Source organism: Echiichthys vipera (assembly GCF_963691815.1).
Source record: "Echiichthys vipera genome assembly, chromosome: 14".
Lineage (NCBI taxonomy): Eukaryota > Metazoa > Chordata > Actinopteri > Perciformes > Trachinidae > Echiichthys > Echiichthys vipera.
This window is the reverse complement of record NC_139839.1, coordinates 25285584-25429762: the sequence shown is the minus strand read 5'-3', so window position 1 is coordinate 25429762 and position 144179 is coordinate 25285584. Positions and strand designations below refer to the sequence as shown.

Sequence of the window (144179 nt, the reverse complement as noted above, 5' to 3'; positions counted from 1 at the left end):
CCTGTATTAGATTAGAGTTTAATCAGATATGCATGGGGGCTTTAATCCTTATTTAACTGGGCAAACCGACTACAAACAGGCAGGGTTACGCACATCCACATCATTCATATCCATAACCACACTACTATTGTGTACAGTGGAACATGTGGATAAATGCCTTGCTTAAGGGGACCCTGAGCATAGTTTTCTCATGCTATTTTCCCTTTTGCAATATTTCCTGGTCAGCATGACTAATTGGTTCTAGCAACATGCCCATAAAACCTATTACATTTCAGCCTCGGCCCTGATTGGGCTGGAGCAGTTTACAAGCCATGGTTCATTATGTATTTTGCTGCTGGGGGTCACGGTTCAGTGCACGGTGCTTTCAGTGCAGCAGGAGGAACTGTGCCAGTTAGCTGTGTACGTGTGCATTTGAGAAAACAAACACTAACATCTTATCTGCATTTGTACAACTGCACTAGTTTTCCTAGCATGTTGGGGTTTGCTCTTATCTTGATCCAGCCCTCTACTCTAGCTTGTCATCATTTATTATATCTGGCTTGTATTTTACTCTACCCTCTTTTATTTTCCCAACCTGATAGACACTTGGTTCTAACATCTGTCGTTTCTGTCAAATAGAGCCACAGTGCAAAGTGGTGCTGTGAAGCCCTTCTTTTCCTCTGAAGGATTCTGGTTCAAATCTATATATTACACCGGTAAGACCGTGATATCAAGTGGGGCATCAGTGTCACATATTATCAATATACATATTGTACCAGTTTGTGTTAACCTTGTAAAGTCTTTGTGTCATTGGGTTGCTCGTCATGCGAGACACAGGAATCATAACAATCAAGGCTGCACAGCTAAACAGAATTTGATCAGAACCATAAACACTGCAGTATCTAAATCACAGGAGGTTCGGTATTTGTTACGAGTCAAATCCCGTTCTAAATGAAGTATATGAGTCATATTCTGTAGACTTAAGAAATCACTTAGTTCGCTACAGATCCTTGTAAAAAGTATGATCATTTTCATCTATTTTTCAATGAAATTACAATAAAGGTCAAAATGATGATATCGTGAAAAAGTACATTTCCACTAGACGGACACTTTAAATGTGAATGTGAACAGGCAAAACTAACATTACTGCTACAAGTTTCGACAGCCAGCTGCAGCTGAAATAACCACACACTCTGTGGTGCAGCAGATAAGACTCAAACCATTTTGGATTTACTGCTGTGGTGACTTCAGGATTAGCCATATCTTAACAGACAGGGCACAAGTAGTTGTCGCTGCTTATGACTGATGCAAATCTCAGAGACTGCAGCCCAGACATTTGTCTCACGAGTTAAGCTGCATTGGAGTCTGAGCTGAGGTGTTGGAGCAGTGGTAGAGTACAACATGATAAAGAGAGTACACATTTAGCCTCCAGTGGTGAAGACGACATACTAAGAGCAGCAGACTGTGAAAGTTGGTGCTTCACTAACTGCATTCAGTGGTCTGAACATACCTACGGTCATCTCCTCTATTGGATGGATTGTCATGACAGTTGGTACACTTACTTGATGTTGCCCTCAGGATGAATTACAATGACCAAGTGCCTGTAAAACTGATGACATTCCCAGCAGCCTCAGCTGTACTTTGTTTTACAGGCTAATTGGCAAAGGTTAGCATGCTAAACTAACATGAGCCCCTTTCACAAACAAACATACAGACACACACCCCCACCCGTACCACTATATTTTTTTGCGAAATAACGCAAATTATGATTTTTTTATGCAAAATTATATATATATAATATATACAGTATATATATATATATATAATATATATATATAATATATATATATATATATATATATATATATATATATACTGTATATAATATATATATATATATATATATATATATATATATATAATATAATATATAATATATATATCCGATTACGAGATTAATTGATGGAATAATCGGTAGAATACTCGATTACAAAAATAGTTGATAGCTGCAGCCCTAACTCAGAGGGGCTGTGTGTAAGAATGCAAATGTAGCTTCTGTATTGTAACCCTAGATCCATGAATATCTCTCAGATCCAGGCCGAACTGCTCCTGTCAGTTGATGAAAAAGTTGGCTTGGTACCAGATCTCTAGTCTTGCAGGTATAATATATACGGTAGATGTGGATCATCTACCACAAGGGGCCCAACTGCGCTGGGCACAGTGGTGCGAAAAGACACCTTCACCACTGCATATGTGCGTGAAGATAAACCTAACAACGGAGCTACTGAGAGGGCTATTGGGGCGATTATGTATTGGGGTTAAAATGTGTAATCAGTGCCTGAATCAGTAGGACCGGACATCAAATTTTCCTTACCCCGCCAGTTAACTCCCCAGTACAAAGACTTTAATCTCTGGGTGAACCCATATGAATACAGCCACTCATTCTCCAGTGTATTCACGGAGATGAGGGGTCTGTTAATGACATTTATAGCATACTGTGGAAAACAAATCTCTGATGGTGAAGAAGGAGGGTGATTTACACAAAGAAGGCAAGGAAAATGTCCCACTGAGAGACGACAAGATTCAGGAACTTCTGTCAGTAAAGGCGGACACCAATCAGACACCAATCAGTCAAATTCTAAGAACTGACAGAGACTGTTGTTTATGACCAAATTGAGAACCAGGTTCGTTGGCATGGTGTATCCGCATCATGTCCTCCCTCCTGCTGCTGTTCTCCTGCACCAGCCCTGGCCTAAACCAGAGAATAATCCTGTTGTGTGCTTCATGAGTGAAAGAGAAACTCTGGACTATCCCCGGACCTGATTCTCCTGACATTGTCTGGGGTATAAATGTGAAAAAGGCTATGGTGAACACAGTGGCTACTGTGACTGTAGTGGGTCAGTCTTGTTCAATAAGAAACACATTGGGATTCACTCTATAGGTGGTCATATTTGAAAGCATAAATGTGTTCTGGCTGCTTTAAGACTTCAAATCAACAATTTTGTCTGTGATTTTGTTTTTTACAAAACAGCTGGCTGTGTCCTTGATGACGCAGGTGGCTTTGCTTGCAGAAACGGAATTGTTGATGCTGTTTTTGTTTCTCAAAAAATTCAAGATGGATGCCAGTTTTATGTGTTGACCTGCTATTTTCCAGCTGTTGCGTGAGGTGTGTCATGAGTTCCAAGCAGTTATCTGTGTGCATCTTTCCTTCGCAACAGGGTGCATCACTGCATCATTTAAGGATTAGTCATACCATGATCAAGGTAGTAAACTGACTTGGTGACTTTTATATCAACTTGCAGTCCCATAGCATTATGTTTGGAAACTTTCGAGTGACCAATGTCCAAATAAACACACAATAATAAATAAATTCAGCAGTATGCACTATATCAAAACAAAATTGAAAACATTGTGCAGACTGACTGTCGGATTTCTCCTGTTACGTAACCAACTGCTTTCCTTTTGTTGTCTCGCTGTGTACATGAAACCTTCTGCACTCTGAAAGGTCCCCTTGTTTGTCGTCATCCTTGGCGGCCACGCACAAAGACAGACATGACCTCTGACCCCGGCATTAGATACTGACGCATTGTGTGTGCCTGAGCATCCATTGTGATTCCTTTCCGCATGTTCATTAATTATGCATAAAGCATACGTTGCAATCCTCAAGCCTTGTCCCACACATGCACAGAGCTGCAGACTCTCTCATTCTTAGTGTGAAAAAGCATCTCGCGCCAAACTCTGTGCACATTCACGGGCCTCTGAGGATGCCGTGACATTCCCCAAAGGAGATTCCATTCCCCCGTAAACAATCCTGGCATTGACATAGTCACTGATTAGTGAGTTGCCAGGGTATTCCCACAATGGCTGAGTGGAGGATAATGAGAAAGGATCGACAAAATGGGCTTCTCATTCAGGACTTTGTTGGCAACACGTTGTGTGGAACTACTTGGAAGGCATGTAGCTGAAAGTTTAGCTTCAGAAGTGTTCAACAAATGATTCTGACAAGGTGCTGAAAGTATCCAGGAAGCACTGGAAGCTGTCAGAGCGACTGGTACCGGAGTTCAGAGATTTGTCTCTGATGTTATCTGTCAGCATTTTAACTCCTTTTTCCTGGAGTCATAGGAGTAAGGTGATGTCGAAACTGTCTTACCTACATTTTATTTTTGGGTGAACCGGTAAAAACACGAATTTCATTGATCCTAAAGGGGGGAAATTGGGTCATTGCAGCAAAGCTCAGTGCTGGGGGAAAAAGTGCTAAAGTATATGACTAAAAAGCACAAAGGCAGTTAAGGACATAAATAAGACAAAGTGAAATATTTAAGCTATAGCAACTTCATTACAAAGAGTTTGACCGAGTTAAAAGAAAAGTGTATTGATAATGATTCCTGAGAAGAGGAAGCTAAGAGGAAATGGCTCTTCTTTGTGGTCAGACATTTAGAATTACGCTATTATCTTGAAGCACACTTTATGACTGGGTATCTAATTGACAGTTTGCTAAACCCCTTCTCCCAAACAGTGATTGTCTAATCGCAACTTGGTGACCACAGCCAGGCACAGAAGGCCTGTCAAGCATTGGATTTTCAACTAACTCAGGGATTTAAAGCTAGGTAGCTGGCTATTTTGCGTTTTCCAGACTGAGTTCCTGTGCTCTAGCACGCTCTGAAGCCCTGGGGCACCAGGCACCAAAGGCCCAGTGATGCAAAACCTCCCCTAAAGCAGAGTTGTCTAGTGGGTCACACTTGTACATTCACTGAGACCGCTCATCGGACACCCACTTCCCAACACCCTACTTTTCCCCCTTCACCATTTCGCTAATTAGGTTGACGGGTGTCATGTTGTCTGGGTGCATTAAGGTCAAATTCACCTATCATGTTACAACAGGGTACTTTTCAATACCTTATTTGTACAAGCAAGCGATCTTCATATATTATTAGTTAGCTTACCTTAGTGAAGAGTCAAGCATACTCTTGCGTCCTCTGCTCACTTTTTGTTTCGTACAATTACTCGGAGATCTGATGAGATCTGTAAGAATTTGATCCGTGTTTTCATTATTTCATTTATAATTCTGCCCGAGGAATTACTTTTGAAATGATGTGTTATAAGAAGAAAGCAACCTTCGGAATCCCAGTTCCTAGTGGATATCGAATAGTATTTCTGATTGAAATGCTCCCTATTCTGAAACTAAAGCAGCTAAATGGAATTCAGCCACATTACTTTTGTAATTTACATCTGAGCTTTTTATACTGTCTTCCTCGTAGTTTCAGTGAAAAAGGTCAGTTGCATGTGCTGCATCTGCTGAAGCCTCACTCAGCAGTTCCAAAACGTCTGTCTCTGAACTAGCTGTCAGGCATTCTTATAGAGCAGGGCTGCAGCTATCCACTCTTTTTGTAATCGAGTATTCTACCGATTATTCCATTGATTAATCGAGAAATCAGGGACATTTTTTTCATAATTTTGCGTAAAAATGTATTATAATTTGTATCATTTTGCAAAAATATATATTATGTCTAGGCTACGGCTAGATTTGCCAGACTATTTTTTTATTTTTTTATTTACTACACTGGGGGGAAAAAAGCCTTCTATTAGGATCCTAAGAAACATTAAAAAAAAAGATGCTGATTGGATAGATATAGGACACATTTACCCAGTCATGTGGCCGGGTTCATAAGGTCAGTTTTGTTGTCACATGATACCTCACTTACTGTTACGAGACAGTACAGCGGCAAACTGTCAAAGGAAATGTGACAGCAGAGCACGAAAAAGAGAAGCACAATGACTGAAAGAACAGCGAAAGGGCCTAAATCGAAAGGATTTTTCAAGGTTGCAGACTCTTCTTCTGTTCTAGCGGGTTTGTTTCTGCTAAAGTGCGCATGCGTGCGTGTGTGCGCGTGCGTGTGTGTGTGTGTTTCAATTTACCATGAATAAGTTACTATTGAAACAATTCAAAGTGGTGCATAAAATTCTACCTGACACACGTGTTTACTCAAACAGGTTTAAAGACAAATAGATTTATTTATAAATGAATTAGAGAAAGATAAGATCAGGAAGAATGAGTCGCTCTCTTCCTGTTTACTGTAACAACAAGCAACGAACAAAACTCCACTGACGCATTTCCTCAAACAAAAACTATAAAGACGGATCAGGGTTAACAATGGGCACCGCTCACAGCTCGTCACCAAAGGATGGAAGAGACGTTGCTTTTCACAATAATTGTTCTTTTATTTAGCAGAATGCAGCCACAGCATAAAATTAAAGTTGCACACAAAAACAAACACAAAAAGAACAGATGTCACTCTAACTGCTGAGTGTTGAAAGCAAGCCGTGCCTCTGCTGCCTTTCTCTGCTCCGGGCCTGTTCCTGGACCCAGCCCGCTGCCAAAGAGACAAGAACCAGAAGACAAACATGCTTGCATAGCTGACTGATCGGCTGATTACCTGGTTCTTTCCAGCTGTCTGATCACCGGCTGAGCCACTCCCCCCTCTCCTCCAGCAGCTGACGCCCTAACCACTGCCCATTGCCACAGCTACTCTAGGGTTGTACAGTATAAACGGTATAGTGGCAGGAATTTGGCTACAGTATGGACTTTTTTTTTTTTTTTTAAGATTTTTTTTTTTTGTTTAGTTTTCAAGCCTTTATTATATTGGACAGACAGAAAATGGGGTGAGAGAGAGAGGGGGAGGTCGGCGTCTAACCTGCGACCGCTGCCTCAAGGACCTTCAGCCTCTTCACATGGGGCAACTGCTCTACTGCTACAACTGCTCTGTGCCACCGGCCACCCCACGGTACGGATTTTGACTCTACCGTGTAACCTGGCAGAGCAGCTATGACGTAACCACGCATTGCATGCAGATCCGGCCTGCGAGGGAATATTTACTGGCCCTTTGAGTAGAAGGCTATGTGAAAAAGTTATTCATCTCAAACTTATACGTTGGTACAGTAATTGTACAGAAATTCAGAAGCACGTATATAGAGATTGTGTGGAACAGGTCAATCTACATCTGTGAATGAGACAATTGGGTTCACTGTTATTGAGAGACCTGCCAATTTTTTTATGATGATATAAATAAATGGGTTCAAAAGCATTGGGACTCCGGTGAATCACAGTGAGAGCCTTTATCCACAAATGGAGAAAACCTAAAACAGTGGTGAAACTTCACAGGAGTTGCCGGCCTGCACAAAAGAATCTAGAACAACATCTAAAGCACTGCAGGCCTCACTTGCCTCAGTTAAGGTCAGTGTTCATGATTCAACAATAAGAAAGAGGCAGGGTGAAATGGCATCCATGGGAGAGTTTCAAAGCGAAAACCAGCGCTGACCAAAAAGAACACAACGGCTCGTCTCTTATTTGCCAAGAAAGAATTTGATGATCCCCAAGCCTTTGGAAAAGCAAGTCAAAAGAAGAAGATCAGAAGGCGTGCGTCCTGTTACATCAGGTGTAAAACAAACATTTTAGAAAAATACATTATAGCACTATAGCACATAACATGGTGGTGGTAGTGTGAGGGTCTGGGGCTGCTTTGATACTTCAGGACCTGTTAGACTTGCCATAATTGATGGAACCATGAAAATCCTGAAGGAGCATGTCCAGCCATCAAGTTGTGACCTTAAGCTAAAAAAATAAAGCAATAAAAGGTTTTGGAGGTGCTTAGTCAATGTCCGGACTTAAATCTGATTGAGATGCTGTAGCATGACCTTAAACATGCCGGTCGGGCTCGAAAACCCTCCATTGTGGCTGAATTAAAACAATCGAAGTGGGGGCCCAAATTTCCTCCACAGCGATGGGAAAGAGTCATTGCAGTTGTTGCCGCCAAGGGTGGCACAACCAATTATAAGTTTTAGGGGGCAACTACATTTTCACATAGGGCCAGGTTGGTTTGGATAGCCTTTTTCCTTAATAAATGAAATAATCATTTAAAAACTGCATTTTGTATGTACTCACGTTATCTTTGTCTGATTGTCTAAAGGCCTTGTTTTTGGCCCTGAACACATTTCTCAAGGATAAGATAGAGGAGCTTTCATACTCACTAAGCTACATTAAAGCCCTGCTCCACTCAAAAATGTTGTACTTCTGTCTGTCCCCTGGAATGTCTGACATGACTATAGTGACTGAGCAAGGTTTGTAACTGGAGCGGTGTTTTCACATTCCTCTTCTGAAGGAGGAGAAGTTTGTGCACTTCTTTGAAATTCAAACGTAGCCTGGGCAGCTTTAGTTGATGTGCCACTAATCCATGAACCAATCTCTGTCTAATATGTGAAACACTATTCGACGGGGGAACAACTTTGACACAACACCAGCAAAGAAACCTGAAACCTCCGGCTCAGAGCGGACTGTCAGTACAGAGAGAAAACGCACTGTCATCACAGCTGTCAGCCACTGACAGTTACAAGCTAACAAGCTAACAGACAACAGAAACTCAGAAAAGATGCTAACTACCTTTACCATTCTGATACGTCTGCTAGTCCACCATTTTAGTGACAACAGACACCTCATCTGAGTCTGGGTCTGACTAACACCGGGGTCAGGACGCCCAAATTCTAACTTGCAGATCAAGTAAGTTATAGATTGCTTACGTTGCCTCCATGGGCAGGCAGCCCGGGCTGGTGTCAGTCCATTCACCTGTGAGGCTCCAGGAGTAACACCTGCCATATCGCTAGTCTGCGACCCCCTGTTGCCTCCTGTCTTAAACCTGCTCAAACATGTAGGCCGCTGGCTGATCCATCCATTGTGTTTATTCATCATCATGAGCTGTTTGCGTGGTTCAGTTTAAACCTCTTGCCTGCTCATAAACCTCCTGTAGAGACTAGAAGTAGTTATCAGAGCGTCTCAAGCTACCATGAGTACGCGCTGGCACAAGCAGTGGAGAGCAGGGTGGGACCAGATGCAGAATTCTACAATGAGGGAGGAACAGTAGATGTGCCTTCATTTTTTTTAACTTCATGTTGAACAAAATATGAATCATATAGTAGTTTTTAAATGGTTTAACATCTGTCTGGAGTGGGACTTGGGCAAAAAATGGCATAATACGTTGATATTACCAGCACAGCTGTCGAGGTCTTTGTAAGTCGACTTACATAAATAACTCAAAAATCTGAATATTGTGGTAAATGTTAACTGCTCCTGGCAACTGCTACATGAAATATTAATGTACTCCTGATTAGTTAGAGAAAAAAAAGACAGCTATCAGCTACAATTAACTTAATGCAGTCTGGTTATTGGACAAAATATCTGGGCCCGTTATTATTCTAGATGTTTGACTCTCCCCACTAGCCAGTAGTTGTTTATATTGGCTCTCTGCCATTTTGAGCTGGGCAGTCTGCATACAATCGGTATACTAATTATCCAGTGTGAGCTGGTGACCTGAAATGGCAGCCCAGTGTTTTTTTTATTGGTGGTGGTGTCGGTGGTTGTGAGAGCTATTGGGACCATATGGATGAGAAATCCCAACAATGAGCAGGAAGATGCACAGAGCTGCATGCTGTGGTGTTGGTTCTCAGTGGGATCGACAGAACTGTCCAACTTTTTACATATCAGTCAGGGAGTCATTTCAAAGTTCAATCAACGAGTCAAAAGCCTATTTCACACATGCACCGCAAACCTGAAATTACACATTACCCGGCTGGGCTCTATGTAAAACGCAAAAGTCTGAGTCAGACCGGACAGCAAACAGAGTTCACTCTCCCAGCTCCCTAGCACATGAATGTTTAATCTCCGAGTGAGCCCATGTGTGAGTACAGCCACTTATTCTCCGGTGTATTGAAGGAGAGAGAATGGGCGTGTTGATGATGTTTCCATGATGCCTCGGCAAACAGCAAAAAAACAAACAAACCTCCGACAGTGAAGAAGCAGGGTGTTATGACGAGAAAGCCTTACTTTATACTTTATTCTTCCTGGGGTCCACACAATAACGATAAAAGCAGCTATTTAACATAATACAATCACAATGAAATCAAATAACTATTTGACATAATACAATACTACGGAAGCCCTAAAGGGTCATGCATTGCATACATTTTATTTCCTCCGTTTTCTTGTGAGTATGAGATAATTAATTTGAATGATAATGAATGAAACGTGATAGCCCTGAGATTTCTCGTTATCACTTGAAAACAGGTGGATGTATGTAATGTATGACCGTTAGGGCTTCTGTACAATACCAATAAAATCAAATTAGTATTAAACATCAAAGGATAACAATGAAAACAAACAGCTATTCAAAATCAGACAGTATCAATAAAACAAATGGCAAAACAACCCCAATATAAAGCTCAGGAAATACATGAATTGATTTTACATATGAATATAAACTGTGGTAGCCTACAATAGAAAGCCAGACAAAATTACCCTTACCAAAAATAAATAAAAACACTCAAGTGTTCCAAAACAGCTATAAGAAAATAACAATGTCTATGTGATATTCATCGGCCTTAGTTTTAGTGAGGTTTTGAAAGAAAGTCCACCCTTGATGGAGAACATAGAATAGAACAGACATAGAAGCCACAGCGAATCTCTGTCTATCTCTGGACCTGATTCTCCTGACATTGTCCGGGGAAAAGGGAGCTTTAATAACTGACTGAAGCATGACAAACTCATCTTATGTTTCACACTCAAACCCTTAAGTGTAGAGCTTTTAAATTGTCTAAAAAGCACCTGACTCTGATGACTGATACCCAACACTGTCCCTTGGCAGACAGACTTTGTATTCATCTCCTGAAGGTGAATTGAATTAACAAGGTCACTCTCCTGACATCCAGTCTCCAGAGGCTGAAGACAGTAGGCTGTAGAGAAGGCATCAGATGACAAGCAATGGAAGGAAGATAAAAACCCAGTGTTTGAAAAGAGTGCTGCGTCACATTGATTTTTGTCTCGAGTTTGTCCTGGGACAACTAACTGCCAACTGGCTGAGTCCAGTGCGGTGAGGAGACATCAGTATGAGACCGTGGCCTGATGACCAGATTTGGATTGCCTTTTACAATCATTTGGGACTATGATTAATGTACCAGATGAATTAACAGCTGAGTAATACATGAGATTATAATCTGTCATTATAGTTGATTTCTAAAGGTATCTACAGAAATGTTGCCTTTGCACTCAGCATTTAAAAGCCTTGACGCAGGATGTAGCACTCAACTTCAGCGGTAGCTACAACGGAAAAGGAAAGGGTGCCAATGTCCCTCAAGGATGGTGAGCAGACTGCCTTGTCATGGCCTGATTCCTCTAAAGCTCCAAATTACCTCATGAATATGCACCACTGAAAGAATTAGGGTCAGGCAATGTCATACTGCCTTGGTTAGTAAAGGAGCAGAACAACAGTAGGCAACTTTCAGAACAACACTGACGATGACATGAGAGGAGACCGCTCGACATTTGAGTTCTAAAGTTCAGTTCAGACCAAAGATTCACAACGCAACGAGTGGAAACTTGCAAATACTTGCAACATGCAGGTGTGCAACGTTCTTAAACCCTTCAGACCAAAGCGATGTCTTGTGTTCTATAGAAACGTCTCTCTATACTTCCGTTCTAATCTCCAACTTTTCAAGCTTTTGTCCGCTCCACCCCAATGCTGAACATGCTGCAGCTAACATTAGCACAGACAACGCTGGACATGCCGCAGCTAATGTTAGCACAGACAACGCTGAACATGCTGCAGCTAACGTTAGCACACACAACGCTGGACATTCTGCAGCTAACATTAGCACAGACAACGCTGAACATGCTGCAGTTAACGTTAGCACAGACAACGCTGAACATGCTGCAGCTAACATTAGCAAAGACAACGCTGAAGATGCTGTAGCTAAAGTTAGCAAAGACAATGCTCCTAGGAGGGACTGTCAGTAGTTGATGGATCATTTTTGTTTCTGTGTTTTTGAAAACATGTTTAACTGTTTATTTTATGCCAAGGATATTATTCTAAATATTTTTTACAATGTTAGGTTTCCACTTTTCAAAATCCAGTCAAAATGAATCCAATTTAAAAAATGTTGCTACTTGTGTCAAATATCAAAATGCAATTAATCACAATAAATTAATACAAAGCCTCTAGTTAATTAGATTATCTTTTTCAATTATGTCCCACCACTACTTTTTGCTCTTCTCAAAAAAAGTTTGTAAAAACAACCTTGATGTCATCAGTGTTATGTCATTGTCTTAAGAGAAAGCATGTATAACTGGAGGCTCTGTGTCTGCTGGATGAGTAAATGTGTCAAAAGTTTGGATGGCTTCGAGCACTGTAAATAAGTTTAAATGGTCTTTGTTTCTTTCAGGTTGTAGATCCTCTTTACAAATAGATCTTATTAAATATGAAGGCTTTGTTTTTTACGTGGAGAAAAAACTCTGTACAATGGTTCAACCAGACTGACAACTGAAAGGGCAGAAAGAGACAAAGATCCCTCTGAGCAACACTTATACGCAATAGAAGAAATCAGCATTTCATTAGAAAAATGAACTGGAAGCTGAGCATCAAAATGTGTGTAGATTTAAATAGGAACAGCTTCCTGTTGCAGTGTCACAGTAATGCTGCCTATACAGGCTGCATTTAACAGGGAACATGTTGCTTTAGCAAATCTCTTCTTCAAACGTCAACATCTCTGTTAAGAAATAGCCATTATTAAAGCAAGGAGGGAAAACATCAATATGATTCCTGACTTTTGAGCGGTGTTGTATTTTGGCAAAATGACATTACCATTAGATGACACCTCTATTTGAATTGATGAGTCAAATGTCATAGCGTGTCATTCAGCCAGCATATTTCACACTGGTCTTGAAATGGCTGCTTGTCTAGCATGGAAGGTCAAAAACCTGTGAATATTTTCATTTATCCAGGTCATCGTTATCCCCAAAGCAATTTCAGTCAAAAGCAACTGGACTTGGTTATTAGTCTAGGAAGTCGTTTCACCTCTCATCCAAGAGGCTTCATCAGTTCATGTACGCATCTGACCAGGCTGGGACTGGTCCAACTAACTGGTGTGGAGATCCAGGTATTTAACCTCTCACAAGGCCGATGATGTCACTGGAACGTTTTGTGCTCCAAGTGCCAACGACCGCCGTTAGAGTGACAGTTGTTGGTGGGAAGTAGGTTTTGGCTTCGTTAGTGCTCTATTGGGTCTGAAGGAAAGTCGTTGGAGTCACAGGAGGCCATTTGTGAACAGTTGTTCTTTGAGGTTAGATTGTTGAATCTCCTGAAGGGATGAGAGCGCTGCATTGTAAATTGGAGATAAGTGGTGTCTCAGACCTCGTCCTCTGTTTAGCGATGGTTTCTCTACTTTTACATAGATCTGTCCTCTCTGTCTAAGATGATCACAACTCTTGCAATCTCAGAGTTTAGTGTGCTGGGCTCTTAAATAAATAAGAAGATGTGTGTCTTGATAATTTTCTTCTGTCATTTAAACTATTCACATTAACTTTTGTGTTTGCAAAGGAAGAGCTCTACATCTTTTTAAAAGACCTTTTTCGTCCTTCTCCAAAGGTCTGAGCTGGCCATGCTCAGCTCAGGCAGAAAAAATGTAGAAATAGCTTTTAATGGAGATTTTCCTTCATGCCTCCCAAAGAGAGCATTTATTAGAAATATGTTTTGTATTATTAGTATATTTGTTATTATGAGCTACTGAGTTTGTACACATTCAAGTTTTAATTTGTCCCTTTGAGGGATGCTGTCTGAAAAACAACTCTTTCAAAGGTTGAAGGTTTAGCAAACATAAATATGGAAAATGGCTTGGCCTTGTGCCTAATGAAGGAATGCTGCTATATAGTTATATATAATTATAACTAAGTAGAATCATTTTTTCACTATATATCCGTATTACAAATGAAATGAAAAACTCTTGCTTGCTGTTAAACAGAGACATCTTTTCAGCTCTTTCTCACAAGGAGATTGAAGATCTTTAGGGCAGCTTGTTTTATTTAGTTATTCTCTTATTAAGATAGGAACCAGAGTTTTTAACTATCAGAGATACATTATGATGAAATTGATGGGTATTCTTAAAAAAGCCTCTGAATTCTTACAGATAACTCTTCAATCTGTCACACAATCAACACAGCCAAGGTTTGAAAGAAACAAGAAGGTGAGCGTGCAAAAAATATAAATTTCTGATCAATTATATTATTTTCATAACACAGTGTTTCATGGCAGGAGAACGACCTACCTTCTTCTTTTACTTCCAGTGCAAGTTGCTAAGTGTTGTGAAACATTATATGGCTTGAACCTCAAAATAATATATGACTCAACAGGTGTGTTACGAAATGATTGGCTGTGGAGAAGAAGCTTAAACATGGAGCACTCTCTCCTCTCCAGATAAATTAGGATGTAGCATTAGTGGGCTTTCCAGCTAGGCATCATGTAGAGGAAGGCATTGTGTTCACCAGAGAAAACGACTGCACTCTCCTCAACATCTGTGCAAGTGAAAGCAGCACGCACCACCTGCCAGTTTTATACCCACAGTTCAACTTTAACCTCAATGAAGGCTGGATTTTATGGGCTGTGTCCAATGGCATTCCAGTACACAGGAGGGGGACTAGGAGGTACATATTTGACTGCACAGAAGAAAACCCAGAGTTGTAGAAAGGTATGCTGTGTCGCTTTTAAATCCATTATTGGATTTATTTTGGGGTCTTGGCTTTGAAACAGGAGGGTCACAAGCACAAGTCCCTTTAAGTAAGGCGTGTGGACTGGTAACTGGAGAGGAGCCAGTTTGCGTCCTGGGCACCACTGAGGAGCAAGTTAATGTTGGCCAGCTGGATGAGCCTCGGCTGTGCGGCATGCCGTTGGTGCTTTTGTTGTGTTAGCTGATGGAGTGATTTGCAAACAGCAAGCTAGAGTTATTCCAAATATGATTGTAATTAATTTTACAGCATTCTAGCAATATGATGCCGGTCCATCACATTCAAACTCACTGTTTTGGCTGATACTTGCTCAAGGCTACAGAATGCAAGTTGGCAGCAGGGTGCTGCAGTTCACTTAATGGTCAACTGATGTCGCTAATAATAAACATTATCTGAATGTTACACTAAAAACCTTTAAAGGGATGGCACACCTACACAGGTGTTTTCACTTATTCGAGCTGATGAATCCTTTGCTCAGGGCTAAATTAGGCGGAGCTATTCTGGAATGACGTAAAAGGCCATTAAACTTGATGAGCAAATAAGAATGATGAAGGTGTAACACAAAAAATCAGTCAATTGAGGATTAGACAGAAGCACGTCCTCTCGTCCTTCTCTAATCAGGCACAACAAGTGAAAACACCTGCGAGGTGTGCAGGGTGATGGTTTCAAATCGCCAGATTGTAAATTTGTCCTGTGCAGTCCATGTGGTTCGTGCGGACCGTCCACTTGCACCCCAAAATGTATCTATGCAGTGCACTTAAAGTCGAATTCCGTTGTAAAATTATCCCAGGGTCTTTTTTAGGCAAATTAGTTCATCAAATAAGCCATTAAGACAATTTCTTTCGTGTATGAACTATTAACGTAGATTTTCCGTAGCGTCGCTAACAGCCTGCTGCGGCTAACACGGATTAGCTTGGGGCGCCAAGTTGGGCGCATCAAAACGTCTTTTTTAACCACTAATACTGCTCCAAATAACACCAAACCTCTGCAGTATTATGAGAAGAGTCCTGACAAATTAACCGAGGCACCATCAACATAGTATGTGAACACAGAGTTTATTAAAAGGGAGTGTTACCTACTGGCACCGGTACCAGCTGCTCCATTCAAGTCAATAACCAAATACAATACAAAGGGAAGGAGCTCATTGATGATTTATTCCAGCAAAACACGTAAACGTTGATGTTTGTGGCAGTTTGGTGAAATGTCCCACAGAGCTTTCCCTGAAGGACCCAAACATTACGCAGATCTCAGGGTCCAGGGTCAGAGGTCAGAGGGCGCGGGGCGTGTGTTGCTGGAAGACGCACAGTTAGTGCAGGAGCACGGCTACAAAACTACTATCCTGCACCTTGAAGTGAAGAGAGACAGAATGGTTCGTGTTTGTATTTTTCCCAGCTGTGAAACAAAAATGAAAGCTTACAACCCAGAAACTTTTCACAGACTGCCATTACTGTACGATGAGCGTGCTCTAAAAAAACAGTGGATTATTGTTTTGAATCTGGACATTGAGACGCTGATGGAGACGCTTACGCAGAGGGATTACTGTGTCTGCAGCAAACCACAATGTTTACTTGTTTTGCTGGAATAAATCATCAATGGGCTCCTTCCCTTTGAGCATCAGTAGCAGCTTCAGGGCTCCGAATGTGTCTACACAGGATCATGTAGTCGGGCACAGCAACTGAGTGCAGGTCACATGTTTTATGGCAGCATTCAGAGCTCAACACACAATCACAGTAGTTCCACACCTAATAAGAAAATAGACTTGAAGCGTGAAAGTATGCTTTGAGTTTGGGTTATGCATGTATAACACGAGGAAATGCAAGCCGTTGTGCAGATTAAAATATAATCTGTTCCATCGGACACATGTGAGACGGATGACGCGCCCTTTATGTGGACAAACCTTGAAACAATTTGTGGAAACAGCCACTGCTAGGGTCTGTTTCTCTGTGTCTTGTGACTATAGCAGCTGGAGAAATCCGGCTACAGTGAAATGAAGCATCTGTCTCCCTGTCACTTTATACAGTGCCTTGAAAAACTATCCATGCCCCTTAAACTTTTTCCCACTTTCTCACTTTACAACCACAAACTTAAATGTATTTAATGTGATGGACCAACACAAAGTAACACATAATTGTGAAATGGAACGGAAATTATACATGGTTTACAAAAGTGTAAGCAAATAAAAATCTGAAAAAAAATGCAGTGCAATCAGTTGCCTTCAGAAGTCACCTAATTAGTTACTAGTCCACCTGTGTGTAATTTAGTATCAGTATAAATACAACTGTCCTGTGAAGGCCTCAGTGCTTTGTTAGAGAACACTAGTCAACAAAGAGCATCATGAAGACCAAGGAACTCACCAGGCAGGTCAGGGAAAACGTTGTGGAGAAGTTTAAAGAAGGGTTAGGTTATAAAAAAATATCCAAAGCTTTGAACATCTCAAGGAGCACTGTTCAACTGCTAACCTACCAAGACATGGCCGTCCACATAAACTGACAGACCGAGCGAGGAGAGCACTGGTGAGAGAAGCTGCCAACAGGCCCATGGTCACACTGGAGGAGTTGCAGAAATCCACAGCTCAGGTGGGAGAATCTGTCCACAGGACAACTGTAAGTTGTGTGCACATCTGGCCTTTATGGAAGAGTAGCAAGAAGAAAGCCATTGTTGGAAGAACAGACATAAGAAGTCCCGTTTGCAATTTGTCACAAGCCATGTGTGGGACACAGCAGACATGTGGAAGAAGGTGCTCTGGTCAGATGAGACCAAAGTTGAACTTTTTGGCCTGAATGCAAAGTGCTGTGTGTGGCGGAAAAGTAACACTGCTCATCACCCTGAACACACCATCCACCACTGTGAAACATGGTGGTGGCAGCCTCATGCTGTGGGGATGCTTTTCTTCAGCAGGGACAGGAAAGCTGGTCAGAGTTGATGGGAGGATGGACGGAGCTAAACACAGGGCAATCCTGGAAGAAAACCTGTTGGAGGCATTACCTTCCAGCAAGACAATGACCCTAAACATACTGCCAGAGCTACAATGGAATGGTTTAGATCAAAGAATATCCATGTGTTAGAATGGCCCAGTCAAAGTCCAGACCTAAATCCAATTGAGCATCTGTGGCAAGACTTGAAAGTTTCTGTTCACAGACGCTATCTATCCAATCTGACTGAGCTGGAGCTATTTTGCAAAGAAGAATGGGCAAAAATGTCAGTCTCTAGATGTGCAAAGCTGGTAGAGACATACCTCAAAAGACTAGCAGCTGTAATTGCAGTGAAAGGTGAATACAAATGCACACCACACTTTTCAGATTTTTATTTCCATAAATTTTGGATAAACAATGTATCATTTCCGTTCCACTTCACAATTATGTGTTACTTTGTGTTGGTCTATCACATAAAATCAAAATAAAATACGTGTACGTTTTCGGTTGTAAAGTGACAAAATGGGAAAAAGTTCAAGGGGCATGAATACTTTTTCAAGGCACTCTATGAAGTGACAGGTAAGCTATTCTGTAGGTGAGGGAGTGACCATGAATGAGAAGACAAGCCTGTGAAGACTATACAACTTTGTCTGTTTGTGTTCGCTTGTGGATTGTTGATGGTTGTTGGTAGCTAGCTAACTGTTAGCTTAACTGTCATTGATGTAATTAACAGAGGAACTTATCCACCAGGAAGAATAAGTCTAGTGCTAGTACCCTAAAGCACGGGCACGGTGCGGATGGACAGTGTGAGTGCGCCGTAAAGCCCACCTCTCTCAACAGAACAGTTGTACTCCCATTGGTCAAACAAACTAGACTTTAGCTGTGTATCAGGCTTGGGCATGGTACGAATGAATAGTGTGAGTTTGTCCTAAGTGAGTCAGTGGCATTTGGATTTCATCAGGATATGGGGCCATGCTGAAGATGGCAGCCTGTATTTGATTGAACTACTTTGTATGATGTGTGTTGTTCATGTCATTAGTAAATCTATACAAATTAACTGTCGGACATTAATGGACCAAAGCACGCACTTGGCACAAACTAGGTGTTTTATTGTTTGTGGTGTGAAAGCTGGTCAGTGATGCACTATTGCCGACAGAGAGTAGTACTGGTGAGCCGTCCTTGCCTCATTAATCAGAGCAGGAGGGAAGGTAATGAAGACAAGACTTGCAGGGAAGCATCCAGTCAGTGAGCCGTGGATTTGTGCTTGCATGTTTTTCTGTTGTTGCAAATGCTGTCAAGATAATTGACACTTGAATGAATGAACCGTCCGGTATTTTCACCACAGCTTTCCAGGAGATTTATGCCCAAGGGTCCTGGATAAATCACCTATTTATTAAAGTTTGTCACAGTGAGTCAGGAAGCTGTGCCGAGGGCAGGGTGACACCCTCTCGTCCCTCCTCTCCCTACACTGTGGTGACATGCCTCAGCAAAACACTTCTCACTCGGGCAGATTTATTCCTTGGCAGGCTGCTGTACAGATGCACTGCAGAGGCCATAAAGAGAGCAAATATGAAGCCCCAGCCTCAATGAAGTTGGCACTTTTCTCTCTGTCTTATCTGCTTTGTTTCTGGAGTTTAGAGTGATTAGAATATACAGCTGCTGCCAAGTCAACATTGCAATTAAAATAATAGTTTCCAGTCAAGCAGTCAAGTGGATGTAGGATGATAAGTCTGTCTGGATAATTGAAATTGCAAATACAGAAGCAGCACTTAAAAAAATGTTTTTTCTTTATTATTACTATTCCACTTTATTAGGCTTACAGTACAACCATTAAGTACAAGTCCATTAACTGACTAAGAGCTGAATTATTTGTTGGCATGGCGTTATTTGTAGAATTTGCTTTGCAGGTTCTGATTTCCTTCATTTATCTGATGGAATGGTGTTTAAGATTGAAAGAGCTGCTTTTGAGAAGAGGTTTTAATGGGACATAACTCTAAATTCTTCAGACGAGCCAGCATTTTCCCATTAATCTGATTTGACAGGACACCTGATGGTCACACAGGGATTTATTCCCTATGTATGTATTTGTGTGGAGAAATCCATTTAAATGACCTCTCCAGAGGATTGGCCGGAGTGTCCCAAAAGAGGAACATCGGAGAAAATCCTCTTAGCTCCACTAATGGACAGTCTGCCTCGTTCAGTGGCTTTAATTCACCATGTGACAGTGTCAAAAGTGCTACAACAGTGATGTAGCACCACTATATCTATAATTAAGGTTATCAAAAGTATCGATACATTAATGCTTTTCAGTCATGCATGTTTCAAAACGATACAATATTCACACTTGTTGTAGCTACACTTTACATACTATCAAGTCAACTGTGTTGGTTTGTGTTCAGTGACTTTTTAATGCACCAGCACTGTGCAAGTTCTTCATTTTTTAAAAGAAAATGCTAGGTATCGTTTTTTAATACTAGCATTGTATGGAAGTTTAAAATTCTGGTATTGTGACAAACTAATAAACAAAATTTACATTTTGAAATGCTCCGTCTTTTGCTCCAGTTTTGAGGAATATTCTTCTTAAAGGCAAGGACTCACCAAGTAGTATCCCCCTAGTTTTTGCAGTTTGTCCCACATCACATGGGCCCTTGTCAGCTGTTTTTCGGGTGACTCAGCATTTTGAATCTATGTTGGAGCCCTTCGGTGAGAGAAATCGACTTGATTGGCAGTGCATGAGGAGAGAAAAGTAAGTGAGAACAGTACACAAATGGCTCAAGTAATGAGGCTGTGAGATGGAAAACATATTTGTTATATCATGTAAGATTATGTTTTAGCCACTGCGGTCTGAGGAAGAAACCTCAGCGTGTTATTGTTAATTTGCACACGCTGAATACCAATTGTTCTGTCATCATCAGTTTGGGTTGTTAATGTGCTAATTGGTAACTAGCATCTTTAATCTGCCCTGATGGTCTAAAGGTTTCTCTTTTTGAATGATAAATACAAACTGCCATCACCTGCTGATATGGAGAGATATTTTCTCTCTCTTTTGCTGTCAGCTGTAGTCTTTACGGTGTGTTCAAGTGCCACTTTTTGGATGAGACACAGGCAACGTGAGATGACGCAACAGTCTGCCTTTGCCACCACTAGTTCTTTGAGGTCTGGGATTGCCTCCACATGGCTCTCAGACCATTCCCCAATACGTGAAATACCGATGTGTTATTTTTGATTTTTTACAACACACACACACACACACACACACACACACACACACACACACACACACACACACACACACACACACACACACACACACACACACACACACACACACACACACACACACACACACACACACACACACACACACACACACACACAGGGAGAGTGACTTCATTCTCTGCTCAGGAAGCCATTCCACCACTATATCTTTACATAGAAGATATTGGTTAGCTGCTGTATTCATGTTCTGAATGTTGAGAACAGCTCCTTTTAAGCGCTGATTTCCACCTGGATTTGATGTTCCTATGCTTCAAGAAGTTGCCCCTTGTGCTGCAAGATGACACTGTTGACTACAGTTTACAGTAAACACGACCCTCTGCTGGTTATTGCACCTGTGTAGGCTGATAAAAACAGGCTGTCAGCATATTTTACATGCAGCGTTGCTCTTTGGTTAGTTTTACCACTTGCACATCAAAGAGGTTGTGGGACATTACTGTTTTTCTTCTTGGTTACTGTCACTTGGTATGTTTTAGTCATCTTGCACACACAGAACTTAGTTACTGTGAATACCCATGTTATACAAGTTGTTTAACAGTTGCCTGTGGTGAGGTGTAGGCAGATTCATTTATCATCAGATTTATCAGATTCATTCATTCATCAGAATTCATTTCCTGTTACTTGGAGAAGGTTTTGCTGTTCCCTCAAAAATGGTTTCCCTTTTCCACTGCCACTTGCCAAGTTGCTCCCTTCACAAACACACCATTTTGGATCTGCTTCATGGTGTGACTTTGTGTGCGTGTGAAGCATTGAAACAGCACAGGCAAGCAGACATAGCAATGTAGGTGAAAAGGGTGAGTTAAGACTGACCAGTATTCCACATCTGTCAATTGAGCCCCATAGTGAGCCGTTGTGAGTAGGTGTCTTATCAGATTTTAGCCTACTAATTAGCAGGACAGGTTTCATTACTCGGAGCTTCCAAATGGGCTTCAAGGTCATTCATTTCTTCACTTGGATGCATTTTGTAAAAGGCCAAATTACTCAGATCTTTATTTTCTTTGGAATGTCTCTCCTGCTAGTCTTGTATTCTCTTGGGCCAAGATAATCATTTCAAACATGAAAAAAGGGATGTAACCTGTTCAGGCTGCCACTGCATGCGTGTGTGGGTGTGTTGAGGGATAACTGATTTTTTTTATTCCATACAAATGATATGTTACTGAACTCGGCTCAGGTGTAAGTGTGTGTCTCAGTAGTCTATCACTCATATGACGTCGGCCTCATTTGGGGACAAAAGGTGGAAACAATAGCTTTTCATAATTTTGTGTATAACAATCAAGCAGACATTATTGACAATTCCCCCCAGTTTGCCCCATTGGTGTTTTGATAATCCAAAATGTGCTTTTATACAGGGCAACTTAGGTCAGAGTGATGTATTTTATTGGATAGTGAGTGTGAATATTTGCCTTAGATTGGATGGATACTAGTCCTCTTGCTACACTATTGGTTGATTTAGTTGCTTTCTTTCAAAACCTTGCTGTCTGTATAACTGCATCTCTCTCCTATTGAAGTATGCAAACTGTATCAATAGTCAAAGCCAAATGATTTCCAGCTCCAGTTCTGACATGTTCCTGGTGGAGTGGGTTTGCTCTGTCTTTAGCTGGCAGCCTCAAATATTCTGCTGCCTGTGAGATTAGCTTTCCTGATTAGATCTTTCCCAAACTAGTCGACCAAATGTATTCTAGATCGTCAAATCCTCTGCTTCATCTCCTGGGGTGTTTAGTGAAGCACAGTTTGTATAGACAGCTGTTTAATTAACACAGATATCCCGCTGTATACAGTATATGTTTTAAACTATTAACCTTATCTATATTGATTGATCAATCACAGTCTGTCTGAGTGTGTATATGTCACTCCAGTCAGTTTCACCTCACTCGCTAGGTGGGCAGGGAAATAAAATCAAAGAATCAATACAAAAACACTGGATTTCTTTCCCTGGAGTGGAAAACTATTTTGGTTCAGTACATTTCTGCTGTCAGTCAGCCTGGTGAAGGAGGTTAGCAGCCGCCGTCCACTCAGCTGCTGACATGGAGAAAGGCAGTTTTCCATAGGAGGCCTCTTTTACCAAACTAAGACGCTATCTTATTTGCCTTTACGTGTTGCAAAGAGCATTACATTCCAACTCACAGAGAAACCAAATCCATCTTAGTTATTCTTTCCACTGTTCTTACGATCACCAACTCTATTTTGGTTGAAACAAATCCTTCTTTCGCAGAGTAAGATGTGAAAATATGGCAGCTCTAAACGCTGTGTTTTCCCACCTGTCTCCCCACTGCCTGATGAGCAGCTGTCTGACTCTGGACTCTGTTCTTTTCTTTCAGGCCGTTCTTTTATCAAAATGAAATAATACAACAACCGGGGATTTACTTGGGCTTCGTCAATAGCTGATATATTAGTTCAGTTGTCTAGGGTGGCGTAAATCTTTGGTGCCGCAGCTTAACTAGATTAGATCTAGTCTCTAATTTATATTCACTAGTGTTTTTTACTTGACAGTTGCCGTTTGACTTCCAGTCAGTGTTTGAGTGCAGCTCCAATTTCTTACTCGAGGACAGTTTGACCAAGCAGCCGGCTTTCTAAAGGATCAAACCTGTAAAATTCCACACGATCGAGAAGGACCTTTTTTTCTCTGTCGTTCTTAAAAACTCAACTCAAGAAATCTCTGCGTCAACAGGAAACCAGTGAAACCAACTAAAAACGCTGTAATAAACATGCCAGGCCTGGATGTGGCGCTGTAACTGCCACAGAATTACACCAAAAAGGAGAAGAAGAGACTGAGACACTGTAGAATCATAATACAAAAACACGGGAGAGTTTCTCTCCAAATCTGGAGACTTCCCAAATCAATCAATCAATCTGTCCACTGTTTCTGGTGTTAGTGGAGACTTTTGTGCTGTTATGGACTCCCAAAGCACTCGCATGCGTAGCACTCGCTACTCTTTGCGACCTTCTTGGCAACTTTATTTATACAAAGCTGTTAGTGACCAATTTAGCGTCTCATTCAGATCATCAGGGAAAAGGGAGAAATCTGTGGTCGGCCTAATTCATTCCCATGCATGTGGCTCAGAGTCCAGTTCACTAAACAGTCTATGGGTCCGCCTTTCTCCTCTCACGCAGCAATACTGTTGTTGTTATGTGACGCTGCGGGGGGTTAAAGCCGGAGGTGGGGCGATGGCGCCATCCTTTAACAAAGTATAAGGTTATACTGTCCAGAAGACAGTGCCATGGAGGGCGTTCTCAAATCTTCCCACTCTGGGACCCGGTTTCTAAAGATACCGTTTACAGGCCCCGATAACGCCGGCTGTGTGTGGATGGTCGAACAAAACGTTACTCAAGTTGTGCGGTTACAGGAAATCGCGTCTCCGTGTGAATGGGCCCTTACTCTACTGCTGCACAGACAACTGACTGAATAAAGAGTAGATGCATCATGTACATTCATCAACAGGTTTCAATATGCAGGCGGCTAAACGTGTGAATGCTGCCAACTGCTGATCACATTTTAGCTTTTTCGAGGAACAGTAGCAAACAAAGACATTTCTCCACATACTCTACTGTAGCTTTTACATTGTTGCTGGCAGGGTTCAAGGTTGTTGCAAATGTTGAAGAGTTATCGCATAATCACGTTTGACACAATAAGAGGACTGTTGAGTGTAGTTCTAGCCTCATTTAACAAAAAACACTGGCTGTGTGTCTCTGTAAATGTCAGGCTCTGACAGAGGCACGCTAGAGTTACAATTATCGGTGAGCACGGGGATCTCAGAGCAGGCACCGAGGATGGTCCCATGCTGCCTTCCTGGAGAGATAATTCAAGCCAAAATGTGTTTCTCAAAATGATTTATCAAAAAAAATGTGGTGGAAGGAGCTTGACATGACAGGAGGGGCTGTTTCCAGGCTGTTACTCCAATGTACTGCACACTAATACACGAAGGATTTTCTCAATGAAAGGTAATTGTCCGTTAAGCCAGCTAGTCTGTCTGACTGAATCATTGATGAATAGAAAAGTGTGTGGGTACATTTTTATTCTGAAAATATTAAAATACCTGCAGATATTTAGAACATTTTACTGTCAATCTTCAGTGTATGTCAAATGAAGTGATGTGAAAAATGCAGCCCTGAGACAAGTCTGCTACAGAAAATAGACATTTACTGAATCCTCTTTTTGAATTGTATACTGTGATCCCAAGAATTACAAGTGAATTGCACTCATTACTGTGCCTGAACACATCCTGTGTGACACTGATGGAGGACTGAAGCTGCTGCTCTGCTAATGTGCTGCTTTCACTGCAAAGCCTGTGTAGACAAGCGTCCACCCTGCGTTAGCAGCACATATAACAGAAAATACAGCTCTGTCACCGGATCTTTCTTGCTCAGTTGAGCCATGGGAGTTACAGTTATTGTCTCCCCCATAGTTTTTATGTACTAGATAGATATGTTCATCTTCTGCACTGATGGTTCAGGAGAGCTTTGCTTTGCATATTTATTTATGCAAACATTTGGGCTGAAACAATTCCTCCAAACTTGAGAAACTCAATTACTAAAAATCATCGATGCAAATGAATTGCGTTGGATGATTATTACAGTCGTACAGTGGGCTTATCCATGGTGGACACGTGCTGTGAAGAAGACATGGAGTTTTTTAAAGATAATAATACTGTATGCAGTTTAAACAATAAAAATGTTGATTTTCTAAAAAGGAAACCATTTGTTCATTTTAAGAGATCTGTCTCATTTTTTAATACATTTTGCTATTGCTCTTCAATAGAGCAAAAGTGTTTGTTATCTGATTGATGGAATAATTGGTAGAATACTCTATTACTAAGTTCTCATCCACACTAGAACAGATTGTACATAAACGATCTGTTTCCCACCCCCTGTTCTTAAAGTTTTCCCTCCACACAGCCTTGGCTCAAGAAATACCTGCGTCCACATGAAACCAGGGAAACCGACTAGGCAAGGAGAGCTGATCTGAAACAACTGCTTACCTGTATCTCAACTTAGAATATAAATAATACTGACAATACAATATAAATAAATCCAAATGTATTTATCAAGGTGGGTTCCCAAAAGCTACGGCCATATTGACCAATGCACAACAGCTCCCTAATGTGTAGAGACGTAGGGAGGTGTAATGCAGTAGACATTATATCCGTAGCTTTTGCGAACCCCCCTTGATAATCACGTAATGTAGTGCGCACATATCTTCTACAGTTGATATTAGGTGTGGCTTAAAAATAATTGTTATGCTGTTTGTGAATCTGACGAGAGAGACTGAGCAGAGGCTGAGTTAGAAAAACACATCATAACATTGTCACAGCTCTCCTTGCTCGACCACATCCACCTGATCTAGTATCTAGAATCAATTGCTCTCCCTTGGTTCGCTTTGCCATATGTGACGTGAAAGCAGTAAAATAAATAAGGCAACGCTGTTTAAAGAAACGTGCTTCTGCATTATGTAACTGCATTAGGTGAGCTTTAATCACTGCTGACGATAAGAATGTAATGGATAGAAAAGGACTCAGACTAGGGAAAAAGAAACCTCAAAAATATATTTGACACTGTCACAGCCCCAAGTCAGTGCGTCCTCTGGGCACTGCCACAGATGGAGATGCATGCTGCTCAGGTTGTTGTGCTTTCAGGTGGTAAATTAAGTTTGTGGCGGAGAAGCTTTGTGGGGATTTAATGCCCTTTTGATGCGTGGGTCGAGCAAGCTTTACAAATTGGTACTCTGCTGTCCATATTAGTAACCATGACATGGCTACATATTACTGACATTCAGCTAGGCAAAACAGACACACTGTAAAGGAGTGTTGAACAGTCCATGGCAAGTTGAAGGCTGTTGCTGGGCGCTCCAACAATGGGCCCTGAAGTACCCAGGAAACAGCATCGCCTGATTTACATATCAATATGTTTGAATAGTCTGTGTTTTCAATTGAGGGAGAGGGGCTACACTGGATGGGATGTGCTCATTAGACATTCTTTGTAGGGTTAGGTGAAAAATCTGTACTGTATAGCTTCTGTGTAGTGTTTTTAGCCATGTATCTCAACAACTATCTAATGATGAAATCTTGTCCTGATATTCACGACCCCAAGAGAATGGAACCTTTGACTTTGGTGATCCCCTGACTTTTCCTTAAACGCAACCACTGACAGGTTGACATTTGTGAGAAATGTCTCGACAAATACATATTTTTGGTATCAGACATTCACATTCCTAGGATGGATTGTAAGTCATCTAGCATCATCAGGTCGAATTTTACTTGCCCTTGGTACTCCATGAAGTTAACTGTCTTACATAAGATTAAACACCAGTCCTTCTTCTTAGTTGGACCAGTCCCAGCCTGGTCAGTTGCGTACATGAACTGATGAAGCCTCTTGGATGAGAGGTGAAACGTCTTCCTATCAAATAACCAAGTCCAGTTGCTTTTGACTGAAATTGCTTTGGGGATAACACTGACCTGGACAAATGAGAACATTCACAGGCACCAGTCCTTCTTGTTTTTCAGTTGTTTGATTTGTGATCAATGTTTCTTTGGCTTATAGTAATGTTAGTGTATAGCTTCTTATCACAAGTACCATGACTTTAGCCCTGATTTTCTACTCACAGACAGATGTAAGAGCTCCCTGACAAAAGCCCCAGATCAGAGGCAAATTGGGGTTGGCTCGATGCTCGCATGCCGGTGCTTCAGAGCGATGAGTCAAAAACACAAGCCAAGCTGCTTACTGGTACCTCAAATGCATTCCAGATATCTAGCAGGCTAAATATCTGTGTGGGTGATAGAAAAAAGTGGGAAACATGTATTGAGAGGTTTAGCTTTTACATACATCTCTGGGTGTTTTTATACAGAAAAGCCGTCACATTGGCAAAGGCGGCAATTTGCCGTCCTGTCTGTGAAACCGAGCTGTAATATATATTATATATATATATTATATATAATATTCCTCTTTTCCCAAAGACTGCTTTCTGGGATAAGTGTAAACGTGACGTGACGTGAAGCACAACGTGTGACGTACATCGGAAGAGGTTAGCCCTATAACACCAGTTCCATTTTCAAAACAGCAATGAAAAAAAACGGGAAGTTTTAAATAGGTCAAAGTTAATGAATAGGTTCTGTACAGTCTCTATGTTCGCTATTTTGCTGTCGTGGTTGACGTGATGACCAGGTGATGAGCTAATGTTTCTCGTACCTGTGATCAGCTGTTTCCCGGCTGGCGGTTGCACAACAGTTCCCTTCATCGACACCCCCTCCCAATGTGCCTGCAAGCCGCTAAACTCTATTTACATGGGAATTGAGCCCCTGATATGTGTCGGGTCCGGGCCAGCACATTGGGGTGCTAAATTAGGCCTTCAATTAGCTTGGATCTGTCTGAAAATGTGGACCAGGCCGCAGAAAGGCAGCCAAATTACCGGCTTGCTGTCCAGTGTAAAAACACCTTCTGTCTTGCAGTTGGGCCACCCAAAGGTCTTTGTGGCCTTTTTGAAGAGTTGGGATGAGAGCGAGTTGCAGCTAATAGTGTGTGACTCCCTGTCATTGGTGAAAACAAGACAACAAGATGTGTAGTGTGAATTAGAGCTGGGATAATTAAATATGATCATTTATCCTCTTTCAATGGAATCGTATAGTGATCAAATCCTATACCGAGATATTGTAATACAATATATGGCTCAATATGGCTCATCTAAATGGAAACTGAGTACTGTAGCAGGAAAGTCCCTAAACTGGCAACAGTGACGAGCGATAAAGTACGACTGTGAACACATGGCACGTTGCGTTTGTTCCCTGATGTCCTGCATTACTGCACTGAATTAAATGAACTAGTGACAAATCGTAAATCACAACATTTTCTTGCCATTGGCTGATCATTAATAGGGGTAATTTCTCGCTTAGGAATAGATGGCCAAACATTCAGAGTTTGCCTACGGTTAGACTGCTGGTAATGATAGCAGGAATTAAGAAAGGTCACCAACCCTCGTCACACACCATCTGTTGTTCGGGTCCAGTGTCATGCCTCAATCTCAAAGCTCTTTTGTCTCAGACATTAGGGGATTACATCAAAATCCAGACATACGTTAGGCCCTGTTATAGCATTTATGTCCGTATTTTCTCTTTACATCGTAGCTGCAGTGTCTAAAACTGGAAAAGGTCATTTGAGTAAACTCATACTTCAGAGCTGCACTGTTCTCCATTCCATAGACATCTTACCAAAATCTAGAGTAGTTTTAATCATTGGATTTTTGTTGTTTAGGATCATAGACTGTATATAAAGCGACACGTCTCCGCTTCCTCCCACTGTATAAAGTTAAGCAGAAATATCACAGATACGGGCGCTACCGTGTTGAAGTTTTGCAACCAGAGTCAGTGCAGTATCGAAGTCCTGCCCATACACCTGCCGGACCAATTGAGGGCGATCAAAGCTGTCAATCATGACGTCTCACCCTATTTTCATAGCCTCAACTAACTAATTTAAACCAAACTTAGCATCGAAAAGAACAGTTGAACAAAGGCGGGGTTTTATGATCGATACTGCAGCCAACCTCCAGGGTGATCAAGATGCTTTGGCTTCACCTTCAGGGAGCTGTCAACCCATCCATACAGTGAAGTCTGTGTTTTGGTTGTGCATTTGTGTTATGTCCACCGCGCCTTCTGTGCCCATCTTTGTTGTGTACAGTAACAGTAACCATGGTAAGTCGAGGTTAGTGTCAAAGGCTCGGTTTACTTTTCCAGACTATAAGGCTCAAACACACAGTGTCCGTGTGACTGTGTGTGACTTTCCTCTCCCAGTTGTCATTTGAACTGAACCACTCGATCAATGTATGAACGGAACTTTACAGTTACATCCACATTCTGTATGGCTCTTGATAAAGTTACTTGATCATTACCTTACCTTTTTTTTTTTAAACGTTGGCACACTGCCTGTATCATAGTTGTTTCCTAGTTTGTCCCAGCTGTTTTGTTGATGTTTCTTGACTAATGTTTATGGCATTTTATGAATCTAGGCTATAAAAGTTGTAGTTTTTTAACTGGATATGTTGGCTAACAGTACTGGGAGAGACAAATGTTACTCAAATTCAAGATGCTGCTTATAAGTGCCGGTCAAGAGCTAAACCAACTTTTGAAGAGGAGGATACTGATGTTACAATGTGTGATTCCACAGATGCCTGCTGGTCATTGAATATTTACATAGACTAGAATAGACTTTGCATTGTAATTAAGCATAATTACTTGTCTATTTGTCTGTTCTTCGCATTCACTTCACAGTGGACCGAAATTATAAGACTTTTCATCATATATTTTATTTTGAAAAACTCCACTGTGGAAAAAAGGTCGTCATCAAATATGTCATGGTTGTCTTTGACACTTCTTACAATAAAGGTTAGCTTTTGGCTGTGAAGTTTAATATTTCCCGACTTAAACCTGGGGTAAAACACGATTCTATTAAGAACAACTTTGTCATCAGTCATTCTGCCGTCCTGATGAGAATAAAGGATGTTCCCTGTGTAGAAACTGTTCAGTCTTGATTTTTAATCTCCTCGGAGCTCCAGCTCTGCCCTCTCTCAAGGTCGGCCATTTTATGGGTTTTCTGCTGCATCAGGTATTTGTGGGAAGCTCAGCTGCTTTGCCTGCCTGCCTAGCATACACAAACTCCCTTCCTCTTTTAACTAATGCACACACTTGATTCCCTCTACACACAATGACAAAAGAGATGTGTATTTTCACGCCTACTGCATATGCATGCAGGGGAAACTACACAAAAACACTCAGCTAATGTCGGATGGGTTTAGTTTGTGTCCTTCCTGTGTTACTTGGGAGCTGTTTGTGGCTGATTTAAGAGCAGGAGTTTACAGTAGCCTGGGACATGAGATGAATTTGGACATGTGTCCCGTGTCCACAGCTCACATCACACCACTCATTTGTTCATAGCAGTCAATATCACCATGCACTGTTGTTGTCTGGTCAATACTGTGCTGGTTTAAATAGATGAACTTGATGAGATCCTACAGAGCCACAGAAGTTAATAATCTTTCCACCCTGACTCACAGGCAGCCAGGTCGTCTGGATGTTCTTCTTCCACGGACGATCGCAGGTCAAAACAAGGTGGCGCATTAGTTTCTGATTGGTTCAGAGGAAGGCTTGGTTACTCATGATTCATACTGTTGCTTTGTTATTTTTAGAACGAAGATCCCTGAACATCCCTGGCTGAAAAACTTTCTTAAAGAACCCAGCATTTTAGAGGAATTCCGGTCACAGTGAAAGGAAAATAAATTTGTGTTTTAGATAAATTTAATTCATGGTATTTGTAATCTACTTAGGTCTATTTATATAGATGTATATAATGTTTCTGACTAAACTGCACACCACACAGAGCCCTGGGGATTAGGTATGCCGGGCAAATCTTTGTCAGATGTAGAACCAGCTGCTTCAGTGTAGCCTGTGAGGATCCTGTCCTCCCACACTTTCTCCTCCTGCGCCCCCTCCCAACTTTCCTCCAGCTCTCTCCTCTGGGCGTCATCCTGCTGGGATTACAGTGCATAGCCATTGACTGCCAGAGAAAAACAGGCTGTACGTACTTTTCTCTCCTTACCTGTTATATTGGGTCATTCCTGCTGTCATCTATTTTCATCTGCTGACGTCACATTTGGATTTCAGTGGGAGGGTGTCATGTGGTGGGTTGCATATATTGTTGGGCTCTATTGAAATTCCCCTAATGACGATTCTGCTTTAAGAAAAACAACTACATATGATATAATCGTCTTAAAAAAAGATGGAGAGAGACACGAACATACTTAGATATTCATATCTATGGAGAGGCTTATGTTGCAATACCCATAAGCAGCCACAAAGTGGCCACACTGTGTAGTCAGTAAATGCTATTTTACAGGAGGGCATGCTTAGGTCAGTCAGATCAACTATCATTGATCAACATTGATGTATGGAATGAGTATACTACAGGACGGCATTTTTTTCACAACCTACAAGTTTGATGAGCTGGTGAATTTACTGTTTGTCAGACCACAGCTGGTGACAAATCCCCGCTGCTACTAGCACCGGTGCTGCGTGGAAGCACAGTGTAAAACAAGCCATCTAAGTAACTTATTAGCTAGCTTGCTAATTCCGTCATGCATTATTGCTACTCTTGTTACAGAAAAATTAGCTGAACAAAGTGTGTGTGCTTTGCTTCGCTGTGAGAGTGTGTGGGTTAACCGAGTCCAGAGCAGCACTCACTCCCCAGTAAACACACCGGGCACCCGCGTTACATTAACGTACATCACTTCCAGCAAAGTTCATGGAGAACAGCGAGGGCAAAACAGCATCATCTATCTGTTTTAATGGGATATTACCAGGTCTAGCTACCAAATCCATCAGCACGTTAATGTGTGTTGGGCTACCAACAACAATATCTTTATTCGTACACCACCACCATGCACCTGTAGACTGAATATTGTGGCCAACCAATATCATTTTGAACGATAATCTCATCACATCACCCAAGTCTACTGGTATATAAAGTATTATAGCAATAACACCTGAGAGGGCATCCTCTGCTGTGGTAATGGGCACACTCGCTGATGATTAGTAGAAGAAATGAGCACTGTTGTGATAGCACTGCATGTTCTGAGTGACCGTAGTATGCATACATAAAGGAGTGTTCAGACCACCACATGGTAACTTAGAGGGGAAGCCTTGATTTTTTTTTGGACACACTCTTTAAAGAAGGCAATGTCAGGGCGGTTGCTGCATGGCAGTGTGACACCAGCTTTAGAATGATGTTAAATAACATCACAAGAAGAGATGTGAGCTGTATGTCTTGATGGTAGAAACTATGGTAGAACAATGTATTATAAAAATAGAAAGGTCTACAAGAAGGAGTCAGCAGAGAGGTCTTACAGCAATCAAGGAGAATTTATTGAATCAAGGTTTGATACACTCATCACAGAGTTCCAAGATCCACAATACCAAAATTCCCTCATCTCGGATAACTGTCCTTTTTAAAGCAGTTCAACACTGAAACAATTAGTTGATTATTCGTATAGTTGGACAGAAAAATAATCTGCACCAATTTTGCTAATGGAAGAACAAAAGTAAAAAGCAAAAATGCCAAACTTTTCGTTGTCCTAGTTTTGTGAGAATGAAACCTTGGTCTTGAGGAAATTGTTATTGAGGTGTTTCAGTCTTTAAATACGTGGCAGTGCGACTGGACGACAGGCTGGAGTGGGCTGGGAATACAAGGACCTAGACCCTGAGCTGGCTCTACTTTGAGACGAGGCTCAGGTGTTCCACCGAGCTGCATGCTGTTTCATTTTTTTGCAGTTAAAAGACCCAACTTCATTTTGCACACCTTAGTGCAATTTGCACACTTGTATGCCCATGCTTGAAAGGTAATAGTTCTTTTACTTCTGTGTATGTTCATGTGTGACATTTGTTTTGAGCTATTCTTTGTACCGTGTGGCTAATTTGTGTACTGCTGCTGTGGCATGCAAATATCTCCCCGGGGATTAATAAAGTATCCATCTGTCGATCGAGTAATGGGACAAGGTCCACTGTCTTACTAATAGTATAGCTTAAATGGGCTGAGTTGAAGCTATACTGGGAACACAGTGTGTAATGTTTCTCAGTGTTTCAACGTCTGTTGTGTTTGCAGAAATCTTATAGTAAGTTTTTCTGTTGCATTAAAAGCTTTTTTTTTTTGGGATGTGTGTGATTGTGCTGTATTTATTAATCTTATACCTGGGTGGGGAATTGCTAAAAATGTTAATAAGCTAGAAACCATTGGGCTCGTCTTCATTGTATAAAAGCTGCCAGTAGGTCAGTGAGTGTCTGTTGTAGATGAGATGGATAGAAATGGCATTTTAAATGAAACATGGATTGGCTGGAAAAATCAGATTTGGCCATTGATATTGTGGGATGAACTAGAGACCTCAGGGAGCACAGTCACCACAGGATATCAGGGCTGCCAATGTTGGTGTTTGCTGTTAACACATGGAGATTCTGGGGCACACATTCCTGTGAATTAACAGCCAAAGTGAAATCCTGCTTTGCAAAGCTCCATCAGCATGACTTATTTGATCTACAGACTACACACAATTAATGATTTCTTTTCTCTCTCTCATCCCCCTCCCACTCCCATGCCAATCTCTCAATTTATTTCCCTTTTCACTTCACGTTTTTCAGTACTCTCTCCCCTCTCATTATTTCCCACTTTTTCCCCCCGTCATCCTCTCTCTCTTGCCTCTACATGGGATTTCTTTAATCTCATTCGTATTTCTCCCTCCTGATCTACCTCTTCACATCTCCTCCTCCCCTCCCTCCCTCCCTCCCTCCCTTCCCATCCCCTCCCCTCCCTCTCTGCTTCTCTGGCAGGCTGCTCATTGCAGTGAGTCAGTATCATGGAGGCAGGCAGCGGGGCTGCCGCAGCGGTGGGGAGTGCAGCACTAGGACTGCTGGGAGCCGCAGCCACGTCCAGCCATGACATCTTGGACAGGTAAGAGCCCAGGACGAGGCTGGCAAACACCCTCCCTCAGGAAAAGACTGCCCCGTTTTCCATCAGTGAAGAGAGGAGCAAGAGTGTGTGTCTGTGGAGAGAAGGACCACACCTCAGATTGTAGTTTGGTGAGCACGCTAGTTTGTTTATAGTTAGAGCAGGTGTGTGTGTGTGTGTGTGTGTGTGTGTGTGTGTGTGTGTGTGTGTGTGTGTGTGTGTGTGTGTGTGTGTGTGTGTGTGTGTGTGTGTGTGTGTGTGTGTGTGTGTGTGTGTGTGTGTGTGTGTGTGTGTGTGTGTGTGTGTGTGTGTGTGTGTGTGTGTGTGTGTGTGTGTGTGTGTGTGTGTGTGTGTGTGTGTGTGTGTGTGTGTGTGTGTGTGTGTGTGTGTGTGTGTGTGTGTGTGTGTGTGTGTCAAATACTCATTTTGACAGTTGGAGGAACTGGTTTGTGCTTGGAGCAATTCCAGTGTAGAGTGTGCATGTGTTTGTGTGTTGATGATTTGGGGGGGGGGGGGGGGGGGGGTGCTTCCTCTATGCCTCAAGGAGAAATGACACCAGGGTATGCGCATGCAGGGGAGGAGGGGGAGGCATTGGTAGATGTGCCTGAGTACTATAGCTGAGCCGATAGGGTGAGTTTGCACAGTCACCATCCCATCCCCTATATAACCCCCACCGTCAGCCCATAGCAACTGGGCGACAGCCATCACTTACCGTCACCGCTGGAAACCCCTCATTCAGATTCCCTTTACTGACGAAGCAACTCAACTCCAAGCTCCAACAACCACTGCCTCCGCTGAGGGGCCGAATGTATCGGCTTTCAGCTAGTTACGTCATTGCTACAGCTGTACACCCACACCCACATGCCCATGCACTGTCATCACACACACACACACACACACACACACACACACACACACACACACACACACCCTCAAGCATGTACATTCACAAAAACACATTATATCCCATACCCTTTATTCTTTACTGGGAACTTTTAGGACAAACATCGCTGTCACACGTGCAGACAATGAACGCAAAACAGACGGCAATATTTGCTGGTGAGGGCTTCTCGGCCAACTCTCTCATCTGCTATCACTCTCTGCCAATGAGGTATTACTAATCTCCAACACATCCTGGGGATCTCCTTTGACACATTATACAATCTGAGATGGAAATTAAGGCGGTGACTCATTTAATCATTTCCTTACTATTTCAGTTAGTCACCACTCACATCCTGACTTCACCAGCCTTCTCTCGGATACATTCACATATACATGTACATCTGTTCCCATGCCACCAGGAAGCCAATGGCTTCTTTCCCCTACATTATTGCTAAGGCAGCGTGATACAGTATGGGTTTGTTCCAACTGCTGGACTAGTCACTGGCTATACACTTGTGTATATCGCTCTGTGTTTTTGCAAATGTGAGCTGTTGCATGTCATCGTTTTTCGGAGGTGGTGGTGGGGGGGCTTACAGTAGAGGCTGCACACACACACATGCATACACACACACACACACACACACACACACACACACACACACACACACTCTCTCTCTCCTTGAACTGGGTCTAAATCCTGCACTGGGGTTACCATGGCAGCAGCAGCTTAGCATACATTAGACAGCAGTCCAATGTACTACTGAGAGTGTGAGTGAAAAGAAGTGAAAGGAGAAAAAAAGGATGCGGTGAAGAGAAAGATAAAGGGGAAAAGAAAGAGGAAAGAGATGCGTTTCTCCTGCTAAATTGCCTCTACATGCTGCGATGTACTATATATATATATATATATATATATATATATATATACACATCCGATCGAGTAATAGGATTAAAGAAAAAGTTATAATTTTGCGTAAAAATGTAGTATAATTTGTGTTTTTTTGCAAAAAAGGTGGTGTGGTAACCTAACAGGGGTGGGGGTGTGTGTCTGTGTGTGTGTTTGTTTGTTTTTGTTTGAGTGTGCACATGTGTGTGATGGGGAGAGAGAGACCAGATGTGTGTGTTGAAGGCAATACACTCGCAGTTTACCATGAGTAAGTTACTATTGAAACAATTCAAAGTGGTGCATAAAATTCTACCTGACACACGTGTTTACTCAAACAGGTTTAAAGACAAATAGATTTATTTATAAATGAATTAGAGAAAGATAAGATCAGGAAGAATGAGTCACGCTCTTCCTGTTTACTGTAACAACAAGCAACGAACAAAACTCCACTGATACATTTACTCGGTGAAGTGGCGTTAACAACGGGCTGCTTTCTGCTCAGACGCTGAATCACTCGATTAATTGTTTCAGCCCTAGCAGATTTACAAGCTTGCGGAGTATCATCACATTCTTTGCTGTCAGCCACAGCCATTTAAAGAAAGTTAAAGACACTAACTATCGGGATGGTCCTTTTCCTCTTTGGCCCAGAGAACACGACGTGCATGATTTCCAAAAACAATCTGAAATGTGGACTCGTCAGACCACAGCACACTTTTCCACTTTGGGTCAGTCTGTCTCAGATGAGCTCAGGCCCAGAGCTCCCCCCATCCTTACTCGTGAACGACTGAGCCTTTCACTGATGCTCCTTTTCTACCCAATCATGACACTCACCTGTTTCCAATCAACCTGTTCACCTGTGGAATGATCCAAACAGGTGTTTTGGAGCATTCCTCAACTTCCCAGTCATTTGTTCTTCCCTGTCTCAGCGTGTTTGGAATGTGTTGCCGACATCAAATTCAAAATGAGTGAATATTTTCAAAACAATTAAATTTATTAGTTTGAACATTAAATAACTTTGTAGTCTTTGTAGTTTACTCAATTGAATATAGGTTGAAAGGGATTTGCAAATTATTGTATTCTGTTTTTATAACATCCCCACTTCATTGTAATTGGGGTTGTACTAAAACATGTCTGGAGCCGGACTGTGGGCATTTCCCAGCCAATGAAAGGCTAAATGAGTCTATTGAAAGATTCTATTGATGTAAAATCCTCTCTTGATACTGTTGTTTGTTGTCACTTTGAGCTTTACAGATTTTGCTAACACAGTGGAAATATTAAAGGTAACATCCCAGTTGATAATTTATGTTTCATTTTGGCTTCATAATGTTGTTTCACACAGATTTTATACAGTCTTTTCCCCATTTTCACTCACAGAGTGCAGCTCAATGTATTCTCAAGGTGCTGTATTGAGTTGATAGTTTAAATTTGGGACTGGGCTTTTATTTTCTTTCAGACAATAACCTAGGGGCTGCAGCTCTTTCAGTTTGTAAAATTGAAATTTTTGAAGCAAGGAACATAAAGTATTATTTTATTAATTCAACCTTGTAACATGGGTTCCACATTTAGATAACAAACATGCAAATCATGAACGAAGAGTGGCTTCCAAAATTATTATTGTTACACTCTGTACATTAGAGTGAGCCAGCTACTTCATATACTGCACCTGTGCAAGGGAGAGCAGTTTGATCCCTCACAAACAGATCTTCCATGTTTTCTTTAAACCCAGTGACCCACTCACTCATCACTCACTCACTCATCTTCAACCGCAGCTCTAGCAGGGGACCCCAAACTTCCAGGTGGTCAGGTGTTGTTTGAAATTAGTATCAACAGCAGCGGAATATTTAATGAGGCATCAAGGCATATTTTAGTTTAGCATGGATGGCTGACTGAGCTGCAGTACTGTCTTTAATTATAACTGCAACACTGAAATTATGCCTGATCAGAAATTGACAATACCTGTTCATTAAGCTACTGGTGTAAAGATCTGGATGGCAGAACCTCATAGATACAAGAAGAGATGGACGATCCCCTCCTGACTTGTCGGCTAGCCATATGCAGGACAGATAAACTGCCTCAGTGGGATGGAGCTAAACTGCTGGCTGACTGGAGAGACTTCCAACTTGTGGACTAGATCCAGAACACGCATAAGGTTGAAATCCCGTGCATTGCCTACTAATTGCTTCCTCCCTGTGTTGCCTCTCTGTATTTATTGCTGCATGTTGCTTTCCAAGGCTTTTCCTTTGCAGTGGAAATAAAACGTGTGCAGGGTCCACAATAGATTTGACTTTTGATTATTTACTCAGGACAGGCTATAAAGAACGGATGTACCCCGAGAAACACTGTGATGAGTCATACCTGATTTACTCAGACTGTCTCAATCCTTTTTGTTTTAACCAGTCAGGCAGAGAAAAGTCTCAAACTAGTTAAGCTAACCTTAATCTCTATAAAGAGATTCTGCAGGCGAACGCAGAATCTGAAGGCAACAGGACAAGATTTGGGTAATGGAAGCAGTCTGGTTTCCATTTGTAGTCCAGGTAGTATTGGCCGAGCATGTTTGAGCTACTTTGGTTGCATGCAGGTAAACAGTCTGTGAGGAGAGCAAAAGAAGTGGAACACATTTACTGAAATGCAATCACAGAATCCATGGGTTATTGGATGGCGATTTAACTTACTAGGTTTTTGTTATCATTTATCTGCATTCATATGCAAATATCGGTTCATAGATACGGTTTCTCTCAACTCCAACTCCACTCTCACGTCTAAAGTTTCTAATCGGACCGTAAACAATGACCGCCACAAGGAAGAGGAAGTCTTGGTCCAGATATCCGCAGACTACACCAGAAATCCTGATTGCATTGATTTAATCATATCAACAGGAATGATTATTTTATATATACAACTAGGAATTATTAAAAATATACTTGTATTCTTTTGTATAATATATGTTAAATAGTTCTAGATCAGTGGTTTATTTTTTGAGCAAGCACCCCCCTATATATAGCCATATATCGTGAAAACCTTGATATACAATTGCAACATCTAAATAGGTAAAAGCAAGAGCAGAAATTTCTCAGAAAATCTCATATAGGCTTTTTATTTCTGAAAAGATCAGAAAACATGCTGTATCGTGATGTAAATGATCAGGAAAGGAAATGACCTATATCAGAAATCAGAATAGATGATTTTGGCCGTATTGCCCATCCCAAACCATATCTTCCTAACTGGTTTTCCATCATACTTTCATACTCTGGCTGGAATGTTCATGTAAGAGGATCTTTATTACGTTCTTTGTAATATTAAAGCTTTAAAAGTCTTGATTGGTGAACCCTGCAGAAACCCTTTGCCTGACTTACTTCCACTTGCCTGCTGTTCAGGTTAACAAAGCCCTTCCCTGACATTGATCGAATGTCTTTAGCGAACCAAACCCGAGCTTGAATTTCACCCTTGAAAATTCTGCTGTCATAGCTTCAGCCTGAGGCAGGAGGTAGAATCTGTGTTATGTTACAGCAACATGTACCTTAAAACACATTTTACTGGTCATTCTTATATTGGTTAGCTTGGCCTAGATTTGTCTCTGTCCATGTGCTAGTATATTCCCCAGAGCAAGAAACAACCAACCACCTTACTCGTGATAAAAAGTGAACAGGTTGTTTTTTTTTGGGTGGGGGGATTTGAATACATTTTGCTGGTTTAGAAATGTTGTGATTCTTTTAAGATAAATCTTATATATGGGTAAAAACATTATCTGAGGCTACCAAGTCAAGCTCCCATTAAATGTCAGTAGAGCAAAATCCAGAGTTCTGAACATTCATGCTGAGAGTTATTGAAGAAGTCTACAGAATAGGGTATTTTCATTGTTCATTAATCGGGGTTAATCCATTTAGTCTATAAAATGTCAGAAAATTGTGAAAGATATTGATCGTTTAATGTTTATTTTTGTCAACAGGTCAAAGATATTCAATTTACTGTCATAGAGAAAAGAAACCAGAAAATATTCACATTTGAGAAGCTGGAATCAGGAACATTTCTCTTGGGTTCACATGTTTTCTCACGCCATTGATTTACTGATCATTTATGTCAAAGCAACCTGTCAAAACTAACAATTATTAAACTTCTCTTAGATTATTTTGCTGCTCATATTTCCAAAACATGAAAAGAAAAGCAAAGCGTAAATTCTTCTGTGACTGGCATGTGAAAAACAGTTGCCACCGTGTATATAACAGACTTCACATAACCGCTTCATTCCAGATGATTTATCTGAGCAGAATCACTATTGAAATGTTAATAGCTTCATTGTTCAGACAGACCATTCAAAGAGAGAGAGATTAATTCAGTGGTTTATTCCTTTATTGACAAATTATTGACTACAAACAACAATCTCAACCGAAACACTATTTAATCCTTGCAGAGCAGAACCTGGGGCGCTACAGTCCCCTCAGCCTTTAGTCGCTGCTCGTTGGATATCTCTTTCATCACACCAGTGCCATGATATTCTCTGAAGGGTATTATTGGCAGTTCTAAAAGTGGCAAGTATCCATGTGTGTTCACTCCAGTACAGAAAACATGCTATGCTTTTAAGATTTGCTCTTATAAACATTGATCACAGCCATCCAAACTGGCAGCACTTGTTGCTTTAGTTTGGCTGGTTTTCTTCATTTCTTGCTCCTAAATAGATTTGTGCTGTCTATTAGGTTTCAACTGTCAGTTGCAAATAAAAGCTTCTAATGTGGCTCTCTATTATCATTTTTGCTTTCAGCTGCCATTCTGGACTCGTGCTTGGTCTGCAGCTGTCAGAAACAATAGTTTTTCACCAGTAACACAGATTTTATATATTTATTATCAACCTGCCTCGGGAGAGAGGAACTGGGGCCGTTGCAACGAGCCACTCCAGTCTTTACCTAACCAAAGTGAGAGCTGTGTCTGTTCACGGCACAAAGTCAAATACATTTTCAGTGGATGTTGGGATCTCACTGGGTTGTCCCTTGTGTGTGATCTTCACAGACAGTGTCAGGTTTTGGGGACCTCAGAATTACTTATCTGTTATTTGCAGATGATGTTGTGCTGTTTGCTTCATCGGACCATCTGACACTGGGACAGTTTCAGTCGAGTGTGAGGCGTTGGGGATGAGTCAGCTCCTTCAAATCTGAGGCTGTGGTTTTGTGTTGGACACTGGATTGCTCTAGGTTTGTTGGAGTGAGTTCCTGCCCCAAGCTAAGGAGGTCAAGTATTTCGGGTCTTGTTCATGAGTAAGAGTTAAAATGGAGCGTGAGATTGACAGGCGGATTGTTGCGGCGGAAGGAGCTAATCAGGATACCTCCTCTGTGCCTTCCTTTGGAGGTTTTTAGGGGTAGACCCTTGGATAGACCTAGTACAAACTGGAAAGATTGTATGATCTATCTGGCTTGGAATGCCTCAGGATACCCCTGGAGGAGCTTTAAAATGTTGCTGCGGAGAGGGACGTCTGCACTAAGCATGCACCCATCTGATATTAATACTTGATATCGGGTCGATACTGATTCAAAAAGCTGGACTGGGTATTGGGGACGGTGTTCGGATCTATTCAATTCTATTTTTATATACTGTACTATACTGTATACATGATATACTGGGATGTAGATTCCTGATTGATATTATCCTAATAATAAATAATTCAGTAAATGTATACCTATGTAACTATTGTACATATGTATGAATTGTTACACTTTAAGTCAAGCCTGTTGCTTCTTGCTTTTACATAAAGCATGCTTATTAATCAAACACTAGCCTCAGATTTGGACCAAAAAAGTGGGATTGATGCATCTCTAGTGTGGAGTGTCCTGCTTAGCCTGCTGCCACTGCGACATGGCCTTGGATAAGCACCAAAAGGGTGGTTGGGGCTGTTCAATATATTGAAATCAGTGTATATTGGGTTCATCAATTTTTCTCCAGTATCAATATATGTCACAAACTATGCAACTGCAATGCCAATACTTCATTAAATCTAACTATTTTACATATGAAGTCCGTTCCACTGTTGTCAAAGTAGTCTAAATCAGCTCCAACACTCTTCAACACTTATGGTAAATTTATTGAATAGCTACGTTCCGGTCGGTTCATATAACTTAAGTGACACCACATCCACTTTTGTATTAGTATATAGTTTTGTGTAGTATAGACCGTTTGGGAAATGGGCTTATTTGCTTTCTCGCTAACAGACGAGAAAAAACAACCAACCCATATCTGTACACAACATATGAAGCTACAACTATCAGCAGAAAAACTTAGCTTAGCATAACGACTGGCGGCAGGGAGAAAGAGCTTGTCTGGCTCTGTTCACGGGAAAAATGTTGTGGTGTAGCATTTTCCTTTGAGAGTGATCAAGTTGCTACACTGACTCCGCTGCAAAGCATCTTCCAACAGAGTGCAGCTTTCTAGTGTATGTCTCGTCCACCTTCAAACCTGTTGGTTGAGGTGAGTTTGACTGGCTGCGTCAATGGTGATGACATATTAGTGCATGCAACCCACCATTTCTGTTTGAGGTTGAGAATGTGTCGAGTCAGACATTCAGTGGTGAAGCAGCCTAATAGCGGAGACATGAGAATGTTTCATGGCTTTGAGCAACATGTTATGCGCCAAAATTGAGAGGTTGTTGGAAAGGTTTGAAAAATAGTCAAGATCGAAACATTTGTTTTTACTGGAAGCTTCTCTCTTGTTTCTCTCTCTCTTGTCTTATAGAGTTGGAGAGGGAAACATTTGACTCAGCAGGCTAGCAGCTTAAGAAGTCTGAGGGGAGTCTTTCTCCTCCCTCCTCTGTCAGGTTCTCCTCTTATCTGGTTTTCTAAAAGGGCAGAGGGTTGCTGAACACAAGGGGCTATAGCAAGGTTTTCTGGCTGTGGTGTTACTAAGTGTTTGGAGCAGGTGCTGGAAGGTGCCGTTCCTTTCTCCTTACATGCCTCCTCACCAAGGAATGCTGGGAATTCTGGGAGTGCACCGCACTTCTCAACAGAGAAGGTGACAGTTGGCGTCTGAAAGTGCTTCACACTGTCTGAGTAGTTCTCAAGCCTTCCCTGATAAGTGGTGCTTGAATCATGTCATTAGGGTCATTTTGGCTATGGTCAGTGGAGTAGAAATTCTGGAAGCCTTCTCACAAGTTTTTTCTTATCGCTAGCTGTGACCCCGATTCTACATGAATACGATGGCTTTTTTACACTATGGGAAAAACAGCTGACAATATGAATTATGTGTGCCTCAAATCTGTTGTAAAAATGACTGAAGTTAATCAAACAAAGCAAAAAATCTTGTTTTTGTGTATTGGGAATATAATATCCTGTTTACTACAGTATGCTCTACATACGCCCACACTAATAACCTCTCATTCAGTTTTACTCATTTGTGGTCAGTTTTTCACCTGTGTGCACCCTTGGACACTTACTTGTCCACTTACGTTCCTTTCAACATCTCTGCTCAGTGGACCAAAATGTTTTCCTGCACGCTCACTCAAGCGGACAGTTTTCCAAATATAAGGCAAACTTTAACACAATTTGCAGAAAATCAACAAAAGAAAATGCAAACAAATGTCTCTTCCTGTCCACTACTGTGATATAATATTAATTGAAAGTGAACATAAAACAGGTGGATGGGAACAGACCTGTGGTCCCAATGCCTCTCCAATCCAATCTCTAGTGGTTGTTTACAAGTGAAGTAAATAAACACTAGCCTAGTTTCCAATCACACACATTTTTTAAGCACATTTTGAAGTAGCAGCAAATATGCAATGCAAGCAGCAAATATAATTAAAACTTCCTCAATTGCGGCAACACGTTTTTTAAATTGCTCAAGGTGGTTTTTGGAGTTGATGCTTAATGGGAAATGGAAACGCCTCTGCAATACAAGTTTAGATGTAATTAACATTTAATGTGACTGATCTGCTGTTCTCGCTGTCGACATCAGATGTTCCTGTACCTTCTTTGTCTCTGACGGCATAAAACATGGATAATACTATCTGACATGACAGAACTATTAAACTAATTCCTTTTGTTAGATGAGGCCCCTTTTTTTCGTTTCCTCTTAGCAACCTCTACTACTTTTACTCTACAGTGCCAACTTCTGGACAAAGGGGGGACTGTGGCTCAGAAGTAGAGCGGGTAGTCCTCCCTTCCAAAGATTGGCTGTTTGATCCTTGGATCCTCCACTCCGCATATTAAAGTGTTCTTTGGCAAGACACTGAACCCTAAATTGCTCCCTGTGCTGTGTATGGGTGCGTAAATGTGGTTTGAATGATTAGATGATCGGCAGGTAGCTTCTGCCATCAGTGTGAATCGCTGTGTGAACGGCTGAGTGTGACTAGTGTAGGGCTGTGACTTTTGCCCCAAAATCATATTCAAAGTTTGTTTATTAATATTAAAATATATTCAAATATTTATTAATGATATTTTGACCATTAAATATCAGTAAGACGTATATTGGTATCAAAATGAATTGTTCTTCTATTCAACAGAGGGCAGGCAATGATGTTTTCAGGGGTTTTTAATTAAAAGTCCAGGCCTCTTAAGTGTCATGCGTTGAGCGTGACAGTCACTCTTTTCGGTCTTTGGTCACTCCCGCCACACATTGTATTTTTCATGCGGAAAAACGATGTATATTATGCTACAGCTCCCAAAAAGTATCTGGCCACGGTGCAGCAGCGCCGCTCTCATTGCTCTCACTGTGGAACCAGCAGGAATCAAGAGCTGCCACTTACCAGCCACCAGCCAAGGAGCTCTGGGCATCACTTTGAGCACAGAGTAAGTCATCTCCTGTTTTAATGTGACATTACAACAAATGCACAACTTGACTGCTGTTAGAGAATGTTTCAGATAATTAGCATTAGTTTTTCAATGCTGAGTGAAACACCCCCATTCCTGACTGATGCTAAGGTCACCTACAGGAGCCCAGGTGGCCAATAATAGCCTTACTAATGAGCTTGCGATCCACAACTTCACCAGGCATAAGAAAAAAGCTTTGGCATGAATTGAAAATAACGTTTAAGTAAACACATTTTCAAAAAATAATGTCCATAACAGGTTTGAATATTAAGTGCTAATATTCGTTCATATATCATGATTTTTTTAAATATTCAATTATATCCGAAGAAGTTTGGAAGTTTGGAGTCAAAGCCCTAGAGTAGTGTAAAAGTTCCAATTGATGGAAATGTGCCTGATTCGCATTTTGATTGTTTTTGATTTTGTTTTTTAAATATGAATGATTGTTTATCTCCCAGTACATCTTTATTAAATTAGATTAGAATATTGACCTGGGCGGCACGGTCTCCGATCTCTGATCCGATATCTGATCCAGCTAATTAGTCAATATTTGTCTGCCAATATTTGGCATCGCTAGTGTCTGCGTGGGTTCTCTCCGGGTTCTCCCACAGTCCAAAGACTGCACGTGTTACCCTGCGGTAGGGCTAACCCCGCCTCAGGCCCAGCTGGGATCGGCTCCAGCCCCCTGCGACCCAGTTAGGGACAAGCGGTTGGACATGATGGATGATGGATTAATGACCTCTTGGGTCCCAAAACTGAGAAGTGTGTGCAATGTTTTTAAAGAATTTCAGTCATCTTTTCCAGCCTCACTGACTTTAACAAGGTCCACTGGGAGTCAGGCTATATATATATAGTGTGTGTGTGTGTGTGTGTGTGTGTGTGTGTGTGTGTGTGTGTGTGTGTGTGTGTGTGTGTGTGTGTGTGTGTGTGTGTGTGTGTGTGTGTGTGTGTGTGTGTGTGTGTGTGTGTGTGTGTGTGTGTGTGTGTGTGTGTGTGTGTGTGTGTGTGTGTGTGTGTGTGTGTGTGTGTGTGTGTGTGTGTGTGTGTGTGTGTGTGTGTGTGTGTGTGTGTGTGTGTGTGTGTGTGTGTGTGTGTGTGTGTGTGTGTGTGTGTGTGTGTGTGTGTGTGTGTGTGTGTGCACTTTGTAATTGGAAATATTTGCACATAAATGCTTGCAACAAAAGAAAAAGTTGTGGAAGTCTGGGTATACAGTCTTACACGAAATAGCTGAGCTGAGAAAAGCGGCCTAATGTGACTGAATGATGAAGTAAGATCAGTGAGTATTGGCCTGGGACTACAGAGTATTGCTTATTACTAAACTTTACTTCCCTGTATCTTGACTCCCAGGCCCTTTAGTCTAATTATGTCAACGCAGAGATGTTGTTCCAGCCTTTTCTAGACGCTGTCATAGTGCAGCTGCTACAGACGGTTCCACCTTCCTCAAAACAGAGATCTTCTGCTATTTCAGTTCCCTCTGTTGTCTTGTCAAGTTTATTAGACTCATGTAGATGTAGCCTCACTGCTGCATTCAGGATGATGGTTAAAATAATCTATGAGATATTGTTTGCGTGTGTGTTGAGTGTTCATACACTGTGGGCTTCACTAGTCAATTTGTGAAATGCTGCTATGGAAATCTGTTTCATTTCTCTCCGCTTCGCTCAGCCTCTCTGGGAAAATTGGTGGTCTTTTGAAGTTGATGAGAAGTCTGTGTACAGAGACATCTCATCAACTTCAAGTTGTTCTCTGAGGGCAATGCTAATTAGTTCACCAGCCGCAACAGCCACACTGGTATTGTTTTCATGTTTTCACCATGAAAGATCCGAGCAAGCTTGCTGGAGGTCGGAGGCAGGAGGGTAGAAAGTAGGGGAGGGGCCACCACTTTATGCCCCTGGCTCGATTTGGCGTACGACCAAGGATTTTCTTTGTCAACCAGTCATGTTCGTTTAACGTTACTTACATGTTTTAAGGTGGTAGGTCATGTTCATCTAATGTTACTCACATGTTTTAAGGTGGTAGGTCATGTTCGTCTAATGTTACTTACATGTTTAAGGTGGTATGTCATTTTCGTCTAACGTTACTTACATGTTTAAGGTGGTAGGTCATGTTTGTCTAACGTTACTTACATGTTTAAGGTGGTAGGTCACGTTCACCTAATGTTACTTACATGTTTAAGGTGGTAGGTCATGTTCGTCTAACATTACTTACATGTTTAAGGTGGTAGGTCATGTTCGTCTAACATTACTTACATGTTTTAAGGTGGTATGTCATGTTCGTCTAACGTTACTTACATGATTAAGGTGGTAGGTCATGTTCGTCTAACGTTACTTACATGTTTAAGGTGGTAGGTCATGTTCGTCTAACATTACTTACATGTTTAAGGTGGTAGGTCATGTTCGTCTAACATTACTTACATGTTTAAGGTGGTAGGTCATGTTCGTCTAACGTTACTTACATGTTTAAGGTGGTAGGTCATGTTCGTCTAACATTACTTACATGTTTAAGGTGGTAGGTCATGTTCATCGTGGACGAGTGATAGGTGAAGTTTTTCTTGCAAAGTTCTCATGTGACCTTCTTGGGGTCATCCTTGTTTTTTTGTGATCCCATATTTGAGATGTCTTTCCCGACATGACTGGCTATAATTATTAACTGTCTAACCAGGATGTACCAAGGGACCTGCCTGCCGTATTAAAAGAAAACACTGCCAGTGAATGAGTGTCACGAATTTCTGTATCTGGTCCTTCAAATTAAAAGCCCTCCAGCCTTTTAGGCCCAATTCTAGCTGGCAGTCGCATAGATTTTCACTTAATTTTGACAAGACACAGCTCAAATGTTGTTTTTTCCTGTGACAATTAACTAATGAAATTTTGGTCTGCTAATGATTTTTTGGTCGACCAGTGCTTGGTTGACTATTTGGGGGCAGCCCTAGCAGACTCTTGTCTTCTTCCATCACAGTAGGGCTGCAACAATTAGTAAATGATTCATCATTTACCCTAAAAGTTGTCCCAAAATTATGAAGAAAATACCCCAAAACACAGCTTCCAGAAGCCTAATGTCAGATGTCTTATTTCATCTGACTAGCAGGCGAATGCTTCATAAAGATAAACGAGAGAAAAGCTGCAATCCTCACATTTGAGAAGCTGGAATTAAAGAATGTTTGCTTGATTCATTTTCAGTCGACTGACTCATCACAGGTAAAATAACATTTTCAACGTTGGCGGAATGATGAATTGATTAGTCTATTGAAAGTAAATGAACCAGCAACTGTTTTGACAATTATTATTATTATAGTCTCTTTGTGTTTTTGACTGTTGGATACAAAACACGCAGTTACAAGATGTCCCTATGGGGTCCTGTAAATGTGATGGTCACGTTTCCCCTTTTTTGACATTTGACCAAACAATTGATTAATCAACAAAATAATCACCAGAGCAATCAATAATGAAAACAAACCCCTTAAGCTAAGTATCATCGGAGTGGAATTTAATTTAGTTCTTGTGTGTGTGTGTGTGTGTGTGTGTTGTAGGAGCCTGAGGCCTGGGCGTCACCTGGAGGACGACGATATTGTGCCTGAACTCGCTAACATCCATCCCAGAGAGAGACCAGACTGGGAGGAGACCATCAGCGCCATGGTGAGACACACACACACACACACACACACACACACACACACACACACACACACACACACACACACACACACACACACACACACACACACACACACACACACACACACACACACACACACACACACACACACACAGTCATCGTGTGAGATGGTCTCTGTTTTGAATACATACAGTACAGTCATCAATGACCTGCTCTCATTACGAGTCAACTACAGCTGTCATTACTGACACGTCAGATCCAGTGATGTGCTCATCAGCTTGTTTGCTGCCTGTCACATTCTTATCTGCGTCAGTGGATTGATTAGTTGTGTCTTCCTCTCCTCTTGGAACTGTGTCTGCTCTGTTCCTGAAACACTATCATACATTAGGGATGAACGCAGATGACTGCATTAGGCTCTTAAAGCTACCCCACTCCTAACTCTTTGCATAGATAGTCATCTACCTATCTGCGTACTCCTGTGTCATCTGTTATTTTCAGTTCCTCTCCTCACGCTGGTTTCCATTCACCAGACAGCATCATTCATTATTTCCTTCCCTCCAATCTTTGGTTCAGGTCCTGCTTCAACACGGTAAAAATGAGGCCGTCTCCATGGTAACATGCCGAGCCACCCATGGTCGGCGCGTGGTTGTAGCCCTATCGCAAGTGCTCACTTCGATCTGGCAACAGAGAGAAAGAGAAACAACAATCTCACCAGGCTAATGAATATTGATCACAGAGGCGGGGCTTTTAATACTGCATGTCTGCTATTCTTTGTTCAATATTTGATACGAGAGGGACTGGAGTGGCATGAATTATGTATGTCTCCGGTGATTCGAGGAGGTGATGAGAAGCACTAAGCAACTTAGTGTAAGCTGTCACACCAACGCCCTGTTGCACTGTGTAGGATACATTGTACTCTGTCGACAGCAGAGCAAAGCATAAAGGAACAAAACATTCCCAAATTCCTGCAACGTTATGATAAAAGCAACAGTAAAATCTTTTTCAAAAATGATAGATTTGCCATGAAAAAGAGCGGTTAGATCATGGACTAGGCTTTAAGAAGTTCAAAGCTTCTTCCATTAATTTAAAATATCTGAGTCACACACTCAAGAAAAGCATTTGGAATGTGCCCGTTATTGGGCGCGCACACACACACACACACACACACACACACACACACACACACACACACACACACACACACACACACACACACACACACTGGTATTAAAGAAGCTTGTGTTTAATATTTCATATATCTGTGAAGCACTATATTAGTCCTGTAACTAATGATTAATGTCAGAAACGAGTGAAAATGACCCATCACAGTTTACCAGGGGGATGTCTTCAGAAGTCTTGTTTTGCCTTACGCCTTAGCTGCGTCTGACGGGCGAGAAAGTTTATTTGCGCTTTAAGTCTATTTTTTTCCCACAATATGCGCATAAACACAAGGTTGATGCCCAATAAAAAGAATAAATCTATTTAGAGCAGCACACTCCGCTCCGGTTCAATCCCACGCACTATCTCGTCAGTTTTGCCCAGCAGCTGGGAGGAAACACACAAAAGCGCCTTGGGTGTTGAGGAGCTGCAGTAAGCAAGCAAGCAAACTTAACTTATATGGCACCTTTCACAGACACCAGTCACAAAGTGCTTCACAGCCAGGGACATGAAATCCAATCATATACTGTCAAATAAATAAAACAAAGATAAAACACCTGGTGAAATACACAAGGAGAAAAAACAAAGTTTAAAACATAAAATGCCACATGCTGCCTAAATGTCTGAACGGATGGGATTTTAGCTGTTTTTTTAAAAGCCCAATGATTCCAAGGACGGTAGTCTTATTGGGAGACAGTTCCAAAGTGTATGGGCTACTGATATATGGCACGATCTCTCTGAGTCTTGAAACGGGCCTGAGGTACACTTAGAAAGCCCTGGACAGAGGATCCAAGCTTGATCAGGATCTGATCTAAAATCAACAGGAAACCAGTGCAGACGGGTTCAAACAGGTGTAGTATGTGGCCATCTGTTGGAGCATGTTAAAAGCCTAGCAGCAGCCTTTTGGACAGTTTGTAAGCGGTTTAATTTATTTTACCTATTTATTAAGGTAGGTAAAAAGAGAATTACAGTAGTCTAAACGTGATGAGATAAAAAGAGTTACAATCTCCATTTCATTTCTTGGTACAACAGACCTGAGTTTGCCAATGTTTCTTATGTGAAAGAAACACGATCGAGTCAGTGTCAGCGTGAGCGCTGTCCGTATGTGACCATGGCGCTTGCAGTCAAGACACGGGTAAAGGCAGCAAATCTACTCAAATGAGATGGATGTTTGCAATCTTCGCTCAAATTTTTTGTTTTCAAGTGAAATTCCTATTAACGGAGAAATCCCGGAGAGTCACTAAAAGCCGAATGCGGCTAACAGTGATTAGCTCGGGGCAGTACGGTGAAGGCATTCAAAGGTCTTTTTTTTAACCACTAATACTGCTGAAAATAACAACAAACCTCTGCAGCAGCATGAGAAGAGTCCCTACACACAAAACAAAGTTACAAAAAATAGTTACTCATTATTTTTCTGTCGATCAACTTATTGATTAACTAATAATTGCAGCTCTCCTATATACGACCAATGAAAGTGAGTGCTGTGTCTGTCAGCCCACCTTGGGTAGAGGTGGTGTAGACTCTTTAGGCTGTCCACGACCTTATCTGCATACCACCTTTACTGTCACTGAGCGTCTGGCTGTGGAGAAACTTTCACAGAACTGTGGTTCACCTTCACAGTAAACACACTTCACCTTCACAGCTCCTCTTTGGTGCATTTTTCTCACACAGTCATTCTGTTTCACATAGTTTACTTTCCCACAGATGTGTTTTGTATGTTTTAATCTTTTTTATTTACCTTCATTCTAACTTATTTGGTCTTCCAGGTGTCCTCCAACAACTCGCTGTCCGATTATTTAAATGAAAATATGACAATGAATATATCCACTGATAAAATCAGCTTGCAGCAGGCTGTGTTAATGTGCTGTTGACCACAGCTGCATTTGATTTCCAATCTTATTCAAGCTCGATGAACCAAGCGTGTGTCTTTATTGAAGAATGGCAGAATGGCTGACTGTTCCCGAGCCCCTGCGTGGAGTGAATGCTTTGGCCATACACTAACTTACAGATGTCTCAGCATTTGGGCATGTTCTAACTTTAAGTAGCTAGTTCTGAGTGAATATGTGGATGAGATTTGATGAAAGCTTCAGATTTGATGAAAGCTTCAGATTTGATTGGCCAATACTCCTCTATGGATTTGTACCCTCCCTGGCGTTCGTGGGGGATGTGTTGCTTCCAGTATCTGTGTAAATACAAAATGCAATCCAGGGAGTCCAGTTGGAGATCCATGAGTCTGAAGGCTTATCAGATGTCAAAACACTGCACAGAGGGTATTATATTATGGGGAAGAGCTTTACAACTCTGGGAAGTTATCATGCTTGCTTGTTTGTGTTTGAGCACAGTGATCCAGAGGTAGAAATACAGAGTTCATGCTAAAAAATAAGGAGGTAACATTACTTAGTCGCACCAAATCACATTTGATGTAGTTTATGTAAATGTACAGAGGTCCAGAAGAGTCACCAGAACCATTTCTTTTTTGAATAATGTTTTTATTATGGTTTTTCCATAAACATACAAAGTGAACACATTACAATAAAAATGACAGATGTTTGGTAAATATCAACAGTTATACCTATACAGGATTAGATCGTATTTTTGATTTCATTGTGTTGCTAAGTAATGCAGTGGGATACCCTGTATCTTTGGCTAGAGAACACTGTCATCACAAACTAAAAGTCAAACGGTTTACAACCTGGTGCAACCTCACTCAGCCGCCTGATTTACATTTGCAAACAAACATGCACAGCTTTGTGACTGATTACATTTCATACAGATTTGGGACTTCTTCACTTGCTGGCTTCCCTGATTAAAGCTTATGGCGGGAGTTGATTTACATCAGTCAAACTGTACCACTGCCTTTCATTCAGGTATCCCGGTGCACAAGCCTTTTCAATGAACACCACAAAGATCAGGAAAGACCTTTCAATGATACACTGAGCAATCGGGATGTTTACAACAGACTGGAATCTACTTGAAGTTAACAGCCTGTTGACTTTTTCAATGTTACAAAGGAAAATTGTCCAAAATACAACAGTGGCAGAAATATGTGTGTTTGTGCATTTTAGGCAAGGAGTGCAGAGATCCCTGAGCTGAGGACGGAGCCCCTTATGCGCTCATGCAGCAGCAGCACGGCCAGCATGAAGGTCAAGAATGTCAAGAAGTGAGTAGGGACACACACGCACACACCTGCCATCTCCTCTACCTCTCTCACATCTCTCCTTCCCTCTGTTCATCTCTATTTATCACTCTGAACTGACTGTTTATCGCCTCTGTTTCCTTCTTGAGTTCCTACCATACCCTAAGTCTATTTCTCTGTCTTCCTCCTCCTTTCCCTCCTTCTGTTTGCACTGCACTCTTACACTAGTCATACACACTCTGAGGTGTTATCACAAGCAGAGGATGTAGTGTCAACCAAACTGTGTGCGTGTTATGTTTTCAGACTTTGCTTCACCAAGGGCCACTTCCCGAAACTGGCAGAGTGCGCTCACTTCCACTACGAAAACGTGGACTTTGGCACAATCCAGGTAATGACCTTAAAGCTTTTTTGCTTAACTGCGTCACCACATGAATCAAAGCATAATCTCATATAAAGAGGCGAAGACCCTCCCCTCCCTGAGGACCACCATGAGACCTTTTATTCCGAAAAAGATATGTATGGTAGTGAACGGGGAGAGAAAAAATTATTCTTTGGTCCTGTTTGAATTGTTCCATGAATAACACATATGAAGTTTGTCACTCCCAGATATTGGGTAACACATACATGAGTCGCAAATACACTTGTAGATTAAATAGTCTTAATTTCAGATATTGTTGTTGTGATGGATAAATTCACACCTATGTTAATTGTACATTCAACAAACACTTCCACTGCATAATATGTACTGTAACTTATGGGTTGGGGCCAAATGAATGTTAGCGCTACACCATCAAAACTCATTAAACCTTGTTATTTAAGTTACTTTGTTTTCATGTTCACCTGCTATTTTTTGGAATTCCTGTTTGCACTAAAGAGTTACAAATAAGTTTAATCACTGTTTGTTATTTAAGTTACTTTATTCTCAGGTTCAGCTGTTACATTTCATTACAATTTTTTATTTTATTAACAAATGAATAAATAAATAATGATTCAGCACATTTGTAGATATGTGTAAATTAGTTTCATTTTGTTTGACAAAGTTAGGGAAGTAATGTTTAAGTCACGCCTGATGCCTTACGTCTTTTACACATGGTGAGGTGTACAGTTTATTATTTCAACAATGGTGTCGGATCTGTATCGGGTATGGACCGATATGCAAAGCCCAGGTACAGGTATCGAGACTGAAAAAGCTGGATCGGTGCATCCCTCGTGAACATACGTAATTAGAAAGACTACTCACCAAATTAGTGTAAGTGACATCTCGCCGAAGCTACTATACCTGGATGTATCGTTACATCTTGCCTGTCCTTTCGTTTCCTGAAAAGAATGGCTGGATAAAACCCATCAGGTAATTACACGTGTTGCGGATCAGTGCCAAGTTTGCTCGCTAGTGAGCAAGCAAGGTGCCATACATTGTGTGAGACCTACAAGAACCTACAACAAACTAGGAGTTTCCTGACTTGAAAAATGATCTTAAATTGACTAATGTGTAATTATAGCACATCTCAAACAGGAGCAAAAAAAATGGTTTCTCTCTCTCCGTTCACTGCCATACATATGCTTTTCTGACATAAGGTCTAATGGGGTCCACAGGAAGGGGAGAGACTTCACCTTTCTTTATGCCCAATAATGGGCGAATACAACCTGGAGCTGGACTGATCACCTCAGAGCAAAGTGTGTGCTTCACCAGTGTGATTTCAACGTTTCGGTGGAACTGGTTGTTTAAAATGAGAGCAACATGGATGCCAATCATGGTGTAGATGAAGCTTTGAACTGGTATGTTCTTAAGTCTAGTGATTCCCCTGCAGTGTTGGGTTAGAAATGGAAAGATGATGTTCATAAAGAAAGAAGTATGACTCACATGTCTTTTCAGATTGCCGTCGAGCAGAATTGATCCTTTTTGCTGTTGGTATCAGGAAGATGGGGGATGATTTGCATTCGTTTGATATCCTCTTAAATTCCCCCAAAGCACGGCCTCATTCATCCCAGCTCCACACACCTCCGCTGACTGAGGGTTCTTTGTGCAGAATGGTTGAAGGTTGTTGCAAATCAAACAATTAGCTGATGTAGCCAACTTTGATTCATATTAATTTAGTAAAAATTGCCTTCTGACATGAAACGTCTCTGGCTGGTTAGTGACTGTCGAGCTGTGGAGTCACACAGTACATGGAACTCTCACACTCCGACTTGATTTTATTTGCACTGCACCTTGCCAGCATTTCCTTTTTGCATCCCAGATTTTCAGTTCTTTTCCCACAGATGTGTTTTGTATCTCTTGCTCCTTTTTTCCTTACCATCAAAATACCGCCATCAGAACTTGGGTAAAAGCAATTTGAATGTTTTAAAAACTTGATAAAATGTGTCTGTAGTTTATCTGTAGATTCTTGATAACTGACTCTGTCAGGGCTGTTATGTTCTAGTGTCCCTGTGCTCTGAGAATAGAGGTAAGTCTAGTGATTTATAGTGGGATATGTTTAATCCAAGAGTAAAATATGAACATTACATTTTAGAATTAGTGAGGATTAGAAGAATTAAAAAGTTTCCACATGTGAGCAGATATTGTGACATACTGGAATAATATATATATACATTCAAATGTGAATGGTGTACCTAGAGTACAGTTTGGAGAAGCAGTTTCTGTGTCAGGAGGCAGCAGCTGCTGCAGCTAATTGCACTTGGGTCACCTTAAAACGACCCACCTATACATATATCTTCATAATCAGAACAATATAAAAATGTTTATTAGCTGTAGTTTATATCACATTGTTTAAAAACGAGAGGCCAAACTGCGTCACAGCATTATTTATGTCGAAAATGCTTTCAGTTATCATGCGTGGTGCTTTAAAATATTCTAAACTAAAAACAATGTTCTAAGTGTTCTAAGGGTTTGGACTTTTTTTTTTTTTTTTTTTTTACAATTGAAGTTACATTTGTGTAATTATAAATGAAGTAGGGAAAAAGGTAATGTTGTGTACCCACACTGAATCCCTGTATCTGCCACGGCACTGGTTCAAATGGTGTACCATGTGAATGGTGTACCTAGAATACAGCTTGGAAGAAAAACAAGAAAATAAGAATGAGTGAAGCTACAACAAAATGAACTGTGTTCACTGTGAGGACAAGAGGATCCCCTTATGAGCTGGAGAATACAGAAGAAGAGTTTTTGCAGAAGGAGAGGCAAGGCAAAGTGGTAAAATATTCTCAATCTAGCGAACACTTAAACTGAAATGGATTTTTTTTTAGATGTACACTTTTTTTTAGGTGTCTAAAATAAATGTATCTGCTGCCCTTATGCCCAGAAGCACATTGCTTAGCTTGTGTCAGTACTCCTGTCTGCTTCTCCAAACTGGCAGCGCGCTAGCTGTCATCTAATGCAGGTGACACACTGACTATGGAGAAATAAAAACATACAACCACACTTCAAAAGAGCTGAACTATCCCTTTAATCTTTTTTAAGAGAAAGCCTGCATCACAACCTTAAGGTATATGAAAGGAGTGGACATTTAAGTGGCTCTTAGTAGTTGTTTTATGGGAAATGTAGGATCCAGTGTTTTTGGTGCTTGACCCATGCTAGGGAACAAAAGTCAGGATATTTAAGACTCTGCTGCTCTGATTCTACCATTCTATTTGTCAATATTGATTCCAATAACTTTGTGTAAGTGCGACACTAAAACTCCTTAAAATGGGATTTAGTTGATTTTAGGATGAACAGTGCTGACGACTATGCTCTATTTGCAATGAGGCTGTAGAGATGAGATGGTTGAGAAGTTTCAAATCAGCTGTTGTTCTTTAGCTTTCACTCCTTGCCATTAAATAAATCAGAATTGTGTCATTTCATCGTAAAGATTGCAGCTTTCTTTTTTATTCAACTTTGTTCTTATTTTAAGAAACCAGTAGGGGTCAGCAGCCAGCTAAATGTGCTACACTGCTGTCAGGAGGGCAGAGTGAGTGTTTGCTGAAAAGCTTCCTAATATCCATTTCACCTGCAGGTTAGTTGTTGATGTAACTCGGGTTACACCACAGAAACCATCTATTCATTCACTGCATGCATAAAGAAACTCTTCAGCCAAAAGGGATTGTCTGTAGACACTAGGTTGGTTCTCCTTTTGTTATCCCAGCTGTGTGCTGGCTGGTCATACTGGCACAGAGCAGCATGTCTTACCCTTTGTGGTTTTCATATTGCTTTCAAGTAGTCCTGTCTCTTTGTTTTGCTGCTCTCTGGTTTTCATATACAGCATAGCTCTTGACTGAACAGAACCCCGAGTGAAACTCACGCCCTCTTTGTTTGTTTGGGGATTCATTATTCTGTGTTTGTTCCCCGTGTCAATCAGTACGTTTTATTTAGAATGATGCCTCAGCCAAACATGTTTGCTTGTTGAATGAAATGTATTCTGTTTATCTGGCCTAAATGATTCTGACATGATATTAATACTTAAACAATTCCCATGAATGAAATCATTGCTGCATTCAGCATGGGTTCCCTCAAATCAGCTTTTTACGTTTTATCATTAGGGGTGGGGAATTGATAAGATTTGATTAGAGCCAGTGCTGGGTTCGATTTTGCTTGGTTTGATTCTTTGTGGTCAAGTCTTCAGCAGTGGGACCATTGAGTTTGACAGCATTGTTTTGCAATGTGCAGCTGTCAGAAAAACATGCCAGCATTGATAAAAGGAATTGATAAGCTCAGAGGTATGAAATTATGGTTCTGATTCCAATTTTTTAACGGTTCCCAACTGACACCAGATCTCAGTTCCCATTTCTATTCATCATGGTGGTTGTTGGACTGTGTCTGCAATGCCACATGGACATATTCACTGGAATATTATGGGTAGTGCTGCCAGCTGTCATCTGTTAAAGCTGTAGCAGCTTTGTCACCTAGGTTCATCTGGTGAAGTTTGTGTTGAAACTCCACCACGAGTTCTGCATTCTCCATCAAGCCTGACAGGCTGTGTGTGCAGACTGAGGCATGGTTATAGCACTTGGGCTCAGGTTGGCGTTGGGCCTTCTGCTGGAAGACTTATTCCTTCATTTCCATAATAAAAAACCTTGCCAAAGGAGAGTTTGAGTCAGGCAAGGTTTTGTTGTGGAAACATTAGGATCTCATAGTCACAGAAGGCCAAAGACGGGGCTGTCTGCATTCAGAGCAGCACTCTCATGGCAGAATCTGTCTTATGATACTGGCATTTCAGATAATATTGGCCTGTTGTCTTGGCAAAGGGAGATTGTTTTTGTTCAGCTGTTTAGTCACTGACAAATGAATTGGATTCATTTCATAATTTGAGATGTTATTTTCCAGCTAGACCTCATGCTATAAATTGTACAAAGAACCCTCTTACCTGGTGCATCATTAAACATATTGTTTATATTAAGAATTCACCCCAAAGTAGTTAAATGAATGTACCCTTTTATTTCACTTGAAAACACTACAGACTCCACAATACTCAGTCAGTGAGTATTGAGGGACATTTTTCATTCGGATAGGTTGAGGACAGAGGTCAAGGGACCATGCCAGTTTTTCCTCCTCAAAAGTTAGCCTAACTTTGGAGTGTTTAACCTCCTGCCTGACAAGCTAGCATGACATTGTTGGTACCAATGGATTCCTCTTTAATTTGTATATAATACCAAGAAAGGACTGTTTTTTCTTGTTGTGGGTCTGTTTCAGATCATTCAAATGTAAATTGATTTGAATCCCCCTAGTGTGGATGTAGCCTTCATGCAGGGTCATTTAAGAGGAATAGAGAGAAGAAGTATTGCGTGTAACTTGGCTGTATGCCTCAGTAAATTAAGATTAGCGATGGGCACAAGTAACGTTGGGGCGACTCAACTTCCAATGACATTCTCGTGTCTCATGTTGCTTATCGACTGTAAACAATGGCCGCCGCTATTAGCCGTTACCCCAGTGGCTAAATTGTCTTATGACTCACTAGTTAATAGCATCTTTAGCGATTAAAGAGAATAGCTCTATGAAGAAGAATAAGTACTTTATTAATCCTTCATTGGGGACATTCAATATTTACACTGTTATTCATTACACACACACACACACACACACACACACACACACACACACACACACACACACACACACACACACACACACACACACACACACACACACACACACAGGCAGGCCTGAAATACACACACAGGGCCTATAGACATGAATTAATTATGGTGAGAAGTCAGAGTGATGAGGCTGCCACTTCATCAGTGCTCCCAGCAGGCAGGAGTTCATTGCCTTGCTCAAGGGCTCCTTAGCAGTGCCCTGGAGGTGAGCTGGCACCTCTCCAGCTTCCAATAAACACTTCATACTCAACCTCTGAGTTAATGCAGCTATGGATGGCAAAACTGATGACATTTCTGTGTGTTTAGTGCTAATTTGTGCATGTTAGCATGCTAACATTCTGAACTAAGATGTTGACATACCAGCTGCTAAACAGCAGCATGTTAGCATTGGCATAGTGAGCATGTGAGCGTTTAGCTCAAAGCACTGCTGTCTGTGAGAGCCCGTGGCAGTCTGGAAAGAAGTTAAGGAAACAAACAACTTCATGGTGACTGTACCTTGACAGTACGTAGTGATTCCATAACTTTAAGCTGGAATATAACTTTTACGTATTTGATTTGACATTACAGACACTCTCAGCCTGAGCCTTATGCAACTATGCATTTCTATATCAAGTTTATAATCTGTAAAGAGGATTTGAGGCCTCTTCTTTGAAAGTGATACAGTGCCTATAGAAAGTCATGATATCCTTTTTTAAAATAGTCACTTTTTTTTGTTTTACAGCCTGAAATTATGGAAAAAATATATTTTTCCAGTGTGCCTTACAACATTCAAGTGACTTTTTTTTTTCTTCCAAAATTTCTGAAAAATAATAAAAAATTAAAATCCAGAAAAGCAGTGTTGGAAAAGTGAAGTCAGTCAGTCCCTTTAGAAGAACCATTATAAACATTCTCAGGTTTAACCAATCACCTTCCAGATCACACACCCAGTTAATTGGCCTTCACCTGACATCGACTGTGGTGGTTTTGATTTGACTTCAGAATAAAATCAGCTGTTCCTTTGATTTGACTTCAGAATAAAATCAGCTGTTCCTTTGATTTGACTTCAGAATAAAATCAGCTGTTCCTTTGATTTGACTTCAGAATAAAATCAGCTGTTCCTCTGATTTAACTTCAGAATAAAATCAGCTGTTCCTTTGATTTGACTTCAGAATAAAATCAGCTGTTCCTCTGATTTGACTTCAGAATAAAATCAGCTGTTCCTCTGATTTGACTTCAGAATAAAATGAAGCTGTTCCTCTGATTTAACTTCAGAATCAAATCAGCTGTTCCTTTGATTTGACTTCAGAATCAAATCAGCTGTTCCTTTGATTTGACTTCAGAATAAAATGAAGCTGTTCCTTTGATTTGACTTCAGAATAAAATCAGCTGTTCCTTTGATTTGACTTCAGAATAAAATCAGCTGTTCCTGATTTGACTTCAGAATAAAATCAGCTGTTCCTTTGATTTGACTTCAGAATAAAATCAGCTGTTCCTTTGATTTGACTTCAGAATAAAATCAGCTGTTCCTTGAGGACTCCACTCCTAGTAGTTCACGGTAACACAAAGAATTCACCATGGTTGGAAAGATGCTTTCAGAAGAGCTCCAGGATAAAGTTGTGGATAGGCACAAGTTAGGAGGAGGATATAAAAAGATTTCAAAGGCTTTTACTCTCCCTCTGAGGACCGTTCAGAGTATTGTCCAGAAGTGGAGGCATATGGCTCCACCCAGACCTGGCCTAGATCAGGCCGCCCCTCCAAACTGGAGACTGAGCCAGGAAAAGACTGATCAGGGAAGCTTCCAAGAGGCCCATGGTGACCTTGAAGGAGTTGAAGTCTTAATGGCAGGGGTTGGTCCATCTGTGCATGTGACAACAATTTCACAAGTTCTACACATTTGGCAGGGTGCAGAGAAAGAAGCCTCCTCTGAAAATATTTCACACTTGAGTCTCATAAAAAACATACTGAAGATTCTGATGTTTGGCAGAAACCAAACCCAGCACACCACCCAAAACACAGCATCCCTACAGTGAAGTATGGTGATGGCAGCATTATGTTGTGGGCGTGTTTCTCTTCAGCAGGGACTGGGAAGTTGGTCAGGACTGAAGGGAAAATGGATCCTGCGGCCCTCCGATAGACACTTGAAAATGGGTAAAACAAAAAACGTGACTATTTCAAAAGGGTATCAGGACTTTCTATGGGTACTTTATCATGACAATAGCTGATGGGCCTGTAGTTTCCATTCTCCACCCCCACCACTATAGAAAGAGCCTCTTAAAACAAAAAAACAATGTCATGAGAAAGTTGTGCTGTCTGACACAGTGTGAGAATGATTAAGCTCATCTTTGTGCCTGTGGGAAACGAGTTAAGGGTAAAAGACTGTTTCTTCTGTTGATGGAGGTTACAGTACAGTAGAACAGTAAAACAATTCCTCATTTCTGCTTATCTGCACTTTAACAATTAAAGTGAAATTCCGGCGCAAAATCCTCCCATGGTCTTATTCGGCACTTGCATACATAAAATAAGCCATTGAGTCTTTTCTTGTGTAACAATTATTAACAAAGGGAGAGTGGCTAACAGCCAGGCGTGGCTAACACTGGTTAGCTCGGGGCAGTACGGTGAAGGCATTCAAAGGTCTTTTTTAACCACTAATACTGCTCAAAATAACAGCAAACCTCTGCAGTAGCATGAGAAGAGTCCCTACACAGAAAACAAAGCACCAATGGGCTCGTTGCTTTGGGAGTGACTTTGGTAATAATAGTAGGTAAGTCTTTCAAACACTCTTTTAATAAACTCTGGGTTCACTAACTACGTTGTTGGTGCTTCTCATGCTGCTGCAGAGGTTTGCTGTTATTTTCAGCAGCATTAGTGGTCAAAAAAGACGTTTGAATGCCATCACTCATTCATGCCACGTCCGGCTGTTAGTGACTCTCCCAGATTTCTCCGTTAATAGTTGTTACACGAAAAAAAGTGTCTCGATGGCTTGTTTGATGAATGTAAGTGATGAAAAAGACCATTACACTTTAAGTAAACAGAGCTCTTCTTTTACTTCCATGTTATGCTACATTCCTGCTTATGTACAAAAGTTTCAAAATAAGACTCGTTGACTTGTTGTCTTATTATAGTCTTAATCATAGTGCAAGTCCAAGAAGCAAAATATGAATAACATTTTAAATAAAAGAGACTAGCGTTTCACATTGGATTTTCTTTTTGCCATTTTTCTGGCTACCACTACAGGTGTGTGAGCAGCGGCATGACAGCTCCCTGAATGTGAAGCCAAAACATTCGGATCGCCTCGTGGAAGCTGGCTGTTAGGTAGCGCTTGTTTTCGTACGCAGCAGAGCTTTATATGAGCGGAGCCTTTTCAACGTCAAAATCGCAGCGCAACATGTCCGTTTAACTGTGGGAAGCCAAACTTGTGATCACAATAAATATTGGATTAATTGTGCAGCACTACCCATAATGCTACACCTCCACCAGTCTGTAGCACTTATGAGGCAGGATGCATTCACAGATTCTAAATGGATGATCACGTCCACTGTAGACCCACATCTGGAGAGTAATAATTAAACACACCTCTGCACTGCACTGTTGTATTGAGCTGTTTTTTGGGTTTTTTGTTTTTGCTTATAGAACTGCATGTTTTAATAATATCTATATTTGGTTTGGCAGGTTTTAACGGTATGAAGAAACCGCACTGAAAAAACAATATCAGTGTTAAAGTCGACATTAGAATGTGCAACCTAAGTGACTTTGAATGGAGGTGAACCCGTAGACCCTGTCCACATGCTGTTTCTATTGAGCTGCAGCCACACAGTTTGTTGTTAAAAGGAGATGGCTGTTTGCCTTAACAAACATGTGGAGCTAATAACGTCTCTCTTTTATTCTTCCTTTTCACAGTAAGTTCAAGTATTGTTCAGTACAAATACTGTATCTACTTAACCTCCGGACAATCTGACATCTCACTGACTGCCCGTGGCCTCTGCTCCACTTGATGTCTCTCTTGAATGGCCTCCAGCTTCCTCTTTTCCACTCTGTTCCCCTCGTCCCGCTCCCAGCCCTGTTTGCCAGGGACTACATGATACAGTCTGCAGCCAGACGCCAGGAAAACAACTTTATTGACTTCAACACTACTATCCCACTGTGCCGGTCAGCCCTGCTCTTCCATATGGTTTATCTACAACCTAGCATTTTGTCCCGCCTTGTCACACAAACCCCGCACTGAGGTTCAAGCTCTTACACATTTTACTATTAATGGAGAGTTCAAAACCACACAAGTTGATGATGTCCCAAAAACGACACAGTTTCAACTCCTGTTTGGTGTACGGTGATAAACAGCGTCTGAAGTTATTCAGAGACTTTTGAAGGGGAAAAATGTGTTTTTGTGTTGACAGCCACAGCCAGAGAGCCCTTGTGTTTTCAGCTTGTCCGCCTGTCCGTCCAATTATGTTTTTGCACATTACTCCTGAATTCCTACGCTTCTTATGGCATCGTTTCACACAAATGTCTAATAAGATGATGGCATTTTATGTCCAAAAGGTCAAAAATGTTCTGCGACAATGCTTTTATGGCTGTAATTCAACTGCAAAACCAGTGTGAAGATGTGTGTGAATCATCCACGTTACACCGAAAAATACATCATAATAATAATACATTTGATTCAATTCCTTCAAATTCTGCACTACATACACTATGTAAGTCTGGACATACATTTATGTAAGCTGTAACCTGACTGGTTGACTTTGGTATACAACCACTCAATGGTAATTCTAGTTCTTATTGTTCCTTATTGTAAGTTTTTTTTTTTTTTCCCCATCTGCTGAAGGAGGAAAGTTTCTGTGTTCACCTTAAATCTCGGTTCCATGCCTGGATGCACCAACGGACACAAATTACTTTCCCAAGCAGAGTATTTTTGAGGAACATTGTTCTTAAACTGTTGGACTATTTTCTTACACAGTTGTTCCCAAAGTGGTACATCTCCCCCCATCCTTACTTGTGAATGACTGAGCCTTTTTCAGTGATGCTCCTTTTCTACCCAATCATGACACTCACCTGTTTCCAATCAACCTGTTTACCTGTGGAATGATCCAAACAGGTGTTTTGGAGCATTCCTCAACTTTCACTCTTTTGATGCCAAATTCAAAAAAGAGGGAATATTTGAAAAAAAGAAAAGAAAAAAACTATAAAGTTTAGCAGTTTGAACAATAAATATCTTGTCTTTGTAGTGTATTCAATTAAATATAGGTTGAAAAGGATTTGCAAATCATTGTAGTCTTTTTTATTGACGTTTCAAACAATGTCCCAACTTCATTGGATTTGAGGTTGTACATTATACAATGAATCAGCTGCAGCCCTACTTTTTTGTACATAATTAACTGATTGGTTCAACCAGCTTAGCATCCTAGTGTATTACAAAGCTGATGGCCAGAATATTTCATTTTCCTGCCATTTGTTTTCAGGGCTTTATTGTTTTACTAGGGTCACAGTCAGACAGCAAAAGCTCTCTCTCCGCACACACAGCCAGAGGCCAAGCTTTTAATGGCTGTGTACGCAGGAAACTCTGTGCCCCAAAGAAATAGTGCAGATTCTCTGATATAGATTAATGATAAACATTGAGTGTGATATGCGCTCTGAGACGTATGTGTGTGAGAAAGACAAAGACGAAGAAAGGTGGTGTATCCAGCCTCCAACAATAATCACGGCAATCAATCTGAGTTTAACAGCTGTGAAGGAGTGCCCCCTCTCTCATCTGGACAACAGTGCATACACTTGGAAAGGCTGTGATGTTAGTGTGTGGGGGAATGAGAGCAGTAGGCCGTACGTATGCATGCGCTCATGCGTGTGATAACGATTGACGCCCCACTCAGCCATTGTTTAGGCCAGCTCAGCATGTGCTGCTGTACGGCTGATGTGTCTCCGCTGCTTCTACCTTCAGACTCTGATGTGACAGAAACGGTCTGGAGGGGGAGGGGAGCTGCTCGTCATTTTGCCTGTGTGTCTCTTGCACATCCACCCTCCTATCCATCCATCCATCCATCCCTCCATCACTTGCCTGCCTGCGTCCACCCTGCTAGCTGAGCGTCGTGACACAATATGCTCCTACTGCCCACTCACCCCCTCCACTCACAAAGGACCAAGAGAGATGCATTCCCTCCCCCAGTGGGACCCAATCTATCAACTGCAGCACTGAAGACAGCGCTGGGCAGCACAAACCCAGGCATGCTGCCCTTTAAAGGCACAGGGTAGAATATTCACGACAATATTAAGATCAACATTGGTGTAGTGAAACTGTAGAATAGTTGAATCACCTATGTCTGGACCAAGTAAATAGAGCTTTTGGCTGCAGAGACCTGCTGTGAAACCCCCTCTGTCACATGTTCATTCAGAGGACCTCTTTCCACTCCTTGTGAGCAGAGGATGATGTAACGGTTGGACTCATTCTGCCCTTGTTAGAGGAAACAAAAGACCAGCCAGAGCGCACATATACACATAACCTCTCTCTCTTTCTCTGTCTCTCTCACAGCAGTTACTGAAGGACAACAAGATAGCTGGAAATGGTCGTCAAAGCCATAATGCACATTACATAGTGTTACAAAATCCCCTTTTGAGAATGAGATATGATTCAGAATGGAAAAACAGCTCAATTAGTCATGGCACTGTAGACTGTGATCATAGTTTAACAATAGGTTGAATTCATTTTGCTTCTTATATTTTAAAGTGATTTCAACGGTCACATAACTAATTCAAGATTATGCTACTGCAGTTTGATATAAAGATTAGCAATTGAAAACCAGTAGGCTGTTACTATAACAATAAGCCGCTTTCACACATAGTTCCTAAATCAGTGGGTTAACCTTTCAGGCACTGCTAGTGATTCTCACCGTTCACACATGCAGCCACATTCAGGAACTTTTCCGCCTTGCACCTTTTCACAAAAACAGGTTCATAATCGTTGCTAGGCGCCTTGTCTCCCAGACAGAATTTTTCCTGTAATGTTACCAGGTCTTACGGTGGGAAATTAGAGCTACAGATTTCCCTGCATATCGATCCCTGCTCCCATTCACAAGTGACCTTGGGCAGGAAATGTCCCTGCAAAATGTCCCTGCACATTTCAGGGAAAGACTGCATGTGTGAAAGGGGCTTTAGTGTCATGTTATGTAAAAGTGCCTTTTTTATTGTGCATCTTTTGACAACATTTTTGGTTCGTCACAAAGCAACACACAGACCTTGTTACACTTTGCATATGAGTTTCAGCCAAAAAGTGATGTTCCCTTTCAAGATTGTTTCGTTGTAATAATTTTAGAGGCCTGTTGAGGTAAAAGATATAAAAACTCAACATCACCCCTTTCTAGCTAAGCCCCGCCCACTTCAAACCACTGAGAAAAGTGAGTGTAGAAACTTCAAGACATACAGAAATCTATCACCTGATCCATCATAGTGTGTTTATTTAGAACAATCTAGCCCCAGGATTAGTCAGGTGTCCATGCTTGTGTGTTCAATTCCTGTCCCCTGACCACCCGAGGTCAATGCCTAACCTCAACCATCTGCCTGACCACTCAGCTGCTGGGCAAGGGGTTTCTTGCCTTGCAAAGTAGTGTGATTCATATTAACGCATCCGTCATTATTTGTGCACCAGCAGACTTATCCAGGGAAAGAGCTGCCTGGCTCTGGCAACTGTGTAGATCAATATACTGTATGTGAAAACTGTCTGTGTATGTATTCATGTACCAGACATGTTAAATGCATCACAGCTGTATGCAGGTTAACATACCACGGATATTCATGTTCTCCTTCACTAAACTAACATTCAGCCAGTCAGCAAAAACATGACCAGCCCAAACTGTGCTCTCTCTTGTTATGCACGTACAACTGGACAAGACTCATTTAGTTCCCTTACCAACTTCACACTTGACAAACCGTCCGCTCTTACCTGACCTGGGGGCCCTCCAGCGGGGAAATGCCTGGGACGTGGGAACATTTTAACTGCTGAGCTGGCTGCGGGAGTAACTGCTTGGAACGTCTTACCCCTTTCTGGCCTCCTGAAAATGAAGTCAGGATAGAAAAGACAAAATTGCAATGTCCTGTTGACATCCAGAGGTTTTTGGTGTTTTCTGCATTCCAGCCATTCTGTAGAACTGGAGTGCTGAGGAACCTTGAACGGAGTCCATTTAGCTTCATACATCACAAGTCTTGACCTGTGTTTGTGAAAAGTACCCTTTCGCTACATTATCGAACACATTAGTTTGTGGTTCATAATGAGCCAATAGCTAACAGCGAGGTGAGATAACAGTCGTGTGCAGAGTGGCCTAAATGAGTAGGATGCATATATTGACAATGGGCTCTCTACACTCATGGACATTCATTCTGAGAGCCACTCAGTGCCCTTTCACCTGAGGGTTATCCTTTGTTAGATCACTGAACTTGTGTGTGTGAGTGCATGTACTCACTACAGTAAACATAATGGGATTTGTTTTGTGAACCTGCTCCACAGCAATCTCTCTCTCTCTGTTTAAATCCCATTGTGCTCTGCAGTCCCTAACCAGATTCATTCTTATAGCTTTAGTAAGGATTTGAGATGTAGCTCCTTCACACTTCCTCTTTTAGCTCTGAAGTACCACAGCCAGTCCTGCACTAAAACCCCAGCACACTGACAGATATACCAGTATGAAAATAGTGTCACATGAAGACTAGACATTATCTTTAATCACAGCATTTTTCTCCTACTGAAACATTAACGAGAGGCTTCAACCTGATGTATGTAGTGCTTCACCAAGATGATATTGTTGACTCAAAGTCCTAATACTTTTTCATATGACAGGCCATGGAAAACCTGAAAAGGTCATAGAATTTCAAAATCTCATTTTCCAGGCTTGGAAAAGTCATGGAATTAGTAAAATCCTTAAAAGTTTTAGAAAAGTCATGAAATTAATTGTTACAGTAATCTCTGTGGATAACCCTCCTGCAGTTGGTTCAGTGAAGGTCATTCATCTGTGCTGCTGCATTATTACTAAACAATAATGTCATTTGATGAGAAACTTTGGCCGTGGTTACATTTCCTGGAAAACATCTGACCTCCCCACATCTGATATGTGATAAATCAGTCCAGACTGTCACTGGCAGGGCAGAGCAGAGCGGAGAGCTGAATGAACTGGGTCATCATTGGATTATCATTTCATATTCATAAAGCAGACTTGTAGTAGAGCCTGATTTGATTCTCCGGCAGCCAGTCCAACCAGACATCCCAGCTCACACAGCTCATCTTGAAATCTGCTTTTTCAGGAACACCAGGACTATTTTAGCTCAGTGGTGACTCTCAACAAATTGCTACAGTGCCACACTTCCGCTGTAAATGTTTGGTAGCAGGTGTGGTTAGAGGAACCTTTTGATCAGTCCTTTCAGGAATGAAGGTTGCTGCAATAAAAGTAAGTAAATTAGTTCAAACCCGAAGTTATGTGGACGTTTGATCTTTTCTTCTTTCGGTCTCTTTTTCATGCACAGAGAAGCACAAACACATTTTGCATATTGTCCAAGCAGTGCAGGGAGGGACTTCTTTAGTGCTGCAGGTCTCATGCAGCCCTGTATCCTTGTGGCCTCTCTTGGCTCCCACGTCCTCCTCAGTGAGGCTGGCTGTTTGCTTGGATTTCCGTTCTCCTCTCCAGCAATAGACCTTTTAAATCCATTTCATGTGTGGATGGCACATATGAAGTCATCACAGCTGATGCAACCTACACTTTTCTTGCCTTCTTTTTGTTTGAGGTATTTGGCTGCAACCTGAGAGCAGGTCGTTTAGCAGAGGGGAGGTTAACATTATGGTGATTCTATTTCTACTATGCAAGTGTGGTAGACTGCAAGCTACCACACTCAATGGTTATTTATTGTGGGGTGAATTTTTAAATGCGGAGCTCGGTTGCCTCGAGTTAAATTAGCTTCCCGTGTTTTTAGCTGCATTTGCAATGCATCAGTTGTTGACATACTTAATTGAATGTGCTTTGAGGGGAAATACTGAGATGTCCTGTAAGTAGATGTGTCTACTTACAAGAACTACAGATTTCTTTAGTTGAGCACTTTAGTAAAATGCCCCTTTGCAAAAGAAAGAGACAGCAGAGAGAGGACTGCACATGTGGAAGGAAAGAAAACTGCTCTCCTGCAAGTGCACCCCCTGCCCTTTCCCTCTCCTCTGCTTCTTTTTGCTCCCTCTCTCCTTCCATCCCTGCTCTTTGTCCTGGGAACGTACCAACAAGAGAGGGGGAAGAGGAGGAGAGAAGGGGGAGGGGTGAGCCAGCATGTCAGACAGAGGAGGGAAAAAGGAGAGAATAGCATGTGGCGGAGGGACAGAGAAAGCCGACCGTGAGGTCGAGACTGGAACAAGACTGAAAGAAAATAGCTTTCTTTCTTTGTTTTTTTGGATCTGGTCGTTCCCACCCATTATATCTTGCTGCTAATACAATTGGCTGTTAAAGTTCTGTTGGGTGCAAGCCATCAGAGAAAGGACGCCAACGGGAGTAAGATGAGAAAATCAGGATGGGAGAGAGGGCAAAATGGAGGAGATGAAAGCTGTCCCATTGAGGAATCCACCAAATAACCACCTCTACTCATCCACCACCACCATCACCGCTGCTTCTGCTGCCACTATTGTTGCCACTATTGTTCCCTTCTGCCCTATGTCGCTGAATCCTACAGTGGGAGAGCTTATACTGTAAGTGAAAGAGTGGAGAGCTGACATTTACGTCCCGCTGAGGGGAACTTTTGTTCTGGACTGGCGAAACAGGACTCTGCGAGAAGTGATGTACATTCTCACACATACTTGCACAGAGAAATAGAGACTGGGGACAGGTGTTGGAGTGTTGAGGAGGGGCAAGCTGAGCGTGAAGCTGCGCCCCTGGCATGAAGGGAAGGAAAGTGTAGGAACTAAAAGAAGGAGTAACGACCAGACTTACAGTACTGTGAGTACAGAGTGTCTTGCTGTCTTTTTGATTGTGCCATTTGGTTCTCTTCTTCCATTTTTCAGCTGCTGCTCGGCGGTTATGAAGGCAATGCTTTCCATTGTCCTTGTGTGCCTGAAGGACTCATCAAAATTGCTTGTGTCCAAAATATGGCTGTTGGATTGAAATACTTTTCCTCTGCAGGAGCCTTTCGTTAGGACAGTACAACTCCTCTGTGTCTCTTTGAAAAATGACCACCATGGATGGGATTTCTCTTGCTTTTGGGAATGTAATGACCCTGTTCTTGTGATGTAAACAAGAATAAAGCACAGACCATCCATTGATATCTTATATTAACATTTTGAGGCTAGGGGGAAAGTTATAACTGTATAATTCCAGTGATTTTTCTAGTTGTTGCAGTGATCATTCTCTAGGCTGGTTGTGTTGCCCCTTTCATTGTTTTCATAATGCAGAGTTTGAACTTGAACACCCACAACAGATCATTCTCTAGCATATACTGTTATATTTAGTGAAAGACAACCTGTTCAACCTGATAATATTCCGGTATGTGTAATTATGAAAATCCAGTTTGCCCTGGACTAGAAAGATTGCAGCCCCCTTTACCGTTGAGCTTTGCTGTGACCACAGGGACAATGTGTGCTAGAGCAGTTCAGGTTATATGGAAATCAAATTATAATGTGGTGCGTTGCATGCCCTGCAGTAAACAGGCCTAGAATGGTAGACCACCTTTCTAGCAGGCCGCTCAGTTTGAGTGCACAAGATCTGGCACTGGATCTCAATGTGTAATTTGGATAAACTCCTGGCTATAAGCAGAAGCACTTGCTGAAATAGTGAAACTGTCATGTCGAGCTCTATTCTTTGTATCTAGTATGTTATACTTCTGCAAGCACTGACTTTAAAATAGTTTAAGAATATACAGTGCTGTTATTATGCAGCTGGGAGTCAATTACAGTACAGTTGTACTTGAGACTGGTGGTTAAATATGTCTATACATATTTTATTTTCACAATATGACAAGTGTCTTCCTGCAAAATCCCTCAAGAGTGGAGCTGCACATGTGTGGATTTTATCAGGTAGATCAAACTTTTTTTCAATAATAAACTCCCTTTGAAATATTTCGGCACAAAACATTTTTGGTATAAAACGTCTTTAATGAGGAGGAAGTGCTGCCACATCAGTGTCTGATATACTAAACAACAGCTTTTCAACCAAGAAAAGACTTTTATGTTAAATTTTGAATGGAGGGATGGCATCTCACCCTCTGGTGGTTGATTATTGTGGAGTCCTGTATGTGTGAGTGCTGGGGGAACTGACTACAGAGTAGCTAAAAGAGTGTTTGTCTGTGAAATCCTTAGATATTTGTTGCTCACTGGAAGTTGTGTCAGGTCTCAGGGCCTTTAGATTAAATACCTCTGTGTTGTTGACTGGCATCTCATATCCTGCTCCCAACTCAAAGGCTCAGAGTTTGATTCTTACCACAGTTTTTCTGATGGTTTTGACACTAACTACATTGTTGTTCATATCTAAGCATTTTAAAGCCTAATGTTGCTCTATTCTTGGTCTCTTTCATATATTGAAAGCACATGATTGTATTATTAGCGTTAATCTTATTATCCAGGATGATGATAGTACGAAAAAATAGCTGGATTAAATACTGGTACTGTAACAATTCTGTACAATCTGTGTATTTCTTTGTTACATTTTTTTTGACTAAGTTATGAGATCAATGTTTATCAATGAGCTTGATGTAAAAGAATGATCCTCACATTGAGGCATACAGCTTATTAATTGATAACACTGGTATCGGATCGGTACTCTGTATCGGGCAATACCCAAAGCCCAGGTATCCAATCAGGAGTGAAAAAGTCTGTACGGTGCACCCCTAGGTAGGACCCAGAGAAAAGTCAGTGAGCTGTTTGGTCTCTTAGGTGTTAGACAAGTTCGCATATATCAAAGACTGATTACACCAACTGACAAATTGTTCCACCACTGGGCTGTGCCTCATCGAGCAAAAGGCTGACTATCACCGACTGTAAGAACATACCTTTCTATGATTACTCTGACAGTCTTTCTTGTGCATGGCTTATAATAGCAGGAGAAGGATGCAGACCTGAGGAGACAAGACATAGGCTACAGCCGTGCTAGCTAGTCTTTGAGACTCTACATAGCCACAGTGGGGCTTTTTTAGCTAAATGCTAATGCGAGCACTACAACAAAGACAATTCTACCTCCATGTTTAACAGATATAATGTAACCATGTTCACTATCTTAGTTTGATGTGTTAGCATGCAAACATTTGCTAGTTAGCACTAAACACAAAGGAATGTCATCGGTTGTGCAGGTATTTGGTCATCAATCACTAAACTGGGGAATCACAATATTGACCTGGTGATGGCACTGGATGAAAAGTTAAAGTTTCACTAAAGTCATTTTTCATGGCAATTCATTAAAATAAAGGCTGAGGTATTTCAGTCTGCACCAAACAACACAATAGACACGCCTCTCGTGTGGATAAAAATCTGTTAACCAACAAACAATATTCCATGCTAAACTTGACAGCAGCCTGTCTGCAAGGACATGAGGCTGAATACATTTAAAAGCTAAGGAGGAGTAAGCCCTCGTTCCAAAACCATTCCACATAATGAGTATGTCAAACAGGTCTTTGTAATGCTGCTCTTATCCTGTCTTACGGCTTGAGCTTTGCTACATTCTGATGTGTCTGTTTTATGTCTTAGTTTGTTGCAACAGCACTGATCCCAGTAAATTAGAACTTTTACTCTTGTCTCCTCAGTAACAGCTGGTCATTGGGCAGCTGTCCCTTTTCATAAAATATAGGTCCAAACGTTTAAACCCTTCCAGTGAAATGTCTGCCTCTATGGGCTCACTTCTAAAGTTTGTTTTAATTGCTTTTGCTGGCTGCTCGGTCAAGAAAATGGCTTTTGCTTGTGCATCGAGTGCAAAACCTTTCTGGGTTTCTCAGTGCTGATACTGAAGAACAGAGAGGTAATTAGGTCATTTGCTGTCATACTAGTTTGTGTCTGTGAAAAGAGACACAGCCACAGGAAAGGGCATTGTTGTTCTGTGAAGGCTCCATTTAGCGCTGCTTCTCCATTAACAACGGTCTTAAAATCAAGCCCTCTTTAACGGGAACTAAAACACTTCCATGTGTTTTTCTCTCCTCACTAGTACCATGACATTGCTTGGACAATATCCGTTTAGTGGGCCTTAGGAGCACATAAAAACCTCCGGTCTCAGTTTGTATGCTTGCAGTTGTGAAAGCAGAAAAGGTTTCTTTTGTCTGAACAATAAGATGCAGATTTAATCTAGTAAACTGAAGCAAATGGAACAGGAAAAAAACATAATCAATACAGTGAGAGAGAGACAGAGAGGTGACTGAGATGTACTTTTCCAAACCAAAGGAGCAGTGAAACAGAGCAGCCTGTTCAGAGAAAGACAGAAAAGCTAGTCCTGAACAGCAGGGACTGCCTGGCCCAGTTTCACTGGCACTGAATAATCTTTACAGTGTTAAGATGATAATGGAAGTAAGGAACTACTTTCATATGTGCAAATACCTGACCCCACCTGGCTAGTTGATATGATCTCTTCATACTGTCTTCTGGTGTTATAAGCTCACTAGATAGAACTCTACTCATTTCACTGAGGGCTGCTCTGGGAGGCAAAAAGCATTAAGATCCTGTATGGGATGCTTCTGTGATCTGCCTTGCTTTTTCAAAACTGTGACAACGGATGCACTTTGACTCACGGGTCATTAAGTTTGTGTTGTGGAAAAGGCCTTTGTGGTTAAGAGTTGCTGAGAAGATAATTCACACTAGAATCAAATAGATCTTGTCAACAGAACAGACTAGATCAGATACTGGTGTTGTTAGGGACTAGGTCTTCCAGATTTAGAAATATATAATATGGTATAATATAGCAGCTCAGGTGTACCACCTGGGGCCCAATGATATTAGGACATGAGGAATATTTTGGATTATCTGACTTTATTCAATTTACTATACACCTTTTTAAGATTTAAAAGAATGGCCTTAGCTGATGACAGTTACCATTAGTGGTGTAAGACAAAACAAGGGACTCCCCATGCTTAGAAAAACATGGAAGGGGGAGATTTGTATCTTGAAGGCTCAGTCTATTGTGTGTTTTCTCTAATGTACCTGGTTTCAATCAAACACAGGCAGTGTGATGTTGATCAGGCGGGTCCTCAGAGAATGAAAGAGTCCAAAGAATTAGAACAATGCCTAATAAGATAATATTATTAAAAGGACTGAAGAAAAATAAATTCAATACAATTTTATTTCTAGCATCAAATCACAACAGGACACTTTCCATATAGATGCGTTCTAGACGACATTCTTTTATTTACAGAGACCCAACATTTCCCCCATGAGGAAACAGCAAGTTGTGTTGACAACATCCACTACAGCGACTTGGTAACAGTAGTGATGAAAACCCTCCTTAGGCAGGAACCTCAGACAGACCAGGCTCTGGGGTGGGCAGCCATCTGCTCTGACCGGTTGAGGGAGAGAATCCCAGAGAAGCACAGCAACCACTTGTGTGTCCAGCATGAGTTTATGTCCTCCTTCAAGAAGGCAGGAACCTCCAGGGTTGTGTTGGCGCTACACGATGCTGTGCTGTGGTTGACTTGTACTGCTTCAACCTAAATCTGCTCGATAAAGTGTCAATAAATATTCCAGTGTCAGACATCAGATCAGATCTCTCAAACTCTTCCCCAGTCTCCAAGTTCACTGGCTCTCAGATTTTGCAGTAACCATGCTTCCGTGTTCCAAGGAAGCTTCTCAGATTAAAGGAAAAGATAATTCATTAATGTAACATTAGAAGGGAACACATTTAATACAGTTAATCTATATCGTTATCTCAGTCATGTTTGTGTTGGTCTTTGGGTTGTGAGCATGAAATGACAGCTATGGACTACTGAACTGCACTGTGAGTTAATGAATTGTAAATCAGGTATCATATACAAATTGAAATAAAACGTTCAGATTAACAAACTGAAATGTTATAGCGTTATCCAGGTGTAGTTTTATTGAATTCTGATATATGATGTTGGGTTTGTATAAAGTTGAAGGTTGAATATGGAGAATGTGCAGAACAGCACCATCTAGTGTCTCAAGATCGTAGTCCCAACAACAAAAAATAATTCCAGCAGTCGGGTTGCCAGGTTTGTTGCTGAGTGTTCTAAGCGAGGAGACAGGAGACTGGAAGTAAAGATGAAAGTGATGTTAACGAAGGAGAAATGTAGACATTTGGGCGTGCGTTTTAATGCCGTTGAACTCCTTTATCTCAGTCCAAAATGTTTAAAATGTAAATTTCGACTAAATCTATTTTTTTATGGAAAAGCAATACTTTCATTCTGTACCCCTCGAAATATGTTATTAGTATTTTTTTAAATATAGCTTTTAATAAAGATTCCACATATTCAACCTTTAATAATAATAATAAATAAGACACATTTCAACAGTTCTTTGGTAAGAGTGAAGGTTTGAATTGTGGTGCACCCTGTTAGATGCGAGGCTTTCCTTACACCTTCTCCTCAGGTCGTTTCACACAAACAGCGGCTGGTCACTCTGCTGGGGTTCTGTTTCAGCTAAACAAGTTCTTCGTCGTGCCCCACGTTGGGCGCCACGTGTTAGATCCCGCGTATTTACCCCTGTACAGGTGGTCACGATCCCGCTCTCCGTTTAAAGGGTTAGAGTCCTCGGAGGCCTTACTGGTGTTAAGCAGTTAAAGAATAACTGATGGACTGATTAAGCGGGTGGCGAGGAGACACGCCTAGCATCTAACTACCCTCACATAGACGTCTACCCTGCTTACTCCGGTATGGCACCTGGTTGAATAGCCCTGAACAAGGCACCCACACCGGCCACGCCCGTTTTCAGTGGCTCCGCTCTTATTGATCAGTGCACTTGGTGTAGTTGCTAGGATGGGTTTTAGTAACTTGGATAAATACTGACAAGGGTCTATTAATCTCTGGGGCTAGGATAACCTTTAAGAATCACTTTGTAGTATGTTAGCACACTGTTCCTTTAAGACCAAAGTCCTTAAGAAGTAATTGATTCGATGTAAACAATGTTAATCTTTAAATGCAGGTTATTGTAAATTTAGCAAGATAAGCAAACTGCTCAAAATGTATATCATTCATATAAGATTATTAAAAAAGATTTCCAATTTGATTATTAGAATTTTAAAATAAAATCTATCAAACCCAATCTACTGAGCTGAGGTGACCAGTCCATAAATCCTTTCATGGGGGAAGAGAAGGAGGGGGGAAATAGCCAGGCGCAGCTATGCCCCCTATGCTGCCAAACTGATGAAAATTGTAGAAAACCAGTGAAAAATAAAAATCTTATCCAAAATCCACAAAGTCTTTCACAATGTCCACAGTTCTCGCTGGCAGGGCAAACAAGGAAACTCAGTTAGTCGCAATTGTAATCCACAACTGTTTGGAAATGAATAATCCTCCCTTATTAGCGATCTTCTAATAATTCCAGAATCTTTTAACTAAAGTCCCTTCAAAAGCCATCCCGTTTCAAAATGCAAAAATTACCAATGGTCATGGTCCGCACAGATGAGCAGTCACGTCTTTGCTCGGAGGTCCTTCGAGCTGATTCACTTCTGCATATTTTTATCAGAGATTTTCCAGTCTCCTTGAGTAAACTTTATCATGTTATCACAACATAATCAACTTAAACATCAAATCGTTCCAAATAATCAATACGCAGGTGTTTATATAAACCCTCTATATAACTCTGTTTTACCGTGTTTATCTCCTTGTACAAGAGAAATCGGATTATAAACAAACCAAGCTGGTTCGACTTGTTGCTGCCTCTTCTCTCTTTTCTGCTCTTTCTGTTACGATAATAAACTTAAAATAAAACCTTAGTGATTCATGATTAATACAATATCATATGGCAGCTTTAATCATTCTTTATTGGTTACATACGTTAGTGTGTTTATCACTACTATCTAGTGGTACAGTTGGAAATGACCTGTTCTGTTGCTAAGAAGAATATCTCTTGGGTCCTGTTCGGTTTCATCATTTAAGACACAGACACTGTCTTTAAGCAGATGAGAGATCTCAACTGATTTTGACAACCCCTAACTGAGATCCACTTCTTAAAACAAAATAGTCAGCTTGTACAGATGAAGCTCTTCCTTCACACAGCTGTCTAATAATTCTGTTTTTCGTGCTGACTACTAAGCATATGCTAGCTGTGCCAGCACTCCCAGCATCATGCTTGTTACTCATCTACATTTCATCAATATGTGGGCAGTCAGCACTGTTCCACTTGGAACTCATGAGTATAATCAGCTTAGTCAATATCAATTTATATTTTCAAAAACTTGTGAAATTCAAGTTTGAATGTGTCCTCATTTCACTGATTTGGGTTGCTCCCTATTTTTCCGTACTGTGATTATAAGGAGCTTTTCATTCTCACAGTCCTCTTAGAGATTTTTCCTTTGAGTAATAACTTGGGGACCTGAAGTGAAACCTAATAATCCTAATATTGCCTTGAAAGTAGCTTCAGAGTTAATAAAATTCCCTTGCTACACTGTTTGACATCCTCTAATATTTATTTAAAATCATTAAAAGTACAGCGGAAAACAGTCCTAGCTGTGCCATGAAATGAAATGAAATAAATCTGGTTGTGTCTTGCCTCTTTTTAGTCACGTTTCCCTGCATGCCAGGAACAGAATTTGAATTGAAGTTTTGTGCAGATGTTTGTAAGATTGTAATAACGGACCTGTCAAAGAGTTTGTGAGATGTTGAAGTTAATCACCACTATCTGACTCTACCTCTTTTCCTGAAATGACCGATGCTCTCTTTCTCTGTCTTTCAGTTGTCCCTCGGGGATGAACAGTGTGAAGTGACGCGGAACGGCTACGAGTCGAAGGAGCTGGTGTACCTAGTTCATATTTACTGCCAGGTAAGACTCCACTGGGTCTGATGGCGCAGTCGTACAGAAAAACAGATACTGTACATACCTAACTTCCCAAAGCATTCATACACTTAAATGAAGTTTGCACAAACTTCCTCACAGACTTCACCTCATCTGCAAACACACATACAAACCGACATTTGTAAAAATGTATTCATGCTTCCAACCTTCTTCCTAAAAACTTGTCAGAAATGATTTCCAAACCACAAATGAAGGTTCAGTACAACCCGTTCGCAGATCCAGTGCAGGGCTCGCTGTAAGCAGACTGCTGGCTCAAATTCAGGCATTTCTGAAGCACCTGACAATTCCAGTTATGTGGGAATTTGGAACTGAATTGAAAAGAGCTGTGGATGAATGCCAGGATGGGTGAGAGATTCGGAAGAATGTCTGATAGAAAGGGCTTTAAACCCTGAGCTTTTACAATGTACTGTATACCAGGGTATTTATATTCAACTAAAAGGAAAATAAGCTGTGAAAAATGTTGTAGTGAACGAAACGTTAAATAAAAACTACATCCTTTAGGAAAACCCTAAAACTAAACTGACACCATATCGCCTGGCTTAAAAACTGATAAAACTGAAAGGAAATTATTTCAGTTCACACAAAAAAGGAGTCAGCATGAATTTCCATCTACTCTTGTGACATTGAATCACAAAAATTTAAAAACGTACTAAAGCTGTTGACACACCGCCTCAAGAGCGTTTCCCAAAAAAGCAGAGCATTTTAAAACCGTCCGAATATCAGCACTGTGAACTCTGGGCGCTAGAGCAAAATCTGTGCATGTTCACGGAGGCAGCGACCGCTTCATAACCCTGCTGCCTGCCCGCACTGAAATGACTTGAGGCGGCAAGTTACTGCCCTTCACTGTGATAGCATCTTAATGTTATCACAATAACAGAATGCTGAACTTCGATGCAATATTATGTTTTTAAATAGTATAAACAATATAATTGATCCCTCTTCTGATACCACAGCTAAAAGAAAAGAAGTCCCAGGCACACAAAATAGGATTATTTATTTCTTGCTGGGAGGACCCAAAGCAACACAGTTGATTTTCTTCCCTGGGGTTTAAAATCTGATTGTAGATCTGCTTCTTTTATAGCTTGGGTACTCAGGTACTTCATTACGATGGAATGTGGATATTGTATCGTTTAAACACATGCAAGGGAAAATCAAAGTATCGATAATTTTGACTGCAACATATATTTTTAAAAGAAAACTAATCCTTTCTGAAAAACTGAAACTCAACTAAAACCAGCACATGCACTCTGAAAATGAACTCAAACTGAAATGAAATGAATACTATTATAACCATGCTTTACACGTCTCTGCACATTTTTTTTATTTATTAAATGGCTCATGTAGGTCTCCAGGGGGATATACTGCAGAGTTTTCTGTTTAGATGTGCCTGCCTCATTATTGAAAAACCCAATCATTCAATGCAGCAGTCAGTGGTGACAGAATCCACCAAGTATCCTTTTCTATTATCCATTAGTAGACAGAGGCCTTATGTAGCGTCATCATAGGGCACTGCTGTGTCCGCGCTGCTCTTCTTACAGCTAGCTGTACATACCCTGCTTAGTGTCATTGCCACTGTTGGCTTTTTAGTTGGTGATCTTTAGAATTCCTTTTAAGGAGGAATGACAGAGCAAAGTAACAGCAAAATGATTTATGATTACATCATACAGTTTTGCAAGAAATTAGATTTACCCCAAATTGGGCATAGCCTTAAAGTAGACACACATGCACAACAGCTGCTCAGAAGCTTTTCCCCAGCCGCCTCCAGTGATATTTTATATTCTGGTTTCATGCATTTCCCTCTACAGATAATATTCCATTTGCATGACCTTGGCATTGCCACACAAGAATGTGGCTGTGTACTTGGAAATTCCAACTTCTCGCAGCCATCGGAAAACTGCTAAATCTACACCGGTTCTATTTGAAGAGGCGGGGGAAACTCTGCGCTCAGAGAAAGTAGCACAGCACAGTGAGATCGGTTCACTTCCACAGAGCCAGAAAGGTGGTTAACTAGAAGCACAGTCTGAAAGTGGGGCAGGACAGAGTTCCCCGAGCCCTCCCAGCACGTCTCTACCAGCCAACACTTTTAAAATTACGCTTGAATCAGTGGTGCGCTGCAGTCCCAGTCGCACAAGCCCTGGCCTCTGTACACACACGTCTTTCTAGGCCAAATCAAAGCCAAAGACTTTTTCACCACAAGTCTCTCTCAGTGGGTTTGAGGTTTGGAGCCCCATCTTACTGGATGAAAAAGGAACAACAAAGAAAGAAAAGAAAAGTTGTATTTAATATGGTGGATTCTTTGTGGGCTAAATTCTTTCAGTTTGCACTTGTACTGTTGGCATTTAATCAGTGCATTTGACTTGGAAAGGCTGAGTAAGCCGTTGATATTCTTTGTTTGTGAAGACATTTCCAATATCAAAGTTTACAAAACCATGGAAGACTTGATGACTTTTTTATTTTTTGAGACCATGCCACTGTATCGGAGGCATGAAAAGAAGAGTGTCTGTGGGGACAAAAACAGAGGAGACAATCCCAGAGAAAAAGGAAAACACAAGAGTCACAGCCGTGTCGATAAAGCTTTAAGTTAGCTTGTCTTCATGCAAATACGGAGGTTCATGGCTCTTCTTGTAATGTTATCCACAAAGTTCAACCACTGGCAACAATAATTGGTTTCAGTGTTTGACCTCGAGTTCTGACCACACCAGACAACCCAAGAAGCCTGCTTTGGTTTGTTCAGAGGCTACACCCGATATTATGATATACACTAACAGCAGGTCACATGTTAAAGTACAAGGTCATTCTTATAATGATAGTAATATCTACTTTATTTGTATGGCACCTTTCTGAAGAGATGTATTACATGTTTCCAAGGAAAATGTCCTTAACTGGGTTCTCAAACAAAGATCAGCAACTAAATGAACGCCATTGGCAGGCCAATAGTATATATATGCAGCCTAGCTTGCTTTTGAATTGGCTAATAGAATTCCGGTTCAATTACTTTGGCTTCCGATTCATGGCATTTTATGAATTTAAGACTTGTAGCATTTCTAAACATTAAACCTGCAATTACTGTTTGGCTATTGAAGGGCAGCGAAAACTAGCTGCAAACACAACACTGACCTATTGTCACCTTTTTTGGATTATAACTTCCAGAGCGTCATTATCATTAATGTGCACCTGATGAATTTAAGTCCAACACGTTCTTTTTAGCACTGCACCAACTCCTGAGGAAAATAAGTCTCTTAGCTGCTAAATATTCATGTTCACCAGCTAGTCTTACACTGTCTCACTGCTGTTTGCTAAGCAGGTGGTGCTTATATAGTTTTTTCGCTGAAAACAGCTTCCTACTGTGGCTGAAAAAGATGCAGATGAGAGCAGTAAAAGTGAACTAAAGCAGTAAAGTCGCAGGCTATAAAACCAAAACAATGAGTTGAAAGACACTAAAATGTTCTTTAGAGTAGAGGGAAGCTACACAGTTGGGGGATAATTGTCACTACTCTACAAGTTGCCATGTGATCCTTTGTTTATAAACATATATTGATTATAGCCACTTTTAAAGTTATAACCTGTAGTTGTAACCTCCATCTAGTTAATTGTAAAACAGTGGTCACCCTCAAAGCAATTTCAGTCAAAAGCAACTGGACATGGTAACCAAGTTCAGTTGCTTTTGACTGAAATTGCTTTGAGGATAACGATGACCTGGACAAATGAGAACCTTCACAGCCTTAAAACAATGGTCACTGATCATGTGACCCACTAATGAAAGCACGTGTTGCCTCTTTGCTGTGTATTCCAATCTGTGCGTCTGTGGGGACATTACCTCTCTAAATGTAAATACTCCGCCATGTCAGTGAAGCTGAGGGTTGGTCTGCAGGTGGAGCTTGTTGATTATGCTGTGTTTCATTATCTGAAATTGGGAACTTCTGAGTCAGGCTTGTAGTAAGGGCAGAGGTGTGTATGTGTGTCAATAATGAGAGCTCTGAAAGATCAGGCTCGCCTGAAATTACATCTTACCACAAAAGAGGCCGCTAGAAACAAGGTATCTCAAATCCTACAGATTATGACTTTAAGGCATGAAAGAAATGACACTGTTGTTGAATTGTTGGATTGCAGAGGACTTACTGTATAACTGTGTGTCTTCCGCATAGCAATGGAAGAGATCATCATGGCTTTGTATCACCTGAGCAATGGGAAGCATGTAAGGGCGCACTCACACTGTCCATCCGTACCGTTTCACAGCTAAAGTCTAGTTCGTTTGACCAGTGTGAGTGCAACTATCGCTTCGTGGGCAGTACGCTCGCCGTCCACGGCCTGTTTCGGAGAGGTGGACTTTTGTAAAGCACGTTTGCACATGCACAAGCATGCGCACGTGTACAAGCACGAGCCCGAGGCCTACGGCAGTTCTGACGTCATTTTATGTGCGCCTGATCGGACATAGAAAAAAGAAGGACAGACCATGCGCGGACATTTAAAACACGAAAGGGTTACGTTGGTGTGATGCGGAGTGTTTACTGCAGATATGGTCGGATGAAAATATTCACAATGAGTCCAAAAAACCACAAAGCCAAAAACGTTACCATGTTTTCTGCGCTGCTTTCCATTATGTGGCCAAAAGGCCACGCACTTTTGTAAACAAAGCGGCGCATCGCGATGACGTCCATCAATGCCTGTGACGTGTTACGGCGTGATGACGTAAAGGCAGCAAGAAGCATTCGCCGAGGCCCAGGTAGTGTGAGTACAAACGGGCCTGGGCCGCATGCATTTCTTCCTTTTTATTTATCCCTCCTCAACTAGTTGACTTCTTAAAACATGTTACCCCCTGAAAGCATGGCAGATAAAGAAACACTTGAAGCATCCACACTGGAAGTCAGGCTATGCCGACTCAACATTAATGAGACAATTGAGACAAGGAGGCTTTGTAAACCAGGCATAGCTCGGGGATTTACAGTGGTTTGGATGTTTTACTATAAATCGCCTAGTTGCTGTGATATAAAGTTGTCCAGTAATTTACACTACTGCATTGCATGTACTGCATTTTCAAAGCATGCTATATTTTCAGATTGATCATTCACTTTTCACATTTTCCAAGCAGGAAAATGAAAAAGTCGGAGCCAAAAGGCAGACTATAAGCAAACACAAATGTTGTGTAAAGCATCGTGTATATGTGATAGCTTCTTGTTTTTAAAGAGTTGCTGTTGTGCAGCGTGACTCAAGATACCTAAGAAATGTTGGATGCTTCCTCCGGCACCTGAACACACCAACCTAGAACATTCTTCAAAACAATCCTACGCAGATTCAGCTGGGTGATTATCACATTGTACGGAAATGAATGGAGAGCAATTACTGCCTGGAGGTTAGGAAAAGACATTCATTAAGCTTAAACATGAATCTGTTCTTTAGAAGAACACTTGAAGGCAATTTACAGTACACAGAATTTGAAGCGTGGGTAATGGGCATGGTCCTTAATTATGTCTTTCTCTCCGCAACTCCACTTTCTTTCTTCGATTGTTTTAGTTACTGTTTCAGTTATTGTTACTTCAAACTGTAAGGTGCCTGTTGGGGTTATACAGGGATTGTGTATTACTTCTTTGGAAGTGTGTGTCCAGTATTTTCTATGGTTGTAGTTTTATGTTTAATTTAAGGGAGTTTTTTCATGAATTATTACTTTTGAGTGTGGTTGTTGCAGCTGACCCAAACGTTGCTATTTCGGTGAACTTAGTGCCTACGCTGTGTGACAATATGTGTGAAAACTATCAACTTGAGCCTTGCTGGTTACACTGGTGTATTTCTGTTGTTCTCCTGTAGGGGCGAAGTTGGATTGTGAAGCGCAGCTATGAAGATTTCCGTGTCCTGGACAAGCACCTGCACCTCTGCATCTATGACCGACGCTTCTCACAGCTGCCTGAGCTGCCTCGATTGGACAGTCTGACTGACCAGTCAGAGGTAAGCCCTAACACACACACACACACACACACACACACACACACACACACACACACACACACACACACACAAACAGAGTTTATGTTTAACTACAAACTGAAGCTTTCAGGGCTAGAAGTAAAATAACCCAATATGAAGCATTTATGGAGCGATTTTCTTTTCCTTTCCCTCAGACTTTAACTTGAAATAAATCCTGGCCACAAGTAAACGGTTTAAAGTCATAATCCATAAGAATTGAAATACGCTGTTTCTAGCAGCATCTTTGGTAGTAAGAAGTAACTGCAGGTGAGCCTGTTCTTTCAGAGCCTCCATCTTGTCACGTTCACGGCCCCTATGTATGTTGACATTTTTTTAAATTTTACATTTTTTGCCCTTGTGTAAACTTTATTGAAACACTTTCACCTCTCTACTTCCAGTCCGTCCCCTATATGTTCCCCTCTTAAATACACACACACACACACACACACACACACACACACACACACACACACACACACACACACACACACACACATATGCCTATTACATTTCTGCTCTTACAAGCCTGACTCAGAAGCTGAGGTTCCCGATTTCCAATTACAAGTGAACGCAGCATAACTTCTCCACAGCCTAAAAATCGTACAGAGTACAACTTTAAATACATATAGTGGCATTATTAATTCTCTATTCACTGCATATATATTTTAAAGGTATCAGTTGTCTACATGAAACCTGTTCCTGGGCTTTGATTGTGTGTGTGTGTGTGTGTGTGTGTGTGTGTGTGTGTGTGTGTGTGTGTGTGTGTGTGTGTGTGTGTGTGTGTGTGTGTGTGTGTGTGTGTGTGTGTGTGTGTGTGTGTGTGTGTGTGTGTGTGTGTGTGTGTGTGTGTGTGTGTGTGTGTGTGTGTGTGTGTGTGTGTGTGTGTGTGTGTGTGTGTGTGTGTGTGTGTGTGTGTGTGTGTGCGCGGTAACTGCAGATTTATATGAGAGGCGTTCAGCTACTAAAGCCTCAACTTGCAGTCCACTCATTCATGTTAAGTGTCATCTTAAAATCAAATGTGCAGCAGAAACTATAAAAAAGTTCCCCTTGTAATATGGCGTCATAGCTGCAAAAGTCATTTCAAGTGGTTTAACACCACTCCACACTCTTCATCTGTGTAATTGGTGCGCGTGTCACTCAGGAAACACATTACACAAGGAGCTGATGACTTTGAATAGTACTTGTTAACACCCATTGTTTAATATTCACATGTGTGTTAGCAGTGGATTATTGCGGTAATGAATGACTGGTACTACTTGTATGACTCTAACTTGCCTGTGTGTTTTCTGCCATGTCAGTCAGTTTCACAGATGTTGTTGGCATACCTCTCCCGGCTCTCAGCCATCGCTGACAACAAGATCAACTGTGGGCCCGCCCTCACGTGGATGGAGGTGAGACTGCACTGTCCTAAGTCTTTAAAGGCAGGGACACACCAAGCCCACTGTTGCGAAAAAGTGGCGATGAAGGCCGACTGTGGCGTGGCCTGTGTCTCGCCCAAGAAGTGGCGCTTGACCACACCACAAAGACTACATCTGACAGACAAAGAGCATGTACAGTCTTTGCCTGCGTGAGAGGACATAACTCTGGTGGTAGTCTGTATTCATCATTCAAAAGGGCGACTTAAGATGCTAGTTAGCCAGTTTGCTCATTAATGACACAACCTGATATTGAAAGAAAAAATTATATTTACCGTGTGCAAGCGAACAACAACAAATGAACATGTGAACCATTTCTGCTAAAGAGCTCAATGGTAAAAATGATCTTAGGGTCTGAAAAGGAGTGACATTGATGACACTAGCGCTTTTTGCAAAAGTTCAGAGGTTTTCAACTTGAAGAGCTCAGAACAGCCACAAAAGAAGTGAAGCATTCTGACGGAAGACACTGGAGGCAGCTCTCTCCTCAATGGGAACAATTAAGAAAAAGGCACTGGCACTCATGTGGACACTTGCCCTTACCTGATAAGACATGTTAGTTTTCCATCTTACAGCCTCTTGACTTTAGCCATTTCTTTACTTACCTGACATCCATGTCTCTTCTCATGCACTGACTGAACTGCCAATCAGAGGGATTCCTCTCACCCACGGGCTCCGACTATGGCTCGGATGCCAATTCAAAAACAGTCAAAGTCGACACAAACGGCTAAAATTAGGGCGACAGTTATTCACCATCAGCTTGGTGTGTCCAAGAAAGTTTTGCTTTAGATTAGTTAATTAATATTACCTCTGCCTTTGTATGGTCTGACCTACAAATGAAATAGTCATTCAGGAAATTCATGAATTCTGTTGGACAATGTGAATCAGGAAAAGCATTGTCGTATTATTTTCCAGTTACAAAACTGCACAATAACATTATTTCAACACAATATGACAGCCATACAGAGGTTGCTGTCTCACTTTCTGGGACGTTTTAGTCACAAACACTGTTGAGTTAGCTCATGCAGCAAAGGGAAATATCTAAAAAAAACAATCACAATAAGTTGCAAAATGTCATCAATAAATAAAGGAAAGTTTACAAACAATGATAGAAAGATTCCTTCAAAGGTAAAACAAGGACTTTGAATTTTACCGTGTTTTACCATAGTCATTTGTTAGTAGATGACTGCCACTGTTGAACAGAAGTGTAAGTGTTGTCCCTGTGTTTTAGGTTGACAATAAGGGAAATCATCTGTTGGTCCATGAAGAGTCGTCCATCAACGTGCCAGCTATTGCTGCTGCCCACGTCATCAAGCGCTACATAGCCCAGGCCTCAGACGAGCTGTCCTTCGAGGTGACACAACACTCTCTCTGTCTGTCTGTCTGTCTGTCTGGCCGTCCGTCCATCCATCCACCTATCTACCTATCTCTTGTTGTTTCTCTCTCTCTCTAGACATTAGCTCTGGATAAATCACTTTGCTCAGAACAATCCTGAACAAAATGATGCACTTGCAATTTGAAATTTAGAGCCTGGTTTTCTATCGACCAGAGGTAAAGGGACATCAGACACCTCTGATCATTCCTCCCTCTCTTGCTCTCTGCAGGTTGGCGACATTGTGTCAGTGATTGACATGCCCCCTAAAGAAGACACCACATGGTGGAGGGGCAAGCACGGCTTTCAGGTACGCAGCTCACCAAACACTCACACACACATTTTGTCTTTCTCTTTCTTTTCCTCTGGCTGTAAACGTTTGATTAGATTTGTACTTGAGGTATTTCAAGGACAAGGAGAGAACATTGCTTTGTAGAGCAACACTCTGAGTTTGGTGAAAGACAAAGCAAGATACAAATCCTCTTTCATGTGAAGCTTCTGAGCAGATTACAGGCTGTGTGCCGCCCCCTGTAATGCTGAACAGATTCATATTCCTGCACAGGAATCTTCAGTCCAATCCTATAACACATTGAGATTTTTGTTCCAGCTTTCAGCTCAGCTCGTATTCCTTTTTCCCCTTACGGTATCTCAATTTTCACTGCAATAAAGTGAAAAAAATGTACATCACACATAATTCCATTTTGGGCTAGAAGAAAAGAAACTGTTAAATTAACAGCATATTTCACATTACAAGTTATTATGACATGGAGGTTTATAATGGATCAAGACAGTATAAAATAAAACAAAGTTGAGATTTATCAATCGCATCTCTCATCAAATGGCTGTTATAATTATATAAGAAAATATAAGCAAATGGAATTAACAGATTGTTTGGGAATGTTCTGCTGTTTTTACGATTTACACATAGGGCTTATTGTGACTCGTGTCACAATGGGTCATTATTTTTTAAAAAGTGGGTCACCAGAAAAAAAGGTTTAGGAAACACTGGTGTAGGCTACACAGAGACTAATAATCACAACACACAGCGTGCCAGACTTACTAAGTGGGCGTTCAGACAGAAAACAGCCCTACGTTCAAACAGCACAGGGGGCTGCACTGGTGGGGGCACGTTGTTTACCGTACAGCTGAAACATGAAATATGATCCAAGTCCAGTTTGAGTAAAAGATGAATGTGTTTAAAGGCTCATCAGACAGCAAACTACTACACAGTGGCTTGTCATACTCACACCCAGAATTTTACATTTCTGCAAAGCAGCAATTATTTGATCCAGGTAAAGAGCGCAAATATGCAGTTAACAGCATAAATATGCTACCGGGAGTGTGCGCTTGCATGTCTGGGACTGGCCACTGCATCATCACCTTGCCAGATCATGTCTATTTGCATTGCAGCAAAAGTTGCATCATGTTCAACTGTTTCAGTGGACGACCCTGAGTTTTTTTAAATTTTTATTGCTGCCTGTGTAGGCACCCTTGTCGCACCGCTGGACCGGCTCCTTTCAAATGAATGAGAGGACTGCGGTTTTACACACACACACACACACACACACACACACACACACACACACACACACACACACACACACACACACACACACGCTTTTAGTTGTTTTCTCTGTTCTTCAGTCACATATTTAATGCATTCTCCCCAACGTTTATTTGACTATAATTTAAGGCTTGAGCACTCTGAGTTAGACAAATCAAGTTAGTCTTTACTTCTTTACTTTGTGTTACCATCCCCCAACTATGACATAGCACTGAAACCAGGGAAACACTGAGGGGATTCTGTACTAAAAACACTGTAACTTAAAACCGTAACCGAAGGGAAGGTTTTGGATTCTAGATCACTACCTTATCATGTGAGCTTGATGATCTCTGACAAATCCCACTGACCGCATGCTGAGCCCTCCTCCCCTCACAAAAAGCATCAGTAGATCAGTCCCAGGACCTGACTGCGTAATGGTCTGCTGCCTTGGCAAACATGCGGCCACAGAATCAAACAAAAACTGCAGCACACATTTGTGTTGCATCATTTTCTTGGAAATACAATAAACCTAGATTTGTGTCTATTGAGGCATGAAGCAAAAGTATAAATAATTAAAGCTACATAAAAGTAAAAGCACAAATCTTTAAATTGTGGTGGAATAAAGAGGAACCTGTGTCTTGGAAAAAAAATCTTAAACTCTTCTGAAGAGATTTCGTTTATCTTTTCAGTGCAGTGTCACAGCCTGGTTTTGAGGCTCAAGTCTGGCTCCACCTCTCCACGCTGCCCTCCTCCTCTTGTGTGTTTTGGCTCCCAGCCTACAAGAAGTAGTGTTGACAGTCAGGCTCACTGGGCTACAGGGACACTCACTCATCAGTTGAGTTTTATTTCAGGAGTTGACTGTGGCTGCAGACCACTGCCCTCCTCTGGATTACACAGCTTCTCCCTGATATATGTTGACCATGGGCCCATGAGTTCCTGCAGCCACTTCTATGTATGAGATCTACATTTTCTAGATTCATACTCAGCGCTCACTGAAACTCAAAGAGAACATGTGTTGGGGAACTAACTAATCAGCAAATGCACAGAGTGAAGAGACAAACACCTGCAGTATCGCCTGTATCCATTAGGAGGAAGTCAGTCAGTCAGTCAATCTGCCAATGATGCTAGAGGCTGTGTGTTTGTGCAATTTGTCATCCGTCTGTCCTGTACAATGTGGGTTTTAAATTCATTTTTTACAAATGTATTCATATCTTTTCTATCTCTAAACACAGTCGACTATACAGCTATTTTCAAGAGCAGCAGGTACACAGGAACACTATGTTATGTGGTCATTTCCACACCACCTGATCAGTAAATGTCCAAATCCGATCCCAAATGCCGTCTTTGTGATGGTGCTTCTGATAACTGGATCACATGATTAATGTGACAATCACACCTCAGCATAGATACTGTGTCATCTCTCTTTGAGTTCATTGTATTATCTAAATCCGATTGTACTTCCTCTCACCTCACCCTGCCTGTCTGTTCCAGGTTGGCTTCTTTCCCAGCGAGTGTGTGGAGCTCATAAATGATAAAGTGCCGCAGTCCATGACCAACACGGTGCCAAAACCAGGTACTCCTCCTGCTCTTAAACCATTCAGGAAATGTGTTGGAAGGATGTTATTGCTGATGGCAGTTAATGACTCAGTGATAATGGCTGTATTTTCAGGAAGCGGCTAGGTCTGTGATGGATGATGTGGCTCGGGATGTGTGTGTCACACCTTGCCCACAAATATTATTGCTGGTCTCGTCTGACAGGCTCTTGTCATGGAATTTAAGTTGTATTAAAAAAATGAGTACCGTAGTGGATTTCTAGTATAATGTTACACCATCATTTTATCATTTTGAATGAGTGACATATAGATATATTACCTAACCTGGAGATGAAACGGAGTACACAATGCCCCACTAGAGATCCCCATCTATTTTCATAGAACTGAATAATACTAAATCACCGGTATAAGAATAATAAACCTTAAATTTATGACCCATAATTGTGACACATCATCCCCTGAAATCGCCAGCTTATCATGTTATAGTGACTCAGCGCCATGCAAATAAGTGTGCAGATCTACTGCTGTCCAGAGCAAACAAATAAGCTCTTTAGCACGCTCCTGAGAGTGTCAAAGACAAATGCATAACATAAACTCTCCTGGAATCAAAGTTAACACTTAATGCTGGAGTGTAGGGCACATATAAATGGACATCTGTTACATTCAATTCCATGCGATGGAGCAGCAGCTAGGTGGAGGCCTAGGGCGGAAAGTCCTATGAAGCGTCCGAGAGAAGTTTCCCGAGTCGATGCTCCAGATAAAAAAAGAAACTCGGTGTTCAGAGGAAGGATTGAGGTGAATTTGTATTCTGCCCTCGACTCTTCACAGGCTGACTTGTGAAAAAAAATGAGCAGCTCATGTTATGTTGCTATGATGGAGCCAACAAATCTGCATAGTGTCCACGTCTCCCAAACCCAAAGATTGATCTAACCATAATGACTCACTGTCACCCCAGGCTGGCTTTGGGATGGGTAAGTGGAGCCGGGGTTCCTAACCATCTAAAAGCCTCTGAGACTCCTGGGGTCTGCATTAAGTGGTGACACAGCAAAAAAGTCACCAACCCCACAAAAGATCCACAATTCTGAGTGAAGGGATATCATTATAGGGGCAGGGTTCCTGTGCTGTTGGAAGCCTGTGTTATCTGACGTGCCAGTCAAACGTTTTTGTGCCTTTCAGACTGTGACTGATCAGCATTGCATCTTGCGGTGTAGGGTTAACTGTTACAGTGCACGCACAGCACACTCCACAGACTTGACCTGCCTGCCCACTCCACTGCTTTTGAGCAATGCTTGTGCTGTTTTTGTTTGTTTTTCTGCACGTGTCCTTATTTGTCAACCATGCATTTTTTTCTTTACAGAGTGTCTGCAGGTCAAATATATCATTTAGATGTCCTGAATACAGTTAACAGATTCTATTGTTTCTCTTGAATTGCTGGTTTTTATATCTCTTTGTTAGTGATTAGTTATGTTTCTTTAGCTATGTTCAAATCAGAAATATCATAGTAGTAACCAAAGTCTAATATTTGACTTTCTATAACCTGCAGATGCCCTGTTGTAAGTTATATTAACATGACTCTAAATGAGCAGATCCTGGATCACGTTCATTATCAACAGCAGAACAAATAACTAAATGTAACAGTGTTTAATCCGCCCGCTTGTTCTCCACTGCAATGCGTCATTAATGCTGATGTTGGATGAACAGTAGTATTACTGTAGCATGTGTCTTGATTTGCTGCATTTGACTGTGACTCCTCTGCCTCAGCCTCACCCTGCTCTGGCCTGCAGCCTGCTTCTTGGAATCTCTTCCCTCCCTGTGCGTGTTGGTATACACACTTCATCCACCTGTCCACTCACTTCACCTTCACTCACACAAAATGCATTTGCACATTTGGACTTGTATGACATATTATTCGTCTGAGGTTGGATGTTATTAAAGTTCTAATCCTTAAGATTTGAGTCTAGAAAAGCACCCGGTGCATCTTTTTACCAGCAGGCCGTCAGCAGACTAATTCAGAAATGCGCATTAGTTTGAAAACTCTCAGTTCAGTTTTGATATAATTTACTATTTTTTAAATAACATAGTGCTGAGCAACAGATGCAAGTTGAGGCAAGGCTTAGTCGATTTTGAAGAAGGAAGAAAATGGCAGCCAGGTCACAAACTCTTTCAAATTACAGCTAAACAGTACACTAAAATGTGTTTGTGGAAAAATGTAGGTGATAAATAAGTAATACACTAACAGAATCTTGATTCATATTTGATCGGCGCTGCCGAGTTTAACAGTTGGATCTGAGTTTTATGCTTCACTTTTCAGCTTATGCTGGACGGAGATGCCAGTTAGTTAGTCACTCTGACAGTCTTCCTCTTAAACCCGCCCCACATGAGATAAACGGCTGGGATTGGCTTCCATCAAGACATACTGTCTCTGTCAGCCCAAATGAAACATGAGCTTGCATTGTTTTAATGAAGAAGTTGGTCACTAATTTTCCTTTTTAGTTGTTTTTGTCACAACTTCAGCAAACGGTAAACACTGTTGCTTAGCTTGCTGAAGAGTTTGGAGGTGTGCAGCCTGCCGCCTGCAGCTCTTCATCTAACGGCTCACTAAGGTTGTTCCATTACCAACTGAAATAAAATGTATTCTAAAAATGCCAAAAATGGCCGCTGTCTTATTAAGTTGATGCATTTGATGTATTTTTGAGGAATGATCGGAGTCAGCACCCTGGTGACAACTCTGACACTCTCTGACTGCTTCACAGTATAAGCCACTGGCAGTAGCAGGGGGTTAGCATCAGCACTAACGTAATAGAGCTCAGATACAGTCGACAGTAAACAATGAGGCTGATATCAATCAGATCCACAAACAAACTAATACGTGATTACATGCTGCATTTCCTTTTCGTGTCCCCCGTGTAGATAGGCAGTTTGAATATCTTGCAGATATGGCATTGGGCATATACTGTAGAGAGGTAATAACAGAATGTAAATAGACTGACGTTTGCTGGAAAAAATGATGACCATTAATAATATCTAAAATGGGATTTGATTCCATGAAAGTCTTAAGGATTCTAACTTTACAGTTAAATGAAAGTTCCGTCATTATACAAGACTTGTTTTATTGATGAATGCAAAGTTATTTTAACTGACTACACTTCATGACTAAACATTTATCTTTTATCTGCACGCTGTCTCACAAAACAGTTTGCCGCTTTAGCATCAACGTATCATTTCTATGCAAAGCTACTGACCTCAGAGGCCCACGGTACACAGTTGCTCTGTTCTCTAACTTGAAGTGCTTCTCTCCCTCTGCTGATTCTCACATGTCTCCATCATCCATCCATCTGTCTGTGGGTCCATCTGTCCATCGGGCTGCATGCAGACTTGGAGATGGAGAGTGTAATACAGGACAGTGCATGGGTGGCCGACCCGCTAAACCACTACAGCCTGAGTTCAGGTAGACAAAAATCATTTGGTGTGCTACACCACCACCCCTTAACCAAAAACTAACTCCACAACCCGAGTGATGTGTTTGTACTGTGTGATCTAATGTATAGTTTATACCTGTGGCAGGAGCTAAACATATGGGATAAACTGATAGATGCCCTGTTTTTGACCTTCAACACACTTACCCATACCATCTCTACACTCTGTTGGTGGACCAATAAGACTTGAGTCACATCGGGCTTTGCCATAATAGTAGAGTGTGTATGGCAAAGTTCTGTGGAAATAAAACTTTTTTGTGCTGTGTGTTGATGTGAACTTAGTTTCACTTGAATTGCTAAAATCTCATATAAGAAAATGTCTGTGTGATGGCCATATTTCCATTTTAAGTCTGAAGTCCTGCATATTCCTTCTGCATTGTAGGAGGATCATACTCCCGTGCTTTGAATATATTTCCGTTTTTGTCAGAATGGATGTCATCTGTCTGTAAAAGAAAGAGAAATACTGTATTTAAAGGTTTGGGGTTTCGATGTAGTGGTGAGCTTTTCAAATGTTGCTCTCAAAACAGAGCGATTGTATCCCTCCAGCCCTCTGTTTTTTTTCTGTTTTACCCTTTAAGGTGTATGTAAATGGCTTCAGGGGTGAGCCAGGTTACTACAGCATTTCTCAAAGCTGCTGAATGTACCCTGTGTCTGGACGGGGGCCAGCTGTGTTTGTGTGTGTCTGTTTGGTCGAAGCTGAAAGGCCACGGCACCCCTGCCGTGGCCCTAGGTCTCGACGGCCTTGATTTATTTAATCCTTTTACAATGAGGGGGCCTGTAAACCCATCCATTGAGCGTTAAGCTTTGTCCTGCAACAGTAAGAATCTCTGTCTCCCTCTCCATGGTGACTGAAAGAGCACATTCCTGCAGGGAGCCACACAGCATTGGAAAAATCTGTTTGCTCTGCCTTGATCCACTGTGCTCACCACTAACCTTCGCTGTTTTTCTCTCAAACTATGGAAATTGTTAACATGCTGCACTGCTCCAGCCAGAATGGAGACGATAGAGGCTAGGATTATAAATGAGTCCTTCGGTCCATGTGCTTGTGTTGTGTTGCAGTTGAATCTGAGTACAGAGGCCACTGTCTTCACAGTAAAAATAGATTATTCTGTTGACATCAATATGAAAATAAAGCTTTGGATAAAAATGACAGTGGGCCTTCTTTCCTCCCGAGACAGCCCAATAGACCTACCAGTCACTGACCCACATGCAGAGCCCCCTCTGTTCCCCCTCCTCATTGCAGGCCTTCGTCGTGCCTGGGGACCAGTGATTTGGGCAGCTGTGCGCATATATGAGCCAAGACAGCTGGTTATGTGGAGGAGAGAGGACAGGAAATGGAGAGAAAATGTGAGAGACAGAGTAAGATTTGTCCTCCTGTTCCCGAGGATCTCATATCATTTTCTGGTGCTCCGGTTCAGGGCTGCGAAACTATGTACGCTCCCATGTGTCATGCATTGCTCCGTAGCTTCAATGAGACACTGTTGTTGCAGGCCACACCTTTGTTGGGGGAGGCATCTTTTGATTACATACTAACGACCCTGTGTTGTAAACTGAGTGTGTAAACGAAGACACTTTTTTGCACCTGTACTTCCTTCAGTGGACTTTCTGAGAAAGGTTTGCTAATCAATACCTGGAGTTGTATTGCATCATTATAGTGTCTCATTACTAAAACAAATTACTACACATTGTGTTGTTGCAAAGCTTCTCAGCTTACAAGCCTTTAACCAGCAGGTAGGAATTCCAGTTTACAGCCATGTTTGTTGCACACAGCTTGGCGTCCGGCTCCTGTACGTTAAACGGGGCCCGCAGCTGCAAAATACACCTCCTCCTTCTTTCCACATCCCCAGAGTGACATTGATTATTACAATACAACTGTGTGATACTTGATCGAACACAAAACTCTCATCCTGTCTTATGGTATAGGAGCTCACTACTTCCTGTATAGGTGGCTGCCGTTTTTCATACTCCACCTGCTGTTCTTCTGTCTACCATGTCACTGACAACCAAACGGCCCCCAACTGTTCTAACAGTGCCTCCCTCCTATGTTGAATTCATATGACTTTATCTTCAAGGTATCATGACAAACGTAAAAAAGTGAAAAGCACTTCACAAATGAATTAAGGGAGAGGAAAGTCTTTATTCCGCCCCAGTCCACCTATTACAGCTGCTGCTGGTGATCTGTTCAGGAAAGAGGTTTCACTCTGGACTCTCAGGAGTTCACTTTTCACCTTGTGAAGTATGACTGATCCCTGCTGCACACAACAGACCTGTTTGAGTTTGACTTTATCAGTCATTTCCCTCAGTATGAAGAATTAGATCTGGGTGATTTTAGGGGGGAAACCAATTTCATAGAGCAAGACATTACATACACATGGAAGATGTACAGTGGTGGAAGAAGTATTCAGATTACATACTTTTTTTTTAAAAGTTAAAAGTAACAAAACATTGTAAAATCAAAATACTCCATTACGAGTAAAAGCACTTGTATCACAAGTAAAATTAAGATTATGCAAAAAATAGGTGACTGATATACTGTATTATTCTATATGACATTGTAAGATTGTTAATACTGATGGATCAATCCATTAGCAGCACTTTACTGTTATAACTGCTCAAGGTGTAGCTAGTTTGAGCTACTTTATACAATATGTAGTTTAGTCCAGTGGTTACCCACCTGGGTGTCAGGCCCCCCAAACAGTCACAAGATGAATCTGAGGGCTCATCAGATGATTCATGCTGTAGGAAAGAAGAAAAAAGAGCTATGCTCCAAAAATGTGTATTCATCATTTGGCCTGGATCTTCCCTTTTTTTGTGAAGTATTGGATATTTTTTCCTCTTTGGCGCACAGTAGTACTTTCCACCAGTGAAAATGGAAAATGTCAGAACCTACATGCATAGAGACATTTGAGGATCACACCAGAGAAATATGTCTCTGTTTAACTTTTACCATGTCCAGTTAAAGCGATCACATGTATGAGAGAAGTCTGACTCAAGTCTTGTGATTCTGAACCAACAACAAATTAGTTTCACTTCATTCTGACTCAGTATGTCTGCTTAGGGACTAAGCTAGTTAAGGAATTAATAAGATAATGCTTTCAGGGGGCCAAGGGGCCCCACAGAGGGACAGCTGGTTTAAAGTCACGACAAGGCCATCCTATATGTTGTTATGACAGAGAAGAAAAGCAGGGATGCTTCTTTGTGTGTGTGTGTGTGTGTGTGTGTGTGTGTGCATGTGTACCACCAGCTTGGCTCCCTGACTGTTGTGCTGCCTTCACATGCTGTTGGAAATATTACAATTAGTCTCGTGCATGTCAGCAATTTACAGTGTATATATGACTAGGAGGCAGGAGTTTAAGGGAAAATGAACACTCAGGCAACTGATGACCATTATGGATGTGTAGATGTTTCATCTTAGGGGACTGTTTTTTTAAAATTTTTTGTAATTGTATCTGGGTAGAAGCACTCAAATTAAATTGTCTTTATTGTCATTCTACCAGTACAACAAAATGTACAGTACAATTCCTTGAAGTGCAGAAAATAATTTAACATTAAAAGCATCAAAAAGAATAGGCAAGACCTGTAAAAGACACAAGCTTACACAACAACGCACACACACGCACACTGTAGCAGCTTAAGGAGACAAAAAAAACAAAAAAAACAGTAGATTGCAGAGACCTTGAGCATCATGTACCATCATAGGTAAAGGTATAAAGGAAGTTAAATACAGCGAGGCTTTAGTTCGCCATGAATAGCCCCTGGCCTTAAATATGGAGCATAGATGAACTCTTTAGGAGTTTTGGAGAAGTGGGGTGTTTTCCAGAAATTGGAAAGCACATACCGCAGGCGTGGCCTCCAATATCTTTGCTTTAAAATAACAACTACAAGTAGTTAATTGTGTTCACCCACTCCCTCATATTGATTTAGTATAAGATGTGCTTCATATAATACTCACAGCTTTCTCAGACTGGGCTTAACCACCGGTAATTGCCATATTTCCCGGGAGCACCTGAAGGCAGCATATGGTGGTCGTAAACCAAGCCTTGGAGCTCCGGTCCGTGTGGAAACTGGCTGACAGTGCAAAGAGGAGAGTCTACGCCGGTCGAGCTCGTTGGGTCGAAACTCTACACTCTTCACGGGCTTATTACACTCTTGGTGTCTGTCTCACTCGGTTAAAGGCACCGCGACATTTCTGCGATACCCAGTCGAGGTTTGACCGCTATTTTGTACAGGTGTGCGCTTAGGAAGAGAACTTAGCTGTACTTTGGACTTAAAGAAACGCTGCAGTTGTGTCATAAAGCCGAAGCAGTGCAGCGTTATGGAGCGAAGGTAAGAAAATGCCTTTGAACTTTCTATAGTGCTAAAGTGTCTCTTTCTCTCTATTATCAGCTCTACGTTCTTTAGAGAAACCGTTAACAGGTCGTGTTATGCTGCACCTATCGTGTTCTAGTGGAAGTCACTGCACTTTGAAGGATGGAAGGGGTTTGGTGGGTCTTGGTGAAATGTGGAAAATCTTGCTTCTTACTCACATGACTCCATGTTTTTCCATTAGAGGGGAAAAAAGAACAGTTTTCCTCTTCTCTAAAGTATTCATGGTTTGGAATAATCGTTTATTTAAGCCTCTTTAAGCACCCGGAAAAGCGCTATATACATTTGATGTGTTATTATTATTATTATTATTATTATTATTAATATTGTTGCTGTTCTTTAGCAAGTAAAGAAGTGAAACATTTGAAATATATAGTTTCACAGAATGTATGGAGATAAACATGTATCACTGTATAATAAAGCAGCTCTCACACCAGTGATCTAGTTGAGATGCTAAGGAAAGTCAAAAATGCTCTGGCAGTCAGGACACTTCTCAATCAACAACAACAAAAAAATATATATATATACACACACACATATATAATCATTATTTATTGTGTATGTGGTTTTGGGGGAGTCCCGCCTTTTTGGGTCTCATTGGTTTGAAAAGTGCTCTGATATCTATTGCTCTTTCATGACACTTGTGTTATTTCTGTTTCCTCTGATGAGGTGTACAGTTAAAGCATCTGCTGTAATGTGAGTGAGACTACTCGGGGCCCAGCTCTGTCCTCTCTCCCTGCTGCTGAAGTGGTGTTCAGTGGTGTATTGATGAATTGAACAACAAAGCATGTTGGCCCTGCTATCAACGCACACTTAGGCTCTCGTGTCCAAACAGTCCCTGTCACTCATGAGTGCCCTTTAATAGGCGGACACTGCTCTGTTGTTTACACACTGGTCGGCCAGAAGCACCAACAGGACATGGTTAGGATGTGTTCACACAGTGTCTCCCAGTGTTGTGTTCAGTGTTTCAGTTTGATAAGTAATGCAAACATTATTCTATGGTGGTATTCACCTCTCAATGAATAAATGGCCCTTTTACAGTGACTGTGTCCAGGAAACATTATCATTATTAAGTTGGCTTGTTGAGTTCCTTACGTGGCTGTATAAGATAAACTACTCTAGAAAGCCAATTGTAGACATTTTCACACAATATTCACAAACTCCTCATTGTTTCTGCATTATTGGGTCCCAGAGAGCAGTATGCTTTGAAGGCCCCACCACAGTGAAACCACATTTGGTCCATTTAGAAAAGCTTTTGGCACATCCACAGATCACATTCCAGCCAAAACCCTTGTTCTCACAGCAACTAGATTTCTGATCTATGATGTAATGTTATCCAACCCATTCATGTAATGTTTTTATGACACTGCAACAGTAGCACCTTTCACATAGCCTGGTCGAGGCGGGAATATTACGTTGTTATTCCGCCTTGCCATCTGTATAAAAGGTACAAAGAAGGAATGGCGGGACCAAGTTGTTGAGCCAGCAGCAGAGGTAGTGACAGAGCCGAAACGACATCTGTTTAAAAGGAACAGCCAGCATGGCGGGACTACACAAACACACACACACACACTAGACACTGACGCTCTTTTGCTATGCTATCAAAAATCACACAGTGGGGCAGCATTAAGCTGGTGTTGTTTGGTTCAGTATACAAAAGTAAAGTCAGCATAATGGTGGATCTTCTTTACAGCAGAATTGTAGAATCTCTGTGTGAAAGAGGCTGGTGAAGAGGAGGGCAGTTCGAATTTCCCTCCCTGCTGCCTACATGGGTGTGGGTGGCTGTTGAGTCTCGGAGGGGTGCTGGCTGAAGTGAAAAGGCTGAGTTGAGCTGTGATGAGAGCATTGTGAAGCCCCAAGGAGCCATGGTCACGCCTACTGGTGGTTGTGTATTCAGGGAACACTGACGCACAGTCGTTGGATCAAATATCTCAGGCTCGAGTCTGCTGATTGGCTCTATGATGTCACTGCTCCACTTTAGGAAGCAATAACCCTCTGTTGTGTTGCTATGAAGTTGGGATTTGCCTCCAATCTGCATCCTTTGAAAAGCTCCTCACCAACGGAATGGAATGAGGCGGTCGGTTTTGGTTTGGAGCGGGGAAACAGAGCATGATGTTTGCCATTACGTCTGTAATGGTCCTGCTGTAATGCTTGGCCTCTTTTCTCCTCACCCCCGGCACATCATATCCCAGCCTTTTGCTGAGCTCTCTGCGGGAAAAGCTTCATTATAGTCACACAGACACTTAAAGGCAGCAACTGAAACCTGTCAGTGTTCCTCAGGCATTATACCCATCCTTCACTGTGGATGGTTTTTTGGCTTTAGCTTTGTCCTATATGAATTTTATCTGTTAACTATGCAAATGTCAGGCATGGGTTATTAGTTTTAATTTCCCTAGCATGAACATCTGAGCCCAAACCCCCTTGCAAGTGTGCCGCATCCCTTGTCAAAATGATCTTTCAGATACACAGACACATTTGTATTTGAAAGCCTTTATTACACACTGGAGGTGTGGAGTTTGAAAGGCATAAGTCGTGTTTCCACTAGCCCTATAGAGCGACCACTCTGAAAGTTTCAGTCCACGCCCTGTCAAATGGCCGTTCACTCGCTGTGTTTCCATTTAAAAATAAAAAAGGCCCGACAGGGATTTACGAGACTCCAAAGTATTACTCTGACTGGGTTTAGATCGCCTGTGATCAGCTGATCAGTGATAAAGAGCTGTGCCCCACTTCCTCAAAGTGAAAAATACAGAATAGTTTGATTTAGGGTGGCCTGTATGATTCACAATGTCAACTTGTACAAGTAACTTGAAAGAAAACACTCCACCTTAAAGATTCGAGTCCCTGTGAAAGTGTGTGTTGACGGAGAGGCTGTCACCCGCTTGCTAACATTACGGTGTGTGTGTGTGTGAATGGGAGAGAGAGAGGGAGCATGCAGCGTGCCGTGCATGCACTGATCATTTTCTGTGCTGCGTTCTTCTACACCACTGGATAAAAGTGTCTACTCTACTTCGCTGTGTTGTTTTGGCGTCTGTACTACCACACATCACATCCCAATCAGCAACCTGGTAAATCTCAGGGGACAAAAGAGGCCGACCTATAGGTCTAGGCAGGGTTTACCGCAGAAAATGTGTTGGTTAAGGATGGAGGGGGGTGTTGCCATCTGATGGGGAGTGGGGGGCATTAGGACAAACAAGCTCGCTCCCAACTACGGTTCGGAGCATGGAAGATGTAAGGGTAACATACCGCTGTTCGGACACATCACACTATTCGGAGGCATATATTTCGGTGGCATAGGCTTCTAGATTTTAAAAACAGAATGGAGACTGGCAATGGTCACTGTTTTGAAAGGGAGAAAACAGGTCAGAGTAACAGCAAAAATTGTTCATATTTTTTTATTTTTTTTGGAAGACGTGTGTTGTTTGGGCAGCCGCCCTAAGCTGTTAAGTGCTGCGGGAAACCTTGCGGTGGCGGAGTGTACTGTATAGATAGTAGGAATTTGCGCTACAGTTTGGATTTTGACTTTACCGTGTAACCGGAAGAGCAGCTCTGACGTAACCACACAATGCTTATGTGAAAAAGTAATTTGTGGCCAATGTTGACTGCCCCTCCTCTAGTGCATCTCAGCGCAACTGACTCAGTGCATCAAATACCCGCGCGCTGGGAGACTTGCTCCACGCGCTTCCTGAAAAGGTCCAAGTGACTCTTTGCTGACACCCAGAAACGTCCCTGTCCCTCTCTAAACAACATGAAAAAAGGAAATTCCAGGCAGAGGGCAGGCTCTCTGCAGATACTGACAGCACCACACTCTTCTAGTGGGTCATAAGTGATGAGTGATTTTTTTTATTAGTCTACATACATTGAATTTTATGTTAATACTACATATGATATAATACTTATTTAGTTGAATGCCTTTGACCCAGCTGGCTTATGTGAGTGTGTCAGAGGCTGCTGAGCATGCTTATGGAGCTGCTGGCCCTCATCCGCCTTGACAGTAAGCAGATGGGAGTCTCTGTCTGTCCTCTAGAGAGTCATGCTTGTCATTGCACTCCTCTTCCTCACGTCTCACACTCAGTCTGGTTTCCTTAATAAAAGTGACGTGTCAGTGTAAGCCAACACAGTTGCACAGTCAGCCCTCCCTCTCCTCTACATGATACTGAAGGCCCTTTTTGATGCCTCAACAGTGAATAAACTATGCTGCCTCAGCGGTTTTGTCAGCGGTTCAGGATTTTGTCTTGTTTGCAGATGTTGGTGCAGAGACCAGCTGTTGATTCAGAATTAATTGTGCCGCTTCATTAAAACGGCACAAAAGTTTGTGTCTAACATGATTAATTTACTTGTGTGGTAGTTATAAAACAGTGTGTGTTTGCGTGTGTGTGTGTGTGAGAAAATAATTTGTGTGTACCTCATTTCAGGAAGAATGCCTTCAGTTATTTTATATCAAAGTTATTTTGAACAATCATATTTAGTGAATTGGTGTCAACCTTTGAAATTGGTCCAGTACTGAGAGAGAGTGCTGAAGCCTGGCCCCCGTGACCCAGGCTGCAATGGAATCGAAATCATTTCCCCCTGGGATTATTAGTTTTTCTGATTCTGAAATTCCATATGGGGAACCTGCACACCGACAATATACATCGACAAAATGTACTTGTTTTTGCCACTGACTCAGATTCTTATCAGAAGTGTCTGACTGCATTATGGAAAGAGTCTTGGAGCAGCATTTTCCTTGATAAAAATGTGCTTTGGTAGGAGGTCTTCTCCTCTTCGTCTGGCAGTAGTGTCCCAGTCGAACTAGGTGCAGTGTATCCAGAGTTATAAGGATTCATTTGTAGCACAACTAGCCACAACCTGCCTTTTCTATCCAAAAGAAACGTTGGTCAATGAAAGCAAAGTGAAGAAGAGCTCCACATTTAGTTGGCACAATTTGGAAATTGCAAAAAAACTAACAATCATTTTTAAAAATGGTCTTTGGCAGTCAGATGTAACTGCTGACGAGCCCTCCATGTTTTCACATTTGCGGTAGCTATGTGTGTTGACCTTTTTTTGTAAACTTTATTGACACATTCACCTCCCTACTTCCGGTCCATCCCCTATATGTTACCTATTCAAATCCACACACACACATGTTCCTATTACACTTCTGTACTTACTACAAGTCTGACTCAGAAGCTGAAAGTTCCAGACTTCCGATTAAAAGTGAACGCAGCATAAACGGCAGTTACGTGTTCCACTGGCAGACCAACGTCTGTCAACAGCGTCACTAACATGGAGACTTATTTACATCTAGGGAGGGAATGTCTCCACAGACACACAGATGTCAATACTCAGCAAAGAGACAACAGGTGCTTTCATTAGTGGGTCACATGATCAATCACCATTGTTTTAACTCACTCTGTGATAGATAGGAACTTAAAAGACAATAAACTAGATGGAAATCTTACGGATTATAACTTTAGTCTGTACGTACTGCAGTGATGTAGCATTGCACTCCTGTAACATGTCAGACTCACGATGGAACGATGAAGTTTTAAAAAAAATCTAAATCAATCCACACATTCTTCATCTTTGTCGAAACCAGGTGCCACAAACATTACCAACAATGCAAAAGTAAGGAGTGTCACTGAGCATAGTTGCCTACTCAGAATTTCTGAGACATTTCTTCATGCACTGTCACTCTGTGCATTTATTTGTTTTCATATTCTGCCAAAACAATGAGAAACTGTTGAATTAATTCAGCTACTAAGTAACTTTCCATTTCCATCAGCTCATTAGTTTGACTCAGGTCTTGGTGTTTGCATTCTAAATGTTCTCGATGGACTGTCAATTAAGTCTGCTGCACACAGTTTACTCCATATTGTAAATTAAGCATGCAAAACAGGCTTTCTCGTTCATTTGTACCTAATGGTCCCTGGGCAAAAGAGCCTGGTCTCACACAGCTTCTGTTTTGACTGGTTCTAAAATGATGCTGTGTAAAAGTCTATATAAATAAATCATAGTGTCATGCTGTAAGTAAAGACACCGCCTTGGCATTTTTATTGTATCATTGTTATCTTCCAAACACAATTCAGCCTTAGCTTTCTTAAATGCTTCTTGTTTTGTTTCTGGAAATGGAGTTTTGTAAGCACTGGCATACTTTCAGTTGTATTGCAGTTGAAACAGAGCTCGGCTCGGCACAGCAAATTCCAAAGTTTACTTATTTATTTGATTGAATTTCAAATGCGTTCTTCTTTAAATTGCAACCTGTGTGTGGGTAAAATAACTCTGTCAAGTCTGTGAAACACATGAGTGGAAGGTTTGTCATCGTGGCTGTGTTTATAATCATTTCAAGAAATGTGGCCTGGAATAGAAATAAAAAACTGATGCAACACAGCAGTTTTCCCACTTAAGCCTCAGACAGGAGATGTTGGTGTCATAAAGTTCCAGATGAAGTGTGGCTGAAAGAACACGATGATCACATATCTGATAGGTAATGGATGTTTTTGATACTGTCCTCAGTAGGAAACCTGCTGCAAGTGTTACTGGGTTGTTGAAACCTGTGCCCATGTGCCTACTGAGCGCTCCATGTTCTTTTATTAATCTCTGGGATTAAGAAAGGATAGTTGTGCTGTGGACTGCAGAGAAAAGTAATAATAGAAGGAGTTGTTGGTCAAAATCAGTGTCCACAGAGGATCAAAGGGAGACAACTAGTGACAGGAGCTGAGGGCAGATCACTGCCACCGGCAAGAGAACACAGAGACAAAAAAGACGAGTGGATTGGACATTATATTATTCTTTGAGATGTGTTGGATTTGAGTCAAAAGCTTTACAATGCACTAACGATGCGAAAAAGAACTGATGTTCCTAATAAGAGTTCACCTGGAAAAGATTCTCATCTCCACCGTATAAGAATATACTTGAATATTCAAAGTGTTCTGATCAATAATCTCCAAAGAGCTGCAGTACTGATGTAAAACATCTACCCTGACATTGGATTGACTGGCATCAGTTTACCCCCAGCCATGCATACTCGATGCACTGACACTTCTTTGGCCATGGTGGAATTTGTTTTTGTTTTTTTTTAGTTTTTCTGTAAATTATATTGTGATGTATGGTAGAATCTCTGTATCGTGAGGCCATCGTTAAAATGAGCAACATAATGTGATTTTATCGTATCGTAAATTATTTTGAGCGCTGCTAAACTCCGGATACAGCAATGGTGCTCATGCAAAAGAGATAGCGAAAGAGGAGAATGAAGGCTGTAATAGGCAGGTTTTTTTGTCCGTGTATGTGTCTGTTTATTAATCAAGATGAGAATGAGGAAAATTGATGCTCTCATTAGACTAGTGCATTTCATATGTATTGCCGAGTCAAGTAAACTAACCTAACAGTGGAAAACCACTCTGCTATCTGCTGTCGTCTCACTAGTCAATGACGGTGTGTGATTTTCAGGAAAGATTCTGAAGGCCAGCTCCATTGTTACCCCCTCCAAACAACACAGATTGTTTGATTCACTTGATAGCCTTTCCACATCTCTCTAAAGCAGAGAAAACAGCTAATGTGTAGTTTAAGAAGCTTACGACCCTTTCCCAGACATAGTATCTGATTAATGCGGTTTGGGTTTTTAAGTAGGTCTGCTCCTTTTTTTGTCTTGTTTTGAAGGGGAGCGGAGGATACTGGTATTGGATGTGGAGGATTCCTTTGTAGTTGCCTGGGAGGTGGTATTTAAGAACGAAGCCTTCGCCTCAAGGAAACTACACATGCATAAAGGAAGGGTTTGCATTAGAATGAAGCTGAAATGCACAATGGAACAAGCCTGAGCAGCCTGTATGGGGTTTCACTCTGCTCCATAGATAGACCTTGTGTGAAAGCTGAGCCAATGTCAAACCCACACTTACTGTGGAGTAGTAAACAGTTGTGTGAAAGATCTCATATATGTCCTTCCTTCCCTCTTTCTCAGTGTCTAAGAAGCACGGGAAGCTGATCACCTTCTTGCGCTCCTTCATGAAGTCCAGGCCCACCAAGCAGAAGCTGAAGCAGAGAGGCATCCTGCGGGAGAGGGTGTTCGGCTGTGACCTGGGAGAACACCTCCTCAACTCAGGACATGATGGTGAGAAACATGCAGACACACCCGAGAGTAGTTTCCTGGATCCATTTAGTTTTTGTTTTCACAACACCATAAATTCTGATTTACAGCAGAGAGAACAGGCCTTTATTTGCAACCGGCTTTGTTTCCTAATTTTCCCCGTCTCCTGGTTAATGTTGACTCAATAAGGTCATCATAGTGTCCATTCCACAGCGCTAATTCCTATCATGACACACTACTGTGCTGTGCTGCTATGACTTTCTCTTTTTAACAGAAGTACTGTTTCCATTCACTCACCATTTCAAGTCATTTCACTTCACCATCGCTGAAACTCAACAATGCCTGGAGGAAGTTTTGAGTTTGCATTAAAAGTCTTCCTGGTCCCACAGCGGAGGAAATGAAGACTTAAAACATTTTAAGACATACAATTATTTGCTTTCTTGCCGAGAGTTGGATAAGAACATGGATATGTCTCTCCTATCTGTCTGTTAAATTTAAAGGACTTCTAGTTTTCATCTAGTTAATTCTCTTTTTAGTTCCTATCTATCACAGAGTGAGTTAAAACAATGGTGACTGATCATGTGACCCACTAATGAAATCACCTGTTGACTTTTTGCTGAGTATTCCAATATCCGTGTCTGTGGAGACATTCCCTCCCTAGATGTAAATAAGTCTCCATGTTAGTGACGCTGCTGACAGCGGTTGGTCTGTCGGCCCAGATCGTCACTGACAGTTATGCTGCGTTCGCTTGTAATCGGAAATCGAGAACCTGAACTTCTGAGTCAGGCTTGAAGTAAGGGCAAAAATGTAATAGGAACATGTGTGTATGGATTTAAGAGTGGAACATATAGGGGAAGGGCTGGTAGTAGAGAGGTGAATGTGTTTCAATAAAGTTTACAAAAGAGCAAAAAAAAAAATGAATAGTCAACACACATAGTGATCATGAATGTGACGAGGCTCTGAAAGAACAGGCTCGCCAGCAGTTACATCTTACTGTCAAAGAGAAACAAGATATCTCAGTTCTTATAGAGTACAACTTTAAAGCTACATCCGGCAGCTGGTTAGCTTAGCGTAAAGACTAGTGCTGTGTCCTAAACCGCGCACTGCAGTGAGTGTACTAACATTGGTGCTCTGTGTGCCCTATGTACTGACGCAATCAGTACATTCAATTCCCCCAGTAAGTGCTGTGTCCAATCACACACTGCTGCCCTACACTTACCGGAAATGACAATCGTATTTCTTCAACTGCTTATTTTTCACCAACTCTTCTGACTCAGCACAACGCCAAAAATTCTTGTGATTCTCTTTTTACATTTATAAAGTGAATCTAGTTGTTGCCGCTCGGTTGTGCTGTTGTTCCGCTATTTTCTAGTTTGAATTAAGTCCCACCTCTTCTGCTACGTAGACAAAATGGCTGCGATTGAGGGCGTTGAGTGTTCAGCAATCCACACTCAACAGTTTGGCCATTTTTTAGTGTGCGACCTGATAAATGCAGTACACTGCATTTTACTGACTTCTGCCGTAAACGCACTTCCACCCTCAAAAAAAACAGTTTGAGGGTGGAAGTGCGCGATTTGTTACACAGCATGGATGTTGGTAGGGAACAGCTAACTTGGTTCTGTCCAAAGGTAACACAATCTGCCCACCAGCACATCTGAAGATCATTAATTATCGAGTTAGTTATTGTATGTTTAAGAGTGGATTTACGGGGGGCTATGTTCAGAACTTTATCTTGGCTGAGTGCAGTGACTTCCTGGAGTCACTGCTGGTTGGCTGATTCATGGTAGTGGGTGTGCCCAGACAGGAAATAGTTCCCCTGCCTTCATGTGAATAGCGTATGGTAATTAGAGGTGCAACACAGTAGTTTGTCAGGTTCTTTAGATTTATTGTCCCAGAGGGAGATGTGTTTTCACAGCCAGTACATACAGACATTATATCAAATATTGCCTGCTGTGAGGGAAGTGAGCTCTTCTCCGTTTTACAGGGCTCTATCTCCGACCACATGGTGGTAATGTTGAGGGTGCAGCTAAACAGCAGACATGACATACTGACGTCACAGCAGAGTATGCGCCGAAGCCCGAGACAGTGGAGCATCATGATCATTTAGGCTCAAAGTATGAACATATTACTGTTTAACATATACTAGTGACATCATGACTGCCAGAGCTCAGCGTTTAAATATATTTTGTTGTAGAAAATGGTAATAAAAATACACCTTCTGCTTCCTCCATTCCAGTTTATGTGCTAAAGTTTTCTTTGATGAATGTGTATAAACAGCAGCTCCGTCTGGTAGTAATTAAGATAGTTGCTGGGCCAGAATCCATACCTACATTGATCTGCTGTAGCTACATTGATTTTCTGAGCTCTCAGCAGCACGGTGTCCGGTAGGTGAGCTGATGTGATGGTCTCAATGACAGAGTCTTGATTAAACTGTAACATCAGATCCAACCGGCGTAATGATGCTACTCTGCTATTAATGCTTGATCAATAACTTCATTTCAGTTCATGTCGACACCAACTTGAAAACCCATTTATTCATGTTAATGGATCATAATCTGTGTCTGGACATGAATGCTTCTCATCGTACCAGCACATCAGCTCACAGTGATGACGCTCAGTCCTGTCCATTTAAGCGTCTGCTCACAGACCGTTGTTGGGTGTTCTGCATCGCAGTCACACAATTATGGGTGAGGGAGTCAATCCTTGACCTCAGTAAATCCTGCTTTTCCTTGACATGGAGAGATAAGCCACTCTGTCACACTTCGCTGGGTCAAATGGTCAAGGTGTTCTGACTGCTTCAGTGACTTGTAAGAAGTGAAAGATAACTGTGATCTTTTGTAAAAAGAAACAGCCCATGATTTAGTTTAATTTATAAGTAGAGCACTGAAACTATGCTGCTAAAGAGAAAAAAATGTGTGATTTTAATTTTAAAGCCTTTTTACCAAGAAATCTGTCCAAGATGTCCTGAGATATATATATATATAAAATATAATCACAAAATTCAACTCAAATAAAAGTTATAATCTATGTCAGTCTAGGGCCTAGGACACAACATGAACAAGCCCCATGTCCCAAGTGGCCACAAACAATGATTTGGTTGAATACTAAGAAAAAGGGTTTATTTACAAAATTAGTTAAAGTGACAACCATAGATAATGATATATATATAAGCTGAGCTATAGGCTTCAGGGTGGACTAAGGCCAAAATAACAAACAAAAGGTTCCTGTCTAGGAAATAATAAACCGTAACTAACCAAACTTAAGAAGAAACAAATGACACCTCCCTAACTAAATAAACAGGAAAAAACAATGTTAACAAAAGTGACAGTCCACCCCTACTACTCAAAGAAACTAAACTACTCAAAAGGACTACAAAGCTGAACTGAAGTGTGGCCTGTTGGGAGATGAGGAGGATGAAAAAATATCTGTGTTCCATCAGATGCATTTTTCTTTCATAAATCCTCATGTTTTGAGTGGTATGCCGACAAAGGGCTGATCCTGGTTAAGAGAAAGGAGTCTGTCTACAGTGCATGGGGCCACTGGTGAGCTACCACCCTGTTTATCTCTTGCTAGCTTAGCAGTTAGTCAGACTTTACAGTACAAGTAATGATGGAGTTTGATGATTCTAATCACAAGCTAGCATATAATTCCTGCTGGATGTAATCACTGTCGCCCTTCCACACAGCACTTTCAAGCCAGATTCATGACCGAATCCAGACAACTTCTACATTTTACTACTGGTCATGATTAACCCAGAAATATCTGCTTCCACTTGCAGTATAGATGTCTTCAATTCTATTCTGCCACTGAAGCACTACAATCAATGCTGTAGCGTTTTCACGTTGCATTTAAGTCAGTTTGAGCTTTTGAAAGTGACATTTAAGAGAACAAAGAATCACTTACATCAGTTCAAAGCTATTTTTGCTTGAAATGCTGTTGTTTTAACTAGAATTTAAAAGAATTCTTGTTGTGAGTCCAACACTGACTCCACATTCAAACACAGGTTGTGTATCTTTGTGATAAAACAGCCTCATAACCAGATCTGCCTATGTGAAAAAGTTGGAGAGGATTTCTCCTCTCTTCTCCAGCAGAATGTAGTCTCCTCACATCTCACCTTGTTTTCTCTTCCGCTATGCGTGGAATCCGTCTGAACAGCTGCTTCAGCGAGTGTCCCACTCTGTCATCCTCTGAATAATGTGTGAGCTGCTTATACACAAACATCCACCGTACACACACTTAGGCAGAGAGAAATAGCATGTTTGTATGATTCATGGTTGCTGAAGGAGAGTTAAGAAGCTCTGTGTTTTGTGAGGTTTTTGTCTTTCCATCTCTAACAAAATCACTGGCCTTGTGCTTTGAAGCTGATGGGCATGTGATTGGCTCCCTCACTGTCAGACAACAACGTGTTTGCTTCATCCAGAAAACTGCATCAATGTAGAAAATGGGTTGAAGGTCCACCAAAAGCATCAAATAAATAAATAAATATTTTAAAGGATATATCGGTTTCAACTTTACATGGTTCAAATGCTTCCAACCTCCTCTGAAAGTACTCAAACACTCAGTAATTCTTCTGAGCCTGCAGCCTCTTGTCTACAAAGCCCCTGAGCTTTAACCTGACCACTCCGTCCTCACTCTTCAAAGAGGAAAGTCATCATATTCTTGACCTTGAAGCGCTCAGTTAAGACTGGACAAATATTGGCTGTTGTGTTATGTGACGACATGCTGTTTTTCCTCTCTGCAGTGCCCCAGGTCCTCAAGAGCTGCACCGAGTTCATCGAGAAGCATGGTGTGGTGGACGGCATGTACCGCCTCTCTGGAATCGCCTCAAACATCCAGAAATTGCGGTAAGAGACCCACTGCCTGTTTAATATCATTGGAATCTCTACTCTGTGTATGCTCCTTCCACTGGAATGTCCTTTGTCACGGCAGAAGCTCGCAAATGTAATCCTACCATAGCCCTCATCTAAAGGCTGATAACATATGAATTCCATCTATGATTATTGCATCTGCAAGCTCACAACTCATCTGCCATCAGTCTGACGAGGATTCCGCCTCTGGGGGCAACGGCCAATATTCTGTGATTTCCAGTGTAGCCAGCGGATGTCCGGGCCAAGACTTCCTCTACTGAGCGCTGGGTCAGATTAGCAAATTGAGACACAAGAGTGGTCTTTATAAACAGAATGAATAAAAAGGCTAATAAAACGCTACGTAGGGCGATAGTCAACCAAAGAAACTCTTGGTCGAGTGAATTTCTGCCTACTCTTCAACCAATACATTGTTCTTGTTTTTTCCTGGGAGCAGTGTGTTTATTTTAATTCTTTGTAATGGGAGCACTGTGTCTTTACACTCTGCTACAAACAGCAGCAACGTGACAACGTGCTGAGTGTCCTGTACTGAGCATTGCACATTTTGAGATGTTTTCTGGTTGTCCCACCCCTCCTGCTTCTGGGCTACCACAAAGACAAAACGTCACTTCCGACATGTACAAGTGCTAAACAACAACAACAACCAAGGAGGAGAAATTAATCCTGCTGGACCGTCTGTCCTCCCTCCCTGCTTCAGTCTTAATGCAGAGCAGGTACTCCACCTTATTGTGCCAACATTTTTACACGAGCGGATATTCCACAACATGGCAGCGTGATTCTCTCTATCACAAGATCCTGTAGGACTCACAAGTATTTGAATTCTACAGATTGTGTTGTAAATGTGCAGAGCGATTGCCCTCTACTGGTTGAAAACTGGCTATTGCAAATGGATTTTGCTATTAGCTGATCTGGTGGCAGATGCTGTATTTGGAAGCAGCTTTCATAACCAACCAACCAACCCCCCCACCCCCCGACCCCCACCCCCCTCCTCCTGAAACCAACTTCTCCAGACCTTGGAGAGGTCACAGAGGAGTCATTGGGTGTGGCTGACTCCCTTCCCAGTCCTGCCCATGTTGATACTTCTTTCAAAGAGGCATTTTTGGGATATCCAGGCTAAAGGCAATTCAGTAACAACACTGGGTTTTAGCTACTCTTTAAATGCAGTGATAAAGGCGGTCCTAACTTTCATTTGTTAGTTGCATGTTAGTTAGTTGCGTGTTGAGGCTGCACTGTAGGCAGATCGACAGGAGGGCATGCACACACTATTAAGGACCCAAAAGACCACTTCCCCTCCTCTGCATGATTTATTCTAATCAAAGTGAAGGCTTAAAGGGCAGTGTTCCTCAGAAAAGCATTGATTTCCATGACTTTTCATATTTTGTTTTGTTTATTTGATTTAATTTGTGTATTTATTTTTGTGGTTGACTTTGGTGGTAAATACATTTTGTCAGTGTTGCAGCATATAGAACTGTAGGCCACATTTCTATTTATTCTGTTAGACTTATCTAACTGACTCGGCACAAATACCAATTGTATTATAATGCCTTGTTATAGTTTTTATAAATATTTCAATCTAATTTGGTACAGGTTCATGTAAATCCATTGTATTCACATAGTGGTATTTTGGGTTGAGGAACCCCCACTTCTGAAACCAAACACAACATGAAACCTACTGTACACCCTAGACCATGTCTGGGGTTAGATTATTACCAAATTAGTTTCTTCTTAACTTGAACAGAAATGTGTCTAACGTTGTGGAGGTACATGCCAATTTTTTCCTCTTCTAAAGCGTTTTTAAACTTTTTTTTCCATGTCTAGTATCCATCCATCAAACTCCAGCAGTGATTTATTGATGCATTTGTCTTCAGTAGCAGAAGTTGATTTGTTGTCTTTGCCCTCTTTCTCTTTCATCAGGCACGAGTTTGACTCTGAGCAGATCCCCGACCTGACCAAAGATGTTTACATTCAGGACATCCACTGTGTGGGCTCGCTGTGTAAGCTCTACTTCAGAGAGCTGCCCAACCCCCTGCTCACCTACCAGCTCTATGAGAAATTCTCTGTAAGCAAAGCAGGACTAAACACCTCTCACACATTCGTTTCTCACACTGATGTGTGGATAGACAAGACTGTCTGCTATTACAGCACTTGACTTTTTAGGTTGTTTTGAGTTTCTGTGCTTAGCGATGCCCCACAAAGAAACTGATTGGGCCTGACTGACAGGACTGATTTCAAATGTGTCCTTGACCTCTGTAGCAAAAAAAGGAAATTCCTCTGATTTTATAGGAATTCTGCAAATGTATTTTACAGTTATGAGTCACAGACACCCCTGAAATAATAGCATTGTACTTGACACACCCTATCATTATAAATGTTGCAAAGCGCTCTGTGAGACTTGGAATAAAAAACCTTTTCCAAGCACAACAGAGCTGTCCCTGAAGATGAGGTAAATGTTTGCCGGTTGTTATGGCAGCTGGGGAGGGGGAGCGTGTCTGCGGCTGCAGACTGATGTCCCCTCTGTGATCCATGTAGCGGCGTGAACCTGGGATGACAAGTGAAAGGGCTTAATGTTGATACACTGATACATCCCACTATTTATCTCCCTCTGCCTATCTCCCGATCTCTCCCTTTGTTTTCACTCTGAAGGATGCTGTATCAGCAGCAACGGACGAAGAACGACTCATCAAAATCCATGATGTCATCCAGCAGCTTCCTCCACCGCATTACAGGTCAGTGTAGAGGCACACTGCCCCCCTGTGGCAGGCTCAGGGCCTGCCAGGTTACAGATGACACTATGTTGTGTGTCCGTTAAAGTTCAAATCTACGTTTTTTTCTAGTGTCACGATGCATTGACTGGAATCATTTAGCACTTCCCAGCTGATTTTGTGTTGATGATGATGAATTGAATTTTCTGTCCTCTGAGTGCATACAAATGCAAATTTTAAGTGACATTCCTCTGGGATTTGAGCACATGGTGAAATATTGATGCTCTGAAGAAGAAGCTCTATCATGGCCATTAGTCTGCACATCACTAGTGGGAGCCAATTAAATCTGAATAAATGCATATTTGATTCCCAGGACCCTGGAGTTCCTTATGAGACACCTTTCTCATCTGGCAGCGTTCAGTTACATCACCAACATGCACAGCAAGAACCTGGCCATCGTCTGGGCGCCCAACCTGCTGAGGTGAGCTTCCATCCTGCTCCACTGAATGTTCTCTGAATGCATGTTTTCATTTTGTCCAATATACTGTCATTCGTCTTAAAGCCACCTCAACTGGCTGTTCACTGTTATTTGAGTGAGTACATCTTGATCATATCATAATTCTAATGATCTTCACAGTTAAAGGTATGCAGCATATTACTTCCAGCTTTTTGAATTGGGGTTGTATGAGGTACTTATTGGTAGTCAGTGTGGCGTGTGTTAGTAGATGACAGTTGGCACGCTGCCAGACTGGAGTACAGGCATGGAAGTTAAGCAATGTGCTGCTGTGGCTGGGGGCAGGACTCTAAACACATTTTAACCACCTAAAACAATTCATTTCAGTTTAAATGTATGCTATATTTAGAATATTTTTCGCCCGCTCTACCTTACTGTCAGAGAGCTTTCCTCAGTTTCCACAGAAGTTTCTCCTGTCTCTCTTTCAGACGTTCAGTCTCTCTGCAGAAGTTCTTCTTCTGTATACTCCGGCTCATAAATGGATCCTCTTGTCCCCACAGTGAACAGCATTTTGTCGTCACTGTTAAAATCACTCGTTTTATATTTTCTTGTTTTTCTTATTAAACTGGAAAAGTCTGACTCAATCAGCTGGTCTGTGGAGTAATACACTGCACAGCACAGCTGGGCTTATGCCTGGGAATACGTTAAGAAAATGAAGTGCCAAAGGAAAGGGCTGTCAAGGTAAAGCAGTGAAAATACTTTAAATATAGCATACACATAAACTGATGTAGAATTTTTTTTAGATGGGCCTATTTGTAATTTGTAACCATCATCTACTGTAGGTATCTCACTAACTAAGTACTTAGATAAATACCTCATACAACCACACTTTAGAAAAGCAGAACGGTCCCTTTAAGGGTTTGTCAGACTTGAATCACGCCGTGATAATGGGCTCTGTGCAGTAGAAAGTACTGTGTCTCCTGCTTTAAATGAGTCATTCTGTCTGAATGGAAGCATTTAAGCAGCTGCTTATGGGAGGATGCTGATTAACACAACATCGAAGGCTGTAAATGCATCTCAAAATAATTTTACACAAACGATGTAACTTAAAACCACTTCAACATCTTCAGGTGGACTCGCAACAGAATGTGTTTGATTCACTACACTTGTTTAAACTGGAGCAATTCTTCCCTTTCCACTTGTATCAGGTCTAAACAGATTGAATCTGCGTGCTTCAGCGGCACGGCAGCCTTCATGGAAGTCCGAATCCAGTCAGTGGTGGTGGAGTTCATCCTCAACCATGTGGATGTTCTCTTCAGTGCTAAACTCAGCTCACTAATACGAGAGGGAGCAGGTATGTGCAGGCATCAGTTAGACACCTCTGATCAGCTTGTCATTTCACTACCCACTGCTGCTTCTACTTGAGCAATAACCACTGGTCCACATCACCAGGTCACAACTCGTTGTCACGGCCCAAATCCCTGCTGGTTTCATCACCCTCCACTAAACTCCTGAGTCTGGAGGAGGCCCAGGCCAGGACCCAGGCTCAGATCAACTCTCCGGTCACTGAAGACAGCAAATACATCGAGGTGGGCGAAGGTCCCGCTGCACTGCAGGGAAAGTTCCACACTGTCATCGAGTTTCCCACTGAAAGGTTTGTGAACTCTGATGCCAATACTGAATCCTGATCTGATACCAGTGCATTAAAAACCAATATATATATATATATATATGAATTATATTTCTATGAAAAAGAACATTAACTACTTAAGAGTAGATATCTTTTCGGGGCTGAATTACGTGTTGTCGCATCGGTGTTGAGACTCAACGATAATGACATCAGCATTTTAGGCAGTGACATTTCAGATACTGGTATCGATATTGCAACAGTTCTATGTCATTTGAAGACTGTCTTCAAAAGACCAATTATAGAAAATCTAAATTTACACACACACAGACACAACTATGTACTTTAATGTACACATCTACTGTGGACTTTTGCACTAAAGTCATACATGCATTTTAGTATCATTTTGGCTTGGAAATGAATGCTCTAATGTGTCTCCATCTGCTGGTTGCTAATAGGACTGCAAGCAGAGTCATTTTCCTCCTGCAGCAGGTTACCAGTATCTCACAGGACCCCGGCTGTCTCCAGTTTCAGATTTGCATATCCTAAAATTGAGACAAAAGCAGCTTAAACCAGATAAATGTGATTGATAATTTAGTCCTTGTGTCTAACTCTGTCATTGAATTGTGAGTTGGTGAAACTAACTTTTCTTTGCCTGCTTGTCCACCACCTCCTAGGAAGAGACCTCCCATTAAATCCAAGAAGTCTCCTGTGGGTAGTTGGCGTTCTTTCTTTAACCTGGGCAAGTCTTCCTCCATGTCCAAGCGCAAGCTGCACCGCAACCCCAGTGAGCCAAATGAACTGAAGGCCATGGCTCTCGCTGGTGAGCCCTTCCTCCACAATTGAAAATGAATTCACTTGACAGATGTGCAATGAGAAGTGCGAATTTGACTAAACTCGGCTGTATGCTGCTAATGTCTACATTTCAGGAGGCAGAGGAGACACGGCAACATTAAGATCAGCCAAAAGTGAGGAGTCACTGAGCTCCCTGCACAATGTTGAAGGTAATCATTTGTCTTCCAGTTCACTTTTATCAGGCATAATGAGTTTAACCAATCAGTGCTGCCCATAACCTATCTATATATCCAGTGTATATATATATATGTAAATATATATATTTCCAATGCTCTTTCTACAGCTTAGCCCACCATTTTATTTGGAGCCTGTTAGAAGTTATTAGTAAAAATTAAAAAATTCTGAATATATTAATCTTCTTTTCCTCCTTCAGGAGAGTCCAAGGTGTACCGTCCTCGGCGACCACGCTCCAGCAGCGATGCCCTGTCGGCATCCTTCAATGGCGAGCTGCTGGACAGCCGGCCGCATTGCAACTCCTACGACAACCTGGGCGCCACAGAGGATAGTGACGGAGATGACGGGCCCATCTGTGTGCCTGCCCTCATCTCACCTCCCCGCTTAGCAGGTGAAGATGTGGACCTCAGCCCGCCAGACATTGGCATGGCCTCCTTGGACTTTGACCCCATGTCTTTCCAGTGCAGTCTCCCCGACACCTCTTACGCCTTCCCCTTAGATGACTCACCCGCTGGGGCTGAGGGTTTCACATTTAAGAGGAGCCCCGGTAGTGTCTGTGGCAAGACCAATGGCTCTGACCTCATCTCTGCCACCTTCCTGGGCAGCTTGATGTCCCCCTTGTTGTCCTCAGACTTCAGCCTGGTTGCTGGAGAGAAGGGAGAAAGCAAGAAACTGACCACTTCCTATTCTTACACTGATAAACCCACACAGGCTGTGTCACCTATTAAATGTGGGAAGACCACTAGTTCGAAACCATTTGCCTCTTCAGAGCTTTTCTCTGCAGAGATGCCTGACAGGAATACAGCTGCGCAGGTTGTCTCTCCGCAACCATTATCTCCTCCTTCAGTAGCCAAGGACTCTCCTCCCCTGATGGGCAGTGTGCTGCTGAGGGCAGCCGAGCCGGCATTAAGTGAAGCATTCCAAATGGAGCTGCACTCTAAGCTGGCAGCCTTTGACAGTGTGGACAGTCGCGAGCCGAAGGGAGAGGACAGCGTGCAGAAGGCGCCAGCTGCCAGCAGCCAAGAGCACCAAGGTAGGGAGCAGAAATTGAAGTAATTTTTGGCACATTTCTGACTTGTTACTGTTTTGTTTACACTTGACTGTAGATCAAGAATAAGGTCATAAGTCATGCAATTTATTATAAGACTGCTTTTTTCTAGGCTTAGTTTCCCAGATTTGCATGGATTTCATCTTAAATAAATCTTTTCATATGATGCCCGATCACTGCGCTTAACTTTCCCCCTGGTTCCCACTCTTGAAGCTCCTTAAACCAGCCTGCCTGCTGTCATTTCTTTACTTCACCAACTGCTCTCTTGCTTATTCATTCTTCAACTATAGATCCCTTGTATTTTTGTGTCCCTGCTAGGAGTGATAGCTCTGGACTCTTCAAAGGACCTCATCCCTCGTTCCTTCAGCTCTACAGCTCCCACTACTGCTCCTCCTCCTCCTCCCCCTCCTAAAAATGCTGCCCGCATGTTGGCCCTGGCCCTTGCTGAGTCTGCCCAGCAGGTCTCCATTCAATCTCAGTCCCGGTCTTCTGAGCCCTCCACACCAATGTCCCCTCTGCAGCCACAGGAGGCCTCTAACTTCCAGGACTCGCCACATCCACTGGTCCCACATTTCCAGAATTCCGAGGAGGAGGGAGCAGGGAGAGGAAGTTCCCCGCCACCAAACAGCACTGCTCCGACTATCAGCCCGGCCTCATCTTATCCCACCACGTCCAGTCCTACAATCAAACCGCAGCCTCTGGAGTTAACCAGCACGATTACCAAGCCATCAGACATTACCAAGTCCTCTACAACTCTAGCTGGAACACAGCCAGAAACAGTCTCTGCCCCACCAGACACTCCTTTTTACAAGTGTGCCCCCCTCCCCAGTTCAACCAGCCTAACATCTCCAATCAGGAAAAGTCCAGAAAGGCAGCAGCCTGTCACAGGACAGCTCCCAGTCCGTACCAGCTCATCCAGTACCACTCCAGCCACCTTCCCCAGTGGCAGCTGCAAAGAGACTGAAGTCTCACGACAGCTTGCTCCTGAGGTAAGTGTCATATCACTTTCATATGTAGACTAATAGTTATAAAGTATGAAGGGTCATTATAATGTGATATTGAACTGCAGTAAGCCTGATCCAAATTGATTAATAATTCATATGCAGCATAACATGAGCGAATAGCCATAAATAAGTGGTAAACATTTTGAGAAGTACGCTTATTTGCTTTCTTAATGAGTGTTGGATGAGAGGACTGATACCACTCGTGTCTGTCATTCCATATGAAGCCACAAACAGCCGACGGTTAGCTTAGCATAAAGATCCTCCTACCACCCCCTCTAAAGCTCACTCCTTTACACATGATATCTTATTTGTCTTCCTAGAAGATTAAACAAACAAGTTATAATGTGTTAATAAGGTGTAGCTTTAAGAGACAGCTGTTTCCTGGTCCCAGTCATTATGCTAAGCTAAGCGTCTCTAGGCTCAACCTACATATTTTGCATACGGACATGAGAGTAATGTCAGTCTTTCCATCGAACTCTTTGCCAAAATGTTGAACTCTTCCTTTAACTCACATATATCTTTGGATTAATTAAGTCCTACTTTCACGATTAGGAATGACCTGTGCTCTCCTTTGGCCACTGGCACTTATGATAGTGCTGTATCATATTACAAGTCTTACAAGTCTTGCACACTTAAGTATATGTCATACTGTAAAATGACCAAATGTGTCAATGCATTTGCCATAGGATTGTCAAATGTGTATTTTTATTTGATGCTACAATATTCTGTTTGGATTATTTCTACATTACATCACGTATTACAGGTTCAAGTCATCTTAAGTCTTCAGAGCTTTTTATCATGCATTACTTTCTTGTATTTAAAGTCAACAAAAGTCAAATACGCCTTAACAAGAGGCATGCCAACCAATAGGAAAAACCAACTAATGAATTTCTGCCATGCTGCTGCTGCTGCTGCAGTGGAACTGCCTAATAACCAGAGCGGTGACACTGGACAGCATGATATGATAACCTCTTGTCCCACTGCTGCAACACTCAACTGTTTTTTTGTAAACTTTCCTCAGTAAATAAGGGTCTGTTTTGTTGTGTTTTGTCTCAGGTCAAACCAGAGGAGACTGCTCCACCCCCAATCCATCCAAAACCATCAGAACAGCCACCTCCAACAGCTCAGAAGCCCAAGAGGCAGGCCGTCTCACTGCCCCAGCATCAAACACAAACTCTGCAGCAGAGTAAAGCTCAGATACAGCCTCATCTACAAACACAGCCTCGTCCACATACTCATCAACCACCACAGCCTCACACACAATCGCAGACACAGGTCCAAGCCCAAACCCAACCTCATCTCCCCTCGAAGGCCAGCGCAAGAGTGGCCCCCACCTCTGCTGAGCCTGTCGAGAAGCCTTGGGAGGCCATAAAGCCGGTACAGCCCTGTACAGAGTCTGCAAAGTACCACGACAAGTACAGACCCACGCCCCCAGCCCCTCCTGTCCGAACCATAGAGAGCAAACTGGCCACAGCAGCACTCAGCCAAAGTGAAGCCTCCTACCATATCCTGGGTGAAGGCTCTGTGCCTGGACATTTGGAGGATGCTCTGCCTCTCCAGCCTCCTTCTCCTCGTAAATCTTCCACGCACCAGCCAGCCTACCTGTACCATGCTAAAGGAGAACCAGTCTTAATTGAGCCCCCAGGAGCTGCATACTACCACCAGAGGCCTGTTCCGCTGGGCCCACAGTCCATGCCGCACCACTACCGGCCAGACAGCGTCCCCCCACACCTCTCCTATGTGTCTAAATCAGAGCCTCAGATACCTTACAGTGCCCGAGTAGATAACAGATACAGCACTTTAGGCCCCAGGTCCTACCATCACTCTATGAAGTCCAGAGGAAACCCCCACAGTGTGTACGTGTCTCCGGGGCCAGGGCATCAGGGTTATAGCCATGACAGAAACCAAGGCTATCCCACCATTCGCAGAGTGCACTCACTCCATGTTCCTTCCACTATCCGCACAGTGCCCATCCAAAGGACTGAAGTTCCTCCAGATGACGATTTGTTCTTCTACCATCGGCCCATGTATCAGTGCAAAGCCTACCAGCAGCCCCCACAGCAGCAGCAGCCCCCGCAGCAGCAGCCCCCGCAGCAGCAACCCCCGCAGCAGTCCTCACAGACCGACTACCACGTCACCCAGCTGCAGCCTTACTTTGAGAATGGACGGGTTCAATACCGCTACAGTCCGTACTCCGGCTCAAGTCCTTTGGAGGCGCCTTACTATGACATTGACCCATACGGCACCATCCGAGTCCGGCACTTCCACTCCCATGGCAACCGAGATCCGGGTGCTGCTGCTGGCCGACCGGGTGGAAAGGCGACTGGGTACCACTATCTGGCTCGCCATGTCCTCCCACCTGGGAAGGAGCACAGCTTTGTGAGCAGGGACATGCCCCCGAGTCATGGGACCAAGGAAGCTGCTGCTTACCTCGCTTGGGACCCTGAGGAGTCAGAAAGGCTCCGCATGCACTCCATTCGTAGGGAGAGCAGGGCCAGACAGAAGATTAAAGGCCCTGTCCTCTCTCAGTATGACAATGTGGGCTTGTTTGCACCAGCAGATATATCGGGCTATGAAACCCTGCACCTGCGCAGTAAATCAGACCCAGGTAAAGCTGTGCTGGTTGCAACCGAGAGCAAAGATGGGCGCTACCTCCCCAGACACATGGTGTCAGACCCTGACGTCCTCATGTACATGGAGACTGACAAGCATGTCCAGGGCAGCGCAGTGGCCGACAAGTCAGACGGGCTCGCCAAGCAAAGCAGTTCCAAGAAATGCCAATCTTCTCACTCCCTTCCAGCTACTCTGAGCCACAGTCTGTCTCATCAGCAGGACAGCGGCCGGCACGAGGCCAAGTACGAGACCGGAGACGACAAGCAGAGTGGAGACGGCAGCAGGTCGAAACACTGGCAGCAGGAGTATCCCAACAAGAGGAACTTCCAACCACGCTATGAGTGCCCCGACCCTGACCACCACCAGAGTAAAGTGAAAACATCAAGCGGCTACCACAGTACAGACAACCAGCCATCAGCCCCCAGGGAGCAACTCACCCGCTCCAAACTGGAGCGATCACACAGCGTCCGGGAGCAGCAGCTCTACAGCCAGGGCAACCCCGAAGTGGACAGAGACTACTCATATCACAGCTCTAAAGTGGTGCAGTCTCACTACGATAACTTGGACGATTATCACCCAGTACCTCAGCCTCAGGCCCCTGTTCAAAATCGTGGAGGGTCCAGCTCCTATCCTGCCCCAGGATTCACAGTGAGCCACAGCAACAGAGCGTACTCCACAGCACTGGGCCAGGGAGCCTTTATCCAGACTGACATGGCCATGCAGAGGCCAGAGACAGAGATGCGTACAGAATGAAGCATTTAGGGGGGGGAGACGTGCGAAATGATATTTAGCTGAGTAGAAGAAAGACTCTAATGAGTTACAGTTGCAGCCTCTGCAGGACAGTGGACTGTCGTATCACCAATATTTTTGCTCCTCTGTATTTTTAATGAATTGTAAAGAAAATTGTAAGACTTTTTACAGAAAGTCCTGAATGTACCTAAAATGATTGTCCAAGAGGTCATATTATTGTGATTGATTGAGACAGTAGCCAGTCATAAATGTATATGATATGAAAGATGTAAGGTACTTTTAACAGGAACACAAAAATGTAAAATATATATATATACACTATTCATATATATATATATATATATATATATATGAATAGAATCACTAGTAAAAAGGGATTTTAGTTGTATTTTTTTGTGTGGTGTTGGGTATGAGCATCAACTGGGATTAAGGTTTGCATTTTAGAAATGCATGCACTCGATCTCTTACAGAGCAGTTCTGTGTACTCCACCATCCATTGTGATCCTTCTGGATGTTACAGCACAAGTTATTGAAGGAGGATACATGTGGGGCAGCACGCCCTCCCTCTGCTAACATGTACACAAGTAGGCGGTGCAGTGAGTCCGCGTTTGTCTTGAAGAATCCGACTGGGTGTGAGGTTTGATAAGGAGCTGCGATGGGTTACTTTCAGTTAATATAGTGGTTATCAATGTCTTATTTTCTGTGTGACTGTGCCATTTTTATGTAACTTTATGTAACTGCTATAAACAGATTTCAATGACTTCTTTCTGAATGTTTTGGTTCTCGTTTGTTCTTCATTGGAAGAGGGACCAAATGACTTGGCGCAGTTGTTGCACATAGGAGATAAAGGGGGAGAGATGGATGAATGCCCGGTGTACCTTTTAGAAGTGTAAGCAGATGTGTAAGGTTTTTGATTTCTTTTTTCATCACATTTACAGTACTTTCATGAATTGGACTAACTGAATAAAGCTGAACAATGTCCTCTCAAACGACGTGGTCGAGAACATGGTGATGAGCCTTAGCTTTCCTCCAACAGACCGTGCTTTCCTTACTTCACCGTTGTCATACTGCACAGCCATTGTTATATGCAGATTTCAGATCTTGATGATTCTTGAGCGTTCGGGGTTGACAGCAGACCTACCTGAGTTATTGAGTTTTGTATCGCCTCACTGGTCATCTAAAACAATGAGGGAGGGAAAATCTGGGGCCATTGATTTTCAGAGGGGAAATCTATGTATAGTACATTCATCTGGTATTCTACTTCATGTCCTTTTGGTTCACAACAATGTATGGATTCCAATTCTGTCTAAATCCAGGTTGTACTCTGTAACTGTTTGACTCTTATATCGCTTGCAGGTTTTGCTCCTCTTGCCTTATCTAAAGCCTCGACCTTTTCAGACGGGGAACTGAAGTAAGGCAATGTGTACTTGAATGTGAAAACACTCTTGTCTCAAACTAGAGGTATCTACAGTTAGATATGAAATAAATAAAACTGTTCAGGAATAGCTATAATCCATGTCTTTTGATATGTGCGTGACGTTACTAACACACCTCTGCTTGGTTCCGACTGACAGTGAGGACAAAATGAATCTAGTTAAGCAAACAGGAGACATTAATTATACATTGACAGGATAACATCATGGCTGTGTGTGCATTTAGTTGTTTATCTGTATTTCAAACTGTCAACACATTTAAAGAAACCAGAACCATGCACATACAGATAAAACATTGAGAAAGTAAAACCAAACGCAGTGCCAAACAGAAAAAGACAACAAAAGCTAAACAAATCAAACGTAAAATAGGTAGAACTAAACATGCAAGTGTTTAATAAGTTCACAAAAAAGACACCGCGTACATTCATGGGTTTGTGAGGAAGAAATCATGGCACCTATTGTTCCATTCCCTTCATAGAGACTAAGAGTTGACGGGTTTTGTTTGTACATTTACATTAGTGAATTTTGGACAATGCCAACATGTTTGTCACTGTAATCAGAGCACACAAATGCAATATTTTTAAAGGAGTAAGCAAAATCTAAATGAAAGTTTGTAAAATTGAACTAAGTTTCCTGATGTAATTCAGTGTTGTAAGAAATGCTTTACTGGATTGAAGCTGCACCTCCACAGGCCTGAAACAGCTGCACAGCACTTTGTCACTCACTGATGTTCTTATGATGTGTGGAACCAACAGCCGTGCATCTCTCTCTTACTGAGCAGCACCCACAGTCCTGCCAATGGTTTCACTTCCACTGATCCACAGGTGGCAGTAAGGCACCAAGCAGTGCTTTGCAAACGTTTGATGAGGAAGGAAATGCATTCAACACATTTGTTAGACCTCGATGATCCACACTGTAACACTGAGTGTGTGTTTAGAAGAACGGGGCTCTGCCCAGCCTGCGTTCCTCAGTAACACTGGAAGCCCTTTTCTGCATATGAACAAGGTTCATATTTAATCATTTCCCCCGGGGATTATTATTATTATTATTATTATATTATTATTTCTGATTCAGAATAGATTATGGACTTGAATAACTTCTATGAACCATTTCAATCCAGGTTACATCCTAAACGGCACTAAAACAACCCTCATCAGAATCACTGGGACTCACTGATGCATGAAACGCGTTGTTCTAACAATAATGTTGTGCATTCTGTATTGACAGAGTTCTCAGTCTTTTTAGTCTTCATGCACCTTGGCTGTTGTGCTGGAAATCCCTACTCTGCTTCTACATTACTCAGCAATAACTTTGACACCATTCTCCTCACGATGTGAAATGCTGTCAGCATTACTGGTGCAGCACTTTCTTTAGTTCACATACTCCTCTGGCTGACAGCGGCAGGGCATATTTATGAACAATTGGCAGCTATGGGGCATGATGACCTGTGGTTTGCTGCTTGGTTCCCTTCTCTTCATCCTATACATGATACCTCTTGGTCAGGTCCCTCCTCGCCACAGCTACACCTCTCCTCAAAGACCCTGTCTGCCGCCCTCTCAACAGATGTTACATACAACTCAACTGCAATAAATCTAAAATCATGTCAGCAGTCATAGGACTTAACTTTAAGCCATTTCGACCCCAACTGGGCCCAGTCTAATTCAAAAACATCTACCTACAATGCCCTTAATAACCTCCAAAAGTCATGATTTCTTTCTTCTGGTGCTGTTGTTTCAGTGTGGATACAGCATTTAGGCCTAGAGATAAGAGTTTACCATTCCAGTAAACTTGTAGCAAGGCACTGAATTCTTACCTGCACCAGGGCTGCTGATTCTGAGGCTCCTGTGAGGAAAGTGAGAGAGAAAAAGAGAAGGAAGAATGTTTATTTCTTTGTGTAAATGCATTTTGGTGGAAGTCTCCAGTCACAACGTATCTGGGTAATCTCCCACAGGTTATAGTCCGCTCTGACATTCAGGGTCTTTTGCTTTACATGCAGATAAATCATTTATAAGGAAGAAGACAAACAATAAATCTGACATATACTCTGATTTAAACGACCCTTTAACTAAATGACTACCTACCTCAATGAATTGGTTCAGATCATCGTACAGGTTGAATCACAACAAAATGATTTGAAAGCATGATCTGACTGCTCCAGGGCCAAACATCCATCCAAACATGAAGGCTGCTTATCAATCAGCATTTTTCAGCATCAGCGGCGAGTTTGGCTCAACCTTCATGTCAGAATGACTGATAACAGCAAGCAGGCCTGAGTCTAATGCACAGAACTGGAATATGTGGAGAGGTTATGATAGCATCAGGCCTGATCTGGGGGTGCAACTACATATGCTGCAGTCATCATGTCATGGCCAATAAGGTGATCTGGGAAATGAAGCTGATGAAGATACACACATACAGTTTTCCTCTCCACACTCTTAAATATATCCTTCAATTCTGTGAATGTTTTCCATACTCATTTGTCACTAAAAGTTAGTTCTGGTATATCTGCATCCAATATATAAAAACTGATTTTGAGCACGTACACTAGAGATCAAAATTAGAGAACACATTATTAATACTTGATTTAATCTGAAATACTGTTTTTTTTTTTTTTTTTGCTGTGATAGAATATCCTCTGTGGCTGTACCTCTGCTGTACTAGCATGTTTTTTTTAAAAGCCAAGGCACTTTAACAAAAACCTTGATTATGTGAACATTGTTTCAATATTCTGAGCTTCAAGGAACTGCTTCACCTGTTTCACAGTGTGACAGGGGACATTGTCTTGCATGAAAAACATTGAAATCACAGACTGTGAACACCCAACCTCTCTCTGATGACTGAGAGGGTCGTCCCTTTGGCCTTCATCTGGACAACCTGCTGTCTCAGGGTTTCAGTCTCCTTAGAGCAGCTGCCATCTTACAAAGTAACCAGTAGAGCTGCAGATAAATAGGGTGTGTCTAACAATGAAGTCAATTATCACCAGGTTCAGATTAACAGCATCCATCTTTGGGGGTCGTGGGGGGCTTGGGGCCCAGCTAGGGCGAGGTACACCCTTGACATGACGCCAGTTGCCCAGCAATAGACTGGAGTCATGTCCAGGGTGTACGTCGCCCCCCAAAGATGGATGGTGTTAATCTGACACCTGATGTCAAATGTCACCGTTTGACATGACTCCAGTCTATCGCAGGGCAACTGGCGTCATGTCCAGGGTGTACCCGTCAGAGGGAAACTGGCGTCATGTCCAGGGTGTACCCGTCAGAGGGAAACTGGCATCATGTCCAGGGTGTACCCGTCAGGGGGCAACTGGCATCATGTCCAGGGTGTACCCGTCAGGGGGCAACTGGCATCATATCCAGGGTGTACCTGTCTGGGGGCAACTGGCGTCATGACCAGGGTGTACCCGTCAGAGGGCAACTGGCATCATGTCCAGGGTGTACCCGTCAGGGGGCAACTGGCGTCATGTCCAGGGTGTACCCGTCAGAGGGCAACTGGCATCATGTCCAGGGTGTACCCGTCAGAGGGCAACTGGCGTCATGACCAGGGTGTACCCGTCAGAGGGCAACTGGCATCATGTCCAGGGTGTACCCGTCAGGGGGCAACTGGCGTCATGACCAGGGTGTACCTGTCAGGGGGCAACTGGCGTCATGACCAGGGTGTACCCGTCAGAGGGCAACTGGCATCATGTCCAGGGTGTACCCGTCAGGGGGCAACTGGCGTCATGACCAGGGTGTACCCGTCAGGGGGCAACTGGCGTCATGACCAGGGTGTACCCGTCAGAGGGCAACTGGCATCATGTCCAGGGTGTACCCGTCAGAGGGCAACTGGCATCATGTCCAGGGTGTACCCGTCAGAGGGCAACTGGCGTCATGTCCAGGGTGTACCCGTCAGGGGGCAACTGGCGTCATGTCCAGGGTGTACCCGTCACGGGGCAACTGGCATCATGTCCAGGGTGTACCCGTCAGAGGGCAACTGGCATCATGTCCAGGGTGTACCCGTCAGGGGGCAACTGCCGTCATGTCCAGGGTGTACCCGTCGGGGCAACTGCCGTCATGTCCAGGGTGTACCCATCAGAGGGCAACTGGCGTCATGTCCAGGGTGTACCCGTCAGAGGGCAACTGGCGTCATGTCCAGGGTGTACCCGTCACAGGGCAACTGGCGTCATGTCCAGGGTGTACCCGTCAGAGGGCAACTGGCATCATGTCCAGGGTGTACCCGTCAGGGGGCAACTGCCGTCATGTCCAGGGTGTACCCGTCGGGGCAACTGCCGTCATGTCCAGGGTGTACCCATCAGAGGGCAACTGGCGTCATGTCCAGGGTGTACCCGTCAGAGGGCAACTGGCATCATCTCCAGGGTGTACCCGTCAGGGGGCAACTGGCGTCATGTCCAGGGTGTACCCGTCAGAGGGCAACTGGCATCATGTCCTGGGTGTACCCGTCAGGGGGCAACTGGCGTCATGTCCAGGGTGTACCCGTCAGAGGGCAACTGGCATCATGTCCAGGGTGTACCCGTCAGAGGGCAACTGGCATCATGTCCAGGGTGTACCCGACAGAGGGCAACTGGCATCATGTCCAGGGTGTACCCGTCAGAGGGCAACTGGCATCATGTCCAGGGTGTACCCGACAGAGGGCAACTGGCATCATGTCCAGGGTGTACCCGTCAGGGGGCAACTGGCATCATGTCCAGGGTGTACCCGTCAGAGGGCAACTGGCATCATGTCCAGGGTGTACCCGTCAGGGGGCAACTGGCATCATGTCCAGGGTGTACCCGTCAGAGGGCAACTGGCGTCATGACCAGGGTGTACCCGTCAGGGGGCAACTGGCTTCATGTCCAGGGTGTACCCGTCTGGGGGCAACTGGCGTCATGTCCAGGGTGTACCTGTCTGGGGGCAACTGGCGTCATGTCCAGGGTGTACCTGTCAGAGGGCAACTGGCGTCATGACCAGGGTGTACCCGTCAGAGGGCAACTGGCGTCATGTCCAGGGTGTACCTGTCAGAGGGCAACTGGCGTCATGTCCAGGGTGTACCTATCAGAGGGCAACTGGCGTCATGTCCAGGGTGTACCCGTCAGGGGGCAACTGGCATCATGTCCAGGGTGTACCCGTCAGGGGGCAACTGGCATCATGTCCAGGGTGTACCCGTCAGAGGGCAACTGGCGTCATGACCAGGGTGTACCCGTCAGGGGGCAACTGGCTTCATGTCCAGGGTGTACCCGTCTGGGGGCAACTGGCGTCATGTCCAGGGTGTACCTGTCTGGGGGCAACTGGCGTCATGTCCAGGGTGTACCTGTCAGAGGGCAACTGGCGTCATGACCAGGGTGTACCCGTCAGAGGGCAACTGGCGTCATGTCCAGGGTGTACCTGTCAGAGGGCAACTGGCGTCATGTCCAGGGTGTACCTATCAGAGGGCAACTGGCGTCATGTCCAGGGTGTACCCGTCAGAGGGCAACTGGCATCATGTCCAGGGTGTACCCGTCAGAGGGCAACTGGCGTCATGTCCAGGGTGTACCTGTCAGAGGGCAACTGGCGTCATGTCCAGGGTGTACCCGTCAGAGGGCAACTGGCATCATGTCCAGGGTGTACCCGTCAGAGGGCAACTGGAGTCATGTCCAGGGTGTACCCGTCAGGGGGCAACTGGCGTCATGTCGATAGAGACAAACAAAGACAGAGCCAGAGAACCCACGCAGACACGAAAGAACATGCAAACTCCACACTACCGGGATTCGAATCAGCAACCTCTTGCTGTGAGACGACAGTGCTAACCACCACACCATCGTACCACCCTGATTAACACCACTGTTCTCTAATTTAGATCACTCTTTTTTCACCAAATAAAGGTTTTTGTTGAAGTGCCATGGTTATTTAAAAATAAACATGCTATTACAGCTGTGGTATAGCCACAGAGGATATTCTATCACAGTAAAAAAAAATAACAGTGTTTCAGAATAAATCAAGTATTCATAAGTAATTCTCGGTAATTGTAATCTCCAGTGTATGTATTAAAATATTCTGCTGTGCTAGAATAAACATCTCATTATTAAAAAAATGTTTTGTATTTAATGTAATAAAAGTAACAATGTAACAATGTAAGCCATTCAGTTCAAACCACCAATATTGAAATAGAAGGCACGTGTTCTACTTGTATCAGACACATGAGTTGTGTGACAACTATTCAAATGTTAAACAGAGCATCTGCTCACCTCCCGGGCCTGACTACTCAGCACTAATGTGGGTTCTGTCATTTGTACTGGAAAGAAATGAGTCGGTGAAAAAGCTTTTCAATAGTTCAATAAAACACACAGTTAAGCCTAAAATAAAGTCATTACGTGATAATAAGTGTTTCTTTTTATTACTAAGACATTGTCGTATTGTGTTCACCAGTAACTACCGTTTGGAGCACGAAGTTAGAGTTGGGGAAATGAAGATACACTGTTTACAAATGTTGGCAGTTGCATTCTGGGAGACAGATGATTGACGCGGCCGCCATTTTGCTCCTTCTCTCCGCTTCCATTGTGTGAGAGATAGTAAATATCTGACACTGCCAGACAACCACAACTCACTTGTATCCTTGCGAAGGAAAAGCGCTAAATTCACCCTTGGTAAGTACAATTTCTGTCATACTTTTTAGATCATAGCATACTATTCACCGTTTTGTAAACAAAATTAGACAGAATAAGTTGGTTTTGTGCTGAAATAGCGTGTTATTTCGACGCTGTAGAGGGGAGAAAAAGCAGCCCGATGCCCGGAGAGAAGAGCGGCTCAGTACTTCACTGCTCAAATAGCTGCTCCACTTTCATGTGCGCTTTCTACCCCGCTGTTTCCTTTTAATACGCCATCGTTTCACGCGGCTGGGCGCTTATTTGAGAGCCACACTTGTCTCCTACGTGCTGTTGGTAGTCTTGGGTTCACACGTTGTTTGTTATTGTGGGAAAATATCAAAGTTTACGTCTCGCTCACTGTCTGCATATTGGTAGGTTCATTTTCGGGTCTGCGGCCATAATCTTGCGGAATGAGGCGGGGCTAGGGCCGCTAGTCCCGCCCTAAAAGCCAGCAGAGAAACAGCCCATTGGTCCTTAAATGCGATACCGACACGATGGTTGGTGCGTCCAGAATGATGAGCTGCTCTGTGGCGTGATTGGTGTGGTCGGCAGCCCACAGTGTGTGGATTGGCTCGGCACGGCGTGTCTCCGTGCAGCTGCCACACCGGGGGAAGTTTTCCCAGGCTCACACCCAGACACTTTGAACTGGATGTGGACGAAGAAAAGTGTTATTGTTGAGTGCAGAGAAAGTGAAAGATGGTACTTGTGTAGAATGTGTTTAGGAGAATGTGGTTATAATAACAAATAACAGATAATAATAATAATAGCAAAAACATTTCAAATGATTTTAGTGATGCATTGTATTAAATGTAGGATTTAGAGCATGTTTTTGCTATTATATTTATTTCACTGACCCTATTATGACTGATTCTGTGACATGTTGTCTGAAGACATTGATATTGAAACCCCTCCATGAACTGAGTGGAAATGTATGAATAAACAGTCACTAGTGTATATGACAACATTATTATTGTCAGTAGCATGATCAAAACAGCAGCATACAGAAAAGGAATAAAGTACAGGATGAACATTGCAAAGCGTGTTGTTATATATTTGATATTCTCTTCAGGTGACACTTTGTCGTAATGGCTCGTACCAAGCAGACAGCTCGTAAGTCCACTGGAGGTAAGGCTCCACGTAAGCAGCTGGCCACCAAGGCTGCCCGCAAGAGTGCCCCCTCCACTGGTGGCGTGAAGAAGCCCCATCGTTACAGGTAACACTTTGATTTCTCTGCAAAAAGTCATTTCTTTGACAAATCCTAACTGCATCAAATGTCTTGATCAAGATGAGAGGGTTATGTGAAAAGCATCTGAACTAATTCAGCATCTCTGTAGGTGCTGAAGCGTTAGAGCTAAAAGAATCCCTAAGAATGATTTTTTACATAACATTTATTTTTTAAGTGGAGTGTTTTGATATCTCACTAAAACCTCTGTTTTTGTACCTTGTACGATTTCATTTGAAATAAAATGAAGGCATTGCACAAAGTGACACAGTGAACACATTAAAGCTTAATGTGACATTGACATCCCTCAGTGCAGTTTTGAGGCTGCACGTTCTTAACCAGGAGGTTAACTGAACTGAGCAGAGTTCAAAACTATGGGGGCATTTTCTGAAAAGCAGCAAACTAAGCGTCATGGTGAGGCATTATTTTAGGATAAATATCTGAGCTCGGTGTGATTTTCAGGCCCGGTACCGTGGCTTTGAGGGAGATCCGTCGGTACCAGAAGTCCACTGAGCTGCTGATCCGTAAGCTGCCTTTCCAGCGCCTGGTGAGGGAGATCGCTCAGGACTTCAAGACTGACCTGCGTTTCCAGAGCGCCGCCATCGGAGCCCTGCAGGTGTGTGTGTGCACAGAATATACGTATATATTTATCTACATCAGTATGAATTCCAAATTGTAAAGCTGGCACACTTGACCTGCTGACATGTGTGTTCTCCCTGCAGGAGGCCAGTGAGGCGTACCTGGTGGGTCTGTTCGAGGACACCAACCTGTGTGCCATCCATGCCAAGCGTGTCACCATCATGCCCAAAGACATCCAGCTGGCACGCCGCATCCGCGGAGAGCGCGCTTAGACGGCCTCCCTGATGTTTCACCTCTGCCCTGTTTTTCTTTACCTGTCCCTGCCCTTACTCCTTTATTCTACCCCACCCTTGCACCTCCACCCGTCCCTGTCGCCCTCCCTCCCCTGCCTGCCCAGCTTCTCGGTAGACTTTAGAGTAATCCTGATTATGAAGAGATAGAAATATGTTGAAGTCTGGTCTCATAGGTTTTTTTGTCTTCACCAAATGTTTTTAGGGTACCTTTTTCGTGCATGTTAAAGGTTTTGCAGATCAGACGCACATGTGCACGCACACTCAAACATCCGTCACTGAATTTAGGAAGCCCACCCTTGAGCTCACCTGGATTCTTCCAGGGTGGGAGGCCAGCGGGTGTGGTTAGTGTGGCACACAGAGGTTAAGCAGAGGGATGTGGCCAAGGGGCTAGTCTGCTTAAGGGGAGCTACAACTTCCACAGCAGGGTGCTATTAAAGCTAGTCCTGAGGCCTCCGCCCTATCTGAACACCCTCCTCCCCTCCTGCCCGGTCTGTCCTTTTACATCCCAGTCGCCCCCCACCTCCCTCTTTTCACACCACCTCTTCACCTCTGTAAACTGCACTGGGAGGGCATGGCGGCCTGTTGGTCTGTTTGCGTGCACGCGTGAGCTCTGATCTATCAAAACACTTGTACTCAACAAATGAATCTTTTGGTTTGCTTAAGAATATTGATTATCGTTGTGGATATGGTGTCTATTTTTTTTACACATATAATTCATGAATGAGCATCTCTTCTCTTTACCACGTCCAAAATCATCAAATTAAGTGAAAAAAGCAGTTAATATTGTCAACAAGGTCATTTTTTTCTTTTCTTATTACAGTGATCTGATATGCAATAGAAATCAGGAAGGGCTTCTCTGTTTTCCAAGGCAACTTGTCTTCTAACGGCAGCCACACGGGGGTGATGGTTTACCATCGGCTCCTCTATTCAGTTGTTCACTGTAGATCAGTCGTCCATGATGCTTCTCTCTCTCTCTCTCTCTCTCTGTCTTTAGCTCCACAGATAGTCACAACAGTATGAATTGACATAGTGAAGGTTCCACTCTGCATGTTTAGGGTCTGTGTCTCCTGCTCTCTGTAGATCTGAACATATAATCTGTCCCTTTCTCAAAATTTGTGATACACAATATAACCTCATATTTGTTTTCTTTTATATTTTTCTTATTCCTCAAGATTTTCAGACGTATAAATAAGCTGATCTTTGTATTTTCCAAATTTCTCATATTATGGTGGTAATAAATAGGTGTTAAAACAATGGTTCTGGTTTGTGTCATTTATTTGCTTTACGGTGTTTAAGTGATGTGTGTGTAAGTGGCTACTCAGGGGTAAGGTTGAGTATGAGTACAGGCAGCGTACTGCAGAGTTTATCATGTATAAGAACCAAACTGTAACATGGGAAACGTTCAACTAGAAAAACCAAGCCTGTGGTGGGAGGGTTACTTTGAAAACTCATTTCTTTACAGATAACTGAATATATGCTCTAAAATGTCATTTGTAAAGTACAGTATATCATTAGATTACTCAAATTATTCTGAATACTCTGAATTCCTTTTAAAATACTTCAAAATCATCTTGCAGAGCTCCTTTGCGTGGGCCAGGCTGTGTGCCTCCTTTGGTATTGCCGTGTGGTAGATGCACTGCGTGCATACACAAGCTGCTGCACTTTTGTTTATGGTAAATGTGTGGCTCATATGAATTTTAGAGCAAATAAAACAATAATGAAAGCAAACAAAATTAGTGTATGTGCACTGTGATTCAGATCGGCTCCAAAATGTTGTGTTCTTCCTCCGTGCTTCACCCTTCCACCAAGTTTCATGGAAATCAGGCCAGAAGATTGGAATCCTGCTGAGAAACAGACAAACTGAAAACATCACCTCCTTGGTGGAGGGACTAAAGTCGTTTTTCAAGTCTTTTATTAGAAATTACAGACAGGAAATGGGGTGAGAGAGAGAGACATGCAGCAAAGGTCCACAGGTCAGAGTCAAACCTGCAGCCACTGCCTCATGGACCTTCAGCCTTTTTACATGGGTCGCCTGCTCTAACCACTCAGCCACCAGCCAGTCCAAATGAGCCATTTTTAAAGACACTAACTGTATTCAGAATAGCACCAATTTAAACTATAATGTAATACAGTTACTTATATTTTGTATTCTAGACAGGTAACACTGTTTCTAATATTCTGTTTCTCCACTCCAGTCATCAGCTGCTCTGGAAACTAATGAAAATATTGCAATATATTTGCAGGCAGTACAACCCCAATTCATCAGGCTGGGATGTTGTGTAAAAACTTAAATAAAAACAGAATACAATGATTTGCAAATCCCTTTCAACCTATATTCAATTAAATACACTACAAAGACAAGATTTTCAATGTTCAAACTGATAAACTTTATTTTTATTTGTTTTAAATATTCAGTCATTTTGAATTTGATGTCTGCAACACGTTCCAAACACGCTGAGACGGGGGAAAACACTATGAGAAGACTGTGAAAGTTGAGGAATGCTCAAAAACACCTGTTTGGATCATTCCACAGGTGAACAGGTTGATTGGAAACAGGTGAGTGTCATGATTGGGTAGAAAAGGAGCATCACTGCAAGGCTCAGTCGTTCACGAGTAAGGATGTAACGAGGTTCACCACTTTGTGAACAACTGTGTAAGAAAATAGTCCAACAGTTTAACACCCAGAAACACCAGCAGCTTCTCTGGGCCTGAGCTCATCTGAGACGGACTGACCCAAAGTGGATAAGTGTGCTGCTGTCTGACGAGTCCACATTTCAGATTGCTTTTGGAAATCATGCACATTGTGTCCACTGGGCCAAAGATTCAGATAGTTTTCAGTGCAGGACATAGACACATTCTGCACGTGTTCCAACACCGTGGCTGTGTAGTAAAAGAGTGAGGGTACCAGACTGGTCTGCCTGCAGTCCAGACCTGCCCCCCATTGAAAATGTGTGGAGCATTATGAAGCGCAAAATATGACAACTGTTGAGCAACTGAAGTACATCATACATCAAGCAAGGATGGGAAAGAATTCCACCTCCAAAGCTTCAACAATCAGTGTCCTCAGTTCCCAAACGCTTACTGAGTGTTGTTAAAAGGAAAGGTGATGTAACACAGTGGTGAACACGGCCCTGTCTCAGCTTTTGTGGAACGTGTTTCAGGCATCAAATTGAAAATGAGTAAATATTTTTAAAAAAAACAATAAAGCTGACCAGTTTGAACGTAAAATATATTGTCTTTGAAGTGAATTCAATTAAATATACAGTAGGTTGAAAAGGATTAGCTTTTATTAGGTTTTATTTACGTTTTACATAACGTCCCAACCTCATTGGAATTGGGGTTATATTTGTACTATTGTGAGTTGCATAATGTGTAGCAGGTCACATGCTGTCCCAGCGTGAGTTTCCTTTAATCAGTATATCTGTAGCTGGATTTAACCCTTAAATAAGCTCTTTGGCAAACTAAACATTGGAATGCACTGTTTTCTAACAGGCCTACATCAGTCCTGTTCAATTCTTCACTTCCACGTATCTAATTCTCACATATGAGAATACACTGAGTAAAGGATTTTACACTCAGTGAAACCATTTAAAGTCAAAGAATTCAACCTGAACCTCAAACTAAAAAATGTGACTCAATAAATCGTTGGGGTCTGCCGGTGTGTAGCATGTATAGTGTGTATTCTACCATGGTGAGGTGTCTCAGCAACACCATGACTCAGCATACTAAACACAATTTTTAAAAAGCATTGTATAATTGCTAGAATGAGAGGCTCTTCTAAAGCACCTCTCTGATTAGGGAATGAGCTGAGGAGACATGAGGGTTGAGACATGAGGGGTGAGACATGAGGGTTGAGACATGAAGGGTGAGACATGAGGGGTGAGACATGAGGGTTGAGACATGAGGGGTGAGACATGAGGGGTGAGACATGAGGGACGAGACATGAAGGGTGAGACATGAGGGGTGAGACATGAGGGGTGAGACATGAGGGGTGAGACATGAAGGGTGAGACATGAGGGGTGAGACATGAAGGGTGAGACATGAAGGGTGAGACATGAGGGGTGAGACATGAAGGGTGAGACATGAAGGGTGAGACATGAGGGGTGAGACATGAGGGGTGAGACATGAACGGTGAGACATGAGGGGTGAGACATGAGGGGTGAGACATGAAGGGTGAGACATGAGGGGTGAGACATGAAGGGTGAGACATGAGGGGTGAGACGTGAGGGGTGAGACATGAGGGGTGAGACATGAAGTGTGAGATATGAGGGGTGAGACATGAAGGGTGAGACATGAGGGGTGAGACATGAGGGGTGAGACATGAAGGGTGAGACATGAAGGGTGAGACATGAAGGGTGAGACATGAGGGGTGAGACGTGAGGGGTGAGACGTGAGGGGTGAGACGTGAGGGGTGAGACATGAAGGGTGAGACATGAGGGGTGAGACATGAGGGGTGAGACATGAGGGGTGAGACGTGAGGGGTGAGACATGAGGGGTGAGACATGAACGGTGAGACATGAGGGGTGAGACATGAGGGGTGAGACATGAAGGGTGAGACATGAGGGGTGAGACATGAAGGGTGAGACATGAGGGGTGAGACGTGAGGGGTGAGACATGAGGGGTGAGACATGAAGTGTGAGATATGAGGGGTGAGACATGAAGGGTGAGACATGAGGGGTGAGACATGAGGGGTGAGACATGAGGGGTGAGACATGAGGGGTGAGACATGAAGGGTGAGACATGAAGGGTGAGACATGAAGGGTGAGACATGAGGGGTGAGACGTGAGGGGTGAGACGTGAGGGGTGAGACGTGAGGGGTGAGACATGAAGGGTGAGACATGAGGGGTGAGACATGAGGGGTGAGACGTGAGGGGTGAGACGTGAGGGGTGAGACATGAAGGGTGAGACGTGAGGGGTGAGACATGAAGGGTGAGACGTGAGGGGTGAGACATGAGGGGTGAGACATGAGGGGTGAGACATGAAGGGTGAGACATGAGGGGTGAGACATGAGGGGTGAGAGAACCCCAGTTAGCGCTTATGTGGTGAAAAACATGAAAGGCACAGCTTCACATTACATCTTCTGAAATCAAATGAAATTTGAGTATATTCCAAATGTATTTCTGCAGTTTGTATTGATCTCTCTTGATAGAGAGAAATGACTACATGAGTGAAATGTGCATTGAAAGTAACTCACATATAGAGTGAGGGGTCAATCCACGCCCTCTAGTGGATACATTTCACACTGACCATTTACTGTTTATTGTTTTTTTTTTAAAATAGTTTCTGTATTTATTTAGCTAAGAGTTTATTAGTCATCCTATCCTTGTGTGTTTGTAAGCTGCTGGAAACTCAATGTCCCTGCGGGAGTTCATCCCAAAGGATCAATAAAGAGAAGTCCAAGTCTAAGTCTAAATGTTCCCACTGGTGCAAAGTTCCCTATAAAGTTTAGATTAAGGATAGATAGATTAAGTTACGTTAAACTTGTACTCCACTACATTTATGTGGCATCTAGTTACTACTTAGTTTGCAGATTAAGACTTTAGGAAACATAATGAGCATATACATAAATAATAATGCGTTTTATACAGTAAATAATATTCAGTAGAAGCCTTTATGTTATAACTGATATACAGTTTATTGTCATATTGTAATGAAGGCTCATAGGCTCAGGATATGAAACACTGTGTAGGGACTCTTCTCATGCTGCTGCAGAGGTTTGCTGTTATTTTCAGCAGTATTAGTGGTTAAAAAAGACCTTTGAATGCCTTCACCGCACTGCCCCGAGCTAATCACTGTTAGCCACGTCCAGCTGTTAGCCACTCTCTGGGATTTCTCCATTAATAGTTGTTACATGGGGAAAAAACTGCCTCGATGGTTTATTTGATGAGTGTATTTGCAGAAAAAGACCCTGGGATGATTTTAGGGCAGAATTTTACTTTAAATGCTGAGATACTCAAGTAATTATTTCAGTTTTGCTACTTTTTACTTCTGTTCCATTAAAGCCAGTATTGTTCTTCAACTAATAAATGATAATGGATGATTATGGATTAAACTAGCCGTCAGTATATGAATAGATGAAACGAGCCCCACCTTTACCAGCTGCAACATTAGTGATGCTGACACATGATTGCATCACTAATTGTAATCCATAACACAGTACTTTTACGTTTGCTACTTTATGTAAGAATATTTTGCTGATAATACATTTGTACTTTTGTTCAAGTAAGCTTTTGAATGCAGATATTTGAACTGTAACAGAGTATTTTTGGTGGTGTTGCTACTTTTACATGAGTAGAAGATGTGAGCACCTCTTCCAGCCCCTGGTGGAAGGAAACGGGGCCTGAAGGTTTCTTCCTCAGGCCCTGTGTGCTGTGTTTTTGTTTACAGGCATTAACCTTCCTCAAGGTCTACCCGGTGCCGTCCATCCCCCATCACATCTGCTCCTCCCTGGGATTACGGCACAAATGTCTGTCTGAAACTCTCAGTGCTGAGGGGGAAGATTACAAGTGCTCTGCACCCTCCAAGAGAGGTTAACCAATCAGGGTGCGCGAATGCGGGGATTAACCAATCATACCACAGAGAGGGAGGGCGGGGGGATTAAACCAGCACAGAGTGGGATTAGGTCAGTGTTGAGTGCAGAAAAATGCTTTGAAATGTCTCTCGCTCCCCGTTTACATCTCTTGGTACGGTAGGTCTGAAATCGTAATCAAAATGTGACATTTTACATGGTTGAGAACAGGGATCAGGTATGATTTACATATCAACAAACAAAATGTGATCACCTGAATCCCAATGACATCAGAAATCTCTCAGGAGTGATACTTTATCAAGCTCTATCAATGCTGACATGAAGCATTTCTCATGTCACAGTACAAAACACATTCAGATCTCAGATTAGATGTGTAGGTAATCTGATGGTAACTGCTGTAATATGAGAAACGTACAGTTCACTTTAGCTTTACAAACGATGGCAGATCATGTCATGGGTACGATGTTTCACTAACAGAGATTCAATCCTGTTTTCCCACCCGTCTTCCTGCACAACACACAACCGGCACACATATATAATATATATATAAAACCTTTTCACGTCTTTAATGTGATAGTTAAGTTTGCGTGGCAGTAACCAGGTCACGAGGGGATTTACAGAATTGTCAGAGGAGTTGGAGAGATTGGTGGAGTGGTGGGGGTGAAAGAAGAGGAGCCACTGAGAGAGACCTCAGAGCTGGAACAATGAATGAAAACAACTGTAATGAAATGCTTTATTAAACTGCATTGATGTCATTGATTCAGATGTTTTGGAACATTGGGGGGGTGGAGGGGGGTACATGTGAACCGAAGCAAAAGACGGACAACCTTAGAGAAAGTAGGCAGAGGTAGAGAAAAAGATACTGCAGACCTGGAGAGACGATTAGAAAAGATGGATAAAGATAGAAAGGGGGAAAAGGTGAGGAGAGAGTCAGGAAAAGAAGAGAGGGCCGAGTTGGGTGAGATGGGTGAGACACAGAGAGAGACAGAGGGGGATAGGGCAATAATCCTACCTAATTCACTTAGGGCATTGCTAAAGGGAGGATAAGAGGATTGTAACACTCCCAGAATCAGATAAGCTAAAATAACCAAGATGGACCAGTGAGGGCTGTGCAGGTCACATGACAAACATGACGGGTCCAGACCTGAACACAACATGGCCACTTTATACACTGTGTCTCCATACTGACCTCCAATAAGCCAAATGACAAACACACAAACTATAATTTCACAGAACCTCAATGATTGTCAGTGCACAAAGTGTAAAGAATAGATCACTTTAATATGTCACACAACTAAAACAGAAGATCTAACGTTTCCATCAAACAGACTGGGATGATAACACTAAAGGCTAACACTGTAATACGCAACACAAGATGCTCGAAAATATCTAAACGCAACCAAATAACTTATTTAAACGTAGCCTAAAATAAGAATAAATAGCTTGAAATAAGTGGACCCTGAAGGAGCAGGTGACAGCAGCTCTCCTTTCACTCTATCACAATGCAAGCTTAAAACAAAATGAAACGTGTAGTCTGAATGTGTCAGACAGAGATGGCTCAGTGTGTTTCCATACGTACGACTCCGTACGGTATTATTCTACAAACTCTTTAGAGGCTTTTGCTCCCTTATTTAACGTAGCATGAAGAAGACAACAGATATGATATTCAGTCAGCAGCATCGATCACTTCATCTCCAACGTCAGTCAAATCAAATGCATTTCTACAGAGGTCACCTTTAGAAAATCAAACAAATCTTACAAACAAGAAACTGAAAATGAAAGAGGACAGGTCCTGTGGCAGAACTGCTTCACACCATCTCACACGGGCCTCGTTGACACACATGAACAGCAGCCTTTCTCGCTCTCTAGAGGACCTGGAACTTCCAGGAGTTTTGGTCCTTGTGGTCCAGGCAGTCCATTGTGGTGAAGCCCAGTTTCCAGGCCTGCTGGTCCTTGTAGTCCAGGCAGTCAACAGAGGTGAAGCCCAGGGAGGAGGCCGTGCTGTAGCCCTGTGAGGACAGTGAGGCCGGGGACTGGCTTAGGGAGCCCCCCATCGAGGGCACAGTGATGGGGCTGAGGGCGCCCACGGTGCCTGACAGCTGCGAGTGCATGGGGGACAGGTAGGCGCTGCAGTCCAGGCCTGTGAAGTAGGAGGTGGTGCTGGCGTAGCCTTGGGTGTAGGCCGACGGCTGGCCGTAGCTCATGGGGTAAGGTGAGGGCCGCTGCATGCAGGGGGCCGAGGAGGAGGCCAGGGGGTCAGGCAGGGGCGAGATGGCCGGGCTCCAGATGGACACGGCACTGTTTCCAGTGCTGGAGCTCGGGACCAGGCTGGGCCCTGACTGGACAGAGGAGGGGCTGTATGAGCCGGATTGGTTAGGAAGAGGATCAGGGGCGCTGGGTTCCTGCACTGGAGAGGCCTTCTTTTTGGGAGGACGGGGCTTGGACTGGCCACTGCTCTGCTGCTGCTGCTGACGACACTTGGCACGGCGGTTTTTAAACCAAACCTGGAGAAAAAAAAACATAGGTGTCAGACTGGCAAACCAGATCTATTTGCACAGCACTGTTTTGGCGCTGGAAAAAGGTCTGGCTGGACTAGTAAATAATATATAAATTCTGGGATAATGGGAAAAAACGTGCTAGCTTGTTTGTATTTCTCTAAAGCAGTGGATGTAGCGACGGTGCCCTTGGAGAACAGATAGTGGCGATAGAAGAAGAGGAGGAGAATGCCGGCTGGATGGCAGACTTCATCCCAATCTACATCCGCTAAGTGTGACTATGATTTATGTAACTGAAGTGTTATACTATAAATGCATCTGCAGGAGAAAGCATAAGTATTCTGTTGCACTTGAAGTTTGTTGCCTTTGAGGTTCTTCTGGTCTCACTGTATGTTACCCACAGACCCTGAGCAGCACAGCCTCCACCTGGGCTGCAGCCTACTTCAGTACCTGCACACGTGACTCAGGCAGGTTGATCTTGAGGGCCACCTCCTCCCTCATGAAGATGTCTGGGTAACGGGTCTTGGAGAACAGCGCCTCCAGGATGTCCAGCTGTGTCCGGGTGAAGGTGGTGCGCTCTCTGCGCTGCTTCCGGGGAGTGGCTGCACCGCCCAAGAGACAGAGAGGGGATTATTACTCTGGCAGCAACACAGCTGACCTGAATTATGAGCACAACTCTGTGCTGGATTTCAACATGACACGTCATTGAAGTGATTACTGTTGTTTTCCAGTTATGTGAGTGAGGAGGACTGTAAATACTTATATTAATGGAAACTTGACATTACCATACTCTTTATAATCCTGACTAGTTTCTACAGTCTGCTTGTGACAAATATGAAAGCAGTATATCAACAGTCATGAGTTCGTTCAAGAGGTGTTTTCAGTTTTCATTCACCTATAGTTTGTGCAGTCAGAGTCATACCTATGTGCCATCCAAAGTACACAGCCGATTGCTCAGGTGTATTTGTTTCAGAACAAGTCTAACTTATTAGATGTAGTCATGGTGATAGAATAGAATGCTGATAGAATCTATATTTATCTGGGCGTCAGCAGCGTGAGAACATTTTAGAACCCTTAGGGGAAAAGTGAGAAACAAAAAAAAAGAGTCAAATCTTGTCTAACAGACGGTGGACTCAGGAGAGCGCACAGATTGTTTCCAAGTGTCCCTTGTCTGTACGCATGAACGAATGTGTCTGTACTCATTCATTTTATCAACGACAGCTGAGGAAGTTAGAAATGAAATAATTTTTCTTTAAATCCATCCTTATCACAGCTACATGTAACCATGACAGTCCGAACTTTTTGAAACAAATAGAATATCCTTCCATTCGTCGCTACAGCGTTACACAGCCTGCGCGTCTTTACGCATCATTTTGGATGAAACATACCCGAATTTACTGTTACAGCAAATACGTCAGAGTAAAACAAAAACACGTTTTAAAAAAACATAGGAACCGTTTATACTCACATGGATAAGCGATGGTTGTGTGTAGCACATCCATTCCGGGTCCAGGCAAATTTAACCCGTTCATCGTGTAATGGGGTTGCTTTATGTAGGACATCATCCTTACAGCAGGCTTAAGTCCTGTCGCTGACTTGTATATCGGACACGCAACGCAACACCCGAGGGCCCCTCAGAGCTCTGCCGGGGCAACAAGTCCGTGCGTCGTTTCCAACCCGCTGCGGAAAGAAGCGGGCGCGCCGGAGTTGATCAGAGAAACCTCAAAGTGTTGTTTTTTACACCTTGAGTTTCAGCTTTTACGGTCTGTCAGCTTAGCAGCAGGGCACACTGCAGCGCACTGAGCATCCGAACCGCTCCTGCAAGTCGGATCTCACACAGTTAAGTCATCACTCAGGTGAAGTGGCCCCCGGATGCCTTTGCGCCTTGGTGAGGTCCCTCTACTGACTTTCTTTACCGGCACACGCTGCTAATTAGAGGGAGCAAGTGGCTCCAGCAAACCCCTCCACACACACACACACACACACACACACACACACACACACACACACACACACACACACACACACACACACACACACACACACACGCACACACACACGCACACGCACACGCACACAGCAACAGGCTACATAATAGGACAAAAAAATACCTACACAACGTTTATTCTCTTAAATTATACAAGATTTGTCAGATTTTATTATTATTATTAATAATAATAATAATAATAGTAGTAATAGTATTGATATAATACTACAACAGTTTTGGATATTGATTTCTATATTATATGTTCAAACAGCAATAATTATGTATATTTCAGAAATTACAATATTTATGAAAAGGCCTATCTCCCTTCAGTTTTTCTTTTGTTCCCCCTCAAAGCCTTCCGTTCTTTCCCCTTTTCCTCCTGCTGATGAATTAATCTGCTGCAGTTCATACATTCACACATAATTGACAGATTACATTTATCTCCAAAACAGCTGCATACACACAGACACACACATACAGACACACACACACACACACACACACACACACACACACACACACACACACACACACACACACACACACACACACACACACACACACACACACAGAGATGCACAAAAGCGACAAAGCTCATTTGATTTATCATAATATGCTTTATCTGAAAAGTAAGTATCTTATCTCCAGATAAAGGGAGGAAAGACAGAGCAATCCGTTCAGTGGTGGAGCAGGAAAGGAGGCTGGAGGGAACCGTAGCCGCACATACAGGAAGGGGAAAATGGATTGGCCGAGATGTAGACTGGGAAAAAGAAAGACAAGAAAACTGCAGGAGATGGAGAATATTGCGACAGGAGGACAGAAGAGAGAGAGAGAGATAGAGAGAGAGAGCAGCGTGGACAGAGGATTCAGAGCAGGCAGACAGCTGGCACCTGATGGACACCTGCACATGGACACGTTTGAACACAGAGATGGATCAATAAAAACATCCTGGAGTCCCACTTTGTTTTTGTGGACTACAGTGTTGCCACTGAGAGATTATTGCTCAGGAATGAGTCTCAGATACATGCACACGTGCGTCATGACTAAAAGAGAACTCTGTATACGTGTTTGCATTGTTGGGGCACATTATACAAACTTATGTAAACTTTTTATCACTGTTTTAGGTTTTTAACCGCTTGACTCAAATATACATTTCTTTATCTCTCTGACTTTTAATATTGAGCTTTATTTACAAATATTTTCTGAGGTGGGATTTTAGAAAATGAGATCATATATGTTAGCAGTATTTGAACACTGTCCTTATGATATTGATAATTGTGATGCACTCAAACCCAGCAGAGGAACCTCTCTCAGCTGCAACAGCAAAGAGGGAAGTAGGGAAGAGGAGTGAGCCTGTATAATCCCTGCCCGACTGCCCTTCCCCCCTAAAGCAGAGACACAGTCAGGATAATGCAAGCAAGTGATTTTATTCTAAGGCTGAACAGTTTGTGTTGAACATACTGAGGCTTGACTACTCAGGAAGATGGAAATAAGAGAGAGAACAGGTGGATGGAAGTCAGGTAGACGGAGGGGGAGGAGGTACACAGGGGGAG

General features: G+C 42.4%; 3 protein-coding genes across 5 annotated transcripts; 2 read left to right on the top strand and 1 right to left on the bottom strand.

Annotated features, from left to right (window-relative positions):
- The first annotated feature begins 48309 nt into the window (after positions 1-48309).
- On the top strand, positions 48310-122366 carry arhgap32b (Rho GTPase activating protein 32b). 3 transcript variants are annotated; one of them, XM_083926912.1, is made up of 23 exons: positions 48310-48407; positions 52611-52705; positions 52985-53069; positions 77544-77630; positions 83466-83603; positions 84920-85012; positions 86265-86387; positions 86638-86715; positions 89440-89521; positions 91263-91313; positions 92875-92949; positions 105276-105425; positions 110143-110245; positions 112181-112325; positions 112910-112992; positions 113342-113449; positions 114631-114776; positions 114875-115076; positions 115727-115872; positions 115979-116053; positions 116278-117111; positions 117445-118115; positions 119187-122366. In XM_083926912.1, exons 1-23 carry the CDS (start codon positions 48405-48407, stop codon positions 121494-121496), a joined length of 5883 nt encoding a protein of 1960 aa, XP_083783038.1. In that variant the 5' UTR covers positions 48310-48404; the 3' UTR covers positions 121497-122366. The 3 variants fall into 3 exon arrangements, with proteins under 3 accessions (XP_083783038.1, XP_083783039.1, XP_083783040.1); XM_083926913.1 differs by lacking the exon at positions 91263-91313; XM_083926914.1 differs by lacking the exons at positions 48310-48407; positions 52611-52705; positions 52985-53069; ... (6 more) ...; positions 91263-91313; positions 92875-92949 and adding an exon at positions 97117-97303.
- A 7065-nt stretch (positions 122367-129431) lies between these two features.
- On the top strand, positions 129432-132863 carry h3f3c (H3 histone, family 3C). The gene is made up of 4 exons (XM_083926465.1): positions 129432-129521; positions 130591-130734; positions 131206-131359; positions 131466-132863. The coding sequence occupies exons 2-4, from the start codon at positions 130607-130609 to the stop codon at positions 131592-131594; spliced, it is 411 nt and encodes a 136-aa protein (XP_083782591.1). The 5' UTR covers positions 129432-129521; positions 130591-130606; the 3' UTR covers positions 131595-132863.
- A 7146-nt stretch (positions 132864-140009) lies between these two features.
- On the bottom strand, positions 140010-142204 carry crx (cone-rod homeobox; the record flags this gene model as incomplete). Its single annotated transcript, XM_083926399.1, has 3 exons — positions 140010-140648; positions 141090-141241; positions 142108-142204. The coding sequence occupies 3 exons, from the start codon at positions 142202-142204 to the stop codon at positions 140010-140012; spliced, it is 888 nt and encodes a 295-aa protein (XP_083782525.1).
- Positions 142205-144179: the final 1975 nt, after the last annotated feature.

Coding starts and splice junctions, on each gene's coding strand:
- arhgap32b (XM_083926912.1), top strand. Junction 52,706..52,984: donor AAGGTCAAGAATGTCAAGAA/GTGAGTAGGGAC, acceptor TTATGTTTTCAG/ACTTTGCTTCACCAAGGGCC. Junction 115,077..115,726: donor ATCGAGTTTCCCACTGAAAG/GTTTGTGAACTC, acceptor ACCACCTCCTAG/GAAGAGACCTCCCATTAAAT.
- h3f3c (XM_083926465.1), top strand. CDS start 130,607: ATGGCTCGTACCAAGCAGACAGCTCGTAAGTCCACTGGAGGTAAGGCT. Junction 130,735..131,205: donor AAGAAGCCCCATCGTTACAG/GTAACACTTTGA, acceptor TGTGATTTTCAG/GCCCGGTACCGTGGCTTTGA. Junction 131,360..131,465: donor CCGCCATCGGAGCCCTGCAG/GTGTGTGTGTGC, acceptor TTCTCCCTGCAG/GAGGCCAGTGAGGCGTACCT.